Source organism: Haliotis cracherodii, unplaced genomic scaffold (assembly GCF_022045235.1).
Source record: "Haliotis cracherodii isolate W230 unplaced genomic scaffold, xgHalCrac1.p SCAF_2, whole genome shotgun sequence".
Classification (NCBI taxonomy): Eukaryota; Metazoa; Mollusca; class Gastropoda; order Lepetellida; family Haliotidae; genus Haliotis; species Haliotis cracherodii.
Window position 1 is genome coordinate 68778177 of NW_027266275.1, and position 127695 is coordinate 68905871.

The window sequence follows — 127695 nt, forward strand, 5'->3', positions numbered from 1 at the left end:
GCCTTTCTTTGACATCTTTGAGAAAGTTCTTGCAGTCCTTGCATCGCCCTCTCCCTTGAACCTACGAAACATGAAATGACAAATTGAATGCATCATTATGCCTACAGATTTTAAACTTTCTATTGTAACCAATGTAACAATAATATTGCAGCACAAAAAGTGTGACGAAAGACGAACCTACTTTCTAACCAAATAAATTGTACAAATCATGAACACGTTAAGACATTCATTTGATTGTGAGTAAGTTTGATGAGTTATACTGACTGGTACTAGGTATTAATCTTGCCTTGTTTGTAGGTGTGTTCATGTTGGCGGTATCAAGCGACGGACAGTACTTGGTGGCTTTACAGATGGCTTCAGGGCTCTGAGAAGGTGAACAGAATTACATGATATGTTGTAAAACCCAATCCTTTTGCTTACTCGCAGTGTATAATAATAATTATAGAGTTAAAGGGTAAAATCATAGTCCAATCCTCATCATTTTGTGTAACTCAGTGAAAACATAGTAAAGGTTATTATTCTGATAAAGGAAATGTAAGCTGAAATGCTGATATAGAGTTTTCCATCTCCTTCCCCGGGTATCTAAAGTCCATCTGATTGGTACTTTCCTGAACTTTTTGCATCAATCACCTTGTTCATGATGTCAGTATATGCAAATGTAAGCTGACGCAATCTTGCGCTTCATGATTAGTCCATTGATTGGAGCAGGATTTCGGATGATGTAAAAGTTAACAATTACCTGACTGTTGACTCTGTCCTTCTTCTTCTGGCATATTTTCTGCACTTTTGTCTTACACTGCAAATACGCGTTTAACAATATTAGCCTCAAGAATACTATTTTATCTAATTCACAGCGTTAAGGATCAACACAGTTTGCTATGAATATAGATTATTGTACCTTTTTAATTATCTACCTTGTGATATATTCAGTACATAGCTCTTTGCAATGAAACTTCTGATCTTGTTGTTTATGAAATCCGTTTGTTTACTATTGAGAACTATTATTTATCTCACCTCTTCCACCTTGCTGGGTTCCATTGAAGAACAGACGTTGTTCATTTTTGCTTCCTGTTCTTCCTGAAACACATGTTATATAAAAACTCAGTACAATAGATCTGGAGAATAGACATGAGTGTATTTGTGACATGTTTACCTCCTGACGTTCTGGGGTAGACTTACCTCTAAATATATATGTAGTAATAGATCTATGTGTAGTAGATAGAATACTGATAAATATATGAGAGTAGGGTTCAGTACAATATTCTACCAACGACTGGACAGATGCCATTTATTTTGGGAAATTGGAAAAATCAGATGTAGATTCCGAAACGAACATATTGGTTGACTGGTCCCATTACTTTAAGTATTATATTGAGGGTAGGGGTATAAACCATTAGTGTATAATCAAAAAGATAATGTTTTAAACATGTACGTATATGTTAGTGGGCACGTTTGGAAATAGCACGATTTTTACGAACCATCATGTGTTATAGTCGGTATTATTTACGTACAATCGATTCGAGTCCCATCTCCTGGCGATCAGTAATGAAAGCGATGCAATCAGCGCACTCATCATTTCCATCCTGTATCGACAGGGCCATAGCTGAAAACATGTCAATATAAAACGTCAACGCGTCAACTTTAGTCAAAAAATAATTAGTGTAAATATTTTTAGATTCGAACACATCAGAAAAAGAATGAATGCATATAATTGGATTTCCGTAAATATCATATAGCTGCACCTTAGCAACGACCATGGTATCTACTGAGAAGTGGATAGTAAGAAGGCATGGCCATTTAAAACACTCACCTTGGCTTGCTACAACAGCGACTACAAATGCGAAAAAGGTCTTCATTGTCCTTGAAGCTGAGAAATTCAACTGTTGTGATGTGTTTAAATGTAAAGCTTTATATATGTTCCGATTCTTCATAGTTGGTGACTTAGTCAATCACAGCGCACAGTAGGATGGCTCTAATTAACAGCAAACTAATTCAATGAGACGATTCAGACAGATGTCCTGTTCTTAACGAATATTCTCTGTTTGAAACCTACACATGCTGAGACAATAATTGTCGCGTTCTTAATAAAATAACCTGTTTTGATATCTCTCTCGATTAGATCTCTTTGCCACCTACTGTTGACCATGGTGATACACCCTACAATCAACTGACATGATGAAAGAACTAAAGAGTCGTAACTAGTCAACAGCTGACTGAATTTGTTTTGCATCTACATGATTACTAAACTATGTCAATTAGCTGACATTGCCAATTCTACAAAAGTCAGTGGGGCGGTGAGGTAGCCTAGTGGATAAAGCGTTCGCTCGTCACGCCAAAGACCCGGGATCCATTCCTCACATGGATGAAGTCCATTTCTGGTGTCCCCCGCCGTGATATTGCTTGAATATTACTAAAAGCGGCGTAAAACCAAATTCACTCACTCTCTCACTCACTCTCCAAAAGTCAGGTGATAAACAGAAACGTCTTTCCTATAAACGCTTGCATGTATTCTTCTTGAGAATTTGTCAAGAGATCTAAACTTTCGGGCAAAAGAAAGCGTAAACACTTTTCTTATTGTTGCTAAAATTGAAACAAACAAAAAAGATTATTCGATGGTGATGTATTTCATAGATTTATACCTTAAGTTTTGCAGTGTTTCGGCGGCTGTTTTCAGCTTAGTAACCTTTTGACAACGTTTGTCAAAATCCCTTGTCAAGTGTATACTTTCTTTATCCGGCAGTTTATACAAATACAGTCAATACAAAGGTGGTCGTTCTTAGTATCTGTAAGATTATAAATTTCTGTAATATATGACATGGAGGGAGATATGGGTGCAATCGCCTATTGTTCCGTAATTGGCAGTCAAGAGTTACGCCCCTTAGGGAAGCCAGCATCCGATGATCATGAGTACGAACGTTTTCATTTTAATAATTTTGTCTTTAGATTTGTATTTGAACCAAACAAAGAATTTGTAGTAATTATACTCATACGATATACAAGATTTTATCAAACAGCATAATGTACGCACACTGCATTCAAAAGAGTGATCTTATTTATTCAACCGATAACTCATTGTGCGGTGAACCTATTATTCTGGATGGGTAGATAACGAGAACCGAGTTGATTAGATTGTAAATGATATGTGAAACACGTAATACTGATGTATGGAAGGCGTTTGAATTGTTCATTTATCAACTTTACTTTCCAGTTTCACACCTGATTAATTACCACATAAGTGAGTGTTTAGTTTCCATTGCCTTAACAATTCAGTTGCATGTAATCATTTGTGTTTTAATTAATTCCAAATAGACCTGGCAGTTTGTGTATTATGGTTTGACGTGTTTTATCTAGATGGGTTCTGTATTTGTTGTTTCTGAATTGTTTATGCCAGTACATTTTTAGTAGATTTTATTTTATTTTATTTTATTGATTAGGAAGCAATCGGCAACATTCGAACTATATCCTGGTGACATACACATTATAGTTTCGCCTGGGAACGGCGTCTTATACCTTCTTTGTATAATCAAAGTCTTACGCCGTCCAAGTGCAGTGACACGCAATTTATCGCCGCTACTGCAATCGACGGTTTATGGAACGTACAGTTCATGGTGTCCGGTGTGTTTACGAAATGTTGATGGAGAGGAAGATGTGTTTACCTGTGAACCATCCCCTCAACATGGAGATATAGATGTATCAACCTCTTAACGAGCCCTTAAAGTGACAAGGATTGTTCTTGGATCCAAAATAACTCAGGACAAAATGTATGAAGGCGATCAAATCATATACTTCCTGAGGAGTGTGTCATCATTAAAAAGACTAAAGTTATTGTTGATGAAACATCCTTGAAGACAAAACAAGAGACCCTTATCAGATGTGATACAAATGCTGACAAATCTTTACAGGATGCACGACTGAAAGGAGATGACCAGATTTTATTACAGATTGGGAACTCGGACCCAGCATGTACAGAAGCGCGGTACCATGCGTCATGTTATAAAACCGTACTCTAAATGTGTATATAATATGAATTCCTCGCATGAAAGCATCCAAGAAACTTTGTGCAGAGGTAATTAAAAGTATATAGGAGAGTTACAAGGTATAATATTAAAGATAATTACATGAAAATTATTACATTGTCAGAGAATACCACCATATACCACTGTGGTAACGGATTTTGTTAGTAAATTCCGTCCATATAATGAAAGCGGTATAGTCCTCGAATTTAACTTCGTGAGTAAGAGCGACTGGTATCTGGATCAGTATCCAAAGGTGGCTTACAGGACAGCAAACATAGCCTGATTTGTTGTGGAGTTCAACGCTGATGTCAATGGGACCTATACACACAATGTCACACCATAAGTTCTCTCTTATTTTTCTCTTACTCACACAGTGGCACCGTACGTGAGTCAGTAAATCATGGTAGTTAATACCACACTGTGAACAGATACCATGTAATTTCCCCGGTCTCCACATCGAACAAATGTGGACAGCCAAACAGGCAGCTGCCTTTACCTCAGGACACTCTCGAGCTATCCTCCTCGTCTGGGACAAAGCTTATACTTGTGGATGAACACTTATGTATATACATGGAGATACGAGTCATAAAAACCTTCTTAGAAAGCAGATGATTAGAACAATGAGAGATGTGGCCAAGAAAGAATAGTTTCCTGATGTTGATAAGTGATTCTATGGGGAGCCAGCCGGGAAGAGCATTAACTAAGTCAGACCTAGTATGACGTGGAAGTCCCTGTGCCATTTTGAGAATGGACCTCTGTGCTCTTTCTAAAGCCAGAATTTCTGCCTTGGAAATCATCGACCATAACACCCAAACATAGCCTTTGGGATACAAATTGGCGTAATAAGTTTTGAGCTTGTCCTTGGGTTTAGAGCGCGTTCATGCAGTCCCGATTTGACGAGTGCTATGACTGATGCTTTCATCTTTGAGCAGCTCTCCAGAGTTCTCTACCATGATTTAAATTCAGTGTTCAATATAACCAACGTGCTTAAGCTCATTTGTCACTGGGATATCACGTCCATAGAGTACAACACTAGAAGCAGCTGCTTTTCTGTCACTATATCTGACTATCTGGCTCTTGGAAAGAGAGAAAGAGAACCGCCAGTCTGAACTATATCTTTCACTGATGGACATCATCTTCTGCAGATTTGCTGATACTGGACTAACAACTGCTATATCGTCCGCTTGAGCGGGTGCCATTACATGGATATCCAAGATCACTGCACCAAGTTTGTTGGTGGACAGTTTCTCTCACAGTTCATCTATGTATAGCAGGCAGAGTTTTGCCGACAGGACGCTTCCTTGCCGAACACCTCTTGATAACGGAAACCAGTATGATCTTGTGTTATTAACAAGGACGCTGCTCTCGATGAACTTGTAGCTATTGTCAAATATCCCCCACAGTGCATCTGGGATTCCAAGATGATACAGCTTGTATAAAAGTCCTTGGTGTCATACTGTGTCAAACGCTTTTGAACTGTCTAGGAAGGCTAAGTTGATGTCGTCCGATCGTTCTTTATAGTGAAGTATTGATTCTTCTCGTGCAATAAAGGAGGTGTCACTCGAGGAAAGGTCTAGAAACCACGCTGTTGTATAAATGGAAAGGATTTACTGTTGGTGAGCTGTTGGATTCTACTACTTACAATGACTTCAAATACCTTGTATATAATCGGCAATAGGGTTACCTCTCGATAGGAATCCGGTAACACGCGAGACATGTTGCCTCCTTTGAATATCAGTATGATAGTGCCTCTTTTCCATTGGGCAGGAATGTATCCAATTGTAATAACGAGGTTAAAGAGTTCTGACAAGCACTTTGTAAGGTATTTTCCACCATATCGAAGATGTTCATAAAAGATGTTGTCCATACCCGCAGCTTTGTTGCGTATTAGGGTTTTGCAAATTGATGTTTTTTTCCCTTGACTTGTTAGAAGATCAACTGATGACTGGTCAGTGCTCTGTATGTCCAAACGTATCCTTTCTACGTGTGCCTCAATGTGCTTCCTAAACTCTTGATCAAAGTGAAGCTCATCTTGGTCGCTTGATACCTATTTCATATGGTTTGGCATGATGGTACAGATTTTTTTGGCATTTCTTGTTTGCACCCCTTCTTCTTCAAGGCATGGAATTGGTTCCCATGTCGAATTAAAGTCCAAAACATCTTCTGATCTAGGTTACAAATGGACAGGACAAAATGTATGAAGGCAATCAAAACCAAAATGGATCCTTGAAGAGAAAACAAGAGACCCGTATTGGGTACTCGGACCCAGTATGTACAGAAATGCGGTACCATGCGTCATGTTATAAACAGTACTCTAAATGTGTATATAATCTGAACACCTGGCATTAAAGCCTCCAAGAAATTTTGTCCTGAGGTAATTGAGAAAAGTATAAAAAGAACGGCAGTTGGTGGAAATAAAAGGAAATAACAACCAGAAAAATACTTTCTCTTTCACAAGACATAATTGGTCTTTTCTCTGTGGTGGAAAGCTGATGCGAAAACACTTTGCTTTAGGTGTGGCCCTAAAGACACATTAAAGGGTGTACCAAAGTACAGTAGCTACTCAACTCGTTAGGACACGGCGTTTCTCAGTTGACTCTTGATACGGCTTTTACAGCTTGAAACCGATGTTCCCTATGGATTTCGCAGCAATGTGTTCACCACCCTGGTGTGGGTGATAACGCATTATGACATCAACTTCAAGTAATGTCAATTCTCCAAACATTTAATGTCAGTGATATTTAACGATATTTTATAATTAATATATAATTATATTCCAGATGAACATTCAAATAAAGTAAGTGAATTAAATATAAACAAAACAAACAATGTTATGAAGTGTAATAAGATGCAATATTTATTTTTATACATGGTTCATTGAAGCTGGTCAGGTATTTCAAGTACATGTAAGAGTTAGTAGCCATGATCCCTTTAGTCCGTTCACCTTTTTGCACTGTATATCATGCTTCTCATGATGTGACTGCTTCCTGCTTTTCATGTTAATACATAATGTCTCGTTCTATAATCTATACCATACTATTAATAGTCTCTAGTATGCTCACACTTTACACAGGCAGCCAGTGTTCGAATGCCGGGTCGGCACTTTATATTTGGTGTCCTCATTTGGTTGTGATCGCAAGATTGATATACGAGCGAAGAACTGATACACAACCACCACCACTTACATGTACTTCGATAATACTGTCTTATGGACTTATGGATTTTTCTGGTCTCTATTTTTACCAAATGTTCCTTATTCATATTGATATCTAGTACTTCACATCACAGAGACGATGAGGTAGCCTAGTTGTAAAAGTGTTAGTTCGTCATGTCGAACACCCGGGTTTTATTCCCACCTGAGTACAATGCATGAAGCCCATGTTCCGGTGTCCCTTTCGTGATATTGTTGAAATATAGAAGTGGCGTAAAACCATACTCATTCCTCACTCACTCATATGTTGGAGGAAACTACTAGGTCGACAGAGACCGTGACTGTAAGTGAGATTCAGTAATGTCCAGCAACAAGACAACTGAGCAGTGCAAGCCAGATGACCATCAAGACACTACGTTAAAATTTTGTAACGTTGGTGAAGCTTTAACCATTCAAATGAAGGATAGGTCTGGTATCCATCTGATAATAGTTCTAAGGAATGTAATGTTTCCTTCACTTATTGTCCAATGCTAGGCAACCACTACCACATCATATCCTGTGCGACACTAGGTCACGATTAACCGTCACTTGTACCATGCAATGAAATGGTTGAACCTTACATGTCTCCTTATTGTCTTTGTCACTGTACATTTACATGATCCCCGGTAAAGTTCCCGTGGGTGAAGCGGATATATATGACTGAGCCGTGGAGCAGTGAATATAATTTCAATTAATCAAAAGAGAGTATCAATATTCAAGAGCACCCATGTGTGGCATAGCATTATAGCACCCATCACGAGTGCTGATGAAACTGACGTACTGTTCAAAGAGGCGTTAACCTAAACTCACTCACTCTTTCCTGTACAAGCGATAGCTTCGTTCTGTTTATCTTCTTAGGATATTTGTTGAAAATAGTAATCGTAATGGGTTCATTTGCCATTAACTGTTTTATTTCAATTTGTTTCAGGAATTAACTGGTGACAACTTATTATGTTCATTTGTCTTGATCCTGTATACATGTGTCTCCTCCTTTAATGGTATAATGTCTGGTTCTGAGTATTTAGTTCACCGCATAATGGTCTATCCTCAAGTATGAGGATGCGATTGGTTCAGTCGTCTGAGGTGCCGCTATTCGCCGTGCAGAGTTGCGTTCCTTCGACAAACCAAACCCAACTCACTTCCTCTATCCTCAAAATAGAACGATAATAGAAAAACGTGTTAAAGTAGTTTCATTTGATCATCAGTTGACCAGCCTGGACCAATTTCTTTGCGTTCTTGACTGTCGAGAGTCTATGTTATGTATGGTGTGATAAATGGCGTTCCACTAGGATTCGATTGCTAAATAATTTTCACGTGCCTATTATATGACACAGGTTCAACAAATGATCTCCATATCTCACATAAACGTCCAAGCAACAACAGTACTCTGGTCAAATGCAAAGTTTTATTGACAATGTTTTACAGGTGAAGTTGTTCGTGGGCGATGAAGGATCGAGAGGCAGCATTGTCAGCATCTGCAATACCAAAAATACACACTGAAGTTAACCGTGTCATGTGTAATAATGTAAGAATATTTCATATCATGACTAGTCATCAGGAAAGTGGACAGAGCATCCGTCCGGTGAGCAGAAGACAGTTGGTCCAGAGTAAGTATTTCTCCCAATCAACCTATGCTGGTCGTTAGAGGCGATTTAATGGGTCGAGTGGCCAGGCTCGGTAATTTGGCTGATTGTGTGTCTGGTTCAGACAGGCCTTCATATAGCTGGAATAGTGCTGATTGTGGCGTTGAAGTAAACGAAACAAACAGTCAATAGTTCCAACCGAAACTTGTTCCTCAGACAGTGGTGTAACTATTGCGTAGACAGAAGGAAAACCTCCGTGGTGTATTGGACAGGGCGTCTGCCCGAGGCGCCATTAAAATTACTGTGGAGTAAATTTGTCCTGATTTGTAAACGTAGTTAATTTTTGTAATTCATTTGTTGATTGTATACAAAATGCTGGTTCTTTGTTGGTTTCACACAAAGTTCTTTTACGTTCAGATTTCTGGATTAACATACAATTTCAATTTGGGAATCAACACGAAACAGTACATAATTTCAATTTGTAAAAGGAGAATAGCAATGTTCAAAAGCACCCGTGTGTGCTTTAGCGCAACATCAACCATCAACAAGCACTGGCCGGCTTGGTGTCTGAGTATAATTGTGTCAGAGTGGGGTTTCTATGTGAAACTGCGACATGGCACCTCAGTGAGCAAGCACTATAAAGTCCGGACAAGAACAAGCCGCCACATGGAGTGCAATAATCTTGAACGCGATGTTAAAACTCATCCCGCCTCACTTCACCTTACCTCGCCTATATCACGGTCAATACAACTCACCTTACAACTAGTTGGCACCACACATACCAAGTCGGTTGCATGACGTTTTAACATTCTGTAATAAAAAAATGTTCCATTCTTTTACATTTTTTAAATTAAATAAACAGTAGTCTTTTAACTCTAACTATCCAGGTTTTATACTTCATTCTGATCATACATATTGATAAGTGTCCTTAATGGATATGTGTAAAGAAATCGACATATATGGCTGTAAAGTGTAAGTTTATGTATATATCAAAACAATGAGTATCTCACTTATACATCCAACATTTACTTACCACCAAATCTAGTAGCTCGATTTCCATTTCGATTGCTGCATCTAGAAAGTCAGCACACTGAAACAGAGTACACAGAATGCTCAAACATAATTAGATGAATGTGAAATTGTATACATACACACATTATATAATGATATAAGAATATATATCATGACTGATTATGAAATTAACTGTAACACAATATGAGGGGGGATCAGATGGTCAGGCTAGCTGACTTGGATGGTGCACGTCATTGTATCCGATACTCATGGTGTCAATCACATGGATTGTCTAGGACTACAATAAGGAAAGAACTACTGAATTTATATCATAATCAGAAAACTGAACAATGATTGGATAACTATATACACACCTGTTCCTGGCGGTCTTCGCTCAGCTTTTCACAGAACATGGTTTCGATCAGTTCATTTACAGAGGCCTGTAAAAGAAAAGTTTTTAACTACACGTAGTCATGATTTTATGATTGCATTACATCAACGTGTACGATTTGTTAATTTAACTTAAAACAAGATGGTAAATAGTTTATGTATTTGGGGAAATAATGCAAATGTGCCAGACCAACATAGGAGTGATTAAACCTTCTCAATATTTGTCACTCACAACAGTGTCCATTTGCCTTTCTTTGACATCTTTGAGAAAGTTCTTGCAGTCCTTGCATCGCCCTCTCCCTTGAACCTACGAAACATGAAATGACAAATTGAATGCATCATTATGCCTACAGTTTTTAAACTTTCGATTGTAACCAATGTAACAATAATATTGCAGCACAATAAGTGTGACGAAAGACGAACCTACTTTCTAACCCAGTAAATTGTACAAATCATGAACACGTTAAGACATTCATTTGATTGTGATTAAGTTTGATGAGTTATACTCACTAAACCTGTTGACTAGAGGACTAGTACTAAGTATTAATCTTGCCTTGTTTGTAGGTGTGTTCATGTTGGCGGTATCAAGCGACGGGCAGTACTTGGTGGCTTTACAGATGGCTTCAGGGCTCTGTGAAGGTGAACACAATTACATGATATGTTGTAAAACCCAATCCTTTTGCTTACTCGCAGTGTACAATAATAATTATAGAGTTAAAGGGTAAAATCATAGTGCAATCCTCATCATTTTGTGTAACTCAGTGAAATCATAGTAAAGGTTATTATTCTGGTAAAGGAAATGTAAGCTGAAATGCTGATATAGAGTTTTCCATCTCCTTCCCTGGGTATCTAAATTCCATCTGATTGGTACATTCTTGAACTTTTTGCATCAATCACCTTTTTCATGATGTCAGTATATGCAGATGTAAGCTGACGCAATCTTGTGCTTCATGATTAGTCCATTGATTGGAGCAGGATTTCGGATGATGTAAAAGTTAACAGTTACCTGACTGTTGACTTTGTCCTTCTTCTTCTGGCATATTTTCTGCACTTTTGTCTTACACTGCAAATAGGCGTTTTACATTGTTAGCCTCAAGAATACTATTTTATCTAATTCACAGCGTCAAGGATCAACACAGTTTGCTATGAATATAGATTATTGTACATTTTTAATTATCTACCTTGTGATATATTCAGTACATAGCTCTTTGCAATGAAACTTCTGATCTTGTTGTTTATGAAATCCGTTTTGTTTACTATTGAGAACTATTATTTATCTCACCTCTTCCACCTTGCTGGGTTCCATTGAAGAACAGACGTTGTTCATTTTTGCTTCCTGTTCTTCCTGAAACACATGTTATATAAAAACTCAGTACAATAGATCTGGAGAATAGACATGAGTGTATTTGTGACATGTTTACCTCCCTACGTTCTTGAGTAGACTTACCTCTAAATATATATGTAGTAATAGATCCATTTGTGTAGTAGATAGAATACTGATAAATATATGAGAGTAGGGTTCAGTACAATATTCTACCAAAGAGTGGACAGATGCCATTTATTTTGGGAAATTGGAAAATACAGATGTAGATTCCGAAACGAACACTTGGTTGACTGGTCCCATTACTTTAAGTATTATATTGAGGGTAGGGCTATAAACCATTAGTGTATAATCAAAAAAGATAATGTTCTTAACATGTACGTATATGTTAGTGGGCACGTTTGGAAATAGCACGATTTTTACGAACCATCATGTGTTATAGTCGGTATTATTTACGTACAATCGATTCGAGTTCCATCTCCTGGCGATCAGTAATGAAAGCGATGCAATCAGCGCACTCATCATTTCCATCCTGTATCGACAGGGCCATAGCTGAAAACATGTCAATATAAAACGTCAACGCGTCAACTTTTGTAAAAAAAAATTAATGTAAATATGTTTAGATTCGAACACATCAGAAAAAGAATTAATGCATATAATTGGATTTCCGTAAATATCATATGGCTGCGCCTTAGCCACGACCATGGTATCTACTGAGAAGTGGATAGTAAGAAGGCATGGCCATTTAAAACACTCACCTTGGCTTGCTACAACAGCGACTACAAATGCGAAAAAAGTCTTCATTGTCCTTGAAGCTGAGAAATTCAACTGTTGTGATGTGTTTAAATGTAAAGCTTTATATATGTTCCGATTCTTCATAGTTGGTGACTTCGCCAATCACAGCGCACAGTAGAATGGCTCTAATTAACAGCAAACTAATTCAATGAGACGATTCAGACAGATGTCCTGTTCTTAACGAATATTCTCTGTTTGAAACCTACACATGTTGAAACAATAATTGTCGCGTTCTTAATAAAATAACCTGTTTTGATATCTCTCTCGATTAGATCTCTTTGCCACCTACTGTTGACCATGGTGATACACTCTACAATCAATTGACATGATGAAAGAACTCAAGAGTCGTAACTAGTCAACAGCTGACTGAATTTGTTTTGCATCTACATGATTACTAAACTATGTTAATTAGCTGACATTGCCAATTCTACAAAAGTCAGTGGGGCGGTGAGATAGCCTAGTTGATAAAGCGTTCGCTCGTCACGCCGAAGACCCGGGATCCATTCCTCACATGGATGAAGTCCATTTCTGGTGTCCCCCGCCGTGATATTGCTTGAATATTGCTAAAAGCGGCGTCAAACCAAATTCACTCACTCTCTCACTCACTCTCCAAAAGTCAGGTGATAAACAGAAACGTCTTTCCTATAAACGCTTGCATGTATTCTTCTTGAGAATTTGTCAAGAGATCTAAACTTTCAGGCAAAAGAAAGCGTAAACACTTTTCTTATTGTTGCTAAAATTGAAAAAAAAAAAAAATGATTATTCGATGGTGATGTATTTCATAGATTTATACCTTAAGTTTTGCAGTGTTTCGGCGACTGTTTTCAGCTTAGTGACCTTTTGACAACGTTTGTCAAAATCCCTTGTCAAGTGTATACTTTCTTTATCCGACAGTTTATACAAATACAGTCAATACAATGGTGGTCGTTCTTAGTATCTGTAAGATTATAAATTTCTGTAATATATGACATGGAGGGAGATATGGGTGCAGTCGCCTATTGTTCCGTAATTGGCAGTGAAGAGTTACGCCCCTTACGGAAGCCAGCATCCGATGATCATGAGTACGAACGTTTTCAATTTGATAATTTTGTCTTTAGATTTGTATTTGAACCAAACAAAGAATTTGTAGTAATTATACTCATGCGATATACAAGATTTTATCAAACAGCATAATGTACGCACACTGCATTCAAAAGAGTGATCTTATTTATTCAACCGATAACTCTTTGTGTGGTGAACCTATTATTCTGGATGGGTAGATAACGAGAACCGAGTTGATTAGATTGTAAATGATATGTGAAACACGTCATACTGATGTATGGAAGGCGTTTGAATTGTTCATTTATCAACTTTACTTTCCAGTTTCACACCTGATTAATTACCACATAAGTGAGTGTTTAGTTTCCATTGCCTTAACAATTCAGTTGCATGTAATCATTTGTGTTTTAATTAATTCCAAATAGACCTGGCAGTTTGTGTATTATGGTTTGATGTGTTTTATCTAGGTGGGTTCTGTATTTGTTGTTTCTGAATTGTTTATGCCAGTACATTTTTAGTAGATTTTATTTTATTTTATTGATTAGGAAGCAATCGGCAACATTCGAACTATATTCTGGTGACATACACATTATAGTTTCGCCTGGGAACGGCGTCTTATACCTTCTTCGTATAATCAAAGTCTTACACCGTCCAAGTACGACATGTTGATGGAGAGGCAGATGTGTTTACCTGTGAACCATCCCCTCAACATGGAGATACAGATGTATCAGCCTCTTAACCATCCCTTAAAATGACGAGGATTGTTCTTAGATCCAAAATAACTCAGGACAAAAAGTATGAAGGCGATCAAATCATATACTTTCTGAGGAGTGTGTCATCATTAAAAAGACTAAAGTTATTGTTGATGAAACATCCTTGAAGACAAAACAAGAGACCCTTATCAGATGTGATACAAATGCTAACAAATCCTTACAGGATGCACGACTGAAAGGAGATGACCAGATTTTATTACAGATTGGGAACTCGGACCCAGCATGTACAGAAGCGCGGTACCATGCGTCATGTTATAAAACAGTACTCTAAATGTGTATATAATCTGAATTCCTCGCATGAAAGCCTCCAAGAAACTTTGTGCAGAGGTAATTAAAAGTATATAGGAGAGTTACAAGGTATAATATTAAAGATAATTACATGAAAATTATTACATTGTCAGAGAATACCACCATATACCACTGTGGTAACGGATTTTGTTAGTAAATTCCGTCCATATAATGAAAGCGGTATAGTCCTCGAATTTCACTTCGTGAGTAAGAGCGACTGGTATCTGGATCTGTATCCAGTTCTGTTCAACGCTGATGTCAACGGGACCTATACACACAATGTCACACCATAAGTTCTCTCTTATTGTTCTCTTACTCACACAGTGGCACCGTACGTGAGTCAGTAAGTCATGGTAGTTGATACCACACTGTGAACAGATACCATGTAATTTCCCCGGTCTCCACATCGCACAAATGTGGACAGGAAAACAGGCAGCTGCCTTTAGCTCAGGACACTCTCGAGCTATCCTCCTCGCCACGTGTGGGGTCACATCCGGATGAATACTCTCAAAGTTCACAGTGTAAGTTTCTGATGAAAGTCTTTCCCCGCCATGCTGGTACTTCAAAAGTATTCACGGCTTCTTTGACTGTCCTTTTCCATTTCTTCCGCTCCAGGGATGTACTGGAACTAAGAAATGCCTCCAGGTGACAGGATAATGAATACTTGTAGAGAATGCGACATATGTCTGGGACAAAGCCCATACTTGTGGATGAACACTTATGTATATACATGGAGATACGAGTCATAAAAACCTTCTTAGAAAGCAGATGATTAGAACAATGAGAGAGGTGGCCAAGAAAGAATAGTTTCCTGATGTTGATAAGTGATTCTATGGGGAGCCAGCCGGGAAGAGCATTAACTATGTCAGTTCTTGATAACGGAAACCAGTATGATCTTGTGTTATTAACAAGGACGCTGCTCTCGATGAACTTGTAGCTATTGTCAAATATCCCCCACAGTGCATCTGGGATTCCAAGATGATACAGCTTGTATAAAAGTCCTTGGTGTCATACTGTGTCAAACGCTTTTGAACTGTCTAGGAAGGCTAAGTTGATGGCGTCCGATCGTTCTTTATAGTGAAGTATTGATTCTTGTACAATAAAGGAGGTGTCACTGGAGGAAAGCTCTTTCTGGAAACCACGTTGTTGTATACATGGAAAGGATTTACTGTTGGTGAGCTGTTGGATTCTACTACTTACAATGACTTCAAATACCTTGTATATATACCGGCAATAGGGTTACCCCTCGATAGGAATCCGGTAACACGCGAGACATGTTGCCTCCTTTGAATACCGGTATGATAGTGCCTCTTTTCCATTGGGCAGGAATGTATCCAGATGTAATAACGAGGTTAAAGAGTTCTGACAAGCACTTTGTAAGGTATTTTCCACCATATCGAAGATGTTCATAAAAGATGTTGTCCATACCAGCAGCCTTGTTGCGTTTTGGGGTTTTGCAAATTGACGTTTTTTTCCCTGGACTTGTTAGAAGACCAACTGATGACTGGTCAGTGCCCTGTATGTCCAAACGTATCCTTTCTACGTGTGCCTCAATGTGCTTCCTAAACTCTTGATCAAAGTGAAGCTCATCTTGGTCGCTTGGTACCTGTTTCATATGGTTTGGCATGATGGTACAGATTTCTTGGGCATTTCTTGTTTGCACACCTTCTGCTTCAAGGCATGCAATTGGTTCCCACGTCGAATTAAAATCCAAAACATCTTCTGATCTAGATCACAAAATGGACAGGACAAAATGTATGAAGGCGATCAAAACAAAAATGGATCCTTGAAGAGAAAACAAGAGACCCGTATTGGGTACTCGGACCGAGTATGTACAGAAATGCGGTACCATGCGTCATGTTATAAACACCTCGCATGAAAGCCTCCAAGAAATTTTGTCCTGAGGTAATTGAGAAAAGTATTAAAAGAACGGCAGTTGGTGGAAATAAAAGGAAATAACAACCAGAAAAATACTTTCTCTTTCACAAGACATAATTGGTCTTTTCTCTGTGGTGGAAAGCTGATGCAAAAACACTTTGCTTTAGGTGTGGCCCTAAAGACACATTAAAAGGTTTACCAAATTACAGTAGCTACTCAACTCGTTAGGACACGGCGTTTCCTACTCGGTGACTCTTCATACGGCTTTGATGACAAAACAAAATTACAGCATGAAACCGATGTTCCCTATGGATTTCGCAGCAATGTGTTCACCACCCTGGTGTGGGATAACATCGATTTGGGTGATAACGCATTATGACATCAACTTCAGGTAATGTCAATTCTCCAAACATTTAATGTCAGTGATATTTTACGATATTTTATGATTAATATATAATGATATTCCAGATGAACATTCAAATAAAGTAAGTGAATTAAAAATAAACAAAACAAACAATGTTATGAAGTGTAATAAGATGCAATATTTATTTTTATACATGGTTCATTGAAGCTGGTCAGGTATTTCAAGTACTTGTAAGAGTTAGTAGCCATGATCCCTTTAGTCCTTTCACCTTTTTGCACAGTATATCATGCTTCTCATGGTGTCACTGCTTTCATAATGTCTCGTTCTATAATCTATACCATACTATACTATAATAGTATCCAGTATGCTCACTCTTTACGCAGGCAGCCAGTGTTCGAATGCCGGGTCGGCACTTTATATTTGGTGTCCTCATTTGGTTGTGATCTCAAGATTGATATACGACCGAAGAACTGATACACAACCGCCACCAGTTACTTCGATAATACTGTCTTATGGACTTATGGATTTTTCTGGTCTCTATTTTAACCAAATGTTCCTTATTTATATTGATATCTAGTACTTCACATCACAGGGACGATGAGGTAGCCTGGTTGTAAAAGTGTTAGTTCGTCATAGCGAACACCCGGGTTTTATTCCCACCTGAGTACAATGCATGAAACCCATGTTCCGGTGTCCCTTTCGTGATATTGTTGAAATATAAAAGTGGCGTAAAACCATACTCATTCCTCACTCACTCATATGTTGGAGGAAACTACTAGGTCGGCAGAGTCCGTGACTGTAAGTGAGATTCAGTAATGTCCAGCAACAAGACAACTGAGCAGTGCAAGCCAGATGACCACCAAGACACTACGAGTACATCATTATCAGTGCCTGACAAGATGAATACCAGACCAACTGTACTACAGCAGGAATGTGAAGAGACTGAAAGGAGATGTTCCAAGAGAGTCACCAGACCACTAGTTAGACTGAATCTCTTACCTTGTGAGACAAGAGCACTTTGTGCCCCGTGAAAGGTCATGCTCATTGCAGAGACTTTAAAATTAAAGTTTATTCAAATATTTCAAGTTGATAAGTTCTGAGTTAAAAGTTTGTAACGTTGGTGAAGCTTTAACCATTCAAATGAAGGATAGGTCTGGTATCCATCTGATAATAGTTCTAAGGAATGTAATGTTTCCTTCACTTATTGTCCAATGCTAGGCAACCATGCACTACCACATCATATCCCGTGCGACACTAGGTCACGATTACCCGTCACTTGTACCATGCAAAGAAATGGTTGAACCTTACATGTCTCCTTATTGTCTTTGTCACTGTACATTTACATGATCCCCGGTAAAGTGCCCGTGTGTGAAGCGGATATATATGACTGAGCCGTGGAGCAGTGAATATAATTTCAATTAATCAAAAGAGAGTATCAATATTCAAGAGCACCCATGTGTGTCATAGCATTATATCACCCGTCACGAGTGCTGATGAAACTGACATACTGTTCAAAGAGGCGTTAACCTAAACTCAGTCACTCTTTGCTGTACAAGCGATAGCTTCGTTCTGTTTATCTTCTTAGGATATCTGTTGAAAATAGTAATCGTAATGGGTTCATTTGCCAATAACTGTTTTATTTCAATTTGTTTCAGGAATTAACTGGTGACAACTTATCATGTTCATTTGTCTTGATCCTGTATACATGTGTCTCCTCCTTTAATCGTATAATGTCTGGTTCTGGGTATTTAGTTCACCGCATAATGGTCTATCCTCAAGTATGAGGATGCGATTGGTTCAGTCGTCTGAGGTGCCGCTATTTGCTGTGCAGAGTTGCGTTCCTTGGACAAACCAAACCCAACTCACTTCCTCTATCCTCAAAATAGAACGATAATAGAAAAACGTGTTAAAGTAGTTTCATTTGATCATCAGTTGACCAGCCTGGACCAATTTCTTTGCGTTCTTGACTGTCGAGATTCTATGTTGTGTATGGTGTGATAAATTATGGCGTTCCACTAGGATTCGATTGCTAAATAATTTCCACGTGCCTATTATATGACACAGGTTCAACAAATGATCTCCAAATCTCACATAAACGTCCAAGCAACAACAGTACTCTGGTCAAATGCAAAGTTTTATTGACAATGTTTTACAGGTGAAGTTGTTCGTGGGCGATGAAGGATCGAGAGGCAGCATTGTCAGCATCTGCAATACCAAAAATACACACTGAAGTTAACCGTGTCATGTGTAATAATGTAAGAATATTTCATATCATGACTAGTCATCAGGAAAGTGGACAGAGCATCCGTCCGGTGAGCAGAAGACAGTTGGTCCAGAGTAAGTATTTCTCCCAATCAACCTATGCTGGTCGTTAGAGGCAACTTAATGGGCCGAGTGGCCAGGCTCGGTAATTTGGCTAATTGCGTGTCTGGTTCAGACAGGCCTTCATATAGCTGGAATAGTGCTGATTGTGGCGTTGAAGTAAACGAAACAAACAGTCAATAGTTCCAACCAAAACTTGTTCCTCAGACAGCGCTGTAACTATTGCGTAGACAGAAGGAAAACCTCCGTGGTGTATTGGACAGGGCGTCTGCCCGAGGCGCCATTGTAATTATTGTGGAGTAATTTGTCCTGATTTGTAAACGTAGTTAATTTTTGTAATTCATTTGTTGATTGTATACAACATGCTGGTTGTTTGTTGGTTCAACACGAAGTTCTTTTACATTTAGATTTTTGGATTAACATACTTTTTCAATTTGGGAACCAACACGAAACAGTACATAATTTCAATTTGTAAAAGGAGAGTAGCAATGTTCAAAAGCACCCGTGTGTGCTTTAGCGCAACATCAACCATCAACAAGCACTGGCCGGCTCGGTGTCTGAGTACAATGTGTCAGAGTGGGTTTCAATGTGAATCTGCGACATGGCACCTCAGTGAGCAAGCACTATAAAGTCCGGACAAGAACAAGCCGCCACATGGAGTGCAATAATCTTGAACGCGATGTTAAAACTCATCCCGCCTCACTTCACCTTACCTCGCCTATATCACGTTCAATACAACTCACCTTACAACTAGTTGGCACCACACATACCAAGTCGGTTGCATGACGTTTTAACATTCTGTAATAAAAAAGTGTTCCATTCATTTACATATTTTTAATTAAATAAACAGTAGTCTTTAAACTCTAACTATCCAGGTGTTCATACTTCATTCCGATCATACATATTGATAAGTGTCCTTAATGGATATGTGTAAAGAAATCGACATATATGTCTGTAAAGTGTAAGTTTATGTATATATCAAAACAATGAGTATCTCACTTATACATCCAACATTTACTTACCACCAAATCTAGTAGCTCGATTTCCATTTCGATTGCTGCATCTAGAAAGTCAGCACACTGAAACAGAGTACACAGAATGCTCAAACATAATTAGATGAATGTGAAATTGTATACATACATACATTATATAATGATATAAGAATATATATCATGACTGATTATGAAATTAACTGTAACACAATATGAGGGGCGACCTACGGGATCAGATGGTCAGGCTAGCTGACTTGGATTGTGCACGTCATTGTATCCGATACTCATGGTGTCAAACACATGGATTGTCTAGGACTACAATAAGGAAAGAACTACTGAATTTATATCATAATCAGAAAACTGAACAATGATTGGATAACTATATACACACCTGTTCCTGGCGGTCTTCGCTGAGCTTTTCACAGAACATGGTTTCGATCAGTTCATTTACAGAGGCCTGTAAAAGAAAAGTTTTTAACTACACGTAGTCATGATTTTATGATTGCATTACATCAACGTGTACGATTTGTTAATTTAACTTAAAACAAGATTGTACATATTTTATGTATTTGGGGAAATAACGCAAATGTGCCAGGCCAACATAGGAGTGATAAACCTTTTCAATATTTGTCACTCACAACAGTGTCCATTTGCCTTTCTTTGACATCTTTGAGAAAGTTCTTGCAGTCTTTGCATCGCCCTCTCCCTTGAACCTACGAAACATGAAATGACAAATTGAATGCATCATTATGCCTACAGTTTTTAAACTTTCGTTTGTAACCAATGTAACAATAATATTGCAGCACAATAAGTGTGACGAAAGACGAACCTACTTTCGAACCAAATAAATTGTACAAATCATGAACACGTTAAGACATTCATTTGATTGTGAGTAAGTTTGATGAGTTATACTCACTAAACCTGTTGACTAGAGGACTAGTACTAGGTTTTAATCTTGCCTTGTTTGTAGGTGTGTTCATGTTGGCGGTATCAAGCGACGGACAGTACTTGGTGGCTTTACAGATGGCTTCAGGGCTCTGTGAAGGTGAACACAATTACATGATATGTTGTAAAACCCAATCTTTTTACTTACTCGCAGTGTACAATAATAAATATAGAGTTAAAGGGTAAAATCATAGTCCAATCCTCATCATTTCGTGTAACTCAGTGAAAACATAGTAAAGGTTATTATTCTGATAAAGGAAATGTAAGCTCAAATGCTGATATAGAGTTTTCCATCTCCTTCCATCTGATTGGTACATTCCTGAACTTTTTGCATCAATCACCTTTTTCATGATGTCAGTATATGCAAATGTAAGCTGACGCAATCTTGTGCTTCATGATTAGTCCATTGATTGGAGCAGGATTTCGGATGATGTAAAAGTTAACAGTTACCTGACTGTTGACTTTGTCCTTCTTCTTCTGGCATATGTTCTGCACTTTTGTCTTACACTGCAAATACGCGTTTTTACAATGTTTTTAAGGATCAACACAGTTTGCAATGAATATAGATTATTGTTCCTTTTTAATTATCTATCTTGTTAATACCACATAAATATTAGTTTATCTAATTAACAGAGTTAAGGATCCACACAGTTTGCAATGAATATATATTATTGTTCCTTTTTAATTATCTACCTTGTGATATATTCAGTACATTGCTCTTTGCAATGAAACGTTTGATCTTGTTGTTTATGAAATCCGTTTGTTTACTATTGAGAACTATTATTTATCTCACCTCTTCCACCTTGCTGGGTTCCATTGTAAACAGACGTTGTTCATTTTGGCTTCCTGTTCCTCCTGAAACACATGTTATATAAAAACTCAGTACAATAGATCTGGAGAAGAGACATGAGTGTATTTGTGACATGTTTACATCCTTATGTTGAGGGGTAGACTTATTTTTAATTATATGTAGTAATAGATCTATGTGTAGTAGATAGAATAGTGATAAAAATATGAGAGTAGGGTTCAGTACAATATTCTACCAACGACTGGACAGATGCCATTTATTTTGGGAAATTGGAAAATTCAGATGTAGATTCCGAAACTGAACACTTGGTTGACAGGTCCCATTACTTTATGTATTATATTGAGGGTAGGGGTATAAACCATTAGTGTATCATTAAAAAGATAATGTTCTAAACATGTATGTATATGTAAGTGTGGACATTTAGAAATAACACAATCTTTACGAACTATAATGGGATATAGTCGGTATTATTTACGTACAATCGATTCGAGTTCCATCTCCTGGCGATCAGTAATGAAAGCGATGCAATCAGCGCACACATCATTTCCATCCTGTATCGACAGTGCCATAGCTGAAAACATGTCAATATAAAACGTCAACGCGTCAACTTTAGTCAAAAAATGATTAATGTAAATATGTTTAGATTCGAACACATCAGAAAAAGAGTGAATGCAGATAATTGGATTTCCGTAAATATTATATTGCTGCGCCTTAGCCACGACCATCGTATCTGCTGAGAAGTGGATAGTAAGAAGGCCTGGCCATTTAAAACACTCACCTTGGCTTGCTACAACAACGACTGCAAATGCGAAAAAGGTCTTCATTGTCCTTGAAACTGAGAAATTCAACTATTGTGATGTGTTTAAATGTAAAGCTTTATATATGTTCCGATTCTTCATAGTTGGTGACTTAGTCAATCACAGCGCACAGTAGGATGGCTCTAATTAACAGCAAACTAATTCAATTAGACGATTCAGACAGATGTCCTGTTCCTAACGAATATTCTCTGTTTGAAACCTACACATGTTGAGACAATAATTGTGGCGTTCTTAATAAAATAACCTGTTTTTGATATCTCTCTCGATTAGATCTCTTTGCCACCTACTGTTGACCATGTTGATACACTCTACAATCAATTGACATGATGAAAGAACTCAAGAGTCGTAACTAGTCAACAGCTGACTGAATTTGTTTTTGCATCTACATGATTACTAAACTATGTCAATTAGCTGACATTGCCAATTCTACAAAAGTCAGTGGGGTGGTGAGGTAGCCTAGTTGATAGAGCGTTCGCTCGTCACGCCGAAGACCCGGGTTCCATTCCTCACATGGATGATGTCCATTTCTGGTGTCCCCCGCCGTGATATTGCTTGACTATTGCTAAAAGCGGCGTAAAACCAAATTCACTCCCTCACTCACTCACTCTTCAAGAGTCAGGTGATAAACAGAAACGTCTCTCCTTATAAACGCTTGCATGTATTCTTCTTGAGAATTTGTCAAGAGATCTAAACTTTCGGGCAAAAGAAAGCGTAAACACATTTCTTATTGTTGCTAAAATTGAAACAAACAAAAAAATGATTATTCGATGGTGATGTATTTCATAGATTTATACCTTAAGTTTTGCAGTGTTTCGGCGACTGTTTTCAGCTTAGTAACCTTTTGACAACGTTTGTCAAAATACCTTGTCAAGTGTATACTTTCTTTATCCGGCTGTTTATACAAATACAATCAATACAAAGGTGGTCGTTCTTAGTATCTGTAAGATTATAAATTTCTGTAATATATGACATGGAGGGAGATATGGGTGCAGTCGCCTATTGTTCCGTAATTGGCAGGTCAAGAGTTACGCCCCTTAGGGAAGCCAGCATCCGATGATCATGAGTACGAACGTTTTCAATTTGATAATTTTGTCTTTAGATTTGTATTTGAACCAAACAAAGAATATGTAGTAATTATACTCATGCGATATACAAGATTTTATCAAACAGCATAATGTACGCACACTGCATTCAAACGAGTGCTCTTATTTATTCAACCGATAACTCATTGTGCGGTAAACCTATTATTCTGGATGGGTACATAACCGAGTTGATTAGATTGTAAATGATATGTGAAACGCGTCATACTGATGTATGGAAGGCGTTTGAATTGTTCATTTCTCAACTATTTACTTTCACACCTGATTAATTAACACATAAGTGAGTTTTTATTTTCCATTGCCTTAACAATTCAGTTGCATGTAATCATTTGTGTTTTAATTAATTCCAAATAGATATACACATGGCAGTTTGTGTATTATGGTTTGACGTGTTTTATCAAGGTGGGTTCTGTATTTGTTCTTTTTTGAATTTTTTATGCCAGTACATTTTTAATAGATTTCGAATGCATATCTTTTTGTTATGAGCCTGAATTTGCACTTTTGAAGGTAATTGATTAAGGGTAAAGGGGGTTAATGAAGATTTTCTTGTCGTTGAATGAATGAATGAATGAATGAATGAATGAATGAATGAATGAATGAATGAATGAATGAATGAATGAATGAATGAATGAAATCAGATAAATTTTACTGTTTGTGTTTTTATTGATTGGGTAGCAATTGGCAACATTCGAACTATATCCTGGTGTCATACACATAATAGATTCGTCTGGGAACGTGCAGAGACACGCAATCGGCAAAGTTACAGGACCTGAGTACCCGATACCTAATTTTGTCAGAGATTTTAACCAACATAGGAATCTGTTCTGTCAAGAATATGTTGTTATGAGAATAACTCATATCTAAGAAAGTGTTTACCTGAAAATATATGTTTCTTCATTAGAAAACTGCATTTATACACACAACCATTGTCGTGCTAGTTACCATGGATATGATATGATATTGACCAATCAGAAGTAAGCCCCTCCCTTAGCCTGGTTTCTACAAAGATAGCCACGCACTTACAACAATGTATACATGAGCATAATATAGCGTTTTCTGATGTGTCTTGGCAAAGCCTTTGTGGTGGCATGAATATATAGATTATCTTACATGGAACAGAGAAAGAAATAGCTGCCAACTGACATAACAGCTCGTGACACTGCATGTTATCGCCGCTACTACAATCGACGGTTTATGGAACGTACAGTTCGCGGTGTTTACGACATGTTGATGGAGAGGCAGATGTGTTTACCTGTGAACCATCCCCTCAACATGGAGATACAGATATGTTAACCTCCTAACCATCTCTAAAAATGACAAGAATTGTTCTCAGATCCAAAATAACTGAGGACAAAATGTATGAAGGCGATCAAAGCATATACTTCCTGAGGAGTGTATCATCATTAAAAAGACTAAAATTATTGTGAGACAAATGCTGACAAATCTTTACAGGATGCACGACTGAAAGGAGATGACCAGATTTTATAACGGATTAGGGAACTCGGTCCCAGTATGTGCAGAAGCGCGGTACCTTGCGTCATGTTATGAACAGTACTTTAAATGTGTATATAATCTGAATTCCTCGCATAACAGCCTTCAAGAAATGTTGTGCAGAGGTAATTGAGAAAAGTATTAAAAGAAAGGGAGAAGTACTGGGAATGAACTTGGCTCACAAAACTCTTTGTTACATTTGTACAGGTTGTAGATAATGTTGATTTTACTGAATATCTGAATGATCAGGTGAAGTTGAGAACTAATAAACAGATACCCACATCTGAAGTATGTTCAGCATGATGCAACTACATATGAATTAGTCTTTCTTTCATCAACGACACTTATTTTCAGTTCAGTGAACCAGAATTCGCACAGTTGTATCGAGCTGCTTTCATCATTCGAAGAGCTGTTGCCTCTTCACCAAGTGTTTCTGTGTGGCCTCTCGGTGCAGGGAATGTTTCGTTACATGAGTGCCAGAAAGTGGTTTTGCCTGTTCCCTTATTTTCCTGGCATGGCATAGGAGAACGCTGATGCGAAAACGCTTTGCTTTAGGTGTGGCATAAAGACACATTAAAGATTCTGCCAAATTACAGCAGCTACTCAACTCGTTTGGACACGGCGTTTCCTAATCGGTGACTCTTGATACGGCTTTGACGACAATGCAAAACTACAGTGTGAAACCGATGTTCCCACTGGATTTCGCAACAATGTGTTTACCACCCCGGTGTGGGATAACATCGATTTGGGTGATATCGCATTATGGCATCAACTTTAAGTTATGTCAATTTTCCAAAAAATTGAATTCCAGTGACATTTTACAATATTTTATGATTAATATATAATTATATTCCAGATGAACATTCAAATAAAGTAAGTGAATTAAATATAAACAAAACAAACAAGGTTATGAAGTGTAATAAGATGCAATATTTATTTTTATACATGGTTCATTGAAGCTGGTCAGGTATTTCAAGAACATGTAAGAGTTTGTAGCCATGATCCCTTTAGTCCGTTCAACATTTTGCACAGTATATCATGCTTCTCGTGATGTCACTGCTTTCTGCTTTTCATGTTAATACATAATGTCTCGTTCTATAATCTATACCATACTATTAATAGTCTCTAGTATGCTCACTTTTTACGCAGGCAGCCAGTGTTCGAATACTTGGTCGGCACTTTAAGTACTTTATATTTGGTGTCCTCATTTGGTTGTGATCGCAAGATTGATATACGACCGAAGACCTAATACACAACCACTACCACGTACTTCAATAATACTGTCTTATTGATTTTTCTGGTCTCTATTTTAACCAAATGTTCCTTGTTTATATTGATACCTAGTACTGCACATCACAGGGACGATGGAATAGCCTAGTGGTAAAAGTGTTAGTTCGTCACGGCGAATACCCGGGTTTTATTCCCACCTGAGTACAATGCATGAAGCCCATGTTCCGGTGTCCCTGCCGTGATATTGTTGAAATATAGAAGTGGCGCAAAACCGTACTCATTCCTCACTCACTCACTCACTCATAGGGAGGAAAATACTAGGTCGGCAGAGACCGTGACTGTAAGTGAGATTCAGTAATGTCCAGCAACAAGACAACTGAGCAGTACAAGCCAGATGACCATCAAGACACTACGAGTACATCATTATCAGTGCCTGACAAGATGAATACCAGACCAACTGTACTACAGCAGGAATGTGAAGAGACTGAAAGGAGGTGTTCCAAGAGAGTCACCAGACCTCTAGTTAGACTGAATCTCTTACCTTGTGAGACAAGAGCAATTTGTGCCCCGTGAAAGGTCATGCTCATTGCAGAGACTTTAAAATTAAAGTTTATTCAAATATGTCAAGTTGATAAGTTCTGAGTTAAAAGTTTGTAACGTTGGTGAAGCTTTAACCATTCAAATGAAGGATAGGTCTTGTATCCATCTGATAATAGTTCTAAGGAATGTAATGTTTCCTTCACTTATTGTCCAATGCTAGGCAACCACTACCACATCATATCCCGTGCGACACTAGGTAACGATTACCCGTCACTTGCAATGAAATGGTTCAACCTTACATGTCTCCTTATTGTCTATTCATTTACATGCTTCCAGGTCAAGTGCCCGTGGGTGAAGCGTATATATATGACTCGTGGAGTAGTGAATATGATTTCAATTAGAGAGTATCAATATTCAAGAGCACCCGTGTGCGTCATAGTATTCTGGGAACCCAAACCCATCTTACTCACTCTGTCCTCAAAATCGAACGATAACAGAAAAACGTGTTAAAGTAGTTTCATTTGATCATCAGTTGACCAGTCTGGACTAATCTTTTGCGTTTTTGACTGTCGAGAGGTCCCACACAGGTTCCACACATGATCTCCATAACTCACATAAACCGTCCAAACAACAGTACTCTGGTTAAATGCAAAGTTTTATTGACCATGGTTTACATGTAACGTTATCCGTGGGCGATGAAGCATCGATTGGCAGCATTTTCAGCATCTGCAATGCCGAAAGTTCAAGATGAAGTTAACCGTGTCATGTTTAATAATGTAAGAATAATTCATTATAGTTTATATCATGACTAGTCATTAGGAAAGCGTACTATCTGCACAACGCATGAGGACCATCTCCCAATATACCGCCTTCGTGGAGAAATGGACAAAGCGTCCGCCCAGGGAGCAGAAGATAGTTGGTCCAGAGTAAGTATTTCTCCCAATCAACCTCTCCTGGTCGTTAGAGGCGGCTTAATGGGTCGAGTGGTCAGGCTCAGTAATATGTCTGATTGCGTGTCTAGTTCAGACAGGCCTTCATATAGCTGGAATATTGATGATTGCGGCGTTGAAGTAAACGAAACAAACAGTCAATGGTTCCAACCGAAACTTGTTCCTCAGGCAGTGGTGTAACTATTACGTAGACAGGAGGCGAACCTCCGTGGTGTATTGGTCAGAGCTTCTGCACGAGGAACCATTGTAATTACTGTGGAGCAATTTGTACTGATTTGTAAACCTAGTTAATTAGTTAATTGACTGGCTCGGTGTCTGAGTATAATGTGTCAGAGTGGGGTTTCCATGTGACACTGCGTCATGGCATCTCAGTGAGCAAGCACTATAAATTCCGGACAAGAACAAGCCGCCACATGGAGTGCAATAATCATGAACGCGATGTTAAAACTCATTTAGCCTCACTTCACCTTACCCCGCCTATATCAGGTTCAATACAACTCACCTTACAACTAGTTGGCACCACACATACCAAGTCGGTTGCATGACTTTTTAACATTCTGTAATAAACAAAAGTTCCTTTCTTTTACTTATGTTTAATTAAATAAACAGTATTCTCTTAACTCAAACCAGCCAGGTATTTACACATATTGATATATGTCCTTATTTGGTGTATGTAAAGAAATCGACACATATGGCTGTAAAGTGTACGTTTATGCATGTACTAAAACAATGAGTATCTCACTTGTACATCCAACATTTACTTACCACCAAATCTAGTAGATCGATTTCAATTTCGGTTGCTGCATCTAGAAGATCAGCACACTGGAACAGAGTACACAGAATGCTCAAAAATAATTAGATGAATTTGAAATTGTGTATATACACACATTATATAATGATATAAGAATATATATATATGACGACTGATTATGAAATTAACTGTAACATTATATGAGAGGCGACTAACGGGATCAGATCGTCAGGCAAGCTGATTTGGATGGTGCATGTCATTGTATCCGATATTCATGGTGTCAAACACATGGATTGTGAAGTCCTGACTCGATTATGAACAGACTGCCGTAAAATAGCTAGAATATTGCGGGGTGCGGCTTTAAATAACAAACAAAAACTACAATAAGGAAAGAATTACTGAATTTATATCATAAACAGAAAACTTAACAATGACTGGAAAACTATATACACACCTGTTCCTGGCGGTCTTCGCTGAGCTTTTCACAGAACATGGTTTCGATCAGTTCATTTACAGAGGCCTGTAAAAGAAAAGTTTTTAACTACACGTAGTCATGATTTTATGATTGCATTACATCAACGTGTACGATTTGTTAATTTAACTTAAAACAAGATTGTACATATTTTATGTATTTGGGGAAATAACGCAAATATGCCAGACCAACATAGGAGTGATAAACCTTCTCAATATTTGTCACTCACAACAGTGTCCATTTGCCTTTCTTTGACGTCTTTGAGAAAGTTCTTGCAGTCCTTGCATCGCCCTTTCCCTTGAACCTACGGAGACATGAAATGACAAATTGAATGCATCATTATGCCTACAGTTTTTAGGCTTTCGTTTGTAACCAATGAAACAAGAATATTGTAACAAGATAGACACAATTTTTATGGATAACAACTTTTTTAATAAAGTTGTATCCGATACTCAGTCTTGCTTGACAACGGTATAAGGATCTATACCGAAACGTCGCCTTTTACAGTATTAAAGAAGTTGTTATCCATAAAAATTGTGTCTATCTTGTCAACTTCTAAGTAATCCCTATCAAACAATTTAAGAATATTGTAGCACAATAAGTGTGACGAATCGAGACCTCCCCTTTCTAACCAAGTACATTGTACAAATAATGTACACGTTAGGACATTCATTTGATTGTGTGTAAGTTTGATGAGTTGTACTCACTAAACCTGTTGACTAGTGGACTAGTACTAGGTATTAATCTTGCCTTGTTTGTGGGCGTGTTCATGTTGACGGTATCAAGCGACGGGCAGTACTTGGAGGCTTTACAGATGGCTTCAGGGGTCTGTGAAGGTGAACTCAATTGCATGATATGTTGTAAAACCCAATGCTTTTACTTACTGGCAGTGTACAATAATTATAGAGTTAAAGGGAAAAATATAGTTCAGTTCTCAACCTTTTATGTAAATCAGTTAAAACATGATAAAGGTTAATATTCTGTTCAACGAATTGTAAGCTGAAATGCTGATATAGAGTTTTCCATCTCTTTCCCCGGGTATCTAAATTCCATCTGAATGTTTTGCATCAATCACCTTTTTCATGATGTCAGTATATGCAGATGTAAGCTGACGCAATCTTGTGCTTCATGATCAGTCCATTGATAGGAGCAGGATTTCGGATGATGTAAAAGTTAACAGTTACCTGACTGTTGACTTTGTCCTTCTTCTTCTGGCATATTTTCTGCACTTTTGTCTTACACTGCAAATACGCGTTTTTATAATGTTTTTAAGGATCAACACAGTTTGCAATGAATATAGATTATTGTTCCTTTTTAATTATCTATCTTGTTAATACCACATAAATATAAGTTTATCTAATTAACAGAGTTAAGGATCCACACAGTTTGCAATGAATATATATTATTGTTCCTTTTTAATTATCTACCTTGTGATATATTCAGTACATTGCTCTTTGCAATGAATCATCTGATCTTGTTGTTTATGAAATCCGTTTGTTTACTATTGAGAACTATTATTTATCTCACCTCTTCCACCTTGCTGGGTTCCATTGAAGAACATACGTTGTTCATTTTTGCTTCCTGTTCCACCTGAAACACATGTTATATAAAAACTCTGTACATTAGATCAGGAGAAGAGACATGAGTGTATTTGTGACATGTTTACATCCTTACGTTGAGGGGTAGACTTATTTTTAATTATATGTAGCAATAGATCTATGCGTAGTAGATAGAATACTGATAAATATATGAGAGTAGGGTTCAGTACATTATTTTACCAACGACTGGACAGATCCCATTTAATTTGGGAAATTGGAAAATTCAGATGTAGATTCCGAAACTGAACACTTGGTTGACAGGTCCCATTACTTTATGTATTATATTGAGGGTAGGGGTATAAACCATTAGTGTATCATTAAAAAGATAATGTTCTAAACATGTATGTATATGTAAGTGTGGACATTTAGAAATAAAACCATCCTTACGAACTATAATGGGATATAGTCGGTATTATTTACGTACAATCGATTCGAGTTCCATCTCCTGGCGATCAGTAATGAAAGAGATGCAATCAGCGCACACATCATTTCCATCCTGTTTCGACAGTGCCATAGCTGAAAACATGTCAATATAAAACGTCAACTTTAGTACAAAAATGATTAATGTAAATATGTTTAGATTGGAACACATCAGAAAACGAATCCTGATTAATGGATATAATTGGATATCTTGAAATATTATATTGCTGCGCCTTAGCCACGACCATCGTATCTGCTGAGAAGCGGATAGTAAAAAGGCATTGCCATTTAAAACACTCACCCTGGGTTGCTACAACAGCGACTACAAATGCGAAAAAGGTCTTCATTTTCCTTGAAGCTGAGAAATTCAACTGTTGATGTGTTTAAATGAAAAGCTTTATATATTTTCCAATTCTTCAAAGTTGATGAATTTGTCGATCACAGCGCACAGTGGGATGACTCTAATCAAACTGATTCTAATGGATGACTCGGGAGAAAATATCCTATTCATAATGAATATTCTCTGTTTGATACCTACACATATTGAGACAAATATGGCGGTGTTCTTAATAATATAACCAGTGTTTGACATCAGTCTAGAGTAGACCTCTTTGCCACCTACTGTTGACCATGGTGATACACATTAAAATAAATTGACATGTCGACAGTTGATTAAGTTTGTTTTGCAGTTACATGTATACTAAAATATGTCAATTACCTGTCATTGCTATGTTCTATAACCCCTTGCACCTCGTCGGTATTCTTCTGGAGGATTTTTCAAGAGATGTAAACTGCTGGGTAAAAGAATGTATACACACATGTTGAATGATGTTTGAAAATAAAACAAACAAGAAATGATGATTCGATAGTCATGTATTTGATAGGGGTATGGTAGTTGTGATTTGGTCCTTATGTTTGCAGTGTTTCAGCGACTGTTTTTAAAATAACGTTAACTCTCAATTATTTTTTTCAAAATCCATTTTCAAGTGTGTACATTCTTTTGCCCGTCAGTTTACGTGAATACAATGTTGATTGATCCCAGTGTCTTCAAGATTATCAGTTGCTGTAATATATATTATTGTGTGAGATAAGATGCCATAAATCGTACGCCAGCATCCGATGATCATGGGTTTTGAACGTTTACATTTGGGACATTTTTGTCTTTTGTCTTGTACATGTATATCCACCTAACAATTAATGTGTAGTTATTATACTAATGCAATATACATGATTTTTGCAAGCAACATAATTTAAACACACTGGAACTCGAAAGGCTGTTCTTATTGATTCCACCGAGAACTGTGGTGGTGAACTTTATATTGTAGATTGGCACATAACGAAAAATGAGTTGATCAGATAACAAATGTTATGTGAATCGCGTCATATTGAGTGAGTGAGTATGATTTTACACCGCTTTTAGCAATTTTCCAGCAATATCACGGCGAGGGACATCAGAAATGGGCTTCACACATTGTACCCATGTCGGGAATCGAACCCGGGTCTTCGGCGTGACAAGCGAACGCTTTAACCACTGGGCTACCCGACCGCCCCGGCGTGATATTGATGTTTTGAAGGAGATTGAACTGATTAATCAACACATGAGTTTTTAGTTCCATGGCATTAACATTCAGTATCATGCAATCGTGCTATCATTTGTGTTTTAATTAATTCCAAATATATGCACACATGCCAATATTCTGGTTTGACACGTTGGGCTCTGTATTGTTTTTTTTCTGAAGTTTTATGACAGTTCAATTTAAATCATTTTTGGATTTCCCGGTACGCATGTTGTTTCACAGGCAACAGCGTCACCTACATCTGTGCGGCCAGGTACATCCGTGAACAAGTGAGCAAACTCTTGAATCAACTCTGACACATGAGCCTTTAGCTCAGATGACAAATGACTTAACTTAGCATTCAAGTAAGCAAATACTTCAGAATTGTTTATCTTTCTCATCAGTATCACAATATAATACAATATCCACAGGAGAAACAGTGGCAAGACACTGAGAAGGTCCATTGTCATTTTTCATGATACTTTCAAATCATACTAACACGGCAAAGCTGTGTCGTTTTACGACAGTCTGGTGTTTGCACATTGTCTGTATCACTGACTTTTCTGTAAATAACATAGGGAAAGTGGTACCTAGTACGTAATGGTTGACGAGGGATTGGCAAACACACTAAGATTCTATCACCAGAACTGTAATTTCTCTCTTGAGACTTTTTGTCATAGTGTACTTTCATTTTGTCCTGGGATTTCTGATTTATCCCTGTTAACTGGCCCGAAATGATTAAGCCAAAGCTCCTTTAAGTGTTTTAAAGGTCCACGAACAGTATGGCCAAAGACACGGTCAAAAGGACTAAAACCTAGGGACTCCTGAACTGACTCACAACAAACAACAACAAATGAACGCCTTCATCCCAATCTTTCTCAGTCTCAAAGTAGTAAATCAATGTCATATTCTGCAGAGTTCTCTAAAAATGTTCTTCAAAAGCTGGATTTCGTTTCAGAGGTGCGGTGGGAACTTTCTGATAAGGTTTGCCAACCATTTGAGACACATGGCATGTTTTTGCAAAATTCAGCCACATCATGCGGCAAATTGGGCCAAAAGAAATGGGACAAGATTTTGTCACAAGTTTTGTTTGCACCCAAATGGCCTGCCAAAGGTGTTTCATGTGCCACACTCAAAAGATATTTCGATATGAATTTGCAAGAACAATTTGATGGGAAAAAAACTTTTATTCATTATCAGCAGGTACATCTGGTGGCCTCCATTTCCCAATCGAAACGCTATCCTTGAAATGATAGTAAATTGGAAACTTCTGAAGAGAGTGCCCTGTTGGCATGAACTTTGAGTTCTGGGTCTCCCCATGAAACGTAACTTACGGCTCCCTACTGGTTCCTCAACAGCCAATCTGACAGACCTGACGGTACTCTCTCTCGAGAACTTAGACAGGTCAAGAGATTGATCCATAATTATTTTGTTGCCAAAGCCGTATCAAGAGTCACCGTCTGGGAAACGCAGTGTCCAAACGAGTTGAATAGCTGCTGTAATGTTGCAGAACCTGTAAGGTCATACAATTATACCTAAACCTAAGTGTTTTGACATGAGCTTTCTCCCCATAAAGGATAGACGAATTATGTCTTTGCAAGAGAAAGTATTTTGATGATACTCTTCTGAGAAAACACATCCATTCATCACCTTAAAAACTTTTATTCTGTGTTTTCTTTTGGATCTAAGAACATGTAGACACATCTGTCTCTCCATGTTGAGGGGGTAGACAGCAGTACCGGTGACAACCTGCAATGTTAAGAGTTGTTATGTCAAACTTGGCAGCTATTAATTTCTCTATTCAATCTTGGGTAATCCGTATATCCATGCAATCACAACGGTTGTACCAAGACACATCAGAAACTGATATAACAGACTCATTGATACACTGCAAAATGTGACAAAAATACATTGTGGCATGGGCGCGGCCATCTTTCTGAAAGCCTTCCTCCTGATTGGTCAATATAATATCATATCCATGGTAATTAGCACAACAATGGTTGTGTATATAAATGAAATTTCCTAAATAATAAAAATATATTTTCATATATATATATATATATATATATATATATATATATATATATATATATATATATATATATGGTTTACCTATACATGGTTTCTTGTATGGCATTGTGGTCTCTAGCTTGAAAAAAAGTCAGCGCATGTACAAAAATCATATCAAAATAGAGAACCCATCAACATTAACCACGTTAAACTATAATATGTGTCATGTGTACAACGTATATATGTCCTGGAAAAAGAAACAGGGTTGGTGTCATGTATGTTATTTAGGAAATGGTTTTGTCGGTTTTGTTATACAAATTCTCGTCGAATTTCGAAAGAGAAGTTATATAGAAGGTGAACTGGATTGACATTTGGGAGATTTGGGCCTAACTTATAACAAAGCCACAGTATCGTGCGAGCCTTTCTTCAGTGTTCTCCTTCGGGTATTATCAGGCAGAACAGATTCACGGAATCCTGTGTTGATTTTAACATCTGACTATGTAACTTTGCCTATTGCGCTTTACCGCACATGGACGGCGTGAGACGTTGTTCCCACACGATACTCTACTCTGTATACGTTATCATGATAAAGCTATAATTTCGTCCATTATCAATAAAGACACAAGCTGTAACATTGATCCGATTTCTTTCATTCATTCAACGACAAGGATATCTTCATTAACCCTGAATCAGTAACCTTCAAAACTGTAATTTAGGCTCATTGCAGAAAAAGATATAATTATTGGAACTGTTTTATTAAACTATACAATGGTACAGATTAGTGTGTAAAAATGTACCAGCATATAAAACTTCACATAAGAGCCTCTATACCACAATGAGTACGTTAAAATGTTTTGCCCGGTTCTTCGAGATGAAAAGTAAATGCTGAAAAAACCAAGTTGATATGGATAGGGTAAAAAATATATCAAGAAATAACTTATGTGAGGACTGGAATTTTGACTGGTCACAAACTCAGTTTAAGTTATTAGGCATAGATTTTGATGTTGATTTGGAAAAAATGGTCAATTTAAACTATACAAACAAGTTTGATAAGATAGAAAAGGAAATGAAAATGTGGGAAAAGAGAACCCTGACACATATGGGTAGAAATGTACTGAAGTCATTGTTGTTACCCAAACTCAATCACCTGTTTTGAAGCATACCAAGCCCACACAAAATTGTAATAGAAAAGTTTCAGTCAAAATGTTTTCACTTCATCTGGAGATCTAAACCTGGCAAAGTTAAAAGGAAAATTATGTCATTACATCCTAAATATGGCGGCACCTGTGTCCCAGTGGTCTATTTCTTTTCCACAATGGCATCAAAAGGGTATAGCATATATAAATGACTTCATTCATGACACAGGGAGATTATATGATTTTGATGACTTTGTACAAAACTACAGTTTGAAGACAGACTTTTTGTCCTATCAAGGAGTAAAACTATCAATAGTCGGGTATTTACAGAAAAACAATATAATGCATTTTGCTAAAGTTTGCCAAAGACCTATACTCCCATATAATGTATTAAAAAAACAATAAAAAGGGAAGCAAGGTATTTTATGAAGCCCTATTAAACCCTAATTTCTTGAAAAACAGTTTAAAGATACAGAGTGGACAAACGTTAACCTTATGGCAAAAAGATGTACACAAAGTTCTGAATTAAGATGGTTTTAGTTTAAAATTAAACATAATATTTTAAGTACTAACTGTTATTTATTATTTATTTAAAATTGGATATGTTGAATTGACAGTTTGTTCATTATGTAATGAACCATTTGAAACAATTACTCATGTATTATGTAATTGTCACTATGCTGCTGATATATGGACGAAACTTTCAGATTGGCTTGGAAACTATACAGAAGGCAGAGTTAATTTTAGTAATGAACACATACTGGATTTAAAGAGAATAATAACAATTCACTCAATGCAGTGAATATGGTAACAAAATCTATGCTGTACACATTTAACAGAAAAAATTCAAACCAATCTTTTTACTAATTCAAAAAGAAATACGTCGATATTATGAAATTACAAAATATGTTGCATATTAGAATTGTAATTATGCAAGTTATGCCTTCTGGTCTTCTCTAAATGTATTATTTCGAGACTGTATAACTATGATATCTGATCTGTCCATGCTACAAACATGCCAATAATGTCATAATAAATCCATGCATCCTCTGTGTATGATATTGAAATGTAAAATATGGTGAAAAATGGAATAAATAATTAAAAGAAATATAATGTTTTGCTAGGGAAAAACTAATAATAAAAAAATAAAACTTCATCAATGAAAAATACAGTACCTATCATGATTAACCGAGTTAAATCAGAATATTGCCATATGTATGCGCAAATAATTAAAACACAAATGATAGCACGATTACATGAAACTGAAGTGTTAAGGCCATGGGACTACAAACTCACTCATGTGCTAATTAATCGGTTGTGTAACTGGAACGTAAAGTTGTGAAATGAACGATTCAAACTCCTTCGATAAATTAATATATCGCGTTTCACATAACATTAGAAATCTGATCAACTCGTGTCTCGTTATTTACCCTAAAATATAAGGTTCACCACACCACAAAAGGTTCTCTGCTAAATAAACAAGAGCACTCTTTCGAGTTGCAGTGTGCTTAAATTATTCTGCTTGATAATATCATGTATATTGCATTAGTATAATTACTCCATAGTTTTCGTTTGGTGCATAGACAAGACAAAAAACAAAAATTACCAAAATAAAAAAGTTCGAAACCATGATGATACGATGCTGGCACCCCTAAGGGGTGTAATTCTCGACTGGGAATTACGGTACCTTAGACGATAGCACCCGAATAGTCGTATTCATGTATAGACATAAACTTCTGGGAAAAGGAAAGAAAACACTGAAAATGACAAACGTTATCAAACGTTACAAAAATGAAAACAGTCGGTGAAACACTATGATATCCGTATCAATTACATCACCATCGAATAAGCATTTCTTGTTTATTTCATTTAAGTCACCATAAGAAATGTGTGTATACATTCTTTTACCCGGAAGTTTTCATCTCTTGAAAAATTCTTAAGAAGAATACGGAAGAGGTGCAAAGTCTGGTAATTGACATATTTCAGTCATCATGCTATTTCAAAACAAATCTGATCAACCGTAGACTAGTTACAAATCATTTTAGTGAGTATCAACATGGTCAACAGTAGGTGGAAAAGAATCGAATCGAATCGAGGCAGATGTCACAAATAGTTGGTTTTTTTTTATTAAGAACGCCATCATTACTGTCTCAACATGTGAAGGTATCAAACAGAGAATATTTTGTTAAGGACAGAATATCTTTCTGCCTGAGTCATCCAATTGAATCAGTTTGATATTAATTAGAGTCATCCCACTGTGCGCTGTGATTGACTTTGTCATCAACTATGAAGGTTTGGAACATATATAAAGCTTTACATTTCAACACATTTCAACAGTTGAATTTCACAGCTTCAAGTACAATGAAGACCTTTTTCGCATTTGTTGTTGCTGTTGTAGCAGGCCAGGGTGAGTGTTTTAAATGACCATGACATTTTACTATCCGCTTATCAGTAGATACGATGATACGTGACTAAGGCGCTGCGATATGATGTGTGAAGATAGTTAGACTTGTAAGGATGCGTTTTTCATGTGAGAGAATCTAAACATATTTACATTAATCATTTTCAGTTGACGCATTGACGTTTTATATTTACATGTTTTCAGCTATGGCCATGTCGATACAGGATGGAAATGATGAGTGTGCTGATTGCATCGCTTTCATTACTGATCGCCAGGAGATGGAACTCGAATCGATTGTACGTAAATAATACCGACTATATCCCATGATAGTTCGTAAAGTTCAAAATGTGCCCACTAACATATACGTACATGTTTATAACATTATCTCATTGATTATACACTAATGGTTTATACCCTTATCCTTAATATAATACATCAAAATGGGATTTGTTGTCAACCAAGTGTCATTTGGGAAATAATATGGCAACTGTCAAGTCCTTAGAGGAATAATGTACTGAGTAATGTACTATCTACCATAAATGAATCTATTACTGAAGATATGTCCATATATTTATCAGTATTCTATCTACCACAAATTAATCTATTACAACATATGTGTACATATTTTAAAAGAAGCCTATCCATGAAACTACGAATGTAAAATATCACAAATACACTGCTTCTTTCTCTTCTCCAGATTTAATGTACTGAGTTTTTAAACATTTCTTTCAGGATGAACAGGAAGCAAAAATGAACAATATCTGTTCCACAATGGAACCCAGCCAGGTGGAAGAGGTGAGAAAAATAATAGTTCTCAATAGTAAACAAACGGATTTCATAAACAAGAAGATCAGACATGTCATTGCAAAGAGGAATGTATTAAATATATCACACATCTGATAATTGAGGTAATAATTTTGATTATCTTTTGCAAACAATTATCACTGTTCAGCGTTCTAGAACTGCCTGTATATTTTTAACAAGGTAGATAATTAAAAAGGAACAATAATCTCTATTCATTGTAAATTGTCACTTTTAAAATCTTAACGCCGTGATCATAGATAATCTAGTATTATCGAGGCTAACATTGTGAAAACGCGTATTTGCAGTGTAAGACAAAAGTGCAGAAAATATGCCAGAAGAAGAAGGACAAAGTCAACAGTCAGGTAACTGTTAACTTTTACATCATCCGAAATACTGCTCCAATCAATGGACTTATCATGAAGCACAAGATTGCGTCATCTTACATTTGCATATACTGACATCATGAAAAAGGTGATTGATGCAAAAAGTTCAGGAAAGTACCAATCAGATGGAATTTCGATACCCGGGGAAGGAGATGGATACCTCCATATCAGCATTTCAGCTTACATTCCCTTTATCAGAATAATAACCTTTATCATGTATACACTGATTTACACAAAACGCTGAGAACTGAAATTTGTTTTTCCCTTCAACTCTGTTATCATTATTGTAAACTGCGAGTAAGTAAAAGGATTGGGGTTTACAACATTTCATGCAATTTTGTTCACCTTCACAGACCCCTGAAGCCATCTGTAAAGCCACCAAGTACTGTCCGTCGCTTGGTACCGCCAACATGAACACACCTACAAACAAGGCAAGATTAATTCCTAGTACTAGTCCACTAGTCAACAGGTTTAGTGATGTTAACTCATCAAACTTACACACAATCAAATGAATGTCTTAACGGAGGTCTTCATTCGTCACACTTATTGTGCTACAATATTATTGTTACATTGGTTACAAACGAAAGCCTAAAACACGTAGGCATAATGATACGTTCAATTTGTCATTTCATGTTTCCGTAGGTTCAAGGGAGAGGGCGATGCAAGGACTGCAAGAACTTTCTAAAAGACGTCAAAGAAAGGCAAATGGACACTGTTGTGAGTGACAAATATTGAGAAGGTTTATCACTCCTATGTTGGTCTGGCATATTTGCATTTTTTCCCAAACTACATAAACATGTACCATCTTGTTTTAAGTTAAGTTAACAAATCGTACACGTTGATGTTATGCAATTATAAAATCATGACTACTTTTAGTTAAAAGCTTTCCTGTTACAGGCCTCTGTAAATGAACTGATTGAAACCATGTTCTGTGAAAAGCTGAGCGAAGACCGCCAGGAACAGGTGTATTTATAGTTATCCAATACTTTTTCAGTTTTCTGTTTTTGATATAAATTCAGTAGTTCTATTCTGATTGTTTTTTAACGCCGCACTCTGCAATATGTTAGCTACTTTACTGCAGTCTGAAAATAATCAACTCTGGACCAGACAATCCAGTGATTGACATCATGAGTGTTGGAGACAATGACGTGCACCATCCAAGTCAGCGAGCCTGACTATCTGATACCGTTAGTCGTCTCTCATATCTTACAGTACATTTCATAATGAGTCATCATATATATTCTTATATCATTATATAATGTGTGTATGTTTATACTTTCAAACTCATCTAATTGTTTTTGAGCATTCTATGTACTCTGCTTCAGTGTGCTGACTTTCTAGATGCAGCAATCGAAATGGAAATCCAGCTGATAGATTTGGTAGTAAGTAAATGTTGGATGAATAAATGAGATGCTCATTATTTCAATACATGCATAAACTTACACTTTACAGACATAGATACACCAAATAAGGACAATTATCACTATGTTTAAATAACTGGATAGTTAGAGTTAAAAGACTACTGTTTTTTTTAATTAAACATATGTAAAAGAGTGGAACATTTTCTTATTACAGGATGTTAAGAAGTCATGCAATCGGCTTGGTATGTGTGGTGCCAACTAGTTGTAAGGTGAGGTTTTTTTAACATGATATGGGCGGGGTGAGGTGAAGTGAGGCAAAATGAGTTTTAACATCGCGTTCAAGATTATTGCAGTCATATAGCGATGTACATGCACGTGTATGTGGCACCTACCTTGTACTGATCCGGACGTTAAAGTGCCAGACTGCCAGCTCACTGTGATACTATGTCGCCGTTTTACAATGGAAATCCCACGCAGACACATCATACTCAGACACCGAGCCGGCCAGTGTTTGTTTTATCCCCTTCAACAAGTACCATATTTTAAGGTCTTTTTGGAATGTCACGGCCGGGGATCGAACAAAACGACCTGCCGCTCCCCGGGCACATGCTCTATTAACTACAACACGGAGGTTCTACTTCTGCCAATGTGGCAGTTACACCACTGTCTGAGAAACGTGTTGGAACTATATCGAATGGTTGTTTATTTACTGTAACGCTGCAATCAGCAATACTCCAACTTTATGACGGCCTGTCAAAAATCGAGTCTGGTCCAGACAAGCCAGAGATCCATATTGTAAGAAACGATCCACGCCGTCGGGGTACGATGACAGGCAATCAATCTACTGTTATTACATTTATAAACAAGACACGGTTAACTTTATATTGAACTTTCGGCATTGCAGATGCTGAATATGCTGCCTCTCGATCCTTCATCGCCCACGGACAACGTCACATGTAAACCATGGTCAATAAAACTTTTCATTTAACCAGAGTACTGTTGTTACTTAGCCAGTTTATGTGCGATATGGAGATCATGTGTGGAACTTTGCAAGAACCGGTGTCATATTATAGGAACCTGACAATTTTTTAGCAAGGGAATCCTCGTGCAACGCCTGTTTTTACACCATACATAACATAGTCTCTCGACAGTCAAGAACGCAAAGATCCATTTGTATGAATTGGTCCAAGTTGGTCAACTGATGATCAAATGAAACTACTTGAACATTAATTTCTATTATATTTCGATTTTGAGGATAGGATGGGTGTGTTGGGGTTAACGCCTCTTTAAAAAGTACTCCAGTTATATCACTTCGTGTCTCCTTAATGTGGGAGGAAAGCCCAAAGTGATTCAGTTCTGAGATGTTAACCACTTTGTCGAAATCCATGACCACAGGTATGGTGCCGATAAACCTAAAAACATAATCGGCGTGAACTGGGATCCGAACCAACTATCATAGGTTTCTGGCGTGCCAAAGGGACGCAGCTCTGCACAGCGAATAGCGGCGCCTTAGATGACTGGGTGAAATGTTGCTAAAGGCGACTTACCGGCAAGGTCTTCAGTGACTTGGTTGATTGAGTATCATCGTACACCGATCCTTGCTCGCAACACCAATCATTGGATTGTCTGGTCCAAACTCGATTATATCCAGTTCGACATAAAACATCAAACTAACACACCTCTTCTCGAAGCAAAGTTTTATACGAAATATAGTGAATATACATGGACATTATTATACGAGCATGTGTGTCAAGCTTAGTTTACGAAATGAATGTCAGATATTTTGTATTTCCCGCGAGAAATCAGTATGACACACATGTGAGTGTCATTATTTCTTTATTACCCATTATTTCCCAATCCTTTTCAGCTCCTCTTTAGAAAAATGCACTGATCATCACACAATTTGTGGAATGACGTCAACAATCTTTAGCTATGTCGTCGTTTCTAGTGCGACGCCATTCCGATCTTACGTCATACAAAGATTCGTCAACAATGTCGTCCGTATGACGGAAACTATACACTGGTGCACGAGAAGGGATATTTGACATGCATCAACCAAGTCAGCACGCCTGACCACCTGATCCCGTTAGTCGCCTGGATCTCCACGGGTCCACGGTTTTAATGAACTCGTTTATTTCTAACCCTATTGGTAATAAATGACTGGATACTCGAGATATGGTTTAAATGAGATTGCGGTTGTAGCGGTTTTGTCATCATATACTTATCAGTACTTTGATCATTGTTAGAAATACTGGCCAAGTTAGTCACTCACCATCAAAGTATTATAATTCAATGACAGCGACACAAGTGCACCAGCATGATGATATCAGTATACCCTCAAGAACGAACACATATCTTAAGCCCTGTTTATATGCATCCATTTACCCCTGGGGTATTTTTACCCTCGTGGGTATATTTGTGTAAACGCATTTACTCTAAGGGGTTATTATATGCATATGAACGCATTCCGACATTTGCCCCACCAGACATTTGCCTCACTGTCTTGCAACACCCCTATATATTTACAATGGACCTGCTCACAGGGAATTTCTTGAAAATGTATGAATAGATATTATGCAATATTTTAGAGGAGTTTTAGAAGTCAACACCAACAACATTTTCCTGCTAGATTGAAAAATGCCGCCGAAAGCTAAACGTGCTCGAGGTAATGCATGGTCTAAAGAGGAGACCAAGTGTATGCCAGACATTGATTCACCCAATCAAACGAAATGATCGAAAGCAACCATATCGATCTTGAAAAGGCTCGACGGGAATATGAAATGAAGAAACTTGATGACGAGGCCTCTAAACGCGATTTTGAGCTAAAACATGTCACACATTCAACAGGGTATCCAGACAACTCCAAGAAGAAACATAGACGACTCAGTGGAGGACAAAAACTCGTCTCCCCGTCGCCATTATCACACTATGATGGTTGGTTGGTTGGCTTGTTGTTGAACGCCGCACTCAGCAATATTCCAACTATATAACGGCGGTCTGTAAATAATCGAGTCTGGACTAGACAATCCAGTGATTGATATCCTGAACATCGATCCACGCAATTGGGATCGATGACATACATCAACCAAGTCAGCGAGCCTGTTCACCCGATCCCGTTAGTCGCCTCTTACGACAATCATAGTCGCCTTTTACGGCAAGCATGGGTTATTCTAACCCGGATCTTCACGGGTCATCACACTATGAGCAGTGATGGACGTACCTACTTGAACATGTAAACTGTACATGACTACTGCATTGCTTGTTGCCCCAAAAATCTTGTTCATTATTCTTTCATTATTTGTGTGAGGAGAAGACTCTTCGTTTTGTTACTTATCATGATCATTTGGTATTGAAACACATAAGTTTTCTGTGGAAATTGTGCCCTTTTACTATTTATCTAGTAGTGTATGTGTTATCATTTTAAGCAGTGTTATGTTCATACAAATTGTATTTTGTCACAATGCGATGCATGTACACATGTATGTAACATGTAAACATGAGAGTATTTCTATATTATCTAAGCTAACGTCACACTCATGTATAACTGTTATACTATAATTGTCATATTGCAAGACCTATCAGATAGTATTGGTTTTTGATGTTTGTTCCCCATCGTATGTTAAAAACAGATGGTATATTTGCGAAGATAAGTTGTTTTTATTTGCAAACATGTAATTTCAGATTAAATGTCAAACTTATTGTCCACGTGTTGTCTATGTTCTTCAAATGCGATCCTTGTAAAACTGAAGGGTCAATGCATCTCTGATGTCGGTGCCAGTTGCATGTATGATCCCTACGTTGTCTGTGGTTCCTGGTTGAGATGTATGTGCATCTTGGACTGCAGCATGCCAGTCTGGAAGGTAGGTCCGATCCTTGTTTTCACACAAGTTGTGTAGTGCGACAGCTGCAGCCACAAGAGTTGATACGAAATTGACATCAACGTCAACCCTCTTGAGGAAACGCCTCCATCTACCTTTGAACCGTCCGAATGTGTTCTCAATCGTCATACGGGCAGTGCTTAGGTAGTTGAAGTACGACTGTTATGCTGTGAGCTGTCCTCTATTGGTGAATGGTTTCAGGAGCCAGGAGGACAATGGGTAAGCTGGGTCACCAATGTGAACTAACGGCATGTCCACAAGAGCATTGTCCAGCCCAACAGGTGTTACCCTCTCAGGTGACGTTGGCAGGAGTCTTCCATTGTCGACCATAGTCTTCAAAGTAGAGTTGGCAAACACTCTTGCATCATGCACTCTCCCCGGCCGGCCAATGTAGACATCTGTGAATCGGTATTTATCATCACACACAGCCTGCATAATGATGGAGTACCACCCTTTTCTGTTCTCAAAATCAGCATGGCAATAGTTCGGAGCAATAATGGGAACATGTGTAGCATCAGTTGCTCCTGCGCAGTTAGGAAAGTTCCATTTGTTTCTATACCCATCAACAGCCTCCCACAAGGCTTCACCACGTGGAAATCTGTCCAGTTCAGGTTTCTGGCGTGCCCAAGGGACGCAACTCTGCACAGCGAATCGCGGCGCCTTAGACGACTGGGCCACCCGTGCCCCCTAATGATATTGGACGGTAGTTTCATGGATCTGTGTGATCCCGTCCAGGCTTTGGAATAGGAACAATAATAACATTGAGCCACGAAGTTCCTGTAACATTGAATGAGATTTAATACAAAGTTATGTGATTTACCAAATCTGAAACAATTTGGGTTTGCAACAGAAAAAAAGACTCCTGTAAGTGTTCAAATGGTTTAATTTGCCATACTGATTTCATAAAAAAAAACATGAACATGCCAAAATGTCAATTTACAAATCAATAGCGTGTGTGTCCACCTCTGGTTGCAATGCAAGCAACACATCTTCGTCTCATGGAATGGACCAGGCGTCGCACAAAGTCCTTTGAGATATCTGTCCATATCTGCTGGAGCATGTTTCGAAGTTCCTGGAGTGTCTGTGGAACACGTGGTTGACGTCGAAGGCGCCGATCCATCTCATCCCACATGTGTCCGATTAGTGAGAGGTCAGGGGAGCGAGCCGGCCAGGGGATGACATTCACGTTGTTTTGTTGAAGGGATTCCTGAACAAGTCGAGCAATATGAGGCCGGGCGTTGTCATGTTTAAAGGTAATGCCTGGGTCATGACGACGCAAAAACGATAGAACAACAGGGCCGATGATCTCGTCGCGGTAGCCCTGTCCATTGAGATTTCCCTCTACCACTATCAAACGGGTCCTCTGTCTTGCTGTAATCCCACCCCATATCATGCCGCCCCCGAACCGATCTTCTTCCATGACACAGTTATTGACGTAACGTTCACCTCGACGTCGGTACATTCGAATCCGTCCATCGCTATGGCTGAGGGGAAAACGAGACTCGTCAGTGAATAGTACTTGTCCCCTCAAAATGGAACGTCTGGCGGTTCTTCTGGCGGCAATCCCAGCACATCTGAGTCAACGACGCACGGTTTGTGAAGATATTCGTCGAAGGCCAGGGATGCTTCTTGCAGTCACTTTGGCTGGCTGGAATCGATTACGTAGGTGTGTTGTTCGAATCCAGTTGTCTTGTCGTTTATTGGTTAAGCCTGGCCTGCCACTCCGAGGATGGTCTCTGACTGCATTCGTCTGTTGCCAACGTTGCCATAAACACCAAATGGTGTTTCTGTGGACGTTAAATTGTCTTGCAACATCACGTTGACTCGATCCTGCTTCAAGCATACCAATGGCTCGCAGACGCTCATTTTGGGACAGGCGTGACATTTCGTAATGTTGAATAATTGCATAATTTTGTTGTTTTTCGGAGTGGTTGTTGTCAGCACGATACTAAACAATGCATATGGAATCCCGTTAACGCACATGTTTTTATACCAATTCTTTGGTAGTGAAATGCATGGGGCTTGCATAAAAGTAAACTTTTGCATGGTATGCATGCTTTTCTGTAGCAGTTGCATTTTTGTGACTTGATTCCATACATGTACTACAATATTGAAAACCAAACTTAACTTGTTTGAAAAATACACTAAACTATTGGTGTCACAGGAACTTTTGTTGTTTAGTATATGTGAGGTCCATGAGCATCCTGCTATACACACGCCACACGGCAAGGGACAAGTACGTCAAGTGTTAAGATATGTGTTCGTTCTTGAGGGTATACTGATATCATCATGCTTGTACACTTGTGTCGCTGTCATTGAATTATAATACTTTGATGGTGAGTGACTAACTTGGCCAGTATTTCTAACAATGATCGAAGTACTGATAAGTATATGATGACAAAACCGCTACAACCGCAATCTCATTTACATCATATCTCGAGTATCCAGTCATTTATTAACAATAGGGTTAGAAATAAACGAGTTCATTAAAACCGTGGACCTGTGAAGATCCAGGCGACTAACGGGATCAGGTGGTCAGGCGCGCTGACTTGGTTGATGCATGTCATCCATCCCAATTGCGTTGATCGATGCTCATGATATTAATCACTGGAGTGTCTGGTCCAGACTCGATTATTTACAGACCGCTGTCGTATAGCTGGAATATTGCTGTTTGCGGCGTTAAACAACAAACCAACTTACCATTATTAAAACCGTATGTGAACTAGTGCAAATATCCCTTCTCGCGCACCAGTGTATAGTTTCTGTCATACGGACGACATTGTTGACGAATCTTATTATGCCGTAAGATCGGAATGGCGTCGCACTAGAAACGACGACATAGCTAAAGATTGTTGACGTCATTCCACAAATTGTGTGATGATCAGTGCATTTTTCTAAAGGGAAGCTGAAAGGATTGGGAAATAATGGGTAATAAAGAAATAATGACACTCACATGTGTGTCATACTGATTTCTCGCGGGAAATACAAAATATCTGACATTCATTTCGTAAACTCAGCTTGACACACATGCTCGTATAATAATGTCCATGTATATTCACTATATTTTAATATATTTCACTATATTTCGTATATAACTTTGCTTCGAGGAGAAGTGTGTTAGTTTTTTGTTTAATGTCGAACTGGATATAATCGAGTTTGGACCAGACAATCCAATGATTGGTGTTGTGAGCAAGGATCGGTGTACGATGATACTCAATCAACCAAGTCATTGAGCCTGAAGACCCTTGCCGTCTACGGCGCCGCTATTCGCTGTGCAGAGCTGCGTCCCTTTGGCACACCAGAAACGTATGATTGTGGGTTCGGATCCCAGTTCGCATCGATTATGTTTTTAGGTTTATCGTGGTCATGGATTTCGACAAAGTGGTTAACGTCTCAAAACTGCATTACTTTGGGCTTTCCTCCCACATTAAGGTGTCACGAAGTGATATAACTGGAGTACTGTTTAAAGAGGCGTTAACCCAAACACACCCAGTCTATCCTCAAAATCGAAATATAATAGAAATTAATGTTCAAGTAGTTTCATTTGATCATCATTTGACCAACTTGGACCAATTCATACAAATGGATCTTTGCGTTCTTGACTGTCGAGAGACAATGTTATGTATGGTGAGAAAACAGGCGTTGCACGAGGTTACCCTTGCTAAATAATTGCCACGTGCCTATAATTTGACACAGTTTCTTGGAAGGTTCAACACATGATCTCCATATCGCACATACACCGTCTAAGCAACAACAGTACTCTAGTTAAATGAAAAGTTTTATTGACCATGGTTTACATGTGACGTTGTCCGTGCGATGAAGGATCGAGAGGCAGCATATTCAGCATCTGCAATGCCGAAAGTTCAAGATGAAGTTAACCGTGTCTTGTTTAATAATGTAATAACAGTCGATTGATTGCATGTCATCGTACCCCGACGGCGTGGATCGTTTCTTACAATATGGATCTCTGGCTTGTCTGGACCAGTCTCGATTTTTGACAAGCCGTCATAAAGTTGGAGTATTGCTGATTGCAGCGTTACAGTAAATAAACAACCATTCAATATAGTTCCAACACGTTTCTCAGACAGTGGTGTAACTGCCACATTGGCAGAAGTAGAACCTCCGTGTTGTAGTTGATAGAGCATGTGCCCGGGGAGCGGCAGGTCGTTTTGTTCGATCCCCGGGCCGTGACATTCCAAAAGACCTTAAAATATGGTACCTGTTGTTAGTCTGCCTGGCACTCGACATGACTATAAAGTCCGGACCAGTACAAGCTGCCATATACACGTGCGTGTACACCGTTATATGAGTACAATAATCTTGAACACGATGATAAAACTCATTTTGCCTCACTTCACCTCACCTTGCCCATATCACGTTCAAAACAACTCACCTTACAACTAGTTGGCACCACACATACCAAGTCGATTGCATGACTTCTTAACATCCTGTAATAAAAAAATGTTTCATTCTTGTACATATGTTTAATTAAATAAACAGTAGTCTTTTAACTCGAACTATCCAGTTATTTATACATAGTGATAATTGTCCTTATTTGGTGTATCTATGTCTGTAAAGTGTAAGTTTATGCATGTATTAAAACAATGAGCATCTCATTTATTCATCCAACATTTACTTACTACCAAATCTATCAGCTGGATTTCCATTTCGATTGCTGCATCTAGAAAGTCAGCACACTGAAGCAGAGTACATAGAATGCTCAAAAACAATTAGATGAGTTTGAAAGTATAAACATACACACATTATATAATGATATAAGAATATATATGATGACTCATTATGAAATTAACTGCAAGATATGAGAGACGACTAACGTTATCAGATGGTCAGGCTCGCTGACTTGGATGGTGCACGTCATTGTCTCCGACACTCATGATGTCAATCACTGGATTGTCTGGTCCAGAGTCGATTATTTTCAGACTGCAGTAAAGTAGCTAACATATTGCAGAGTGTGGCGTTAAAAAACAATCAGAATAGAACTACTGAATTTATATCAAAAACAGAAAACTGAAAAAGTATTGATAACTATATACACACCTGTTCCTGGCGGTCTTCGCTCAGCTTTTCACAGAACATGGTTTCAATCAGTTCATTTACAGAGGCCTATAACAGGAAAGCTTTTAACTAAAAGTAGTCATGATTTTATAATTGCATAACATCAACGTGTACGATTTGTTAATTTAACTTAAAACAAGATGATACATGTTTATGTAGTTTGGGGAAAAATGCAAATATGCCAGACCAACACAGGAGTGATAAACCTTCTCAATATTTGTCACTCACAACAGTGTCCATTTGCCTTTCTTTGACGTCTTTGAGAAAGTTCTTGCAGTCCTTGCATCGCCCTTTCCCTTGAACCTACGGAAACATGAAATGACAAATTGAATGCATCATTATGCCTACAGTTTTTTAGGCTTTCGTTTGTAACCAATGTAACAATAATATTGTAGCACAATAAGTGTGACGAATGAAGACCTCCGTTAAGACATTCATTTGATTGTGTGTAAGTTTAATGAGTTAACATCACTAAATCTGTTAGTGGACTAGTACTAGGTATTAATCTTGCCTTGTTTGTAGGTGTGTTCATGTTGGCGGTATCAAGCGACGGACAGTACTTGGTGGCTTTACAGATGGCTTCAGGGGTCTGTGAAGGTGAACACAATTGCATGATATGTTGTAAAACCCAACTGCTTCATGATTAGTCCATTGATTGGAGCAGGATTTCGGATGATGTAAAAATTAATTTACCTGACTGTTGACTTTGTCCCTCTTCTTCTGGCATATTTTCTGCACTTTTGTCTTACACTGCAAATACGCGTTTTCACAATGTTAGCCTCGATAATACTAGATTATCTATGATCACGGCGTTAAGAATTTTAAGGTGGCAATTTACAATGAATAGAGATTATTGTTCCTTTTTAATTATTTACCTTGTTAAAACCACCTCCGATATTAGGATGTATGGATTCTAAACAAGAATATACAGGCAGTTCTAGAACGCTGAACAGTGATAATTGTTTGCAAAAGATAATCAAAATTATTACCTCAATTATCAGATGTGTGATATATTTAATACATTCCTCTTAGCAATGACATGTCTGATCTTCTTGTTTATGAAATCCGTTTGTTTACTATTGAGAACTATTATTTTTCTCACCTCTTCCACCTGGCTGGGTTCCATTGTGGAACAGATATTGTTCATTTTTGCTTCCTGTTCATCCTGAAAGAAATGTTTAAAAACTCAGTACATTAAATCTGGAGAAGAGAAAGAAGCAGTGTATTTGTGATATTTTACATTCGTAATTTCATGGATAGGCTTCTTTTAAAATATGTACACATGTTGTAATAGATTAATTTGTGGTAGATAGAATACTGATAAATATATGGACATATCTTCAGTAATAGATTCATTTATGGTAGATAGTACATTACTCAGTACATTATTCCTCTAAGGACTTGACAGTTGCCATATTATTTCCCAAATGACACTTGGTTGACAACAAATCCCATTTTGATGTATTATATTAAGGATAAGGGTATAAACCATTAGTGTATAATCAATAAGATAATGTTATAAACATGTACGTATATGTTAGTGGGCACATTTTGAATAACACGATCTTTACGATCTATCATGGGATATAGTCGGTATTATGTACGTACAATCGATTCGAGTTCCATCTCCTGGCGATCAGTAATGAAAGCGATGCAATCAGCACACTCATCATTTCCATCCTGTATCGACATGGCCATAGCTGAAAATATGTTAATATAAAACGTCAATGCGTCAACTGAAAATGATTAATGTGAATATGTTTAGATTCTCACACATGACAAACGCATCCTTACAAGTCTAGCTATCATCACACATCATATCGCAGCGCCTTCGTCACGTATCATCGTATCTACTGAGAAGCGGATAGTAAAACGTCATGGCCATTTAAAACACTTACCCTGGCCTGCTACAATAGCAACAACAAATGCGAAAAAGGTCTTCATTGTACTTGAAGCTGTGAAATTCAACTGTTGAAATGTGTTGAAATGTAAAGCTTTATATATGTTCCAAACCTTCATAGTTGATGACAAAGTCAATCACAGCGCACAGTGGGATGACTCTAATTAATATCAAACTGATTCAATTGGAGGACTCAGGCAGAAAGATATTCTGTCCATAACAAAATATTCTCTGTTTGATACCTTCACATGTTGAGACAGTAATGATGGCGTTCCCAACTATTTGTGACATCTGTCTCGATTTGATTCTTTTCCACCTACTGTTGACCATGGTGATACTCACTAAAATGATTTGTAACTAGTCTACGGTTGATCAAATTTGTTTGAAATAGCATGATGACTGAAATATGTCAATTACCAGATTTTGCACCTCTTCCGTATTCTTCTTAAGAATTTTTCAAGAGATGAAAACTTCCGGGTAAAAGAATGTATACACACATTCCTTAGGGTTACTTAAAAGAAATAAACAAGAAATGCTTATTCGATGGTGATGTATTTGATACGGATATCATAGTGTTTCACCGACTGTTTTCATTTTTGTAACGTTTGATAACGTTTGTCATTTTCAGTGTTTTCTTTCCTTTTCCCAGAAGTTTATGTCTGTACATGAATACGACTATTCGGGTGCTATTGTCTAAGGTACCGTAATTCCCAGTCGAGAATTACACCCCTTAGGGGTGCCAGCATCTTATCATCATGGTTTCGAACGGTTTTTTTTGGTAATTTTTGTTTTTTGTCTTGTCTATGCACCAAACAAAAACTATGGAGTAATTATACTAATGCAATATACATGATATTATCAAGCAGAATAATTCAAGCACACTGCAACTCGAAAGAGTGCTCTTGTTTATTTAGCAGAGAACCTTTTATGGTGTGGTGAACCTTATATTTTAGGGTGAATAACGAGACACGAGTTGATCAGATTTCTAATGTTATGTGAGCGCGATATGTTAATTTATCGAAGGAGTTTGAATCGTTCATTTCACAACTTTACGTTCCAGTTACACAACCGATTAATTAGCAGTTAATTATTGATAGTTTTACTCCTTGATAGGTCAAAAAGTCTGTCTTCAAACTGTATTTTTGTACAAAGTCATTAAAATCATATAATTTCCCTGTGTCATGAATAATGTCATTTATATATGCTATACCCTTTTGATGCCATTGTGGAAAAGAAATAGACCACTGGGACACTGATGTCGCCATATTTAGGATGTAATGACATAATTTTCCTTTTAACTTTGTCATGTTTAGATCTCCAGATGAAGTGAAAACATTTTGACTGAAACTTTTCTATTACAATTTTGTGTGGGCTTGGTATGCTGCAAAACAGGTGATTGAGTTTGGGTGACAACAATGACTTCGGTACATTTCTACCCATAGGTGTCAGGGTTCTCTTTTCCCACATTTTCATTTGCTTTTCTATCTTATCAAACTTGTTTGTATAGTTTAAATTGATCATTTTTTCCAAATCAACATCAAAATCTATGCCTAATAACTTAAACTGAGTTTGTGACCAGTCAAAATTCCAGTCCTCACATAACTTATATTTTTATCTTTTTTTAACCTATTCATGTCAACTTGTTTTTTTCAGCATTTACTTTCAATCCCGAAAACCGGGAAAAACATTTTAACGTTCTCATTGTGGTATAGAGGCTCTTACATGAAGTTTTCTATGCTGGCACATTTTTACACACTAATGTGTACCATTGTATAGTTTAATAAAACAGTTCCAATAATTATATCTTTTTCTGCAATGAGCCTAAATTTGCATTTTTGAAGGTAACTGATTCAGGGTTAATGAAGATATCCTTGTGAATAAATGAATGAATGATTGAAAGAAATCAGATCAATGTTACAGTTTGTGTCTTTATTGATGAGCTATATCCTGGAAACATATACAGATTAGAGTATCGTGTGGGAACAACGTCTTACGCCGTCCATGTGCGGTAACGCATAACAGGCAAAGTTACAGAGTCAGGTGTTTTAATCAACACAGGATTCTGTGAATCTGTTCTGTCTGATAATACCCGAAGGAGAACACTGAAGAAAGGATGGCACGATACTGTGGCTTTGTTATAAGTTAGGCCAATCTCCCAAACGTCAATCCAGAAATTCGACGAGAATTTGTATAACAAAATCGACAAAACCATTTCCTACATGACACCAACCCTGTTTCTTTTTCCATGACATATTTACGTTGTACACATTACACATATTGTAGTTTAACGTGGTTAATCTTGATGGGTTCTCTATTTTGATATGATTTTTGTACATGCTATGACATTTTTTCAAGCTAGAGACCACAATGCCATACAAGAAACCATGTATAGGTAAACCATGGGTTGAACCATTTAATTGTAGAATTGATCTCCAGGTTGTAGGTGAAGAGTGTTTATTATGACATTTATGTCAGAAAGTGATATATGCAGTAGGTGGCAAAGAGGTCCAATCTAGACTGATGTCAAACATTGGTTACATTATTAAAAACGCCGCCATTTTTGTCTCAATATGTGTAGGTATCAAACAGAGAATATTTGTTATGAATAGGATATTTTTCTCCCCGAATCAGTTTGATATTAATTAGAGTCATCCCACTGTGCGCTGTGATTGACGTTGTCATCAACTATGAAGAATCGGAACATATATAAAGCTTTACATTTAAACACATCAGAACAGATGCATTTCTCAGCTTCAAGGACAATGAAGACTTTTTTCGCATTTGTAGTCGCTGTTGTAGCAAGTCAGGGTGAGTGGCCATGCCTTTTTACTACCCGCTTCTCAGTAGATACGATGATCGTGACTAAGGGGCAGCAATATGATATATACAAATATCCAATTATATGCATTAATCGGGATTCTTTTCTGATGTGTTCGAATGTAAACATATATACATTAATCACTTTTGCACTGAAGTTGGCGCGTTGTTGTTTTATATTTACATGTTTTCAGCTATGGCCCTGTCGATACAGGACGGAAATAATTTGTGCGCTGATTGCATCGCTTTCATTACTGATCGCCAGGAGATGGAACTCGAATCGATTGTAAGTAAATAATACCGACTATATCCCATTATAGTTCGTAAAGATGGTGTTATTTCTAAATGTCCACACTGATATATACGTACATGTTTAGAACATTATCTTATTGATTATACACTAATGGTTTATATCCCTACCTTTATATAATACTGAAAGTAATTGGACTTGTCAACCAAAAGTTCGTTTCGGAATCTACATCTGGATTTTCCAATTTCCCAAAATGTATGGCATCTGTCCAGGTGTTGAAAGAATAATGTACTATACCCTACTTTCATATTTTTATCTCTATTGTGTCTACTACAAATGAATCTATCACTGCATCTGAGTCAATATATTGAAAAATAAGTCTACCCCAGAACGTAAGGATGTAAACATGTCACAAATACACTCATGTCTCTTCTCCAGATCTAATGTACTGAGTTTTTTATATAAAATATGTTTCAGGATGAACAGGAAGCAAAAATGAACAACGTCTGTTCTTCAATGGAACCCAGCAAGGTGGAAGAGGTGAGATAAATAATAGTTCTCAATAGTAAACAAACGGATTTCATAAACAACAAGATCAGATGTTTCATTGCAAAGAGCAATGTCCCGAATACATCACACATCCGATAATTGAAGTAATTATATTGATTTTCCCTGGCAAACGACTATCATTTTTCATCACCATTAAGCGTTCTAGTACTACATGTATATCCTTGATCAGAATGCATGTTTCATATAGGATGTGGTATTAACAAGTTAGATAATTAAAAAGGAACCATAATCTTTATTCATTGCAAATTTTGTTGATCCTTAAAAAACATTGTAAAAACTCGCATTTGCAGTGTAAGACAAAGGTGCAGAAAATATGCCAGAAGAAGAGGGACAAAGTCAACAGTCAGGTAACTGATAACTTTCCCATAATAAGAAATCCTGCTCCAATCAATGGACTAATCATGAAGCACAAGTTCAGGAATGTACCAATCAGATGGAATTTAGATACCCGGGGAAGGAGATGGAAAACTCTATATCAGCATTTCTGCTTACATTTCCTTTATCAGAATAATAACCTTTACTATGTTTTCACTGAGTTACACAAAACGCTGAGAACTGAACTATGTTTTTCCCTTCAACTTTGTTATTATTATTGTACACTGCGAGTAAGTAAAAGGATTGGGTTTTACAACAATATCATGCAATTGTGTTCACCTTCACAGGCCCCTGAAGCCATCTGTAAAGCCACCAAGTACTGTCCGTCGCTTGATACCGTCAACATGAACACACCTACAAACAAGGCAAGATTAAGACCTAGTACTAGTCCACTAGTCAACAGGTTTAGTGAGTACAACTCATCAACCTTATACACAATCAAATGAATGTCTTAACGTGTACATTATTTGTACAATTTATTTGGTTAGAAAGAGGAGGTCTCCATTCGTCACACTTTTTGTGCTGCAATATTATTGTTACATTGGTTACAATCGAAAGTTTAAAAACTGTAGGCATAATGATGCATTCAATTTGCCATTTCATGTTTCTGTAGGTTCAAGGGAGAGGGCGATGCAAGGACTGCAAGAACTTTCTAAAAGACGTCAAAGAAAGGCAAATGGACACTGTTGTGAGTGACAAATAGTTTTTATGACTTCGATGTTGGTCTGGCATATTTGCATTATTTCCCCAAATACATAAAATATGTACCATGCAATCACAAAATCATGACTACTTGTAGTTAAAAACTTTTCTTTTACAGGCCTCTGTAAATGAACTGATCGAAACCATGTTCTGTGAAAAGCTCAGCGAAGACCGCCAGGAACAGGTGTGTATATAGTTATCCAATCATTGTTCAGATTTCTGATTATGATATAAATTCAGTAGTTCTTTCCTTATTGTAGTCCTAAACAATCCATGTGATTGACACCATGAGTATCGGATACAATGACGTGCACAATCAAAGTAATGTTACAGTTAATATCATAACCAGTCATCATATATATTCTTATTAATGTGTATATGTATACAATTTCAAATTTATCTAATTATACTCTAATTGAACTCTGTTTCAGTGTGCTGACTTTCTAGATGCAGCAATCGAAACGGAAATCGAGCTATTAGATTTGGTGGTAAGTAAATGTTGGATGTATAAGTGAGATACTCATTGTTTTAATACATACATAAACTTACTTTTTACAGGCATATACATGTATATCGATTTCTTTACAGATATGGGGCGGTCGGGTAGCCTAGTGGTTGAGGCGTTCGCTCGTCACGCAGAAGACCCGGGTTCGATTCCCGACATGGGTACAATGTGTGAAGCCCATTTCTGGTGTCCCCCGCCGTGATATTGCTGGAATAATTGCTAAAAGCGGCGTAAAACCATATTCACTCACTCACTCACTCATTACAGATATCCATTAAAGCCACTTATCAATATGTATGATCAGACTGAAGTATAAAACCTCGCTAGTTAGAGTTAAAAGACTACTGTTTTTTTTATTAAACATATGTAAAAGAATGGAACATTTGTTATTACAGGATGTTAAAACGTCATGTAACCGACTTGGTATGTGTGGTGCCAACTAGTTGTAAGGTGAGTTGTTTTGAACGTGATATAGGCGAGGTAAGGTGATGTTTTAACATCGGGTTCAAGGTTATTCCACTCCATGTGGCGGCTTATCCTTTATAGTGCTTGCTCACTGGGATGCCATGTCGCAGTTTCAAATGGAAACCCCACTCTGACACAATTATACTCAGACACCGAGCCGGCCAGTGCTTGTTGATGGTTGATGTTTCGCTAAAGCACACACGGGTGCTGTTGAACATTGCTACTGTCATTTTACAAATTGAAATGATATACTGTTTCGTGCTGATTCCCAAATTGAAAAAGTATGTTAGTCCAGAAATCTGCACGTAAAAGAAGTTCGTGTGAAACCAACAAACAACCAGCATGTTGTATACAATCAACAAATGAATTACAACAATTAAGTGGGTTTACAAATCAGGACAAATTACTTCACAGTAATTGCAATAGCTCCTCGGGCAGACACTCTGTCCAATACACCACGGAGGTTTTCCTTCTGACTGGTTTCACCACTGTCTGAGGAACAAGTTACGGTTGGAACTATTGACTGTTTGTTTCGTAAAGTTCAACGCCGCTATCAGCACTATTCCAGCTATATGAAGGCCTGTCTGAACCAGACACGCAATCAGCCAAATTACCGAGCCTGACCACTCGACCCATTAAGCCGCCTCTAACGACCAGGAGAGGTTGATTGGGAGAAATACTTACTCTGGACCAACTGTCTTCTGCTCCCCGGACGGACGCTCTGTCCATTTCTCCACGAAGGCGGTTTATCGGGAGATGGTGTTCATGCGTTGTGCAGATAGTACGTTTTCCTGATGACTAGTCATGATATGAAATATTCTTACATTATTAAACATGACACGGTTAACCTCATCTTGAACTTTCGGCATTGCAGATGCTGAATATGCTGCCTCTCGATCCTTCATCGCCCACGGACAACGTCACATGTAAACCATGGTCAATAAAACTTTGCATTTAACCAGAGTACTGTTGTTGCTTGGGCGGTTTATGTGAGCTATGGAGATCATGTGTTGAACCTGTGTCATATAATAGGTACGTGACAATTGTTTAGCAGTCGGATCGGAACATAGGCTCTCGACACTCAAGATCGCAAAGAAATAGGCCCAGGTTGGTCAACTGAAGATCAAATGAAACTACTTTGACACGATTTTCTATTATCATTCGGGTTTGGGTTGCCCAAGGAACGCAACTCTGCACAGCAAATAGCGGCGCCTCAGACGGCTGAACCAGCCGTATCCTTACCCTTCAGGATAGACCATTATGGGGTGAACGAAATCCTCAGAACCAGACAGTATACGATTAAAGGAGGATACACATGTATGCATGATCAAGACAAATGAACATAATAAGTTGTCACCTGTTAATTCCTGAATCAAATTGAAATAAAACAGTTCTTGCCAAATGTACCCATTACGATCATAATTTTAAACAAACATCCTAAGAAGATATCGCCTCATTAGCGACTTGTACAGCAAAGAGTGAGTGAGTTTAGGTTAACGCCTCTTTGAACAGTACGTCAGTTTCATCAGCACTCGTGATGGGTGATATAACGCTATGACACACATGGGTGCTCTTGAATATTGCTACTCTCTTTTGATTAATTGAAATTATATCCACTGCTCCACGGCTCAGTCATATATATTCGCTTCACCCACGGGCACTTTACCGGGGAGCATGTAAATGTACGGTAATACAGACAATAAGGAGACGTGTAAGGTTTAACCATTTCATTGCATGGTCCACGTGACGGGTAATCGTGACCTAGTGTCGCACGGGATATGATGTGGTAGTGGTTGCCTAGCATTGGACAATAAGTGAAGTAAACATTACATTCCTTAGAACTATTATCAGATGGATACCAGACCTCTCCTTCATTTGAATGGATAAAGCTTCACCAACGTTATAAACTTTTAACTCAGAACTTATCAACTTGAAATATTTGAATAAACTTCAACTTTAAAGCTCCAGCAATGAGCATGACCTTTCACGGGGCACAAATTGCTCTTGTCTCACGAGGTAAGAGATTCAGTCTAACTAGTGGTCTGGTGACTCTCTTGGAACACCTCCTTTCAGTCTCTTCACATTCCTGCTGTGGTATAGTTGGCCTGGTATTCATCTTGTCAGGCACTGATAATGATGTACTCGTAGTGTCTTGATGGTCATCTGGCTTGCACTGCTCAGTTGTCTTGTTGCTGGACATTACTGAATCTCACTTACAATCACGGTCTCTGCCAACCTAGTAGTTTCCTCCAACATATGAGTGAGTGAGGAATGAGTATGGTTTTACGCCACTTCTATATTTCAACAATATCACGAAAGGAACACCGGAACATGGGCTTCATGCATTGCACTCAGGAGGGAATAAAAACCAGGTATTCGCCGTGACGAACTAACACTCGTCCCTGTGACGTGCAGTACTCAATATCAATAAGGTATCAATATAAATAAGGAACATTTCGTTAAAATAGAGACCAGAAAAATCCATAAGACAGTATTATTGAAGTAAGTGGTGGTGGTTATGTATTAGTTCTTCGGTCGTATATCAATCTTGCGATCACAACCAAATGAGGACACCAAATATAAAGTACTTAAAGTGCCGACCCGGTATTCGCACACTGGCTGCCTGCGTAAAGAGTGATTATACTGGAGACTATTAATAGTATGGTAAAGATTATATATCGAGACATTATGTATTAACATGAAAAGCAGAAAGCAGTGACATCATGAGAAGCATGATATACTGTGCAAAAAGGTGAACGGACTAAAGGGATCATGGCTACAAACTTTTACATTACTTGAAATACCTGATAAGTTTCAATGAAATATGTATAAAAATAAATATTGCATCTTATTACACTTCATAACATTGTTTGTTTTGTTAATATGTAATTCACTTACTTTATTTGAATGTTCCTCTGGAATATAATTATATATTAATCATAAAATATTGTAAAATGTCACTGGAATTCATTTTTTGGAGAATTGACATAACTTAAAGTTGATGCCATAATGCGATATCACCCAAATCGATGTTATTCGACACACCAGGGTGGTAAACACATTGTTGCGAAATCCAGTGGGAACATCAGTTTCACGCAAGAGTCACCGAGTGGGAAACGCAGTGTCCAAACGAGTTGAGTAGCTGCTGTAATTTGGCAGACCCTTTAAGGTGTCTTTAGGCCACACCTAAAGCAAAGTGTTTTCTCATCAGCTTTCTCCTATGCCATGCCAGGAAAATAAGGGAACAGGCGAAACCACTTTTTGGCACTCATGTACGAAACATTCCCTGCACCGAGAAGCCACACAGAAACACTTGGTAAAGAGGCAACAGCTGTTCGAATGATGAAAGCAGCTCGATACAACTGTGCGAATTCTGGTTCATTGAACTGAAAATAAGTGTTGTCATTATGGGCTTGATGAAAGAAAGACTAATTCATATGTAGTTGCATCATGCTGAACATACTTCAGATGTGGGTACCTGTTTATTAGTTCTCAGCTTTACCTTATCATTCCGATATTCAGTAAAATCAACATCGTCCACTTCCTGTACAAATGTAAGAAACAGTTTTGTGAGCCAAGTTCATTCCAAGTACTTCTCCCTTTCTTTTAATACTTTTCTCAATTACCTCTGCACAAAATTTCCTGGAAGCTTCAATGCGAGGATTTCATATTATATACACATTTCGAGTACTGTTTTATAACATGACGCATGGAACCGCGCTTCTGTAGATCCGTAATAAAATCTGGTCATCTCCTTTCAGTCGTGCATCCTGTACAGATTTGTCAGCATTTGTCTCACTTCTGATAAGGTTGTCTTGTTTTGTCTTCAAGGATGTTTCATCAACAATAACTTCAGTCTTTTTAATGATGACACACTCCTCAGGAAGTATATGATTTGGTCGCCTTCATACATTTTGTCCTGAGTTATTTTGGATCTAAGAATAATTCTTGTCATTTTAAGGGATGGTTAAGAGGTTGACACATCTGTATCTCCATGTTGAGGGGATGGTTCACAGGTAAACACATCTGCCTCTCCATCAACATGTCGTAAACACCATGAACTGTACGTTCCATAAACCGTCGATTGCAGTAGCGGCGATAACATGCAGTGTCACGAGCTGTTGTGTCAGTTGGCAGCTATTTCTTTCTCTATTCCATCTAAGATAATCTATATATTCATGCCACCACAAAGGCTTTGCCAAGACACATCAGAAAACGCTATATTAGGCTCATGTATACATTGTTGTAAGTGCGTGGCCATCTTTGTAGGAACCAGGCTAAGGGAGGGGCTTCCATCTGATTGGTCAATATCATATCATATCCATGGTAACTAGCACAACAATGATGAAGAAACTTATATTTTCAGGTAAACATTTTTTACAGAACAGATTCCTACGTTGATTAAAATCTCTGACAAAATTAGGGATCGGGTAGTCAGGTCCTGTAACTTTGCCGATTGCGTGTCACTGCACATGGACGGCGTAAGACTTTGATTATGCAAAGAAGGTATAAGACGCCGTTCCCAGACGAATCTATTATGTGTATGGCACCAGGATATAGTTCGAATGTTGCCAATTGCTGCCTAGTCAATGAAAACACAAACATGAAAACTGATCTGATTTCATTGATTGATTGATTGATTGATTGATTGATTGATTGATTGATTGATTGATTGATTCAACGACAAGAAAATCTTCATTAACCACCATTACCCTTAATCATTTACCTTCAAAAGTGCAAATTCAGGCGCATAACAAAAAAATATGCATCGGAAATCTACTAAAAATGTACTGGCATAAAAAATTGAGAAACAACAAATACAGAACCCACCTTGATAAAACATGTCAAACCATAATACACAAACTGCCATGTGTATATCTATTTGGAATCAGTTAAAACACAAATGATTACATGCAACTGAATTGTTAAGCCAATGGAAACTAAACACTCACTTATGTGTTAATTAATCAGGTGTGAAACTGGAAAGTAAAGTTGATAAATGAACAATTCAAACGCCTTCCATACATCAGTATGACGTGTTTCACATAACATTTACAATCTAATCAACTCGGTTCTCGTTGTGTACGCATCCAGAATAATAGGTTCTCCATACGATGGATTATCGGTTGAATAAATAAGAACACTTTTTTTAGTTGTTGTGCGTACATTATGCTGCTTGATAAGATCTTGTATATCGCATTAGTATGATTACTACATATTTTTGTTTGGTTGAAATACGTTCGAATCCATGATCATCGGATGCTGGCTTCCCTAAGGGGCGTAACTCTTGATTGCGAATTACGCAACCATAGGCGACTGCACCCATATGTCCCTCCATATCATACATTACTGAAATTGATAATCTTACAGACACTAAGAACGACCACCTTAGTATTGACTGTATTTGTATAAACTGCCGGATAAAGAAAGTATACACTTGACAAGGGATTTTGACAAACGTTGTCAAAAGGTTACTAAGCTGAAAACAGTCGCCGAAACACTGCAAAACGTAAGGTATAAATCTATGAAATACATCACCATCGAATAATCATTTTTGTTTGTTTCAATTTTAGCAACAATAAGAAATGTGTGTACGCTTTCTTTTGCCCGAAAGTTTAGATCTCTTGACAAATTCTGAAGAAGAATACATGCAAGGGTTTATAGGAAAGACGTCTCTGTTTATCACCTGACTTTTGGAGAGTGAGTGAGAGAGTGAGTGAATTTGGTTTTACGCCGCTTGTAGCAATATTCCAGCAATATCACGGCGGGGGACACCAGAAATGGCCTTCACTCATGTGAGGAATGGAACCCGGGTCTTCGGCGTGACGAGCGTGAGTTCTTTCATCATATCAAGTGATGGTAGTGTGTATCACCATGGTCAACAGTAGGTGGCAAAGAGGTCTAATCAAGAGAGATATCAAAAACAGGTGGGGCGATGGGGTAGCCTAGTGGTTAAAGCGTTCGCTCGTCACGCCGAAGACCCGGGTTCGATTCCCGACATGGGTACAATGTTTGAAGCCCATTTCTGGTGTCCCCCGCCGTGATATTGCTGGAATATTGCTAAAAGCGGGGTAAAACTATACTCAATCACTCAAAAACAGGTTATTTTATTAAGAACGCGACAATTATTGTCTCAACGTGTGTATTCGTTAAGAACAGGACATCTATCAGTCTGAGTCGTCTAATTGAATTAGTTTGCTGTTAATTAGAGCTATTCTACTGTGCGATGTAATTGATTACATGTAAGTCATCATGTATGAAGAATTGGAACATATATAAAGCTTTACATTTAAACACATCACAACAGATGGATTTCTCAGCTTCAAGGACAATGAAGACCTTTTTCGCATTTGTAGTCGCTGTTGTAGCAAGCCAAGGTGAGTGTTTTAACTGGCCATGCCTTTTTACTATCCGCTGCTCAGCAGATACGATGGTCGTGGCTAAGGCGCAGCAATATGATATTTACAGATATCCATGGATATTTTTCTGATGTGTTCGAATCTAAACATATTTACATTAATCATTTTTTTACTAAAGTTGCCGCGTTGACGTTTTATATTTACACATTTTCAGCTACGACCATGTCGATACAGGATGGAAATGATGTGTGCGCTGATTGCATCGCTTTCATTACTGATCGCCAGGAGATGGAACTCGAATCGATTGTAAGTAAACAAAACCGACTGTATCCCATGATGGTTCGTAAAAATCGTGTTATTTCTAAATGTCCACACTTACATATACGTACATATTTAGAACACTATCTTTTTTATTATACACGATGGTTTATACCCCAACCCTGAATATAATGAATAAAGTAATGGGACCTGTCAACCAAGTGTTCGTTTCGGAATCTACATCTGAATTTTCCAATTTCCCAAAATAAATGGCATCTGTCCAGGAAGAATAATGGACTGAACCCTACTTTCATATATTTATCACTATTCTATCTGCTACGAAGGAATCTATTACTACATGATTGTCCATATATTTAAAGATGCGTCTACCCCTGAAATTAAGGATGTAAACATGTCACAAATACACTCATGTCTCTTCTCCAGATCTAATGTACTTAGTTTTTATATAACATGTGTTTCAGGGGGAACAGGAAGCAAAAATGAACAACGTCTGTTCTTCAATGGAACCCAGCAAGGTGGAAGAGGTGAGACATATGATAGTTCTCAATAGTAAACAAACGGATTTAATAAACAACAAGATCAGATGTTTTATTGTAAAGAGCATTGTATTGAATATATCACACATCCCATAATTGAGGTAATCATATTGATTTTCCTTGGCAAGCGACTATCATTGTTCATCACCATTAAGCGTTCTAGTACTGCTTGTATATCCTTGTTGAGAATGTATGTTTCATATAGGATGTGGTATTTTGAAGGTAGATAATTAAAAAGGAGCAATGATCTATATTCATTGCAAACTGTGATGATCCTCATCGCTGTGAATTAGATGAACTAATATTCTTGAGGCTAATATTATAAAAACGCGTATTTGCAGTGTAAGACAATAGTGCAGAAAATATGCCAGAAGAAGAAGGACAAAGTCAACAGTCAGGTAACTGTTAACTTTTACATCATCCGAAATCCTGCTCCAATCAATGGACTTATCATGAAGCACAAAATTGTGTCCGCTTACATTTGCATATACTGACATCATGAAAAAGGTGATTTATACCAAAAATTCAGGAATGTACCAATCAGATGGAATTTGGATACCCGGGGAAGGAGATGGAAAACTCTATATCAGCATTTCAACTTACATTTTCTTTATCAGATTATTAACCTTTACTATGTTTTAACTGATTTACATAAAACGCTGAGAACTGAACTATATTTTTCCCTTTAACACTTTAATTATTGTAAACTGAGAGTAAGGAAAAGGATTGGGTTTTACAACATATCATGCAATTGAGTTCACCTCCACAGACCCCTGAAGCCATCTGGAAAGCCACCAAGTACTGATACCGCTTGATACTGTCAACATGAACACGCCAACAAACAAGGCAAGATTAATACCTAGAGTACAACTCATCAAACTTACACACAATCAAATGAATGTCTTAACGTGTACATTATTTGTACAATGTACTTGGTTAGAAAGGGGAGGTCTCCATTCGTCACACTTATTGTGCTACAATATTATTGTTACATTGGTTACAAACGGAAGCCGAAAAATTGTAGGCATAATGTTGCATTCGATTTGTCATTTCATGTTTCCGTAGGTTCAAAGGGAGAGGGCGATGCAAGGACTGCAAGAAGTTTCTCAAAGATGTCAAAGAAAAGAAAATGGACAATGTTGTGAGTGACAAATATTAAGAAGGTTTAATCACTCCAATGTTGGTCTGACATATTTGCATTATTTCCCAAAATAAATAAACATGTACCATTTTGTTTTAAATTAAATTAACAAATCGAACACGTTGATGTAATGCAGTCATAAAATCAGGACTACGTGTCGTTAAAAACTTTTCTATTACAGGCCTTTGTAAATAAACTGATGGAAACCATGTTCTGTGGAAAGCTCAGCGAGGACTGCCAGGAACAGGTGTATATATAGTTATCTATTCATTGTTCAGTTTTCTGTTTATGATATAAATTCAGTAGTTCTTTCCTTATTGTAGTTTTTGTTTGTTATTTAAAGCCGCACTCCGCAATATTCTAGCTATTTTACGGCAGTCTGTAAATAATCGAGTCTGGACTAGACAATCCAGTGATTGACACCATGAGTATCGGATACAATGCACTTGCACCATCCAAATCAGCTTGCCTGAACATCTGATCCCGTTAGTCGCCTCTCATATAATGTTACAGTTAATTTCATAATCAGTCATTATGTATATTCTTATATCAATGATTCAGCTCAGAGGAAGAAAAATAGTTTTCTTTGTTTCTTCACGTGTTACCAGTTGTGAGAGACATTGCCGTTTTTCTTATTTTAGAAGTCTCACAGGGCTTGGAAACGCCAACAACACTACCGAGTACAAGTGTTGCTAAGTGGTGACTCATCTGACCATGACGTATGTGGCTTGAGTCCATATAAAGCGACAATGCAGTGTGCATATTCTTTTGGAAAACCTCATCTCTCACCATGGCTAGCCGTAAGAATACAATGAAATCGTTCAGTCCCTTGTCCATTCGTTCTTCCAAGAAGGATAAGGAATTGAAAATCGTTGTCTTGGGAGGAGAAGGAGTCGGGAAGAGCACCCTTATATCCAAGTTTCTTGGTGATCAGTTTCTTGAAAAATACAAAGGCACCTTTGAGACCATATACTCTCGACAATTTGAAGACAGAGGTGTGCGAGTCAATTTGGAAATTGTAGATATCACGAAAGGCGATTCTGTCCCCTCTGTGAGACAAATGGCCATTGAGAATGGAGATGCTTTCATCTTGGTGTATTCTGTAGTCGATAAAGACTCATTTGAGCAGCTGTACAAGCTCAGGGATCTGATTCTGGAGCTGAAAGGGGAGCAGAAAGTTCCCGTATTTATTGTCGCCAATAAGGTGGACATAGATGCGGAAAGGAAGACTCCCATATGGCAAGTTGCTGATGCTGTGGCCACCATTGACTGGGAGCACATGTACATGGAACTATCAGCGGCAGACAAGGAGCAGGTTGATCGGCTATTTCGTCAGCTTTTCAGACAATCATGCATTGTGTACAAGGACAGGTTTGGTCAGCCGTCCCGAAGGATGACCTTTCCAGGAACTATACTGACCAATCTCAAGAGAAGGATGTCACATAAGTAGCGGGGTGAGTCTGTTGGGTTTATCGCCGCTTTTAACATTATTCCCGCTATATCACGGCGTATCACCTTAATGTTGGAGGACAGTGATGCATGTCTCAGAGGTTCAATACTTTCGTGAAACCCACCAGCACGGGTATGGTGCTGACAAAGCTGGAAACATAAGCAGGATTCCAACCCACGATCATGGGTTTCACCGAACTCACTTGAACTTTATGACATGATCTTGATAGCTATTAGTTCCTTTTCCTTTATCTTCGCAATAGGCATGTTCGATTGCATCACGAAAATTATGAAATGTAGACACCAAAGTCTTAATGGCATAATGTTCATAGATATTAGTTCCTTTGTATTTGCGTTTTAGTATATGTGACGAGTTAAATGGGCATAAGTGTTGAAGTTAATTATTTCAACTCAAACGGTTGAATTCTTTTTATAAACGTCTGTTAATTTCAGCAATATCGACATTTATTGACTGTGTGTTTGTTTGTGCTTGCACAGCACGTTCACGAGCGTGGAGTTACAATTTCTTCTTATTATTGTCGTGGTTATGAATTCCAACGGTGAACTGTGAATATTGTGAACGATGTTTCCTCGTAGTGTGAAGGTACGTTGACGTCGTTGTAGAAACAGTGAATGTGTTAATTGTCTCACTGCCACTAATGTGAACTTATTATTATGAGTGTGAATATAATATGTAATTCTGTACAAGAAGAATACACGTTGAAAAAGTATGTACTTCGTTTGTTCGTTATTCAGTCGAATGTCGCATAAGATCAAAGCATGGCTTGATTTACTTACGTTGTTTAACCCTGCACACATATTAGCCAATATTCCATCATCGATTCAGTGAGTGAGTGAATATGGTTTTACGCCGCTTTTAGCAATACCCCAGCAATATCACGGCGGGGGACACCAGAAATGGGCTTCACACATTGTACCCATGTCGGGAATCGAACCCGGGTCCCCGGCGTGACGAGCGAATCATCGATTCAGGGCCAGACAACCAGTGATCATATACTGTGAGCCACGGGGTACGTTGACATACTATCATCCAAGTCACCAGGCTTGACCACCTGATCCAATGAGTGAGTAAGTGAGTGAGTGAGTATGGTTTTACGCCGCGTTTAGCAATATTCCAGCAATATCACGGCGGAAGACACCAGAAATGGGCTTCACACATTGTACCCATGTCGGGAAACGAACCCCGGTCTTCGGCGTGACGAGCGAACGCTTTAACCACTAGGCTACCCGACCGCCCCCTTGATCCAATGAATAAGCATAGGTTGCTGGGAGCCTGTTTTACCCCAAATCCCCAAGGGGTTCAAACCTGGACTACACAATTATTGTGGCGATGATGAGAATGTCTTCCTCAGCATAGTCAGTATGACATGCGATACTTCAACCTCAAGTCCATTAACCTCTATTGTGCAAGGTCGGTGGTTCGATCCTCGGCCACGTCACACCAAAAGATGGTACGTGTTGTGAACTTGTCTGGAAGTCGGCATTAAGGTATAAAACAAGAACTGATCGGCTTGGCCTCAGAATAGTATGTCTGATTTATTTATTGTATTGGTGGTGCCTGAAAAAACAACAATAAATGCTCGAAAGCTCCAAGTCTGGTTTGTATTCTAGATTATTTAACGAGATGAAAAGCTCGAACAACCTTTGAGCAAGATTTATATGACCCTTTTTCAAATCTTCGCAACAGGCATGATCGATTGTACAAAGGGTGGAGCTAATCGAATATTGGTCGACATTTAAAGGGAAAGCTGACAATTGGAAAGTTGACGTCATCCCTCTTGCCATACTGCCCATCTTCCCGAAGCAAGGGCGTTAAATGTCTATAAAAGTCCAGTTTCCACCCTTGCCGAACTAGGCTGAAAGTTCCTGGCTCGATCGTAGCGCCACAAGTGGGCTAAAACCGGCAGTGGCTACTACGAGCTATGCCCCTTCTAAATATATACCAATATCATTCCAGAAGAATTTTAAGAATTCCACAGTAAGCCCATTCGGTCCCGGACTTTTCCCATTTTTCAAACATTAAACTGCTTCAAGGTCCAAATCATAATTCAGTCCGCTTTCAATTGTGTGAGACAACTCACTAGATAGATTTGGAACTTAAAATGTACCAAGTAGGATTTCCAACTGAATACTTGACACGTCCTGTTTAGGGTTGAGTCAACTGTTTAACTTTCTTACTTTCCTCAAAATATCCTCCTGTTGGTCTATTTAAAAGGACCCAGGCAAACCCGTGACTCAAAGTATAGGTGATCCACTCCATCAGGAAATGATGTGTCACAATCAGCCAAGACCCGGAGTCTGACTATCTATTAAAGTCTTCTAACAAGCATATGCTAATTTGGTCTAATTCTAGGCTGGAATCCCCAAATGAACGTTTTGTCCCAGTTTGTGACCTTGAACTCTTTGGTTCATAAAATTTCACGTGTTAATATTTCAAATGCAAGCCAGTTTCCTTTCAATCATACCAGTCATATTAACTCAAAATATTTATCTGAATTATCTTGAAACCTGTATCATACAATCCAGATGTGACATCACCAACCTGGTATTCCCTATGAGTATAATCACAGAGCTGCAGATAGGCTGCGTATCGGCATAAAATACGCAGACTAAATCACCATAACCCAATTAATGTTGAGTTGCTTGGGTACAAGTATGTATGAAGAAATTTGATTACCCAAAAGTATTACAAAACTCACCTTCACGAGGCAAGGCAGTTAACTGTAAAATACTCTTAAAGTCCACTTCCCACCCTTGCCGAACTAAGATGGAATTATGGAGTTACATTTTGGCTGGACTAACGAGTCCATGCATACATAGTCTAATCAAAATCGCGTGACGAAATAGACATCCGGTTCGCAAACATGGATTTCAACGTGCATATATCGGCCGACTGCAGGGTTTGCAAAGCATGTGTGCCGTCAACTGGGCGTCGACATATATTTGCAAATTTTTTCATGTGTTTAATCAAGGTGCTCACGTGATTTGATGCAATTCGCGAGGTAAGACCCGTTTTATTACAATATAGATCTTGATTTTCGATCAGATCGTCTTGACGTTTCTTATCGACTGAATACAGCCGCAAGCTTCATACAGACATGGAACACTAAATTCTAGGACTTTCCAAGGCTTTCCACTGTCATTTTCAAGGCTTTTTGGCTTTAGTCAGTAAATAGTTTTTTTTAAGTCCAGCATACCAGTGAGTGAGTGAGTGAGTTGGGTTTAACGCCGCTTTTAACAATATTCCAGTTATATCGCGGTGTGTCAGCTTAATGTGGTAGGAAAGCCCGAAGTGATGCAGGTATTAGAAGTTTACCACTTACGTACCGGGTACGGTGCTGACAAACCTAGAAACATAATCGGGGCGAACCGGGATTCGAACCCACAATCATAGGTTTCTGGCGTGCCCAAGGGACGCAACCTCTGCACAGGGAATCGCGGCGCCTTAGACGACTGGGCCACCCGTGCCCCCTCCAGCATACCATATTTTTGTCGTCAGATCTACGAAGCAGTGGTAATAACACAAATTTTCCAAGAAGACTTATTTCCTCAACTGACAAATAAAATAACTTAAGTCTGTCATGAATATAAATACTTTATCAACAAGTACATGTCATTTCAATTTCAAGGCAAACCGGGATTTGAACCCACAATCATGGTTTTCTAGGGTGTCCAAGGGACGTAACACGGCACAGCGAAAGGCAGCGCCTTCTAGACTAATTAGGATTTCTTTCATTAGGTGATCCTTCAGACGGTCATAAACCATGTCGTATCGGTTAGAAGGTCGTAGTGCTATGAAGGTTTTGTGAAATGGCACCTGTCTTCCCCATTCAATCACTATTCATCCTCAGCGCCCATTGGATCCCAATTTGAGTCCCCACATAGACAACACCGTGCCAACACCCTCCTGGAATCCCCACAAAGTTACATCAATGTCTTTAATACACCCCACAGGAATTCTAATCATGCAAATATCATCAAACTTTGTCCTGTTTCAGAATGGTTTCAAAATTTTAAAAAGTTTGTAAAATTTAAGGTTCTTGGGATATTTGCTTATCTTTACGTGCATTGAAGTATGTATCATGTCAAATGGACTAAAGAATTACAAACATTAAACGGATTGTACATGTTTTATTATGTTCCATTGTTTTAAATACAAAAGCAAATACAATGACCATCATCATCAGTGTTCTTGAATATGCAAGACATATTTGTTTGAAAAATGCCCTGAAACCAATGATACAAATTTGCTCCAAAATCATTGTTTTATTATGTTATTGATTTGAGAGTTACGAATGTGCAACATATTCATGAATGTGCATAGAAAATAGTACCTATAATACTGAAAAAAAGTTAAGAACACCCATGACTGACTAACAATAGTCATATAGAAAAAGTGGGTGTTCTTTCACTTTTTTTTGTATAGTATATAATGACAACGCCACCATGGCGATAGAAATTACCAACTCTGTACTAGTACAAGTGTATTGTTAGACAGATGGGGTGTGTTGCAAAGTGCCAATTGCTTGCAAGCAATGTACAGCGATTCGCCTTACAACGGTGCGCTAACTTTCAGCTGCTTGCAAGTGCAACAATCGCTGCCTGAGGTCACTTCGTTCACAATCCAAAATGGCGGCCGAGTTTGACAGCAGAATAAGAAATTTTTCACTGGATCAACTGGGAAATTGGCTAAGGCAGCTAACATCCCACCATCCTCAGTCTGCTCCACATCTACAAAGTAGTCATAAATGCATCAGCTAGTCAACGAGCCTCTTCTGTGTACGTTCTTCATTTGGGCAAGGCAACCAAGCCGTAGTTGCGCCACCATTTTGGAAGAGTGTGCAAGCGATTCGAGCTGTTACAGATACCAGGTGAACGATTAATTTGTTTACTCTAAGCGATCCCTGGCTTGCAACACGCCCATGGGGTCTTTAAAATGTTTTACACATGGGCTATAAACACAATTTACTTAGTCAACAGAAAGTCAAATTAAGGTACAGGCTGTATTTCTGTCTTTATTTGAATTGAAAAATATTGTGGCATAGGGAGCCTCCAAGTCATCACCACGCATGGTCATTATGAGTAAAGGGGTACCACAAACCTGTTTAATAATTATTTCCCTACTCACTCTAAAGCATGCTCAGAGCATTACATTATTACACCAGTCAATGGATCGGTGTGCACTGGATTTTCATTCTCAGCTCCCTAGGGAGTATGCAAAACACATTATCATTTCATCCTACTTGGTACCCATTCACTGATGGGTTAAACATTCAGATTCAATTCATACTGATTAACAAAATACTAGATTAATGAATCATCACATGATCATGGGCACAGATTAATGTTCTGTTCAGACATTACAAGAGGTAATCATCAAGGAATCTGAACTTTCAGGTCTTTTATTAATGAGGTTTCACAGCACTCAGAGAGTACAGTTAACCTCTACTCATACTCATGAAGCATCAATAACTATGCTAATTGCATGCTAAACACAGGCTGATCGTTACACCAGAGTAAGGAATGACCTATGAAACAGCATACTGGAGGCAAGTATAGTCATCAAAGCTGCTATACAAGTTCACATGTGATTTAAGGAATTTGTTGATATCAAGTACCATTTTATGTAATGAAGTACGAGTCAGTTGGGTTTTAAGCCGCTTTTAACAGTATTCCAGTCATATCACGGCGTGTCAGCTTAAAGTGGGATGAAAGCCCGAAGTGATGCAGGTCTCAGACATTTACCACATGATTATGCTTATTATCATGATTCCCATTTCTGGTGTCCCCCCCTCCCTTGATACTGCTAAAAGCCGCCAATCACTATCACCCTGATTACTGTAAATCATGAAATTAATGCGTCTCCAAAAGAATGTGAACGCTGTCCCCTGGCCAAAAATGTGACTCAATATGAATGCGTCACCTCCCTCCTCTCAAGCATCAGTGGATATGTTATCTAAAGAAAATTTCCTTTGTCAGGTTTACAGGAGAATCCTCACCTTAATCCAATCACACACCAAATGGAACTGCTTATTAGGGCTGTGTAGAGTACTTCCGCTAAAACAATACATGCGCGCTGGCTTGTGTCAGCCTTTGATGCAGTTGCAAAGAACAAAGACACCGTGTTGCGTGGGTGGCGTCTGTCTGGACTTGCAGGTGTGATCAGTGATGACATAAGTTAGTAGAACTCTTGTCTTGACCCCAGCTGTGACTATTCACAGGATGTAAATAGTGTTTGAATGACATTGTTTATATACTTGTTACCATGGTTACAAGTGCTGCTCAATAAACAGTGATGTGGAATACATAGTTGTTTGTTTTCAGCATATGTCTAAGTTGGTATTTCTACTATTCAAAAAGTCTTATTGTTGATATAAATGCGATGTTTAAAAATGCAAGCCAAGACCACTCGCATTTTTCACGCTCGCATTAATTTCAAGATTTACAGTACTCATTTCTACTGAGACTAAAACAGCAAACAAAATGTGATCATAAGGTCTTTGACCTACACATTTTGTATTCCAGAACATGCACCAAGTGCTGGAAGTCAGTTAGACTTTTACTTGGTTTTAGTGTTTTTATTGAAATGAATGCTGCAATTCTATGCTCTGGAACAAATGCTGCCTTTGCTGAACACACATTTCTCTTATGTTCTGTAATTAAGAATCGTGTGAACCTCAAATTAAAAAATTATTCAATATTTACAGTCTGTGCCACACCGTTTGAGTTTACTTGACTTAACTTTACTCTTAGCATCCTTTCCAGTAAGTTTTAGCATTATCATGATTATCAGTGATTATAATATGGATAATAAATAGCTGAGCTAATTTTACATGACAAGGGCTTCAGATTTGAGGCTAAGGTCTCAATCATAAATGACACAACCCAAATGGTCATGTTGAGCGTGTTAAAGCTGTGAAAATGTAGTTTACAGTTCTAGTCGGTGGAACAAAAGGATGAAAAACCTTCTGCATGATTACATAACTGTACACTGGGCCATACTGGGCCAAATATATCGGCAAAATAATTACAATCACAACTAACTTTTACATTCAAATATGATTCTCTTGTACTTGCATAACAATTACATGTAGTCTTAAACTGCATATATAAATATTGCATTATCATTTTGCATGTTCTGATAGGAATGAAACAATATTATAATTTAACCTTGACCCACCTATTACCTGCCTAACCTATGTCCTGAACCCATTCCCCCACGCCCTTGACCTCCCCCACGACCTTGACCTCCTCCCCCACCTTGACCTCCCCCACCACCTTGACCTCCGCCTCCCCCAAATGCTCCAAATCCAGGAATACCATTACCAGTGCTCATCTTGGCTACAAAAAACAACACAGCACCAAAAAGTAGTCCTTTAACCCCAAGCAGGAGACCAGCCAGACAGAATCCCACTGACACAATAGGCTCCACTGTCACCTGGCCCACATTGAACCGCGGAATTCCTGCTGCTAGAAGTCTTTGGTTTAAGGAGTCAAATATTGAAACTTGCTGCCCATACATTCCCTGCTGAGCATCTTCATTATCATGACGAACATAGCCCTGAGAACAGAGAACGGAGAACAAGATGAATATTATACATAAAGTTTTGTGATAACATGTTTCAGTAACTTCAAAATCAAACAGAGCGTTGATAATTTATAAAGAGAATCTCGACCGAGTGTCTTCTGATATCAAATATATCAACAAGTGTTGATATATTTGATATCAAAAGAAACGAGGGTGATATTTTATTTATCATCCAACATCATTCTTCCAACTTTTTCAGATTGCAGACAGTAATAAGCAGCATCTTAAGTGTAAAAGGTTCTGCTAACAGCTTCAGTAGCAGAGCTATTAGTGAGTGAGTGAGTTGGGTTTAACGCCGCTTTTAACAGTATTCCAGTTATATCACGGCATGTCAGCTTAATGTGGGAGGAAAGCCCAAAGTGATGCAGGTCTCAAACGTTTACCACTTCGGTGAAACCCACAAGCACGGTTATGGTGCTGACAAACCTAGAAACTTAATCGGGGCGAACCTGGATTCGAACTCACAATCTTAGGTTTCTGGCATGCCCAAGGGACGTAACTTTGCACAGCTAATCACGGCACCTTAGACGACTGGGCCACCCGTGCCCCCCAGAGCTAATAGTAATGTCATTTGATTGTGACGTCATGCTAACCAATGACGTCACAATGGTCTGCAAAGCATTATGATGCAATTTCATTGCAGCAGTATCTACAACATGTACAATGTAGATATCGCTTGATCTCACCCAAGCAATATCTCCGATGGGAGCCAGACTCTCTCTGCTAGCCTGCACCATATCATTTTCTATATTTTCTAGCCGAGCTATGCTTCAAACTTGCAAAATGTTCCATCCTATACTACTCATGATGCGCTAATGAAATCCAAAAATAGCTTTTCCGGTAAAGTGCAGTACCCCAGTCCAATTTTATCCAATTCTAGTTATTTTATACACACTAAAGTCACCTGAACCTGGTTAGATACGATGAATAATGTGTTCACTTCACATGTTGAATGCCAGTATCATGTTTTGTTTGTTTGTTGTTTAACACCGCATTCAGCAATATTCCAGCTGGCTTTCTATCTGACAACGATCTGTAAATAATCAAGTCTGGCCAAGACAATCCAGTGTTTGACATCATGAACATTGATCCACATGTTTGGTATACAATGATAAGCATCAACCAAGTCAGAGAGCCTGACCATATGAGGGCGTTAGTCGCCTTTTCCGGCAACATTGGTTACTGAAGACCTATTCTACCCTGGATCTCTAGGGTTCCAGTATCATGTAACCTATGCCAATCCATATCTCAGCTGCATACCTGTCTTGGCTGTGGTCTTGCGGAATTCCCCCCCCTGCTCGATGCTTGACTTGCTCTGGGGTCGTCATCAGGGACAATATCACCATTACTCAAAATGCGAACCATGCTTGTGACGTTAAGATATTACACGATTCTCCTTCGTCAGTCTCGAGATTGCCTGAACATTTAGATTTCCAAGCAAAGTGTCGATAAACTTTACTTGAGCAGGTTCTCTCCCTGTTCAGTGGATAGCATTAAAACAAAATCTGTCAATTAGTTAACAGACATAACATTGTTTTGAGAGCATGTAACGATGCATAGCCTGACACGTCAGGAGTGATTGAACAACGTCGCCATTTTACAGGAAGTGGCACGATTCATTTCCTACTTCCGGTAATCAAAGCGTGGTTGGCTAAAATCAGGAAAATCGAGATTAGGCCACACAGCGACTGTTTCAAGCTCAATCAGATGCATGCTGTGGCTGCATGCTAAAGTGTTTCGAGAATTTCTGAAATAGTAAGCCATGGCCAGCAAAAACAATTTATTAGTAGTACGATATAAGGATGTCATGAAACAGTATTCACCACTAAGACCTTGTGTTTATTATGTTTGTTTGTTGTTTACGCCGCACTCAGCAATATTCCAGCTTTTTGACGGCGGTCTGTAAATAACCGTTTCTGGACCAGAGAATCCAGTGATTAACATCATAAGCACCGATCCACGCTTGAGATACGATGATATGCATCAACCAAGTCAGCGAGCCTGACCACCCGATCCTGTTAGTCGCCTCTAACGACCAGAATAGTCTCCTTTTATGGCAAGAAAACCTATTCTACCCCGGATCTTCACGGGTCTTATATTTTTAAGTCGGACCAATACTGGCGTCATAATGGCTCACATAACAGTATAAACGGTACTGAAACATATACAGGCCCATAATATATGTATGGTATCGATACTGGTATATAACTTGTACTAACCCGATCAAAATTGGATAGTTACTTTGATACTACATGCCATTTAAACATTATCGGTTCGGATTATAGCTGAAACGTCACCTTAACCGGATCATTTTCATGCTGGGCCACTGCGATTTTATGAGGGCACTCGATGAGATAAACATCCCTACATATCCAATTTCTTATTTTGAAACGTATCAATTTACCCGCCGCACGGTTCAAATAAAAGGGAACTCCAAAATTATGAAATTGGTCATTTTACGCGACGTAACTATTTAATACTGATGTTAACGCCATTGTTGACGTCATGTGTAATAGTGGAACAGTCAATGCTGACGTAACAATCTGTCATTGTGGATGTCATTATGGACACTTATCGCATTATTAAAGAGGATGCTTTGAGTGTGAATATTTTAGAACAAAATGTCTATTAGAAGACCTATTACAATTTAAACTCGCGTTTCTCATATTGCTTTCTGTAAGTTGTATAAGAATTGATATACTAGTATTACTGACACTCACATTGTGAATAAAAACGTAATTCACAAAGTGATATACCTTAAGTACAAGTTAAGTCGCTCAAACAATTATGAAACCCATAAAACTAACTTTACAACTCCTTGTATCTTTTACGGTAAATCGAAAATGCTGTCTTTGTTAGTTTATATTTATTAGACCGTTTTGTCTTCGTCAGTTATTGGTCGTTTTGGCAGTGTGCCGCGTTGACCGTAGTCTACAGTCGGCATTCCGATGAGCTTTCGAGCACCGCAAAGTACAATGTGGTCCGGTCCGGTTTATTTCCCGTCCCAGAGGGCATCTGTGGAGCAAGTGGTTGTACAGGTACGAACTAGCTGAGTTATCAGTGGTATTCACCACGCCTCTCTACGGCTTTGACACAATTTAGTCATTACGCAAATATCGAGACTGTTTCAAAACTCACTTTGTTTACAGGGACTGAATTTGGTAAGTAGAAAATAACACCTAAACGTCACCAGCAACGTGACATGACAATCCACTTCCTAATTTGAACATGGCATTGTCGGCTCTTAATCGACAGTCCAGAGCTTATACTATTATAGCTATTTATGAGAATATGGCTACATCAGACTAAAACACTCTTGTTTCTTGACAATATTTCGAAATATGACCGAACACGATCCTATCTGACTGATGCTGTATGATATCAATAATATTGTGTCTTGCATGACCTGGGGTGTTTGTGTTTGCGTTGGTCGGGTCAATTAGTACTACAATTGGCACGTTTCACAAACATTTGAAAGAACCAGAGATAGGGTCAATACAAATCTGGCATTATGGGTATACTGCGAAACGGAAATGAAATGTGTGATACCACCTCATTTAGAATAGGTTGGTTAGTATGTTGTTTTACGCCACACTCCGCAATATTCCAGCTATATGACAGCAGTTTGTAAATAATCGAGTCTGGATCAGACAATCCAGTGATTGACATAGGATCAGTCCATATATTCACACGCACACAGCATGAGCATGCAATATTACTATGAATATTATATATATATACTGGCTAGCGACCAGTTGTCCTCAAGGACCTATTATCGCAAACTCCCAGTTATAGTAGGCACATGATTTTCATTTTACTTTTGCTCGTTTTCATTAGAAGAGAGAAATATTTATCCAAAAATGATGAACAAAATGGACTCTTGTGAGGAAATATTTATTTTAAAAACCCACCATAACCATTTGCTGAAATACAACATTAGAAAAGACGCGCGGGTGGTGTCATGACTAATTCACTCAAAAATATAATTCAAACAACACGATGATTCAGTTCTGACATTGCTTTCTATCTGTCTGTCATTTCTTCCACAAAATAGAACTCTGAAACCTATTTGAGGTATATTTAAAATAATTCATAACCTGTATATATCGCAAAGTCCATAATACATTGTGTTAATGATGAACCGGTGTAGATCAAATTTGGGGGATGTTGGTTTTTGTCAGTTTGCAGACGACAAAGTGATACTGGCAATTCTTATTTTGATGAATAAAAGGATTGAATGCAATACACAAGATAACTATAACTGTAATGTGTATAACTGAAGCAGTGCATATGGTCACATACTGTTAAAGGGGCACTGATCTAAAGCAGTTCCCCAGGACTGGTTGTTGCCTTTGTTATCGTTGTTTTCCGTGAGTACCCGGATAATATAGCAGAAACCTAGACTAGTTCGCGACCTGTGCTGCGCAATTCGCAAGCGCATTTGTCACTTTTATTGATAGTATAAGGGCGTATGGTCACATCTATCAACAAAATGAAATACAGTTTTGGAAATAATAAGGAAATGTAGGTCTCTTTGTGGGTAGCATCGGTAATGGTAACAAACTTTTGATAAGTCACTTGCTTGGTAATTGTGCGATTTTCGTTTACTCTATTTTGACTTGCAACACAAAATAAATATTTCTCCTGAGCATAGCTAATTTTATCGTGTTTATCGGAAATTTATCAAAAGCATGAATATTCAGTTATTTTACAAATTGACTGGAAAATATGTCCGTCTGTATAATTATGATAACGAATTCCAAACATTTTTATGTTTAATATCATCACCAAGAGACTGTAAATGTTACGATGAAAAGTACATTTCTATATTGTTTGGCTTCTAATCCTACATAATAATCTATTGTGATGTTTATAGGCCCTTTTGATTTGTTTTAGTCAATCAGTTAAAGAAATGGACAGATTTTTCAGTCAAAATGACTGAAATATTTACACATTAAATAAATTGCCTGATAGAATCACATTTTACAAATTGACTGTAATATATACACGCTTTCAAAGGAAAGGACTTGTGAAAACAACGTCTATCGCGCATCGAAGAATTTCCCAACCAAGACGTAGAGGAACAGGAATGAATCTGTCCAATGCTACAGCAAATGAAGGAAAACAAAATGAAATATCATAATTACAACCTACCAAATTAATGTGTATAATTTTAGGCAGCTTCCTTGTTCGAGGAATGTATCCGTGAATATCTACACAACAATATCCCACACGTCTGCAGCTGTACAAAGAAACTTATTCGATGTCACGTGTCTCTGTAACAATCAAATATTTTAGAAAATATATATCGTTTCGGGATATTATAACCCGTGTTCGTGGGTCCTACTATTTAACGTCCGGGGGCGTCCAGGAGGTTTCATCAGACGTCTTGAAACGTCTGGGAGGTTTCATCAGACGTCCGGAAGTTTAAAAATACAGTGCAGTAAAAAAAACATGTCATTTTCAGTTTGGTAAGATCGTGAGAATATCAACTGGCGTACGTGTTTGCCATGTGCAGCTGCCAGAAACTTCCGGTTACTGGTACTTCCATTTTCTGGTACTTCCATTTTCTGGCAGCTGCACATGGCAAACACATATGCCAGTTGATATTCTCACGATCTTACCAAACTGAGAAAGACATGTTTTATTGACTGTATTTTTAAACTCCCGGACGTCTGATGAAACCTCCCGGACGCTACCACCAGATGCTCCCCGACGTTGCCCGGACGCTATAGTACCGGATGTTTTACACTCAGTGAACCATTCTGGGGCCACGCATGAACTTTTGAAAACGTCTGTGTTTCAGTATTAGTGATGGAATAGTATACAGAATGTGACACTATAAAAGAACATTATTTTTGTTCCATAAGCAAATTTACATTGTATCCTTCAAAGCCTACGTTACGAATAACTCGTCAGTTCGAATAAAATCAAATCGTATTTGCTTCACAGATTCACCAATTAAAAAGAATAGGTGTGTATGTAATTTTTTTTTCCAGCTATATGTTATTTTTGTATAATTAATACAAGAACACAATTATATAGAATACACTTTATTATTTAGTATCATTCTCCCGGACGCTCCCTGGCAGCCAGGACGGTCCCAGACATTTCCTGACGCCCCCGGGCGTTATTTAGTAGCACCGGTGTTCGTTTCTCAACTGATCACTTAGATTGTTTCAGGTGTTTCACATAGGTGTCATGTCTCAAAGGTCGGCTGAGATAGCCGACGTGACAACTATTTTCATAACGTCCATGGTTCCTAAATAAAATCCATTGAGTTAGATAACAATGAGCAATCAATCAATATATTATCGGTTAACCCTTTGAACAAAATATGTTGTTTTTACATCGGCACTTCACGCCATGATATGAGTGTATTCCCTTTGTTTTAGTAAACCTAGACATGTAAACACTCACTTTTGACATATCCACTGTGAAAGGTAACAATCAATTTATTTTCTGTTAATCCTTTGATGACTAGGAACGATCTGTTGATTTACAAAAAAAGTAATCAACTGATCATTCATCTCTTGCTGGGCTGCCACGTGCATATTACATAACACACATTTCACCTCACTTCAAACCTCGATTTAGATTGAATAATTACCCCAGACACAATAAATGCCAAATGGGAACCTTTGTCAGGTATTCTGAGCGGTGCTACCACTAATTATACCTGTAATAAATTCATTAACTGAGCATCAAGCGAATGACGACAAATACACACAAGTGTAGGGTTATACCAAAGACGTATATACGTCCGTGGTTATACGAGAAAACGTGGATGACAATAGAGTAGTAATCGTATTATCGACGCAATCCGAAATCCGAAAATGCTTTCACTGCATGGATACGCTTTTATTTTTAAACTATAACAATCATATAACTATTTCCAAATGATAACATCCGATGAGCTTCTTTTTGTCTGTTTGTTTAGGCTGAAGAAATTAATTAACATGCCCCCTTTGTCGAAATCTTTTTAGATCACGGTTACCCAATCAGTGTTCAAAAATGAGTAAAACTATTATTGCCTCCAAGTTTATTCAGCTGTCCTTGTAGCCCAGTCTCTTGTCACGCTCAGTTGCGTTGCGTATCATCCAGGTACTCACGAGGAAAAAAAAACCACCAGTCCCGGGGAATTGCTTCAGATCAGTGCCCCTTTAAGATGATGGCGGTAACTGGATCAGTAAGTCGACGGGGAAAGTTCTAGTTCCACGGTTTTGAATCCCTACCTATAGCATTATAACAGAAATCAACTGAATCTTATTCCCCGGAAAGAACTAAGTGCATTTGCTCATAGTTTCACAAAATAAAAAGTTATTGGTACAGTCAACTTTGTACACTGAATAAATCAGAAATAACATGAAAAAATGGATACTGTACTAGAACAGATGTAATCTTCAGGTTTCGCTTCTGTTTCAATCAAGAATGCTATAAGTGTATTGCCTGGCACCCGGCAGATATTTAGGAGGAGGAGCTGTGCTCAAGTTAATGTCTCTTCGAAATGTCCAAGTGTTTTCTGTAATCAACATAATAACTTCCACACACATTTGGGGCCATGGGGTATCCTAGTGGTTACAGTGTTCGCTTGTCGGCTGAAGGCCCAGTTTTGATTTCCCACATGGGTACGATGTGTGAAGCCAATTTGTTGTGTCCCCTGGTGTGATATTGTTGGAATATTGCTAAAAGCATTGTAAACCCAACTGACTCACTTCTCACTGAGGTAGAATAGGTCTTCAGCAACCCATGCTTGCCGTAAAAGGCGACTATGCTTGTCGTAAAAGGCGACTAACGGGATCGGGTGGTCAGACTCGCTGACTTGGTTGATGCATGTCATCGATCCCAATTGCATGGATTGATGTTCATGATGTAAATCACTGGATTGTCTGGTCCAGACTCGATTATTTACAGACCGCCGTCATTGTAACTGGAATATTACTGAGTGCGGCGTAAAACAACACACCAAACCAAACCAAAACTTCTCACCACAGGAACTTGTTATTGGTCAGTAAATTTAATTATACTCCCTGCATATAGGAGTTATATATGTGTTTATTTACTGACCAATATCGAGTTATATAGGGGGTTTATGTTTTTATTTGCTGACCAATAATGGGTTATATAGAGGGTATATAATTTTATTTACTGACCACTAACGAGTTCTTGTAGTTAACACACATTAACATGATTTTAAGTCCACTTTTCAGGATAATTATGTCCTACAGATATTTCACTCATGGGGTGGTCAGGGAGCCTAGTGGTTAAAGCTGTCACTCCTCAAACTGAAGTCAAAATGACCAAACATTTTACTAAGTAATTTTTGTTTTTTTTGTGACTATGAGAGTTAGCATTTAGTAAAACAATAAACCACTTCATGGATAATAATAGTGCTATTTGAATGAACACTGCAAGATAAATTATGTCTCATTACGTTCCCTCAATTTGCTAATAATCCCTTCAACCTCTGGCTTGGTTAAATGCTTAAGGTTGCCTAGTTAGCTTGTATTACCAACTTGGTTGCAAGACAGATCTATCATTTTATTTTACGATCATATTTGTTGTACCAGTCGCCAGATGGATTTTGACAAGAGCATGTTCAAAGTAAACTACACAAACGTGTGGTTGTGTATTCTACAAAGAATATGGAAATTACTGCACACTTGGTTCCATCGGTTACATCTAGCTCTAGATTGAAAACAGTCCGCCTCCGTGGTCTAGTGGTAGAGCGTCCGCCCGGAGAGCGGAAGGTCCGGGGTTCCATCCCTGGCTGCGTCATACCAAAAGACATTAAAAGATGGTACTTGTTGTTACCCTGTCTGGTGCTCGGCATTAAGGGTCTAAAACAAGGACTGGTCGGCTTGGAGTCAGTATACTGTGTCTGAGTGGGGTGTTCATGTTAAACTGCGGCATGGTATCTCAGTGTGCTAGCACTATAAATCGGCATCAGTCCAGACTAGTTCAAGCAGCCACACACACATGTGCATGCACATCGCTATATAAGTGCAATAGTCTTGGACGCGATGTTAAACCCAATTTCACCTCACCACCTAGATTGAAAACACAGTACCGGTATGTTTATCTCCTAAATCAATGATGTACTAAAGACAGAGCTCAAGCTAAGCTGCGTATTTACATAAAAAGACGCATAAAATAAACTGAAATAAGCAGACAATTCAAACCCTAGCATATCAAATATGCAACAAAAACTATAAATACACTATTGAAATAAAATTAATGCTTATATTATAACTATTAGATAAAACGATTGCGTATTACAACTGTCAGATGAAATGATTGTGTAATAGTCGATCGCCAAATTCACTCAAAGACCGTTACATTTGGAAAAGCTTCTGCGACAAACATGCTGATAGATGTCAATTGAAAAGCACATTGTGCCTTATCAATGTACATGTTGTATCTGAATTAGTTGCTGACTGGTGATTAAAGAAATAAACGAATGAACAAAAAATGGCTTCCCAGAGAGGGAGCGGCAAACAGACGTAAATTGGTATACAACTATTCACATAGTTTAAAATGATTTGCAGGGATTGTTAGGAAACAGGTTATAATTTAAATACCCAAATATGAAGAAACAGGTGGGTAAAAAATAATTGAATGCCTTTAAAACTTGTGTATACTCAATGAAAGTCACCCCCTGGGTAAAATACCCATGTAACCAAAAGCTTATCTAACCTATTTAAGGTGTTCGTTGAAGTAGACAATTACCGTATTCGACGTAATAAGCGTCCGGGGCGCTCTCAAAATTAGAAATAAGGGGCTCTTATTTGAATATAATTTTGGTGAGAAAAAAAGAGTTAAAAGATTGTGAATTTTGTAGTTTATGCTGACAGCCTGAAATGATACAAAAGAAAAGTATGTGTGTATCATACACGACAGATATATTTTCCAGAATTTATTTGCCCTTAATTAAGGGTGCATATGACACGTATTATATACGAATAAATAAGTCTTGTGTACATTGATCAATTGGAACGGGTGCTAACTGGGATTGTTCACTAGCCAATATATTAGCAAATATCGCCATGGGTGCTTATATTTCGTCGAATACGGTAGTTGTTATGAGGATAAGAGAGGAGAAACCAGGAGAATTAAATTGTTATGATTGTTGGTTGTTTAATTGTTGGTTGTTTAATTGTTGATTTGTTTGATTGTTGATTCGTTGATTGTTAATTTGATTGTTGATTGTTAATTTGATTGGTTGATTGTTAATTTGATTGTTGATTGCTTTGATATTTTCTTGTTAGAATGAGATGATAATGTCCTTGGAAATATGAGGACAGGCACTGAAAGAGATCAGAGGATTTTCTTTATACTTTAAATCTATCATGAATTTGGAAAGTGTTCAATTCTGATTGGTCAATCATAGGTTTCAAATCCCACATCACATCATAAACTAATAATATTCATAGAAAAATATATATTTCCGAGTTATTGTTGAGAGGCATTTTAAAATAAATGTGCTGTTACATGTTACCAAACATATATTTGCACTTACTACAATATGCAAAGTTTTTGGTTACCTGTAGATTTAACCATGCTAAATCAAACATTTGAACCCTCACTCTGCTCATTTGCTTCTGAAGTCCATTTAGTGTGGGTAAATCTTTAACTTACCTAGTTCTTCATTGAAACAAAGAACGTTTATCACCTTATTATCAATATGATATTAGAAAATGAATTTAGAGATATTGTGTATTTTAATGTGATGTGTTTCACAATCTGTTGCATGGCAACACATATGAATAGGTTGATCAATATTAATGTACATTGCACCGAGTTATATTACAGCCTTAATGTAATGGATTTATGTAGATTGAGGTATGTTCAACACACTTTAGGCCAGAATAAATTAATTTTAGATTTTCATGCAAATTTATAGAAACTGACATTTAAAAAAGCAATATGTGTATAAACACATTAACTGATAAATTCAAGGTTGTTTAATTTCTGCGGCAAGATATGTTTGGATTATGTAAGAAATATTTTCTAATTTATTTTAATCAAGATAACTTCATGGTCAATATGTCTACTTAAACAGAGTTGGGGCGGTCGTGTAGCTGATGGTTAAAGCGTTTGCTGGTCACGCCGAAGACCTGTGTTTGATTCCCCACATGGGTACAATGTGTGAAGCCCTTTTCTGGTGTCCCCTGCCCTGATATTGCTAGAATAAAAGCGGAGTAAAACCATACTCATTCACTCACTCACTCACTCACATGGAGTAAAAATGCGCAAAGGTAATTCAGGGTTTCATTTTGTTCAATATATCTTTGAATACAACTTGAATTAAAATAATGTTTTGTGTCAAGTGCATAATATTTTATTCCTATTTTTAAGTCTATAAATATTTAATAGTAGTTTTTCTGTAAAACAAGCAAATATATTAGTTTAATATAAATGAAAAATGATTTAATTTGGAATAATAAAAAGAAAAAGATAAAAAGATCAATATTGACAAATAAATATGAAAATAGAGGTTTAAGAATGATTGATATTTGTAAATTCAATATGGCTTTAAAACTTTCAACGCTTAAGAAATATATAAACAAAAAAAAGTATAGCAACCCAAGCATAAAATTTCCCCCTGATAGATATTCTACAGCTTCATGTTGTTAGGGTGTTTAAAGATTTTTATGTTTATGATATCAAGGGTACCTTTTTAGATTACAATAAAATTATATTTAATATCCCTCATAATTTGAGAAGGCTAATTTCTGATATACCAACTAAATATCTTTATAATCAAGACCTAAGTAGCCCTTTAAAAACATTACTGAAACCATCCAAAGGTGGAAGAACCTTATGATGTTTTTATTTTATGTAACACATCTCCTTTAAGAATCTATAGGAAATGGGAAGATATATTAGAACAGACTATTCAATGGAACAAAAAAATTATATCATGTATATTTAGACATTGTGCCAAAGATGTAAAAGTGTTAGATTTTCAATATAGATTTTTGCATAGAGCAATTTATACTAAAGAATTACTAAAAATGAAATTAGTTGATAATGATATTTGTTGCTTTTGTCAATCTAGTAAAGCAGATTTACAGCATGTATTTTTCAGTGGTGTACAAGTTAGAACATTTTGGCTAGACTTAACAGTGTATATGGAGCAAATTGATGATCATCCAATAATCCCTGATGAAATATCCGTTTTTATTGATTCAATATCAGGTGACCAACTTTTAATCCATGTCATAATTTTAGCGAAAAGACATATTTATTAATCCAGTATAAAAAATAAACAACTTAAATTACAATGTTTCAAAGCAACACTGAAAGAGGTATTTGCTGTTGAAAAATTAATTGCTAGAAGAAGCAACAAATTGAATATGTTTGAAAATAAATGGAGATACTTCTTAAGAATTTATTGACTATTAAATAATAGATCTTTGCTATATTGATCAATACTGTTTTGACAACTTTCTTGTGCATCCTTTGCACTATACATATATTTAAGGTCAATAATACCTACCGTATTCGACGTAATAAGCGCCCCGCTCTAATAAGCGCCCAAGGCGATATTTGCTAATATATTGACTAGTGAACAATCCCAATTGGCACCCTTCGTGTGTTATATGCAGCCTTAATTAAGGGAAATTAAATTCTGGAAAAATATATCTGGCGTGTCTAAAACGCACAGACTTTTCTTTCGTATCATTTCAGGCTGTCAGCCTAAACCACAAAATTTACGATCTTTCAACTCTTTCACCAAAATAATATTCTAATAAGAGCCCCCCCTTTCTAATTTTGAGAGCGCCCTGGGCGCTTATTACGTCGAATACGATATATACATTTAGAATAATACCAAGAATGTACATCTCTTGCCAACACTTGACGTCTGTACCACAAATGTTTATTGTCTACCAAAGATGTTTATCTTGCCATGTAACCACCGTTAAGTGAATAAAAAACTTTGAAAAAAGTATATAAATGAAAACATTAATGTCAGATATAAGATTATTTGTTAATAACAGTAAATGAATGCTTGTCCTCTTTTGAGAAATCTGAAGGTTAGAAATAGAATTAAAACAAACTTGGAACCTTGGTTGCCATGACTATAAGAGATAAGACTGTTTAAAATTTATTTCTATTTCTGCAGCTGCTTCTATAATTTGCAGAGTGTCACATATGCCACGTAAACATGTTTGTTTGTCTTGAAAGTGGCTATTTCCAACATGTTTGTTAGCTTAGCCTTAGTCACCGGGATGATTCATGTCAGGATCACCAGATTTGATGCAAAGGTTGACACCTTGTACAGGTTGTGACAACATCCAGATTTTCATGTTGTCGTCTTCACACTCCCCATGCTCAAAGCTGTAGAGTAAGAGGCGACAAGGGGATCAAGTGGTCAGGCTCGCTGACTTGGTTGATGCATGTTATCATATTCCAATTGTGTTGATCGATGCTCATGATGTCAGTCACTGGATTGTCTGGGCCAGACTCGGTTATTTACAGACCGCTGTCATATAGCTGGAATATTGCTGAGTGCGGCGTTAAACAAGAAACAAACAAACAGTAAGAAACAGTATGCATGGGAGCTGATAAATTCTGTATAGTCCATCAGTTCATACGAGCAACAAGGAGTGAGGCCAGTAACTTTCCCTGTATATCTGCCTGGACCAACCTTTTTTTGTCTTCACTGATTATTATATGTTATATCTTCTTATTTCTGTTTGCAATTAGTTTGAATATATCCACAACGAGTCTCAGCCTTTTTATTCGCCATTCCAAACTACCCATCAGTTTCATTTTGGGAGATCAGATATCATTTATATTTCTCCATAATTCTGTCTTCCAATAGATTGAAATGTACATGAAATAAGTAATATAAATCACAATTACCCAATTAATTTTGACCAAAAATGGCAGAGTATTTTTAAAAACATTTCTACTCATTGGTGTAAAATGCCCAATTGACTGGACCCAAAGGGAGTAAAATATATTGAATACCCCCCAAAAACTATCAATACCCAATGTGAATGATAACATGTGAGTAAGTAAATATGCAGTGGCTGAAAGACTTATGCAGGGCTATGTGGTACTTCTTTGGCCCACTTGATGTTGAGTGTGTGAGTGAGTTGGGTTTAACGCCGCTTTTAACAGTATTCCAGTTATATCACGGCGTGTCAGCTTAATGTGGGAGGAAAGCCCAAAGTGATGCAGGTCTCAAACGTGTACCACTTCGGTGAAACCCACGAGCACGGGTATGGTGCTGACAAACCTAGAAACATAATCGGGGCGAACCCGGATTCGAACCCACAATCATAGGTTTCTGGCGTGCCCAAGGGACGCAAACTCTGCACAGCAAATCGCGACGCCTTAGACGACTGGGCCACCCGTGCCCCCCATCTTTATGTTGAGGTCCAGGTTGTTGTAGCACTTGGTTTGCAGATTACTGGTTATTTTTATTCTATCATCTTCTTCAGGCAAGGGAATTTACTGACTGTAAAAGTCCAGTTTCCACCCTTGCCAAACTGGGCTGGAATTTCTGGGCTCGATTTGTAGCACCACCGACTGACTGACTGATATAGACGATTTAACGCGCGCTTTCCGACTGTAGCGTATTTCGCACACGGGCCTGGCCAGACCATTTAGTGTATTCCGAAAAGGTAGAAAGTGGTGTGTGCAACCCAAGAGGGGGATTTTAGGGGTTGCTTAATTATATTGAATTTTTGGAATTTTTAAATTTGGAATAAATGCTGAGGTGGGTGGAGGAGGGAACTAAGGGAGCCGGATGAGGTGGGTGTTTGTATGTTTATTGGATTTTGGATTGGTAGATTAATTAGTTTTTAGATGCGCTTAATTAGGTCTGGTTTGATTAGGAATACGCCTAGGGCCTTGAAGTTTTCTAGTTTATTTTGAGGGTTTAGTATTTCATCTAGAGTAGGAACCTTATTTAGATTGAGGGTGGTTTGTAGTGTGGTTCTGTGTGTTTTGTAGTGGCTGCAGTGGATGAGTGCGTGTTCTGTGGTTTCGGGTTGTTTGCAGTGGAGGCAGTTGCCTGTGGTGTGCCTTTTAAGTTTTTTTAGGTGGTTATTTAGGTTAGTGTGTCCTGTTTGGAGTTTTGTAATTGATCTGTCAATTTTTTTTGAGTTTTAGGTTTGGCTAGTGGTTTTCTGAGCACTTTTTTGATTTGGCTATTTGAGTTTTGATATTGATTATGCCATTTTTTGGTTATTTTTTGTTTGTTAACACTTTTAATTTCTGATTTTGAGATGGGTAGGTTTAGGCTTATTTCTGGTATTTTGAGAGATAATTTAGCTGCTTTATCGGCGCTTTCGTTGCCGTAAATTCCTACGTGGGCGGGGATCCACAAGAAGGTTATTTGTTTGCCTGCTTTTGTTAGGTCGTTGGAGCTTTTAAGTATTTGGTTTATTAATTTAGGTCGTTTTTTGTAGTAGCACCACCAGTGGATATTACAAGTTATATCCTTCTATGTCCCTCCTACTGACCAATCAGATTCCACCTTTCATATCACTTGCATTTGCTTCAAACAATATCTTGAATATGGGGCCGCCCAGTCTGATCGATAGTCAAGATCTATGTATTGAATAAAACGGATCTTAACTCACTAAGTACATCAAATCACATGAGCACCTATATTGAAAGCATGAAAAGATTTCGAAAATACCTGTCGATGCCCAGTTGATGGTACGCTTACCTCCCATTAGTTACGCCCCATTTGTCACACACCTGCATACTCCCAGTTGTCACACACCTCCATATTCCCAGTTGTCACACAGCCTGGGAGGAGGCCAGGAGGGGAATAATTAAGACAACACCTACTGAGTAATGGACCTGTCCCAACTGGAGTACATAGGATTGCCAAGCTGGAATTTTAGCACAAATGTTATTGTGAAATGTAATGATATGACTAAAAGGCAACTTATCTGTTTTGAATGTATGGTTAATCTGTCTTACAACAAAATATATGAAACAATAAGATATTCTTTGGTGAATTAATTGTTAATGTATTTATTATATTTTACTACAGTCAGATCTGAACTCCAGTTTTAATCAAATTAAGTATGTTACCTGGGTATATACAGGGTTTGTTTCCACCGCAAAGCCATAAAAGGCAAACCAATCAAATTCGAAAAAATCTGTAATATTTCTTGGGGTGATCCTTGATCAACACCTCACTTGGCGCAAACATATAGAATATGTGGAAAACAGATGTCAAAAAGACCTGCACGTATTACGGGCAATTTCAGGCACATCTTGGGGCATATCGAGAGACACTCAGCTGGACCACTACAAATCACTTATCAGATCAAAAATAGACTTTGGTTGTTAGGCTTTCCACTCAGCATCAAGCACTGTCTTGAGCAGCCTCGACAGAACACAATGCAATATGCCTAATACTGGCATAAGAAAGATAATATAAATGATGTCAATAATTATAGACGAATAACGCTGATGGATGTATTTGGAAAGTTGATGACAACAGTTGATAGTCTCAAGACTTTTGCGGACGTTTATGATACAATTCCTGAAGCTCAGACAGGATTTCGAAGCGGATACAGTACAATTGATAATATATTTACATTACAGTGTTTAGCACAAAAATATCTCTCTAAACGTCTGGGATGATTTGATTGTTTGTTTGTTGATTTCCGTGAAGCGTTCGATTCGATTAACCGAAAGCTCTTGTGGTATTCTTTAATGGAAAATGGAATACACGGTCGTTTATTGGTGGTTTTGAAGGATCTATACTCTAGGATTCAGTGTGCTGTCAGGACCTCAAATAACTCTCTTTTCGATTATTTCGAATCACTGACTGGTGTTTGACAGGGCTGCACGTTGAGTCCGTTTCTGTTAACGATGTTTATCCTTGAATTACAGTCTATGATAGAAAGTAGTGATTTGCGAGGGATTTTTATTGGAGAGGAGTTTAAAGACATATTACTTTTACTATATGTAGATGATTTGTGTATATTTGATGACACAGTAATAGGTCTGCAAAGAAAAATTGATATTTTATCCAATTTTTGTAAAATGTGGGGATTTGAAATTAACATGTCTAAAACCGAAATTTTGGTTTTCAGAAGAGGTGGTACTTTAAGGTGTGATGAACGATGGTTTTTGAATGATAAACGTATCAATGTTAGTACTTACTATAAGGACCCGTGAAGATTCCGGGGTAGAATAGGTCTTCAGCAACCCATGCTTGCCGTAAAAGGTGACTATGCTTGTCATAAAAGGCGACAAACGAGATCAGGTGGTTGATGCATGTCATTGATCCCAATTGTGTGGATCGATGCTCATGATATTGATCACTGGATTGATCACTGGATTGTCTGGTCCAGACTCGATTATTTACAGACCGCCTTCATATAGCTGGAATATTGCTGAGTTCGGCGTTAAACAACCAACCAACCAACCAACTTACTATAGTTATCTGTGTGTTCTGTTTTCAAATAGATGGTCTTGGACTAAATGCATTGATATCCTCGAGATAAAAGCCCATAAGGCTTTGTTTGCTGTTAAACAATTGCAGTTTCACTTTGTAAATATGCCAGTTAACATTTTATTTAAATTGTTTGATATTAAGATAAAGCCCATAGTTCTTTATGGTGCTGAGATCTGGGGTTGCAAAGGTAGTCAAATTGTCCAAACTTTTCATACTAAGTTTTGTAAATTTGTTTTCGGAGTTGGTAAATATGTGTCAAGTACAGCAATATTAGCTGAATGTGGAAGATATGGTTTGCATGTGGATTATCATATGAAGTGTGTTAAATACTGGTGTAAACTGATTAGAATGAATGATGAAAGATATCCCCGACAGTGTTATTTGTTAATGAAGAAGCTGGATGAATGTGGTAGAATTACTTGGGCAACTCATGTAAAATATTTACTCGACATTTATGGATTTGGTTATGTGTGGCACGAACAGAATATTGGTGATGTTAAGTGTTTCTTGCAGCTGTTTAGACAACGTTTGTTGGATTGTAACAAAACGATTTTACAGATGAAAATTTATGAGTCTTCTAAATTAAGGTATTATTCACACTTCAAGATATTATTGGATATGGAATATTATGTTACAGCTTTCAGAAATAGAGACCATAGACGCAGGTGTCAGGAAAATTTAAAATCCCAATCGGACATTGGCATTTAGGCCACGCCCCCTTCAAATAGCGTATTTTAGTACAACTTTTGACACACATTACAAGTTTACGTATTCATAATATGATGAATTATGAATTGTTTTAATTTAAATTGTTTAATTCACCGGACAATTAATAACAAATAATATCATTTTAGATATACATGGAAAACATTCTATGATAGACGTATGCTGTGCCTGTTGAGATTAAGTGAATTGCCTATATTCATATTCATATTGGCCACAGGTGCAGCAACAGATACATCACTAGAAGCATAACATGTAGAAACCCTAAGAAGAGAGCAGTCAATATGATATTTATAACAAATAATATACACAAAGAAAGTACAAGTTTACTTTTCGACAGTATCTTTAGATAAGTACCTGAAGTACAAGATTGCTTTTCTACTTGTCTTGGGTCACTCCATTCTAATACTTAGGTAACATAGGGTAGACCAGTCAGTGCCTTCAGCCATGACCTATGTTGTTGTAAGCTGTGTGACAAACGGGACGTGTAACTAACCAATGGGAGGATACCGATGGTACACATGCTCTGCTAATGTTGCAATCGACCGAAATCTTCATGGCAGTTTTACGAACCGGATGTCAAATGCATTATGTGAATTTTTATAGGAATATGCATAGACTCATTAATTCAGCCAAAATGAAACTCCTGAATTTCAGCCTAGTTCAGCAGGGGTGGGAACTGGACTTTTATAGCCGGTTAACTCCCTTGGCTCAGGAAGATGTAACCTATAGGAAATATACTGCAGGTACTCAAAGTTTAAATAATAATAAAATTGCAAAAAGGGTAATCTCAAAAGGCTTAAATAAAAAATGAGAATATGCTACTTGAAGAGTTCCTTTGAAAGAATTTCTTTACATATGATATATATGATCTGTTTTATGAGGTCCTTTTTTAAAAGGACAAATAGAATTGCTTGTATTGCTGTTGTAAACATGCAGGAATTTGTTTGAGTTCTACAAATTTAATGCAGATATAATAGATCATTGTTCTCCCAGGCTGTAACAAGCACCTGTTACACAAGTGCAGACACATGACGCTGGTGTATCATTTGTTCTAGATACACTGTACAAGCGCCGTGGTTCGGAGTACGCTGAGTACTGTGACATGAACAATAGCTGAACAGGCAGTTATTGTAGAAAACAACCTTGTAAGATTTATTAATTATTGTGTTTGAGTGAGTGAGTATGGTTTTACACTGCTTTTGCAATACACCAGAAATGGGCTACACACATTGTACCCATGTAGGGAATCGAACCTGGGACTTCGGCTTGATGAGCAAACGCTTTAACCACTAGGCTACCCCACCACTAGGAACGGACAGTGTTACCTTTTGTTCATAGAACTCTGCTTGATGGATGTGGATTGGTTGAGGTCGTTGAGGTTTTCTACTGTAATATTTGAATGTAGGAACCATGTTGTTTTTGACAGAGTTGTGCAGACCCCCATAATTTTAAATTTAATTTTGAAAGCTGGATATATATAATACCTTTGATGTGTATTTCTGAAATGTACATAGATTTATTTTCAGATTGTTGGTTATGTTTTATGAGGTTATGGTTTTTTTATCATTTCACAGGACTGATAAATCTGTCTGAAGCATGGGGAAGAGTTCGAGTTCGTCCTCTGATTCCTCAGACTATGAGTGGAAGCATCTTCCCAAACATCAGAAGAAGCAGATGAAAAAATGGAAGAAGAAGATGAGGAAGGTGAGACATCAGACATTATCTTGCAGTGTCAGTTGTTTGGAATTCCTGGAGATGGACTGTATACAAACAATGAAGTACCTTTGTCCATGAATATCATTCTTAGAATTATGAAAATCTGGAAAACAGATTAACTTGTTAAACAAATGGATTATCATCAAAGATCAATGACAGAATGCTGTTAATGATGAAAACTGTTTCCAACATTAGTGTGTATGATCGCACATGGATAAAGCAATATATTTTAATCTATAGCGGTGTAACGGCCATACACAGGAATTGTCCTGGAAATTTTTACTTATGAGAGAAAATCTCCCCTGGACCAAAAGCAATGAGATTTTTTGGCGTGTGATGAGATTTTGCTAATTTTCAGAGATATTTCATCTTCACACAGTGGGGAAACTGTATTTGATTTTTGGTATTTGTGACTCAAATAATGTTGCAAGTAATATTACTAGGTTATACATGTATAGATATATCCTCGGATATCCTATTTTTGTCATTAATTATTCAACTGTGAATAGATGTATTTAAAAATATTAGCATTAGTATTAACAAAAAATTACATTCGACTTACATTTGTGTTCATTATCTACTTTATGAGAAATTACACTAATATTTCTGTATTTCTGTTTATTGTTGACTTGATGGAGAATTATTTGTGATGACAATTATAGATCGTTTAGGAAGCATGTTTACCACCATCAGCTGTGCATTTCCACCATTCCATTTCCACCATTGTCGGTGATATAGGTCACTCCATGCAGTGATATAGGAATCAGTTATGCACACTAAAAGATAGCATGCAAAGTTGCGAGCATGCAAATCGCTGTTTCAATTGACAACTTTTGACGAATGAATAAACTAGTGTGTAAGTTTTTTATTGACATTTTTAGGTACCATAGATAAATGTTTTCAAGCAAAACGACATTTTCGATTTTAGTAGGTAAAAATGAGATTGTTAATGCAGATAAAACTATTGAAAGATCTACGCAATTTTCAATTTCGCTGAATGAATGTTGATGCAATATCTAAAGAACTATGCGAGAATTTCGCAAAATCGCGGCCTAAGTCAATCCCTGCACACAGCATTGTATTGCGATACGAGGCCAATACATGGATTTACAACTCCTGTATCGCGATACATACGATACTTTGCATTACTAGTTATGTTGGTGTAAAACATAAATAATAACAGAAGCTAATCAACATTCAGTTTAGGCAGATTCTATAGTGTTTCCTGGTTGGCGATAAAAACATTGTCTTCTAGACTGTATGTTTCTGCCCAACACTATCCAAACTCCGATCTCTGAAATTTCAAAAGAATGTTCACGGTTGTGATTCACGTGTGAAAAGAATGATGATCAACTCATGAAATACAAGTACTGTATCGGGATACGAATCGTATCGCACCCATAGTTTCAAGATATTTATCGTATCGCAACCCACTGTATTCTAACACCTCTATTCTAGCCAGTTCTAGTCATGCTAGGTGAGGTTTGATCGCTCCGTATCACTTGATACCAGGATCTCGAACTGGTCCATATTTTAGTAATTTTTGCCTTGCCGTTTGCTTGGAATCCATGGAGGAAATATTTGGGAACAGAACTCGTCCCCAGTACTCTTTATTGTTTTAAGAGTCAAATTAATGGGGATAAGGAGGTTGTCGTGTTTCCCCTGGCTCATTGAGTGGCAACATGGTTGGTGTTCATACTATCAACCACTGGTCAATTATTTGCATGGTCCTTGGAAATACAGGAATATTGTTGATTTAGTGCGGCCTCCTCAGAATAACACAACTAAACATTCCCAGGGAGTTATTGAGGATTCCAAATTAATTGCTGTTTGCAGGCACATGGTGGAAAATAACTATTTTGTTCAAAATTGGGATTTTTTTAAGTTCTTACTTTTGTAAGTCAGAAGTATGTTAACATTGAAGTTAAACATTGTATTCAATATTATAATGTTAAACTAAGCATTACAACCTCTTCACCATACAGATCCTGTTGTCAGTGAAATACAAGCAATCGTACAAAACCCTTGCAGCATGAACTGAGAAATGTTTAATTCCTGAGTATTTATTGTTTGTTGTTTATCGCTGCACTCAGCAATATTCCAGCTATATGATGGCGGTCTGTAAATAATTGAGTCTGAAACAGACAATCCTGTGACAATCATGAGCATCGATCTACGCCATTGGTATATGATGACATGCATCAAGCAAGTCACCGAGCCTGACCACCTGATCCCGTTAGTCGCCTCTTACGGCAAGCATGGGTTGCTGAAGACCTATTCCTTAACCGAATCTTCACGGGTCTTGGGAATATTGACTGACATTGGAAGCAAACTTGGAGACAAACATCAGCCTCTGAGCATGTCCTGATAAATCCATGAATTATGTAAATGTATGAATGTTTTTAAGGAACAGGTTTCCTCCATGTATACTACACAAAAGTAATTAAAGAATAGACATTTCTTAATTTGATAATAGTTAATCTCTCATGTCATGTTGTTTGACTTCGTTTGAGTAGTATATTTGAATGATTACTCACACATTGTGATAGCTTCCATCATGTCTGTAGACCCGAAAAGATCTAGGTTAGAATTGGTTTTCAGCAACCCATGCTTGTTGTAAGGCAACTAACAGGGTTGGGTAGTCAGGCTTGCTGATTTGGTTGCTGCATGTAATTGTATTCCAACTGCATAGATCGATGATCAGGATGTCAATCACTGGATTGTCTGGTCCAGACTAGATTATTAACAGACCGCCGTCATATAGCTGGAATATTGCTGAGTGCAATATAAACATCATAAAGCTGGAATATTATGATTGTGATAATGTCTGTAAGTATGTCCTTCGTTTATTTCAGGGGAAGATCCCATATGGTTCTCCACCAGTAAGTACATTGTAGTTCAGATACTTGTACACCTTTATACATTTTTTCCAGATCCTATTTTGTCTTGGTCATGTTTTCCATTGTCATAATGGTTTCTTCGACTGAAAGGGGGCACGGGGGGCCCAGTCATCTCAGGGGCTGCAATTTGCTGTGCAGAGTTGTGTCCCTTGGGCATGCCAGAAACCTATGATCGTGGGTTCAAATCCTGGTTCGCCCCAATTTTGTGTTTAGGTTTGTCAGCACCATACCCATGCTCGTAGATTTCACCAAAATGGTAAACGTTTGAGACCTGCATTACTTCGGGCTTTCCTCCCACATTAAGCAGACACCCAGTGATATGACTAGAATACAGTTCAAAGAGGCATTAAACCCACCTCTATCGCTTGAACTGAAAATATTGACTTCACCTTTAACAAAGTTCTGATAGCTGATTGTACTCTGAGACAGAACAGTGATCCATTGTGTGTAAATATCACAAAAATTGATGGCAACAATAGTGTTATTTCTGCGAAAGAAGAAACTAAATTGATATGGTCAATGTATTGGTATCATTTGTCTGTGGGAACAAGATCCTGGTGCATGCTGATTTTCTTTCTTGGTGTGTCAGCACCATACCCCCATGTTCAAAGGTTTCACCAAACTGATGAACGTCCGGGACCTGCATCACTTAGGGCTTTCCTCCCACCTCAAGCTGATAGGCTGTGTTATAACTGAAATACTGTTCAAAGCGCCATCAACCTCAACTGATGAACTCCCTGTTGGAACTACCCAATGATTATCAATGGACAATGATGAAATCTCAACAGATTCTGAACATCAGACGTCCACAGCCTTCGAAATTCACACTCTAGTCATCATTTTGACGTCTTTTTTTTCTCAATTATTTCTCAATAAACACACAATCATGCAACAAAAGTTGGTTACTTTTAAAATAATCATAGACCAAACTGGAAATACCAGTAATATTTCATGTCCGAATAAAAATAGTTTCTTCATTGTTTTCGTGTGATTTTCTGACCTTTGACATGACGCTGTATTGGAGGATAAGAACTAATGTGTTAACATCTCACAACAATGACATACCGTATTCGACGTAATAAGCGCCAAGGGCGCTCTCAAAATTAGACATAGGGGGCTCTTATTAGAATATTATTTTGGTGAAAAAAAATTATATGCGAAAAGGGGTCGGGCAAATCTCATGCGGGCGCTTATTAGAGCAGGGGGCTTATTATGTCGAATACGGTAATGGTTTGCCTGGCCCAGACTTAAATATTTTACAGCATGATCTAGCTGAAATATTGCTGACTGCTGCATAAAACAACATTTGTTCGGTGTAGTTCATGAGAAAATTGTAACAAGATATAATGTAGTATTGTTATCTTCCAGCCATTCGTCATTCCTGGATATGCTGGACCGAACTTCGCAGGTAAACACGGCAAGCATGGCAAACATGGCAAACATGGCCACGTCGCACCGGGGTACGCACATGCGGGGTACGCACCGGCGGGATACCCTGCAGGAGCCTACCCTCAACAAGCAGGGTATGCACCCGCTCCAGCAGGGTATGCCCCCGCTCCAGCAGGCTATGCACCTGCTCCCGCAGGCTATGCCCCTCCTCCTGCAGGCTACGCAGCTCCCGCAGGATATGCAGCACCACCAGGGGGGTTTGCCCCACCCCCCGGAGGCTACCCAGCTGGGGCTGTCCCACCTCCACACGGGCCTGTTTACCCCGCAGGACAGTACCCCCCTCCAGCAGGCTATGGGCAAGGTAAGACAATATTAATTGCATTGGTATCAAAAGTTTTTCTTTTCTGTTAATAGTGATACACTTTAATGGATTATTTACATCAGTTTTTATTTCAATGTGGTGTGTAAGATTTTTGAATTTTGTTTACCATATTCAATGTAAAAAGTGCCCTAGGTTCTTTTCAATTTGATAAATAGGGATGCTTATTAAAACCATAAACGGTGAGTTAAATATGTTGTCAGAGATCATTGGTGATGAACAAAAATAGTTCGAACGACGACAAAACTAAAATTGTTTCGCTTATAATTACTAGGCAGTTATATAAGCCTTCTATACTGATGTTTTTTTTAAACAAATTTGTGATATGCTCAAAAAGAGACAGGCTGTCATGTTTATTTTCGGTCGTAGTATCGGGTACTTATAATGATTATTTAGAGATTGGTCTACAAGTTGGTGAGGGGTTGGTTATTGGAGCCGGGCACTTAATATGGCGAATATAGTTATTAAGTTTGTGTATGTGGTTGGAGAGATGTTGATGTACACTAAATCCATGTATTACTTATGTCTTTGTTCCTCTAGTTCCTCAAGGGCAGTATCCCCCAGGCCAGTACCCTACAAGTAGGACTCCTATCTCTATTTTCTTACCAGTAAGGGGTTGGGGCTGGGTGGGCTTTGCTGAGATACAGAGAAATTTTAACATTGTATTCAGTGCATGAATGGAAATCAAAGCATTAAAGTCTGTTCCTCTTATAGGTCAGTGAAGTACGAGTTGCCTCGGCAAAGCCATAACATTAGATAGAACTGTATTATCTGAATACATGAAATCTTAAATCTAATTTGGGAATGTTTGCTGACATTTGCTGTAGTGTGGTGCAGATTATCAGCCTCTGAGCATGTCTAGATAAATCATCAGCTTTATTGATAGCTGAAGGTTCATCAGCTTTATTGATAGCTGAAGGATCATCAGCTTTATTGATAGCTGAAGGATCACCAACTTTATTGATAACTGAAGGATGATTAGCTTTATTGATAACTGAAGGATCACCAACTTTATTGATAACTGAAGGATCATGAGATTTATTGATAACTGAATTATCATTAACAATATTGATAACTGAAGGATCATGAGATTTAGTGATAACTGAATTATCATGAACATTATTGATAACTGTAGGATCGCCAACTTTATTGATAACTGAAGGATCACCAACTTTATTGATAACTGAAAGATCATGAAATTTATTGATAACTGAATTATCATCAACAATATTGATGACTGAAGGATCATGAGATATATTGATAACTGAATTATCATCAACAATATTGATGACTGAAGGATCATGAGATATACTGATAACTGAATTATCATTCATTAACATTATTGATAACTGAAGGATCATGAGATATATTGATAACTGAATTATCATTAACATTATTGATAACTGAATTATCATTAGCTTTATTCTTACTTGAAGGATCATGAGCCTTTATATGCAATCCTGTCCTTTTTTCCAGATTACCCACCACGCTAAAGACAAGAGCAGCTGATTCAGAGGAAATATGGGGCATTGGATTAATAATGAACTAACACAGAAATATGGTGCTTATGGGACTGGAAATGAAACAGATGCCTGTGTTTGGAAAAAATGACATTTGAATCAAAGATTTGAAGAAATGTTTGAATTAAAATTTGAAAATGTATTGGAGGGGAAAGGTGCCTTATCTGTATGTCCCCTAGAATTGCAACTAGCAATAAAGTTAATCATTAGTTTCTAAGACATTGTACTACCACTACCATAGTGATGTTTTCTAATGATGGGGCATTTTTTTAGGGTCATTTATACTGTTTGCAATGGAATCTTGTTTTTCTGGACAGAATTGTTTTCATGAAGTTTTCTACTTTTTAGCTTCCACCGAAGCGTCTTGAGTCATGAGGCTCTAGATTTTTAGAGATCCTGATAATTGAGGCTCCAGACAAAAGAGGTTCTGATTAATGAGGTTCCACTGCCGTGCTCATATGACCCTGTGGTAGATTCACAATGAAACATCTTAGATCCCTGACACACTGAAAACTTCAGAAAAATATTTCCTGTTTTGAAACATTTATGACATAACAATACCACTATCTTTAGCTGTGTAGAAATAGTTTTTCTCATGTTAGAAGTCTTTGATTTATTCACATTTTAATCCATCCCCCTGAAAAAGAATAAGGTAAATAGTTTCCATTTATCTGGTCAGTGTAGATTTCCTATGGCATGTAACCCATCTTGACAATGAATACGTCCCTACTAAATGAAGTACCGGTATGTACTTTACGGAAAGTTGTTCTTGCAAATAGTCTAGTGGTGTTTTCTGCTGACTTGAAGTTGATTTCCGTTTTATGGAAATTAAAGCCAATGTTACAAGATACAGGTAAAAAAATAGGAACATGTCCAAGTTGATGTTAAGTCAGTTAAGTCATTTTTTCAAAATATGGAATTAAAATTCAAAATATGCATATTTTCATTAAATCACTGTGTTTCTTTTCTCACAGGATTTTATCAGGGTTAACTGTGACATCAGACTTGAGTATCTCTAGCTCATGATTAATAACACTACTCAGAAGTATTTTTGTTTTTATGGTAAACATTTGATGTCTTGTTGGTTAAATTTTGACATTTTTTCTTGTTTATGTTATAAATCTGTTTCTGATCATTTATCTCCTATTCTCATAGATTCCATCTGTCTTTCAATTCCTTGTGTACTTGCTCATTATGCATTCTTACCATCATTGAAAAACATACATTTGGTAAATCAAGCAGTCTTTGTCTCAGGGTACTGTTAGGAATGTAACTTGTTTGATAGGCATTATTTAGAAGTTGGTGGATGAGAAGATAGACACAATTTTTATGGATAACAACTTCTTTAATACTGTAAAAAGCGACGATTCAGTATAGATCCTTATACCGTTGTCAAGCAAGACTGTACAGTATTAAAGAAGTTGTTATCCATAAAAATTGTGTCTTATCTTGTTAGGAGTGTAAATCAATTACTTTATAGTGTAACTGACTGGTACTAGCTGTTTAGGTCTTGTTTGACTCTTATTTCTGTCATAATGAAGTTTTGATTATATATTCATTTAGCTGTTATTGTAGTACATATATTTTTTATAATAATTGCCATTATTTACAAGTAGGCAAATGGTCCCTCATACTGATACATTAACAAAATGTTTATGTTTTCTGACTATAATCATGATAATGTTCCTTTATCTTATAACAAATACTGGCATATGGATTAGACGTTTAACCACAAAACTAGTTGTATCTGTTTGTTTAGCCAGGATTCTATTTACACAATCATAGTTTTGGGCCTTGCTAATTTTATTTTATCTTCATTTTTATTTCCCTCACATTGACATAAATTCTTTGACAGAATATTCCTGCAAGAGTTTTTTTAATTGATGCGACTGGAGAGGAAAATGAGGAAGAATATTCTTTTCAAATAGTTTAATGATTGTTACATATTCTTTATTGCCTGTTCACAAGTGATTTATCCTTCTGTGTAAAACCTATGAAGAGTATGAATAAACATATATTCACCCTGGTTGAAATGTTTTTATCATTTTTCATGTTAAATCTTAAAAAAATGTTCAGCAAAAAGACTTGTTGAGGTGGTAGCAATAACAACTGAAACAGCTATCTACTGAAAGAACTTTCTCAGAAAAGAATGAAATGCTTATTGTTTGATTTCTATATTGACTGAAATCCTCTCAATACTTTTCATACTGTTACTGTAAAGAATCAAAGTGACAGGTTTAAAGTTCGTATTTACAGTCTATTAAGGTTTACAATTTTAAAGAGTATGTCTACAATGAATTGGGAAATAATTGTCAATCAGAGGTTTCAAATGACAATAACCATTTATGATTGAAACAGCTGATTTGACATCCTCACCCAGCTGAAGCTATTTGTTTAAAGAGTGGTACCTCTTTCTCAATCATTGTCGGTAAACATTTTGAAAAAAATATATGTACACTTTTTGGTTACAGATGGACCGTTGAGGTTTGTACAATATTGAAAGTATGTGAAAGTATATTTGGCAATATCTTTTCAGAAGAAAAGTTTCCAGCTCTGTGTAAATATTTAAGCCAACACATTAAACAGGTGTCACCTACAGGTCTTACTTGCTTGTGTTATTGAAAATTCATTGCCCAGAATTTTATTTTGAAACAAACAACAGAAGCTGGGGGTTTTAAATTTTATATTTTAAACTTGTCACGAGAGATTTTCCTACCAGATGAAAGATCCAGATTTCCTGGCTTAGAATCTCATTTAAAATTAATTTGTTTTGAACCAATCAGAAAGCAGGCACATATATTTAATAAGGCTGCAAGACCAACAATTACTCAGTTATCAATATTGTCTGCCCATGATTATGATAGAGATCAAAGAGTTTCTCAGAGGATGTACAAGATGATTCAGAGGAAATATGGGGCATTGGATTGTTGATGATATAACTCAGAAATGTTGTGCTTATGCGGCTGCAAATAAAACAGACCTGTGAAGATCTGCGGTAGAATAGGTCTTCAGCAATCCATGCTTGCCATAAAAGGCGACTATGCTTGTCGACTAACGGAATCAGGTGGTCAGACTCGCTGACTTGGTTGATGCACGTCATTGATCCCAATTGCGTTGTCGATGCTCATGGTATCAATCACTGGATTGTCTGGTCCAGCCTCTATTATTTACAGACCGCTGTCATATAGCTGGAATATTGCTGAGTTCGGCGTTAAACCAAAAAACAAACCCAAAGCAAATGAAACAGGTGCCTTTTTTTGAATGAATTGACATTTGAATCAAAGATTTGTAGAAATGTTTGAATTAAAATCTGAAAAATTGTTAGAAGGGAAGGGTGCCTTATTTGTTATGTAGCATACTGTTTCTAGGGTGAACACATTCCTGGAGAAAGTGGGAAATGAAAATTGCAGATCTTAGCTTGTCACAATACAGTGGAGCCAGGATTCCCTTAATATTGAATACTTTATAGGCTTTATTTCATTCCAAAGGTTTCAATTCATGCTAGGGGCACGGGTGGCCCAGTCGTCTAAGGCGCCACGATTCGCTGTGCAGAGTTCAGTCCCGTGGACACGCCAGAAACCTATGATTGTGGATTCGAATCCCGGTTCGCCCCGATTATGTTTCTAGGTTTGTCAGCACCATACCCGTGCTCGTGGGTTTCACCGAAGTGGTAAACCTCTGAGACCTGCATCACTTCGGGCTTTCCTCCCACATTAAGCTGACACGCTGCCATATAACTCGAATACTGTTAAAAGCGGCGTTAAACCCAACTCACTCACTCACTCACTCAATTCATGCAGTGATTAAGCTATTTATTCCTTGAAGTCAGTATCCTATGTAGTTCATTTATCATGGACATGTAATGTCCACATTTGAATATGTTGAATATCGAATCTCACAATTTCATAATTACCTGGTTACTAGGAGTGTTTTTCATTGCTGCATGGGAACTGTGAAAAGGTAAGCGATAATTTCACCAGTTTGTTTGATGATTTCTCCATGTTCTCAGCAGGTGCAGTTAACACCTCTACACTTGCTTTGCATGTTGACCTGTTTATCACAGCCTACTTCAGTTGTTCTCCAGCTCCCTTCAACCCACAGTTTGTTGTAAGTGATGAGGGTTGCGTGGTTATAAGGTGTGGCTCAACTGATGTCATGCACCAACTGTGTCGATCGTTACTCAGGGGCGAGGGGTAGCCAAGTTGTTAAAGTGTTCGCTTATCATGCTGAAGGCCCAGGTTTGAATCCCCACATGGGTACAATGTGTGAAGCCCATTTCTGGTGTCCTGTGCTGGAATATTGCTAAAAGTGGCGTAAAACCATACTCACGCACTCACTCGATCGTTGCTCATGCTGTCAACCACTGGGAAGTCTAGACTTGATTTACAGGCTAGTCTGATATGGTTGGAATATTTTGGTATGAACAATGTTCCATCCCTCACTCCTTCAGCCATACATGGGTCTTTAACAGTGCATATATATGTGCATGACCAAATGTACCATATCTAACCCTAGATCAATGGCCACACTCTCTAAGGCGCCGTAACTGTCATCCTTGCTAATGGGCTTTACCAGCATGCATCACTACCAGCCTTCCTCCACACCAAGCTGACAGGCTGGCAGAGAACTGAAATACTGTTCAAAGGGCCACAAAACCCAACACTCACGCACTCACTGTTAGTCTGTATTGCATTGCACTCTTCATGGTGAGAGGTCTGTTAGCCCAGTGGTGGAAGTGTTGGCCAGCACTCGGCTCGATTCCCCACATGGTCACAATCATCTTCCCGAGGCAAGAGAGTAAACTGACTTTAAAAGTCCAGTTTCCACCCTTGACGAACTAGGCTGGGATAACGAGTCTATGCATAGTCCAATCAAAAGTGCGCACCGAAATCGAAATCCGGTTCATAATCTGTCATGCAGAGTTCGGTCGATTGCAGGATTTGCAAAGCATGTGCATCCCCAACTTGTTGTCAACAGATATTTTCCAAATCTTTTCATGTTTTTAATCAAGGTGTTTAGTGATTTCATGTACTTGGTGAAGTAAGAACCGTTTTATCACAAAATAGTTATTGATGGTCGATCAGATCGTCTTGACATGGCGCCTCCATTTGTTTGAAGCAAATGCATGTGATACGAGAGATGGAATCTGATTGGTCCATATGGGAGAGGCATAGAATGGACATAACTCGTAATAGCCACTGCTGGCGCTATGATCGAGCCCAGGAATTCCAGCCTAGTTCGGCTTGGGTGGAAACTGGACTTTTAAAGTCAGTTAACGCTCTTACATCGGGAAGATGGGTCAAAATGTGTGAAGCCCCTTCTTTGATGTCCCCTGCTTGGCTGTCACAGGAGTAATGTGAGATGTGTAACCCCCAACCCACTCTGTCACTAGTCATGGGAGATCTGTTGACATGTGCCACTCAGGGTATGGGTTGGAGGGGAGATAACCTGTCTTTTTTTCATCTTATCTTTGACCTCCCTTGTTGACAAAATAGTTTTTGTAGAAATCATCAAAATCAAAGGGGGGCACGGGTAGACCAGTCGTCTAAGGGGCCGCGATTCGCTGTGCTGAAACCTATGATTGTGGGTTCGAATCCCGGCTCGCCCCTGATAATGTTTCTAAGTTTGTCAGCACCATACCTGTGCTCGTGGGTAAACGTCACTTCGGGCTTTCCTCCCACATCAAACTGACACGCCGTGATATAACTGGAATGCTGTTAAAAGCGGCGTTAAACCCAACTCACTCACTCAAAATACAAATTTCCACCAGCTTCTTTAAGGTGTTGTTGCTGTTGCTTTGTTTCGTGATGCAGTCATGGACAATTGGAAGTGATATTATAGTATCGAGTATCCATTTGTATGTATAAATGAAGATTGATTGATGAAAACATTTCCATCCTAATTCTTTTGAAAATTGAGGCAGAAGACATTCTCTTATAAACTTTTTAAACAAGCTGTTTTAAGCACCTGTGTAGATTAACTGTTGTCAGAAGCATTGGTGTTGGATAGGACTATGTTTACTGGGTATTTCCCCATGAAGTCTTCAGCAACCAGGGGGCACGGGTGGCCCAGTCGTCTAAGGTGCTGCAATTCTCTGTGCAGAGTTGAAACCTGTGATTGTGGGTTCGAACCCCGGATCGCCATGATTATGTTTCTAGGTTTGTCAGCACATACTCTTGCTCGTGGGTTTCACTGAATTGGTAAACGTCTGAGACCTGCATCACTTCGGGCTTTCCTCCCACATGAAGCTGACATGCCATGATATAACTGGAATACTGTTAAAAGCGGCGTTAAACACAATTCACTCACTCACTCTTCAGCAACCTATGTTTAACACAAGAGGCAAATAACGGGGTCAGATGGTCAGGCTCGCTGACAAGGTTCATGGATGTCATCGTATTGCATTTGGTTAGAGTGATGCTCATGATGTCACTCACTGGGTTTACTGATCCAGACCAGACTAATTTTAAGACTGCTGTCATATAGCTGGGATATTGCTGATTGCAGCGTTAAACAGCAAACAAACATTGTGTATGTAATCAAGTAAACTTGTAGTGATATTCTTTGTCTGCTTGTACTTGAGGCCAGTCAATCAACTCGTTTCATTGTGAAGCGGGTGAGGATGAAAATCGACCCGTAAAGATCCGGGGTAGAATAGGTCTTCAGTATCCCATGTTTGCCGTAAAAGGCAACTATGCTTGTCGTAAAAGGTGACTGACGGGATCGGGTGGTCAGACTCGTTGACTTAGTTAATGCATGTCATCGTATCCCAATTGCAAGGATCGATGCTCATGATGTTCATCACTGGATTGTCTGGTCCAGAATCGATTCTTTACAGGCTGCCGTCATGTAGCTGGAATATTTCTCAGTGCAGCGTTAAACAACAAACAAACAAACAAAGGATGAAAATCTAAATCCTCTATTATGCCCGTGTTCAGATTTTCTTCAAAGTATGGCAGCTAACACAATATATACTACTCAAAAGAAGCTAAAGAACATCCATTTTTTTGCAATGACTGATTAACTATAGTCATATGAAATCATTGGGTGTTCTTTAACTTCTTTTGACTAGTATATAATATCCAATAGGGTAAAAGCACTCACTGACACTGCAGAGCTATATCTGTTGAAGTAAAAATAGTATGACGAGTTTGCTTACTGGGTTCTGTTGATTATGTTGCTTGTACCCTCACGTCCTGCTTCAATACTGTCATCCTGTTGTTTGAGTTTGCAAGTGTGTCATTATTTTCCTGTATTCTTGGTAAAGAAATACCCTGTTCGTATCTGTCCCATTTAGCCCTATTCTTTTTATATTTAACATTTGACCTCTCAACTGTGTGTCAATGGTTGTAATGCAGTAGGCCTACATGGGTTGTCAGCTTCTTTTTCTATGTGTACACATCCTCCATTACCCAGTGGGATGGGGGACCCAGGCGAGGCAATTTGCTTACGGAGTTGCCTCCCTTGGTCACACCAGAAACCTATGATTAGGTTTCTATGTGTATCAGGATCATATCTGTGCTCATGGTTTTCACAAAGTAAAACATAACAGATCTGCATTTCTGACATGATATAAACTGGAATACCATTTTAAACCAACTCCATTTTCCACTGCATTATATACCACTCAAAAGAACTTAAGGACCAATCGGTTCTTTCATATAACTATAGTTAATCTGTCATGCCACGCCATGATTTTATCCATTGCAAAGAAGCCTACCAATTATATGATTAATCTGTATACACACAGTAGAAGTCGCCATCCATATGGTCTTATGTGTCATGTTATTAAACGACTTTGTGTGTCTCTAAGACATAAATATCTAGTCCTAATTTCCTGTATAGATACATCTGTATATTGATGTATTCAGTGACAAGAACAAGCTAATCTCCATATATTCTTGTAATATTTGTTGAAACCTAGAGCAGTAGTAGATTTGCTGTGAAATAAATGCCTTTTTTCTTTTGCTTGCTAAACCTTTGTATGCAAAAACATAATGTGTATATACATGTCAGTGTACTTTTGACATTAACTTGTCACCAGCATGATAGAATACAGCTGTAATATAGATGTGTAACAAGTAGTATCACTCATATTAAACTTTCAGCTGGTATTCGTTGATACTCTGTGTCCTACATTGATACTCTGTGTCCTACATTGATACTCTGTGTCATACATTGATGTGTCAGTTCTTTCCAATTTATTGAGCACGATTAAGTAAATACCGTATTCAACGTAATAAGCGCCCCGCTCTTATAAGCGCCCACGGCGATATTTCCTAATATATTGGCTCGTGAACAATACCAATTAGCACCCTTTCCGATTGATCAATGTACACTATACTTATTTATTCGCGTATAATATGCACTCGTGTGTTATATGCACCCTTAATTATGGGCAATTAAATTCTGGAAAAATATATCTCCCGTATACTGGTATAAACATTTCAGGCTGTCAGCATAAACCACGAAATTTATCTTTCAACTCTGTTTTTTTTCGACAAAATAATATTCTAATAAGAGCCCCCTATTTCTAATTTTGAGAGCGTCATGGGCGCTTATTACGTCGAATACGGTAATTATAGTTGAAGTGATATCAGGAATATCCCATGGTTTAATATTGCTGAAATGAAAATATTTGATTAGAGCAAATAGCATCCAATGCACTGTCAACTTTTATCTTCCTGTTGTTCATGGTTCCTGTATCATGTATCTTTAGTGACTTTTGTAAAACCTTAATAGGGTGTAACTGTGTGAGGGCCTGAAGACTAAATACCAAAAACAATGATTGATTTAAAATGAAACTATTTGTGAGTCTACTCTGAATATTAGAGTTTAATTATAAGTGAATTTTTATGTGATTAGTCATGCAGATGCAACTGCTGACGAGGAGAGATGTGGCTGCATTGTATTTATTGTGTTTCAGAAGAAGACTGTGAACAGTACGAACCTGGCAACAGTAGCAGTGACAGCGATAGTGATAGAGAGCCGGAGGTGGCAGAGGGGGTTGAAGGGGAGACTACAGGTAGGTGGGAGGGGGAGAGAGGGATACAAGGGGAAGGGAGACAGACAGCTGTACCACCTGGTGTCAGTGATAGAGAGCCGGAGATGGGGGAGGGGCTTAAAGGGTACGCCACAATGGCTATAGGAGGGGGAGAGAGGGATACAAGGAGTAGGGAGACAGACAGCTGTACCACCTGGTGTTAGTGATAGAGAGCTGGAGGTGGCAGAGGGGTTTGAAGGAGAGACTACAGGTAGGTGGGAGGGGGAGAGAGGGATACAAGGGGAAGGGAGACAGACAGCTGTATCACCTGGTGTCAGTGATAGAGAGCCAGGGGTGGCAGAGGGGGTTGAAGGGGAGACTTCAGGTAGGTGTGAGGGGGAGAGAGGGATACAAGGGGAAGGGAGACAGACAGCTGTATCACCTGGTGTCAGTGATGGAGAGCAGGAGGTGGCAGAGGGGGTTGAAGGGGAGACTTCAGGTAGGTGTGAGGGGGAGAGAGGGATACAAGGGGAAGGGAGTCAAACAGCTGTATCACCTGGTGTCAGTGATGGAGAGCAGGAGGTGGCAGAGGGGGTTGAAGGGGAGACTTCAGGTAGGTGTGAGGGGGAGAGAGGGATACAAGGGGAAGGGAGTCAAACAGCTGTATCACCTGGTGTCAGTGATGGAGAGCAGGAGGTGGCAGAGGGGGTTGAAGGGGAGACTTCAGGTAGGTGTGAGGGGGAGAGAGGGATACAAGGGGAAGGGAGTCAAACAGCTGTATCACCTGGTGTCAGTGATGGAGAGCAGGAGGTGGCAGAGGGGGTTGAAGGGGAGACTTCAGGTAGGTGTGAGGGGGAGAGAGGGATACAAGGGGAAGGGAGTCAAACAGCTGTATCACCTGGTGTCAGTGATGGAGAGCAGGAGGTGGCAGAGGGGGTTGAAGGGGAGACTTCAGGTAGGTGTGAGGGGGAGAGAGGGATACAAGGGGAAGGGAGTCAAACAGCTGTATCACCTGGTGTCAGTGATGGAGAGCAGGAGGTGGCAGAGGGGGTTGAAGGGGAGACTTCAGGTAGGTGTGAGGGGGAGAGAGGGATACAAGAGGAAGGGAGTCAAACAGCTGTATCACCTGGTGTCAGTGATGGAGAGCAGGAGGTGGCAGAGGGGGTTGAAGGGGAAACTTCAGGTAGGTGTGAGGGGGAGAGAGGGATACAAGGGGAAGGGAGTCAAACAGCTGTATCACCTGGTGTCAGTGATGGAGAGCAGGAGGTGGCAGAGGGGGTTGAAGGGGAGACTTCAGGTAGGTGTGAGGGGGAGAGAGGGATACAAGGGGAAGGGAGTCAAACAGCTGTACCACCTGGTGTCAGTGATGGAGAGCAGGAGGTGGCAGAGGGGGTTGAAGGGGAGACTTCAGGTAGGTGGGAGGGGGAGACAGACAGCTGGACCACCAGGTGTCAGTGATGGAGAGCCCGAGATGGGGGAGGGGCTTTAAGGGGACGCCACAATGTATATAGGAGGGGGAGAGAGGGATACAAGGAGTAGGGAGACAGGACAGCTATACCACCTGGTGTCAGTGATAGAGAGCCGAAGGTGGCAGAGGGGGTTGAAGGGGAGACTTCAGGTAGGTGTGAGGGGGAGACAGACAGCTGTATCACCTGGTGTCAGTGATGGAGAGCCGGAGGTGGGGGAGGGGGTTGAAGGGGAAGCTACAGGTAGGTGGGAGGGGGAGAGAGGGATACAAGGGGAAGGGAGACAGACAGCTGTATCACCTGGTGTCAGTGATGGAGAGCCGGAGGTGGGGGAGGGGGTTGAAGGGGAAGCTACAGGTAGGTGGGAGGGGGAGAGAGGGATACAAGGGGGAGGGAGTCAGACAGCTGTATCACCTGGTGTCAGTGATGGAGAGCCGGAGGTGGGGGAGGGGGTTGAAGGGGAAGCTACAGGTAGGTGGGAGGGGGAGAGAGGGATACAAGGGGGAGGGAGTCAGACAGCTGTACCGCCTGGTGTCAGTGATGGAGAGCCTGATGTGGCGGAGGAGGGTTGCAGGGGACGCTACAGGTAGGTGGGAGGGGGAGAGAGGGATACAAGGGGGAGGGAGACAGACAACTGTACCACCTGGTGTCAGTGATAGAGAGCCGGAGGTGGCAGAGGGGGTTGAAGGGGAAGCTACAGTTAGGATGGAGAGGAAGGCTGTGAGCTGTACCATCCTTTGATGATCATTATTGCTGAGAGTCATTTAAACCACTATTCATGCTTTCGAATAGTTAACAATAATGTGCATATTTGTAATGCGCCAAATCAACACCCTAAAACAGGCTAAAAGCGCTTCATTATTACCCGGTCAGTGGATCAATGAGTACTCGAATTTCATTCTCAGCCCCCTGGGGAGTATGCAACTAAAGCAGCCTCATGAAGAGCTAGAAAGTTAACAGTCACATTACCATCACATCCAACTGGGTAACAATTCACAGTTGGGGGACCGCCTCAGTGGTCTAGTGGTAGAGCGGTAGAGCGGAAGGTTTGGGTTTGATCCCCAGCCGCGTCATACCAAAAGACTTTAAAAGATGGTACTTGTTGTTACCCTGCCTGTCGCTTGGTATTAAGGGACTAAAACAAGGACTGGTCGGCTCAGAGTCAGTATACTGTGTCTGCATGGGGTATTCATGTTCAACTGCAGCATGATATCTTATTTGGCTGGCACTATGGTATTCTGCATTAGTTCGGATGAGTACAAGCATCAACACACACACATGTGCATGCACGTCACTATATAAGTGCAATAATCTCTTATTAAACTCCATTTCACCCCACCTCACCTCACTGCTGGGGAACAGAGGCATATTTCAAACAAAGTCTCATGCCTCAGAAAACACCACATATAACATGTGTTTCAGTATGGAGCAGGACTAGAAACTCTCAGGAGTTTGCCTAACTATGTTACTCATCCAACTGCTTTCTGCAACTAATTTTGCCTAACTTTGCCTAAAGTCTTGCCTGATTTCTGGCCTGGACGCTATACACAGCACCACGTGCCACCAGTAAAAGTCAGTACAAGTGCTTTAACCAGTAAACACTTGCAAGAGCTACACTAAAAAAAGTACGAGCACCTCTACCAAGACGTCATATAGAAAGAATAAAGAACTTAAAATCCAGGAGTCATTTCTGTCTTCCCTCATATTTCAACTTGTCCAATGCCACTTAAAGATAGTGATATGTAGCCTGGCAGCATGCTGGATGTAGATGCTACTGTGGTCCCTGTTACAGAGGCTGGTGTTCCCTGTGATGAGAAAGAGTCTGATGCTGATGATGAGGCAGATCCAGAGACTAAACACGAGGAGGTGAAGGAAGAACAGGAGGAAGTGAAGGAAGAACACTCAGGTGGAGAGGAAGAGAAGAAAGAGGAAGAAGAAGAGAAGGAAGAAGAAGAGAAGAAAGAGGAAGAAGAGAAGAAAGAGGAAGAAGAAGAGAAGAAAGAGGAAGAAGAAGAGAAAGTAAGATATGTCGATGGATATAGACTGACTGACTGAGTGAGGTTTTACGCCACTTTTAGCAATATTCCAGCAATATCACAGAGATCACCACATATGGGTTTCACACATTATACCCATGTGGGGCGTGATGGACAAACGGTTTTACCACCAGGCTATCCCACCGACCCTTATGGGTTTTGAGGTGCTGGTAACTATACAATGGCAAGCTAGTACAAATGTTTGTTAGCATGACAGAATTTGTATCTTTTACTTCGAACTACAAACTTCTCATAGTTTACTGATCTGGTAATGATTTAAAAAACTTTTGATATCCTTACTCACTGCTGTAGTGCCTGGTAAGCTGAAGGGTTTTGGCATAGACTGTTTGTAACAAAAGAATTCTGAGGAGATATTTCTTAGCTGGAATAGCCGTGAAGACCCGGGGTAGAATAGGTCTTCAGCAACCCATGCTTGTCGTAAAAGGTGACTATGCTTGTTGTAAGAGGTGACTAACAGGATCGGGTGGTCAGGCTCGCTGACTTGGTTGATGCATGTTATCATATCCCAATTGTGTTGATCGATGCTCATGATGTCAGTCACTGGATTGTCTAGGCCAGGCTCGTTTATTTACAGACCGCTGTCATATAGTTGGAATATTGCCGAGCCTGGCGTTATACAACAAACAAACAAACAAACAGTAAGAAGCAGTATGCCTGGGAGCTGATAAAGTCTGCTCATGATGTCAATCACTGGATTGTGTTGTCAAGACTCGATTATTTACAAACTGTTGTCATATAGCTGGAATAAAACAAACACTGGAGGCTTCATAATCCTGATTTCTACTGATTGCATGTTGTGGTACTCACGAGAGACTTAATTTATACAGATTACGTCTCATACTAAAAAGTGGTAAAGATATTAACACCACATGGTAAATGTGAATTTGCTGCCTTTGGTAATGAAATGTTTTACAGTTTGCTGTGATTTGAACATGACTTTTGTCAGGAGGAAGAGGAGAAGGAAGCTGAGGATGTTGGGGTCAGTCTGGATGGCAATGCTGAAGAGTTCACACCCACTGTTGTGGATGCTGATAGCTTCTCTGCTGAGAAGGATGCTGAGACTCTCAAGCAGGCCATGAGAGGGTCAGGTGAGGTGGTCATTACATTCTGGGGTCCATCAGCACTAGTTACCAGCACAAAGCTGTTACAATTCAAGGTCTTGTTTCCTTTGTGTCTTGCTTTACCTCTTTAAACGTATGCTTTCAGTTAATTGAAACATGTAATAATATCCTTAGTTATTTGATCATGGGAACTGTGTGTTTGTGTGGATGTATATCTGCGTGTATATGCTGCGTGTTCCTTTTTTCCCATAAGTATATCACCACTGTTATCATTGTTATCTGTTATCATTCAAATTTCACAGTAAACAAGAAATCGTTTATTAATCGTATAGAACATTTTGTCATGTATGGATGCATTTTTTGTAGTTTATTGGTGAAGCGACCCGTGAAGATGAGGGATAGAATAGGTCTTCAGCAACCCATGCTTTTCGTAAAAGGCGACTATGCTTGTCGTAAGGGGCGACTAACGAGATTGGTTGATGCATGTCATCAGTCTCAATTGCGTGGATCGATGCTCATGAGATCAATCACTGGATTGTCAGGCCGAGACTCGATTATTTACAGACCGCGGTCATATAGCTGGAATATTGCGGAGTACAGCGTAAAACAACAAACCAACCAACATTGGTGAAGCAGGGAAAGGTATTTCACCGTGTCAAGGTTGAGTCTTGTCTCTTGTTTGTCTAGGAACGGATGAACTCAGTTTGATTGACATTGTGGGTCACCGGTCCGGTCGTCAGAGACAGGAGACAGCTGTTACATATAAAACCATGTACGGCAAGGTGAGCAGGGCACTTCACATCAAATAGGACAAAAACATTGGAGGCAATGCTGATTTCTTGAGGCGGCCCACATTAGATAGTTGCCATTGTTATGTGTTCTCTTGCGTATGACAATTAAACATTTGTCACATTTTGTCACATTAGCAGTGGGCCTAGTGGTTACAGCGTTCGCTTGTCACATTGAAGACCTGGGTTTGATTCCCGACATGGGTACAAAGTGTGAAGCCCATTTCTGGTGTCCCCCGCTGTGATATTGCTGGAATATTTCTAAAAGCGGCGTAAAACTGAACTCACTCATTCACATTAGCTGTTCCAAAACATGTTGCCTGAAGAATTGCATGATTGAAGAAAAATTGCCTAATTCTCCGCAGAATTACACCTTTGCAGAAATTTTGCAGACACATTACAGAATTTTTTAATTTTTTTTTAAAGTACACAAATATACGTAACTGTAATGTTAACTGATTTGAAATAATCTTGTAATCACTAGTAAGACCTTAAATCATATTTGATAAGGTATGCAAATTGTAGAACTACAATTTAAGTAGTTCAATGAAAGACAGTAATGATGTTTGTTGTCACATTTAGTACAGGATGGATGGTTTTTCAAGGTTTAACCATAAATATTTCATCCTGATCAGATACAGTTTGTATTCAGAGGCAATGTCTATGATATTTGTGGTACTAATGAATACAAAAGCTGGAGAACCCTATTTTCCCATTGACTACTGTTGACACCAGAAGTGTGTTCCCCAGGGATATTCGGGGTCAGGATAGGTCCCTATCAACTATATGTTGTTTGAAAGAGGGCCAAATGAATTGCATGGTCAGGTTCGGTGGATTGGTTGATATCATGTCCTCGTACCCCAACAGCAAGGACCTATAGATCAATGCTCATAATATCGATCACTGGATTGTCTGGTCAAGACTCAATTATTTACAGACTGCTATCATATAGCTGGAATATTGCTGAGAGTGGCGTTAAGCAACAAACAAAGCGGGTATGTAATGTTTGAGCTGTTCCCAGGACCTGCAAGAGGACCTGAAGTCTGAGCTGAGCGGAGACCTGAAGGAGCTGATGCTGGGACTCTTCAAGGCTCCAGCTTTCTATGATGCCTGGAGTCTGAAGGAGGCCATGGAGGTCAGTATGTCAGGTGGAGATAAAAATGTCAGGCGTGTTGGTCAGTATGTCAGGTCATGTAGGTCAGGTTGTGGAGGTCAGTATGTCAGGTTGTGGAGGTCAGGTAGTGGAGGTCAGTATGTCAGGTCATGCAGGTCAGTATGTCAGGTCATGCCGGTCAGGTTGTGGAGGTCAGTATGTCAGGTCATGTAGGTCAGGTTGTGGAGGTCAGTATGTCAGGTCATGTAGGTCAGGATGTGGAGTTCAGTATGTCAGGTCATGTAGGTCAGGTCGTGGAGGTCAAAATGTCAGGTGGAAGTCAAAATGTCAAGTTGTTTTGGTCATTATGTCAGGTCATGCAGGTGGAGGTCAATATATCAGCCTCTGGAGAAAGTATGCCTCCCATGGACATAACTGAAAGTTACTGTATGAAGTTTCCTAAAATCTATCTCACTCACTCACTCACTCACTCACTCGAAGAATACTGTCAGTACATGAGAGATTAACAAAGTGCTATTCATAAGGTAGCTGTCTTGGGGGAAAGATGACAAGTGGAGTACTATATACATACAGATAAAATTTGTGAATTTAACAAAATTATTTGGTTCTCAGGTCGTTTAGTTTAAGAGAAAAGACAGAATGTTTTTACCTTTGCTTTTACACTACAAAAAATACCACCTGCCCATACATCTAAAACAATTGGTATTTGTTGAAACTAAAATTAAGGCACCTTCCTCCTTTGTGTTAAAATGTAATTAGACTGTGCTGTGGATAAATGTCACAGAGAATCAGAAATAGGAGACAATCAGGAACCCTGTGCTGTCTGCATAGGTCAGAAAGTCTGTTTAGTGTTTACCATAACTTTTAAAGAATGTGAAATGTCCAAAGGACATTGATGTAAAAGTTAATGGTGAATGGGATGTTAAGCCCCATTTCACCTCAACTCATCTGTAGAGAGATGACTATTTTTTTGTTGTGTTGCAGGGACCTGGGACTAAAGATCACATCCTGATAGAAATTCTGTGTACTCGAACAAATGACCAGATTGCTGCCATTGTGAGCTCCTACAAGGAGCGTATGTACTTTCTGTTGTCAAGATTATTGAATGTTTATATTAGCAGATGAGAACATAGATAACATACTCCTTCGTGGGAAAGGTCAAATCTCTTGGGGAAAAAATTGATTACCATTCCGTATTTTCTTGAGTATAGTGCGCACCCATGTATAATGCGCACCCCCCTGCACATTTTGAATGAAATTAATGAAATAAGTTACATACATAAGTCCAGATATACAAAGAACACTTTTTATAGCCAGACAGTGTAATTACATGATTAATTTGCGTACTTCAGTATGGATTTGTTGACATGGTATTTCCGGTGTTGCGTTCTCACGGTAATGTCTTTCCATGGGGAAAAAAACATTAAAACTCATTCTTTCGTGTATAATGCGCACCCCCATCTACACAGCTGTGTTTTTTTTTAAAAAAGTGTGCACTATACTCATGAAAATACGGTAATGGAAAAAGCTAAAGAAAAGGTTTTCAAGATTTCAAGCTACATCCACAATGCCATCAACACCCCACACCCTACACCCCACACCTCACAGCCCCACACCTTACACCCCACACCTCACAGCCCCACACCCAATTCCTCAACACCCACACCTGCCTCACACTTCACACCCCAACACCCAACACCCAACACTCCACACACCCCAACACACCACACCTCACCCCTCACACACACCAAAAACCACACACCCCAACACCTACGGTCTCACACCCCAACAACCCACTCCTCACACCTCACTGCCCCACCCCAAAACCTACCTAACACCTATACTTAAGTATATACTTTTAAAAATATCAAATACTTTCTGAGTCTAAAGTTTGTTCAAATATTTCTTGTTCACCTCCCAAGAACTGGCAGAACAAGGGAGGTAATCACGAATAGAAACATTTTCCAAGGGAGGTAATCACAGGCCAAAGGGAGGTAATCATTACAGTCTTAATTATTGACACCATTCTATATTTTGTTTGCAGACTTTGGACGAGAACTTGAACAGGACATCATGGAGGACACAAGTGGTCAGTTTAAACGTCTGATGGTGTCATGTTGTCAGGTGAGGTAATTTTAGGTCTTTAAGTTTAATTGCAGGCAAATATATTTGTATACTTCACTAATCTTTATTTGGCCTACTTGGGCCCAGTGGTAAGTAGCATTTGAATTCGTCCATGTCTCCAAAGAATAATGTAATTTGCATGAATTCAAATTTTGAAACAAACCAGCATCTGATCATTGTTCACTTACACGAGTGCTTATAAGGCTAAAAAAAATAATAGTCTTGGTTCTCAGGCATCGCCCGCATCACCATATAGTTCGCTGCATCTTTCGTTTTTATTTCCATTTTTAAAAAAAGCAAAAAGTCCAATGGTTATTCCAATACTGTATTCCAGTACTTTACTCATCAAGGAATACATTTATTGTAGGGAGGCCCTTTCCCAGGTTAATTGTATACAATTGTTTATTTGATTACACAACTGTTTATTTGGTTACATACTAGTTTGAACAACGAAAAAAGAAAGAAAAGACAACGCCCGCCCGCACTATATTTTAAAAAACCAGTGCCTGAGAACCAATTCCTTAATTTTTTTAAGCCTAATGAGATGTTTGCACATACTGACTGCTAATTATGCATAAAGGGTGCCTGTCGACAGAGCAGCCAAAGATGGTGAGATCCAAAGGGCTGGGAGGGTGTCGTGGACTAACTGATGTTTCTATACACAGGGTGCCCGCAATGAGTTGTCGACAGAGCAGCTGGAGACGGTGAGGTCCGAGGGATGGGAGGGTGTCGTGGACTAACTGATGTTTCTATACACAGGGTGCCCGCAATGAGTTGTCGACAGAGCAGCTGGAGACGGTGAGGTCCGAGGGCTGGGAGGGTGTCGTGGACTGGGACCAGGCCAAGGAGGATGCACAAAGACTGTTTGATGCTGGAGAGGACAAATGGGGGACAGACGAGTCTACATTCCGTCAGATATTGGCAATCCGGAACTACTACCAGCTCCGAGCTGTGTTTGTAGAGTATGAGAAGGTAAACAACATGGCTTCACTTTGCAATAGGACGCGCACTTACTGCACAAGATAATCACAGAAAACATTTGTAAAATAGAGCGGTTGTAATGGTTTTGGCAGTGTGTGCAACACATCCTTGGGGGTATTTATGTCAGCACTTTAAACTGGGCCTATGTTCCGAGCTACGGTGCCCATGTTCTGCTGGTCCAGATGATGTAATACCTGGGTGAAACTGAGAAATTTATCACTGCATTTGTGTAAACAAAAACATTCATTTTTGATATATACTACTAAGAAGAAGTTAAGATCATCTGATTCTTTCATATTATTATTGTTAATATGTGACAGAATTACCATATTAATATACAAGAATCGGGTGATCTTTAACTTCTTGTGAGTAGTATATATGTATATATACATAAATTCGGCCTGGCAGACACTAACAGTGGTATTGGGGGGATTTGAATCAGAATTTGCTGGGACTGCTAATTCCCTGAACCTGGATCCCTTCAAGTGTAGACTGCCTCCGTGGTCTAGTGGTAGAGCGTCTGCCCGGAGAGCAGAAGGTCTGGGGTTCAATCCCCGGCCGCGTCATACCGAAAGACGTTGAAAGATGGTACTTGTTGTTATCCTGTCTGGCGCTCGACATTAAGGGGCTAAAACAAGGACTGGTCGGCTCGGGAGTCAGTATATTGTGTCTGAGTGGGGTATTCATGTTAAACTGTGCTAGCACTATACATCAGCATCAGTCCGGACTAGAACAAGCAGCCACACGCACACACACATGTGCATGCACGTCGCTATATAAGTGCAATAATCTTGGACGCGACGTTAAACCCCACTTTACCTCACCTCACGTTCAAGTGTAAATATTTGTTGTTTTCAGGTAGCAGGGTGTGATATCTTGGAGTCCATAGCAAGTGAGATGTCGGGCAATTTAGAGAGTGGCTTGAAAGCCCTAGGTACTGTTATGTTCTGTCACAGTTTTCGAAGTTTCCAAGAGAACAATGTTCAGTACAATTTGTTGACTAAAAACAAGAGACTCGTGAAGATCCGGCGTAGACTAGGTCTTCAGCCACCCATACTTGCCATAAAAGGCGACTATGCTTGTCGTAAGAGGCGACTAACAGGATCAGGTGGTCATGCTCACTGACTTGGTTGATGATGCATGTCATGGTATCCCAATTGTGTGGATCGATGCTCATGATATCAATCACTGGATTGTGTGGTCCAAACTTGATTATTGATAGACCGCCTTCATATAGCTGGAACATTGCTGAGTGTGGTGTTAAACAAGAAACAAACAAAAACTGAAAACAAGTATTATCTTTGAAGCAATGTTTTAGTGAGGTGGTACCGGGGTTTTGCTATATGTGTATACATTCTTCCTCTTCTAGTCAGAGCAGCCAGGAACAGACCAGAATATTTTGCTGACAGACTTCACAAGGCATTGAGTGGGCTGGGTACAAAAGATACCACACTTATCCGAATTATCGTCTCTAGATCTGAGGTCAGTATTGTTCATCACATGTATCAGATCTTCATCTGTGCTCAGGTGTGATCTCTTAGTTGCAAAGAGACACGTGAAGATCCGTGTTAGAATAGGTCTTCAGCAACCCATGCTTGCCGTAAAAGGGGACTATGCTTGTTGTAAGAGGCGACTAACAGGATTGGGTGGTCAAGCTTGCTGACTTGGTTGATGCATTTCATCGTATCCCAATTGCATGGATTGATGCTCATGATGTCAATCACTGGATTATCTGGTCCAGACTCGATTATTTACGCCGTCATACAGCTGGAATATGGCTGAGTGTGGCGTTAAACAACAAACAAATAGTTGCAAAGATTTAAAAACATTCTGCAACAGATTTCGAACATAGACTTAGATAAAAATATAACTGACAGTTATAATGGTTTGATAATTACTGGTAATGTGTATATGAAAAAAATGACAAAAAATGAAAAACAAAACATTGTTTATATATATCTATCTTTCTAAATCTAATCATACTATTTTATATTATTGCTGCTTTCATTTGACCTGCGTGTGCTCTCAGATCGACCTGAAGGACATAAAGGAGATTTTCGAGGGGAAGTACGAGAAGCCCCTGTCTGCCGTGATAGAGTCGGACACATCCGGGGACTACAAGAAGCTGCTGTTGGCTATACTGGGCAAATAAGGAACTATATCTCACTGGTGCTGACTGTCATGGTGGTGGGTTTCCTCAGTCAGGCCAGGTCAGGACTTGGCCGTCCATGAGTCCATGCATGTACATGGCAAGTCTTTGTCTGGTCCATGTGATCTGTGTTTTCCTGTCTTAGTCTTTGACAGGTCAGTTTAGGCCGTGTATGCCTGGCTTATTCTTTGACTGGTCCATATAGGCTGTGTGTACCTGGCTTAGTCTTTGACTTGTCCATATCTCCTCTGGTTTATTCTGCATATAGGTTGTGTGTACTTGTCTTAGTCCTTGACTGGTCAATATAGGCTGTGTGTACTTGTCTTAGTCCTTGACTGGTCAATATAGGCTGTGTGTACTTGTCTTAGTCCTTGACTGGTCAATAGAGGCTGTGTGTACTTGTCTTAGTCTTTGACGGATCAATATAGGCTGTGTGTACTTGTCTTGGTCTTTGATGGATCAATATAGGCTGTGTGTACTTGTCTTAGTCTTTGACAGGTCAATATAAGCTCATCTTCCCGAGGCAAGAGAGTTAACTGACTTTAAAAGTCCAGTTTCCACCCTTGCCGAACTAGACTGGAATTCCTGGGCTCGATCGTAGCGCCGCCAGTGGTTATTATGAGTTATTTTCCTTCCGATTCCATCTCTTGCAGTTGTTTCAAACAAAATGGCGGTGCCCATTCAAGACGATCTGATCGTTAATCAAGATCTATATTGTGATAAACGTTGCGAGACTTTGATTGGACTATGCATAGACTCGTTAGTCCAGCCAAAATGTAACTCCATAATACCAGCTTAGTTCGGCAAGGGTGGAAACTGGACTTTTATAGTCAGTTAACTCGTTTGTCTCGGGAAGATGATATACAAGCTATGTGTCTGCATTTCTATACTCATTCAAAATATAGTATTATGTCTGTGAGGGGTTTTGTGCCAACAAAGGATGGTGTTTGAGCTGATGTCTTTGTTTGTATGGTCTCCCAGGCACCAGACAATGGAGTGATATAAACTGAGATCTGTTGTTATCGAGCATGTTATAATCAAATTCCTATTTTGACAATGAGGAAATTTATTTTTCATTATTTATACCTGTTTTGTAATACATATTTTTGGCTCTATAATGGTGTCACTTGGAAAATTATTTCGTTTGGAACTGTTTACTCTTACAAGAAGGTGTTAACAATGTTGTGAAGTTACATAGTAAATAATATATTGAAAGGTACAGTTGTGATGTGTCGAGAAGTACCATTCCTCATGTGATCGGTAGGGTGTGTATGATTGTCCGCAATTATTGATATAAAAACTTGGATAGATAGGCATTATTCTTTTAACACATAGTGACATTAAGAAAAGAAAGGTGTGACTACGTTAATGAATAATTATTTGTTTATTGTGATTAAACAGCCCCCAAACCATTCTCAATCTGGCACTATCTCCTTTTGTATTCAAATTATTTTCATAACCTGCTAATACAAAATTACTAAATGATTAGGTTGAAATGCCTTATAAGAATAAATTTTAAGTTTACTTCGTACATTTTTTACTAGATAAAACATAGCTATTCAAGAAAGTTCACATATGTTTAAAAAATAATAATTAAAAAATGAAAAGTTTTGGTTGATATGTTTTTATTTCTTAATGATTTTCAACTTCAGCATCACATTGAATATTCTATTCTTAGAAGATAGTGAGATGGAATTAACCTTACAGTGTTAAATGATGAATTATCTGAAGACTTCAGGCAGTGGATGTACTTGCTGATAGGAAGACACAACAGAATCTCTGATATCACTTATATATATATATATATATATAAGTTGTGTTGTCGCTGTTGCCACGCATCTTAGCACATGCATTCTCTATTTATGTCAACTTTCAGCATTTTATTGTGATGGATGGGTTTTATATACAATTTGTGATAACTTTGAAAGGAAATATTTTCTGTATGTATCTGGTATCAGTGGTATTTATTTTGCATGTTATATCATGTATATTTGTCTTTCAGTTCAAACAAAGCATTCGAACAAATATATTTTGATACAAGAATTATTGGAGCCTGAGCGCATCTATGATAATCCACATTAGGTGATTATTAGTTTGTTCCTACACAGGTTTTAAGTTCTGAGACCAGATTTCCATGTATCTGATGTTGTGTTATGGTTGTGGACTGTGTAAATGTACCATATTCGCCATATTAAGGTCCCAACTCTAATAAGAACCCCTTTACCAAATTCTAGAACAATCTGTAGGTAAGTATTCTTCATATGTTCTCCCTTCCAAAACTTTACATGACAGACTGTATTTTTTTCGAGAATATTAGGAAAACAGTAGAGGGGTATATAATTGCATAGTAACTATTATCGAAAACATTTTAGTTACATAAATCCTCTTTAGGGCAAATATGGTATGTCCACTTTATGTTGTACCTGACTTCTTGATTCTTATTACATTGTTACTGAATGCGCTTGAGTGATTATTTGCAATAAATATTCTTGCTACATGTTGATGTTATTGTGAATAGGGGGCGGTCGTGTAGCCTAGTGGTTAAAGTGTTCGCTCGCCATGCCGAAGACCCGGGTTCGATTCCCGACATGGGTACAATGTGTGAAGCCCATTTCTGGTGTCCCCCGCCGTGATATTGCTGGAATATTGCTAAAAGCGGCGTAAAACCATACTCACTCACTCACTATTGTAAATAGAGATGAGTTCACTGTGGAAGAGAGCAGACCTGAAGCATTCATCTGAGCATCGTTAGCAAAGCAATCCCAGACACAAGCCATAAGTCACAAGCCACAATCAGAAAATAATTCATAATTGTTAAAAATTATTTTTATTTGCCTGCTCCATTATGGTGATGATGAACTACAAAACTCATACACAATAGTGTCTCTGAACTTTTTTCCATGATAATTGATCCATTGTGTTCTAGATGGTCTCTTGCGACTGCATTCATCTTGTAATGACTATATGGCCTTCTCAGAAGTAAATACACATACAATTTATTCCAGTATTACAAAAATACACATTTTCTGCATTTTAACCAGTAGTTTCATTGTTTTATACCAACTAACCGACAAAGCCAAAAAACTTCATGCCAAACAAAAAAAACATATTGTGCTACACAAATTGATATCATTCGACCAAAATAAATGAATTGGTCAGTGAAAAGCTATAAACCGGGGTTAGAAACTAACAGTTGTTGTCTGCTAGTCCTTACAATGATAACATATCGCATGACCCTTAAAATGGGCCAATTTTTACTAGTCCTTAGGATACCTTTACTATTGGGCAGTTTGGTAAGGACTACAGGACTAGTGCCAATTTCTAAAGCTGAAAACTGACAGAAATAGTATAATTATGGAGATACAGTAAGGGTATTATTTCTCTGGATATTTGATGAATAAAGAAACCAAACGATACCACTGTGAGAAGCAAATGTTTGTTCATGACAACTCTAACTTTCACTCACTCAGAGGAAACCTTATCTACTTGATTGGTCCTCAGTCATCTTCGGAGCCACCTGCATAAAGTTTGTTGTTTAACGCCGCAATATTCTAGCTATAAGATGGGGTATGTAAATAATTGAGTCTGGACCATACAACCCAATGATTGATATCACGAGTATCGATCTGGGCAATTGGGTATATGATGATGACATGCATCAGCCAAGTCAGCGAGTCTGACCACCCGATCCTGTTTGTCGCCCCTTACGACAAACATAGTCGCCTGATAGGGCAAGCATGGGCTGCCGGACACCTATTCTAACCCGGATCTTCACGGGTCCTGCTTGTGATGTTATGTATACAGATGTCTGATGGGTTCTCCTTGTATTGCTTTATACAGGCGTCTGAGACCAGTACAATACAGGCTGTATTGATTCCAGACAGGTCTTAGGCCAGCTTAGTACATTGACTGATGTTTCCTGCTCAAACTGCAGCCTAGTGGACTATTCTCAGCTGCTGATCAATGACAGCTGTTCCTGCTTTTGTCCGAGCTGTGTTGAGTGAGAGAATGGCGGTGTCCCGTCGGCAATAGTCTAGTAATATCCCAGCGTCCTGTAAGTAACGGATTCTGGATCGGGCAGACCACTGATTCCTAGCATGAGCAGTGACCATCACTGCCAGGGCACACCGACACAGAGACACCCAGGATGCCGTTTTACAAAACAACCAATGCCAGGCCTATGACTGTCATAAGTCTGTGTTAAGGTATGGGAGGGGCAGTCGGGTAGCCTAGTGGTTAAGCCTTCGTCACGCCGAAGACCCGGGTTCGATTCCCGACATGGGTACAATGTGTGAAGCCCATTTCTGGTGTCCCCCGCAGTGATATTGCTGGAATATTGCTAAAAGCGGTGTAAAACTATACTCAGTCAGTCAGTCAGTTAAGGTATGGGAATTACAATGGTAGTGCTAAAATCGCTTTGTACCCAGGTCACACACTTTAAGGTGCCCCACTCATGTAAAGTGCCAGAATTTGCTGTGCAGAATTGTGTCCCTTAGGTGTGCCAGGATCTGCTGATTCGCTGTGGTTATGATTCTTGCTTTGTCAGCACCATACTTGAGGTTTTCACAAGAACATGGTAAACCTCACACCCTGCCCCATTTCCTCTTGCATAAAGATGGCACAATAATGATTACACTAAAAGGAATTCTTTACATTCATCAGTCGGCTCTTCTGGTGGACTATTCTGACCCAAGAATCCCCCACAACTGTAAATGAAATGAATTTTACATAATTTAAACCACGACCAAGTTGATTGTTCATTCACCCATCAGTCGGTCCTTTCACATATTTTCCCTCTCATTTCAACTCAGTACGTATATCTTCCTTCATTTCCCCTGTGACCGCCTCCGTGGTCTACTGATAAGGCGTCTGCCCGGAGAGCGGAAGGTCCGGGGGTTCGATCCCGGCCGCGTCATACCAAAAGATGTTTAAAGATGGCACTTGTAGTTACCCTGTCTGGCGCTCACCATTAAGGGGCTAAACAAGGACTGGTCGGCTCGGAGTCAGTATACTGTGTCTGAGTGGGGTAGTCATGTTAAACTGCAGCGTTGTAATCTCAGTAGGCTAACACAAGAATGACCCCGGCATAAACAGCAACACACCTGCATGAACGTTGATATATAAGTTAAATATTCTTGAACGCGACCTTAAACCACATTTCCCCTCACCTAATATTCTATTCAATCAAGTCAACCCAGTTGGGAGCACGGATTGTCTAAAGTCCATTAATGGGTCCGAGTTGCCTCCCTTGGGAATGCCGTGAACATGATCGTGGGTTTTAGTCCCGGATTTGCCTGGATTGTGATTCTTGGCTTGTCAAAACAATGGCTGCTCTCGTATATCTACAATATTCGTCAGTATGCTTCTGAATGAAGGGCGGTTCAAGCGGCATTATACTCAAATAGCTCACCTGACCAGTAGTCTATTGCAAATCAATTGTGTTCAGAGTTGCTCCCCTTTAAAGCATGGATCTGGGTTTGAATCCCATATTTGCTCTAACTATGATCCTTGATATGTCATTACCACACCCAGTCGACCGCCTCCGTCGTCTTTAGGTAGAGCGTCCGTCCAGAGAGCGGAAGGTTCGGGGATCGATCCCCGGCCGCGTCATACCACGTTAAAGACGTTAAAAGATGGTACTTGTTGTTATCCTGCCTGGCGCTCTTCATTAAGGGGCTAAAACAAGGACTGAGTGGGGCATTCATTTTAAACTGTGACATGGTATCTCAGTGGGCTAGCACTATAAATCGGCAACAGTTCGGACTAGTACAAGCAGCCACACACACACGTGCATGCACGTCGCTATATAAGTGCAATAATCTTGGACGCGACGTCAAACCCCAATTCACCTCGTCTCTCCACACCCAACCTTATGATCAGCCTAGAACCTTGGGCTTCACTCCCCCGTGTAGCTTACATGCTGTATGGGGCGGTCGGATAGCCTAGTGGTTAAAGCGTTCCCTCGTCACGCGGAAGACCCGGGTTCAATTTCCGATATGGGTACAATGTGTGAAGCCAATTTCTGGTGTCCCCCGCCGTGAAATTGCTGGAATATTGCTAAAAGCGGCGTAAAACCATACTCACTCACTCACTACATGCTGTATATGTACATAACAGGAACCCCTGAACATCCGGGTTAGAATAGGTCACAACCCATGTTTGTCGTAAGAGGCGACTAACGGGATCGGGTGGTCAGGCTCGCTAACTTGGTTGATGCATGCATGTGACCGATGCTCATGATATCAAGCACTGG

At 38.7% G+C, this 127695-nt stretch overlaps 9 protein-coding genes and 2 pseudogenes across 9 annotated transcripts in view; 5 read left to right on the top strand and 6 right to left on the bottom strand.

The window, feature by feature from the left end:
- The window catches only part of LOC139469505 (prosaposin-like), a 2740-nt gene extending 884 nt beyond the window's left edge, over positions 1-1856 (bottom strand). Inside the window, exons 1-6 of the mRNA XM_071251692.1 lie at positions 1811-1856; positions 1512-1603; positions 1015-1077; positions 740-796; positions 287-364; positions 1-61 (exon numbers count right to left, since the gene is read on the bottom strand). The exon at positions 1-61 is cut by the window's left edge and continues 14 nt beyond it. Coding sequence (XP_071107793.1) covers positions 1-61; positions 287-364; positions 740-796; positions 1015-1077; positions 1512-1603; positions 1811-1856 — 397 coding nt within the window. The remainder of the gene's footprint in view (positions 62-286; positions 365-739; positions 797-1014; positions 1078-1511; positions 1604-1810) is intronic.
- A 7695-nt stretch (positions 1857-9551) lies between these two features.
- LOC139469506 (prosaposin-like) lies at positions 9552-12315 on the bottom strand. Its single transcript, XM_071251693.1, has 9 exons — positions 12270-12315; positions 11972-12063; positions 11473-11535; positions 11197-11253; positions 10744-10821; positions 10423-10497; positions 10175-10240; positions 9823-9879; positions 9552-9599 (listed from the first exon to the last, which is right to left on the bottom strand). The coding sequence occupies exons 1-9, from the start codon at positions 12313-12315 to the stop codon at positions 9552-9554; spliced, it is 582 nt and encodes a 193-aa protein (XP_071107794.1).
- Positions 12316-19719: 7404 nt separating this feature from the next.
- On the bottom strand, positions 19720-22538 carry LOC139469507 (prosaposin-like; annotated as a pseudogene).
- A 5814-nt stretch (positions 22539-28352) lies between these two features.
- Positions 28353-31431, bottom strand: LOC139469508 (prosaposin-like). Its single transcript, XM_071251694.1, has 9 exons — positions 31386-31431; positions 31089-31180; positions 30594-30656; positions 30251-30307; positions 29817-29894; positions 29296-29370; positions 29049-29114; positions 28609-28665; positions 28353-28400 (listed from the first exon to the last, which is right to left on the bottom strand). Exons 1-9 carry the CDS (start codon positions 31429-31431, stop codon positions 28353-28355), a joined length of 582 nt encoding a protein of 193 aa, XP_071107795.1.
- A 6716-nt stretch (positions 31432-38147) lies between these two features.
- LOC139469509 (prosaposin-like) lies at positions 38148-40997 on the top strand. The gene is made up of 9 exons (XM_071251695.1): positions 38148-38193; positions 38392-38483; positions 38920-38982; positions 39297-39353; positions 39728-39805; positions 40017-40091; positions 40272-40337; positions 40700-40756; positions 40950-40997. The coding sequence occupies exons 1-9, from the start codon at positions 38148-38150 to the stop codon at positions 40995-40997; spliced, it is 582 nt and encodes a 193-aa protein (XP_071107796.1).
- Positions 40998-49013: 8016 nt separating this feature from the next.
- LOC139469511 (uncharacterized) lies at positions 49014-51633 on the bottom strand. Its single transcript, XM_071251696.1, has 9 exons — positions 51588-51633; positions 51298-51389; positions 50792-50854; positions 50383-50439; positions 50201-50278; positions 49918-49992; positions 49672-49737; positions 49254-49310; positions 49014-49061 (listed from the first exon to the last, which is right to left on the bottom strand). Exons 1-9 carry the CDS (start codon positions 51631-51633, stop codon positions 49014-49016), a joined length of 582 nt encoding a protein of 193 aa, XP_071107797.1.
- Positions 51634-54351: 2718 nt separating this feature from the next.
- Positions 54352-57251, top strand: LOC139469512 (prosaposin-like). The gene is made up of 9 exons (XM_071251697.1): positions 54352-54397; positions 54601-54692; positions 55134-55196; positions 55517-55573; positions 55889-55966; positions 56215-56289; positions 56422-56487; positions 56735-56791; positions 57204-57251. Exons 1-9 carry the CDS (start codon positions 54352-54354, stop codon positions 57249-57251), a joined length of 582 nt encoding a protein of 193 aa, XP_071107798.1.
- Positions 57252-63604: 6353 nt separating this feature from the next.
- Positions 63605-65847, top strand: LOC139467752 (uncharacterized; annotated as a pseudogene).
- A 531-nt stretch (positions 65848-66378) lies between these two features.
- LOC139467753 (ras-related protein Rap-2a-like) lies at positions 66379-67038 on the top strand. Its single transcript, XM_071249259.1, has one exon. The coding sequence runs from the start codon at positions 66379-66381 to the stop codon at positions 67036-67038; it is 660 nt and encodes a 219-aa protein (XP_071105360.1).
- Positions 67039-71168: 4130 nt separating this feature from the next.
- On the bottom strand, positions 71169-76235 carry LOC139468419 (protein FAM241B-like). Its single transcript, XM_071250374.1, has 2 exons — positions 75907-76235; positions 71169-74619 (listed from the first exon to the last, which is right to left on the bottom strand). The coding sequence occupies exons 1-2, from the start codon at positions 76009-76011 to the stop codon at positions 74242-74244; spliced, it is 483 nt and encodes a 160-aa protein (XP_071106475.1). The 5' UTR covers positions 76012-76235; the 3' UTR covers positions 71169-74241.
- A 1455-nt stretch (positions 76236-77690) lies between these two features.
- On the top strand, positions 77691-121679 carry LOC139468420 (annexin A13-like). The gene is made up of 15 exons (XM_071250375.1): positions 77691-77807; positions 94390-94519; positions 97387-97413; positions 98800-98839; positions 109646-109744; positions 112961-113187; positions 114172-114313; positions 114974-115068; positions 116096-116209; positions 117173-117263; positions 118233-118312; positions 119072-119284; positions 120152-120227; positions 120663-120775; positions 121323-121679. The coding sequence occupies exons 2-15, from the start codon at positions 94412-94414 to the stop codon at positions 121443-121445; spliced, it is 1548 nt and encodes a 515-aa protein (XP_071106476.1). The 5' UTR covers positions 77691-77807; positions 94390-94411; the 3' UTR covers positions 121446-121679.
- Positions 121680-127695: the final 6016 nt, after the last annotated feature.

Coding starts and splice junctions, on each gene's coding strand:
- LOC139469506 (XM_071251693.1), bottom strand. CDS start 12,315: ATGAAGACTTTTTTCGCATTTGTAGTCGCTGTTGTAGCAAGCCAAG. Junction 12,064..12,269: donor CGCTGTTGTAGCAAGCCAAG/GTGAGTGTTTTA, acceptor ACATGTTTTCAG/CTATGGCCCTGTCGATACAG. Junction 9,880..10,174: donor GCGAAGACCGCCAGGAACAG/GTGTGTATATAG, acceptor ACTCTGTTTCAG/TGTGCTGACTTTCTAGATGC.
- LOC139469508 (XM_071251694.1), bottom strand. CDS start 31,431: ATGAAGACCTTTTTCGCATTTGTAGTCGCTGTTGTAGCAACCCAGG. Junction 31,181..31,385: donor CGCTGTTGTAGCAACCCAGG/GTGAGTGTTTTA, acceptor ACATGTTTTCAG/CTATGGCACTGTCGAAACAG. Junction 28,666..29,048: donor GCGAAGACCGCCAGGAACAG/GTGTGTATATAG, acceptor ACTCTGTTCCAG/TGTGCTGATCTTCTAGATGC.
- LOC139469509 (XM_071251695.1), top strand. CDS start 38,148: ATGAAGACCTTTTTCGCATTTGTTGTTGCTGTTGTAGCAGGCCAGG. Junction 39,354..39,727: donor AGGACAAAGTCAACAGTCAG/GTAACTGTTAAC, acceptor TCACCTTCACAG/ACCCCTGAAGCCATCTGTAA. Junction 40,092..40,271: donor AAAGGCAAATGGACACTGTT/GTGAGTGACAAA, acceptor TTCCTGTTACAG/GCCTCTGTAAATGAACTGAT.
- LOC139469511 (XM_071251696.1), bottom strand. CDS start 51,633: ATGAAGACCTTTTTCGCATTTGTTGTTGCTATTGTAGCAGGCCAGG. Junction 50,440..50,791: donor AACCCAGCCAGGTGGAAGAG/GTGAGAAAAATA, acceptor GCGTATTTGCAG/TGTAAGACAAAAGTGCAGAA. Junction 49,062..49,253: donor TCCAGCTGATAGATTTGGTA/GTAAGTAAATGT, acceptor TTTTTATTACAG/GATGTTAAGAAGTCATGCAA.
- LOC139469512 (XM_071251697.1), top strand. CDS start 54,352: ATGAAGACTTTTTTCGCATTTGTAGTCGCTGTTGTAGCAAGTCAGG. Junction 55,197..55,516: donor AACCCAGCAAGGTGGAAGAG/GTGAGATAAATA, acceptor TCGCATTTGCAG/TGTAAGACAAAGGTGCAGAA. Junction 56,792..57,203: donor TCGAGCTATTAGATTTGGTG/GTAAGTAAATGT, acceptor TTGTTATTACAG/GATGTTAAAACGTCATGTAA.
- LOC139467753 (XM_071249259.1), top strand. CDS start 66,379: ATGGCTAGCCGTAAGAATACAATGAAATCGTTCAGTCCCTTGTCCATT.
- LOC139468419 (XM_071250374.1), bottom strand. CDS start 76,011: ATGGTTCGCATTTTGAGTAATGGTGATATTGTCCCTGATGACGACCCC. Junction 74,620..75,906: donor CAAGACCACAGCCAAGACAG/GTATGCAGCTGA, acceptor CTCTGTTCTCAG/GGCTATGTTCGTCATGATAA.
- LOC139468420 (XM_071250375.1), top strand. CDS start 94,412: ATGGGGAAGAGTTCGAGTTCGTCCTCTGATTCCTCAGACTATGAGTGG. Junction 113,188..114,171: donor AAGAGGAAGAAGAAGAGAAA/GTAAGATATGTC, acceptor GACTTTTGTCAG/GAGGAAGAGGAGAAGGAAGC. Junction 120,228..120,662: donor GAGTGGCTTGAAAGCCCTAG/GTACTGTTATGT, acceptor TTCCTCTTCTAG/TCAGAGCAGCCAGGAACAGA.